At 36.1% G+C, this 144,179-nt stretch overlaps 9 protein-coding genes, 1 long non-coding RNA gene and 1 pseudogene across 14 annotated transcripts in view; 5 read left to right on the plus strand and 6 right to left on the minus strand.

Moving 5' to 3' along the window:
- Positions 1 to 7,231: 7,231 nt before the first annotated feature.
- LOC133864115 (aquaporin NIP6-1) lies at positions 7,232 to 10,911 on the minus strand. The gene is made up of 5 exons (XM_062300339.1): positions 10,569 to 10,911; positions 10,032 to 10,256; positions 9,575 to 9,769; positions 8,745 to 8,806; positions 7,232 to 7,893 (listed from the first exon to the last, which is right to left on the minus strand). The coding sequence occupies exons 1-5, from the start codon at positions 10,791 to 10,793 to the stop codon at positions 7,689 to 7,691; spliced, it is 912 nt and encodes a 303-aa protein (XP_062156323.1). The 5' UTR covers positions 10,794 to 10,911; the 3' UTR covers positions 7,232 to 7,688.
- A 9,759-nt stretch (positions 10,912 to 20,670) lies between these two features.
- Positions 20,671 to 21,830, plus strand: LOC133864708 (large ribosomal subunit protein uL16c). Its single transcript, XM_062301116.1, has 3 exons — positions 20,671 to 20,830; positions 21,017 to 21,442; positions 21,534 to 21,830. Exons 2-3 carry the CDS (start codon positions 21,025 to 21,027, stop codon positions 21,566 to 21,568), a joined length of 453 nt encoding a protein of 150 aa, XP_062157100.1. The 5' UTR covers positions 20,671 to 20,830; positions 21,017 to 21,024; the 3' UTR covers positions 21,569 to 21,830.
- An 8,161-nt stretch (positions 21,831 to 29,991) lies between these two features.
- On the minus strand, positions 29,992 to 32,488 carry LOC133864889 (small ribosomal subunit protein eS12-like). Its single transcript, XM_062301317.1, has 5 exons — positions 32,368 to 32,488; positions 32,152 to 32,189; positions 31,062 to 31,362; positions 30,270 to 30,335; positions 29,992 to 30,187 (listed from the first exon to the last, which is right to left on the minus strand). Exons 2-5 carry the CDS (start codon positions 32,157 to 32,159, stop codon positions 30,128 to 30,130), a joined length of 435 nt encoding a protein of 144 aa, XP_062157301.1. The 5' UTR covers positions 32,160 to 32,189; positions 32,368 to 32,488; the 3' UTR covers positions 29,992 to 30,127.
- A 9,410-nt stretch (positions 32,489 to 41,898) lies between these two features.
- LOC133863316 (uncharacterized) lies at positions 41,899 to 42,783 on the plus strand. The gene is made up of 2 exons (XM_062299264.1): positions 41,899 to 42,523; positions 42,611 to 42,783. Exons 1-2 carry the CDS (start codon positions 41,899 to 41,901, stop codon positions 42,781 to 42,783), a joined length of 798 nt encoding a protein of 265 aa, XP_062155248.1.
- A 3,085-nt stretch (positions 42,784 to 45,868) lies between these two features.
- LOC133863317 (probable CCR4-associated factor 1 homolog 7) lies at positions 45,869 to 48,431 on the plus strand (annotated as a pseudogene).
- Positions 48,432 to 53,664: 5,233 nt separating this feature from the next.
- LOC133862669 (uncharacterized) lies at positions 53,665 to 54,953 on the minus strand. Its single transcript, XR_009899275.1, has 3 exons — positions 54,739 to 54,953; positions 54,501 to 54,626; positions 53,665 to 53,771 (listed from the first exon to the last, which is right to left on the minus strand). It is a non-coding gene; the product is annotated as an uncharacterized LOC133862669 (long non-coding RNA).
- Positions 54,954 to 56,662: 1,709 nt separating this feature from the next.
- LOC133863059 (sister chromatid cohesion protein PDS5 homolog C-like) lies at positions 56,663 to 83,725 on the plus strand. 5 transcript variants are annotated; one of them, XM_062299036.1, is made up of 15 exons: positions 56,667 to 56,937; positions 63,716 to 63,919; positions 64,070 to 64,251; positions 67,054 to 67,180; positions 67,264 to 67,470; positions 72,616 to 72,690; positions 72,806 to 73,070; positions 73,134 to 73,753; positions 73,893 to 73,997; positions 79,256 to 79,329; positions 81,269 to 81,320; positions 81,667 to 81,750; positions 81,861 to 81,904; positions 82,894 to 82,965; positions 83,042 to 83,686. In XM_062299036.1, exons 1-15 carry the CDS (start codon positions 56,836 to 56,838, stop codon positions 83,292 to 83,294), a joined length of 2,466 nt encoding a protein of 821 aa, XP_062155020.1. In that variant the 5' UTR covers positions 56,667 to 56,835; the 3' UTR covers positions 83,295 to 83,686. The 5 variants fall into 5 exon arrangements, with proteins under 5 accessions (XP_062155021.1, XP_062155018.1, XP_062155020.1 ...); XM_062299034.1 differs by having other exon boundaries at positions 56,666 to 56,937; positions 72,806 to 73,753; positions 73,893 to 73,991; positions 83,042 to 83,725; XM_062299033.1 differs by having other exon boundaries at positions 72,806 to 73,753.
- Positions 83,726 to 86,745: 3,020 nt separating this feature from the next.
- LOC133863318 (uncharacterized) lies at positions 86,746 to 90,891 on the minus strand. Its single transcript, XM_062299265.1, has 3 exons — positions 89,455 to 90,891; positions 87,287 to 89,290; positions 86,746 to 86,904 (listed from the first exon to the last, which is right to left on the minus strand). The coding sequence occupies exons 1-3, from the start codon at positions 90,889 to 90,891 to the stop codon at positions 86,746 to 86,748; spliced, it is 3,600 nt and encodes a 1,199-aa protein (XP_062155249.1).
- A 13,255-nt stretch (positions 90,892 to 104,146) lies between these two features.
- LOC133863769 (cinnamoyl-CoA reductase 1-like) lies at positions 104,147 to 108,006 on the plus strand. Its single transcript, XM_062299857.1, has 5 exons — positions 104,147 to 104,429; positions 104,521 to 104,675; positions 105,173 to 105,358; positions 105,644 to 105,996; positions 107,644 to 108,006. The coding sequence occupies exons 1-5, from the start codon at positions 104,297 to 104,299 to the stop codon at positions 107,825 to 107,827; spliced, it is 1,011 nt and encodes a 336-aa protein (XP_062155841.1). The 5' UTR covers positions 104,147 to 104,296; the 3' UTR covers positions 107,828 to 108,006.
- Positions 108,007 to 114,792: 6,786 nt separating this feature from the next.
- Positions 114,793 to 124,271, minus strand: LOC133862345 (metal transporter Nramp1-like). The gene is made up of 14 exons (XM_062298130.1): positions 124,037 to 124,271; positions 123,667 to 123,797; positions 121,766 to 121,844; positions 121,642 to 121,682; positions 121,370 to 121,448; positions 121,165 to 121,269; positions 119,220 to 119,329; positions 118,844 to 119,025; positions 118,690 to 118,759; positions 117,781 to 117,954; positions 117,496 to 117,600; positions 116,852 to 116,983; positions 116,169 to 116,264; positions 114,793 to 115,372 (listed from the first exon to the last, which is right to left on the minus strand). Exons 2-14 carry the CDS (start codon positions 123,772 to 123,774, stop codon positions 115,037 to 115,039), a joined length of 1,617 nt encoding a protein of 538 aa, XP_062154114.1. The 5' UTR covers positions 123,775 to 123,797; positions 124,037 to 124,271; the 3' UTR covers positions 114,793 to 115,036.
- Positions 124,272 to 141,108: 16,837 nt separating this feature from the next.
- LOC133862364 (oxoglutarate-dependent flavonoid 7-O-demethylase 1-like) overlaps positions 141,109 to 144,179 on the minus strand; it is a 4,585-nt gene continuing 1,514 nt past the window's right edge. The window contains exons 2-4 of the mRNA XM_062298149.1: positions 142,623 to 142,873; positions 141,951 to 142,275; positions 141,109 to 141,555 (exon numbers count right to left, since the gene is read on the minus strand). Of these exons, the coding sequence (XP_062154133.1) occupies positions 141,316 to 141,555; positions 141,951 to 142,275; positions 142,623 to 142,873 (816 nt within the window). The 3' untranslated portion in view covers positions 141,109 to 141,315. The remainder of the gene's footprint in view (positions 141,556 to 141,950; positions 142,276 to 142,622; positions 142,874 to 144,179) is intronic.

Here is a 144,179-nt window from a genome sequence, read left to right on the forward strand (position 1 = left end):
ATTTGGTACAATGCAATACGGTGAATTGAATCATGTTGTAACAAAATTTCTTAAAACACCTTTATAATATAATTATAACTTACATTTTTAAGGACATCTTTTATTTATTTTTGAAACGCAAACAATTATATTATAACTATTTTTTTAATTCATCTTTATTAGTTCAATATGTATTAGAGAGACACCCAAGACAAGGTTGCTGAGCTTGATTGAGCTCAATTATGCTTAGCTCATAAATGCATACTCGTATGCTGCTATAAGCTTGTTTGAGCAGAGGGAGTTGAAGCCAGACATGGGTTCATGCTACGGTTACTTGATTTTACACTGACTTGTATAAAAAAACTTATAATAGCAGTGCATGTAGAAAAAAATGAGTTATGTTGGTAAAGTTTTCGGTTGGGTGACGTGTTGCCTTTTGATTTGTTTTCTTCAAGATCTTTTCTCCAAGATTTGGAAAATAATAAACAACTTGTCGGGAGTGCCGACTGATCCCTACTCCGATGCCTCCGATGCTTAAGTCAGATTCTGGTAGACAATTTCAATGATTAACGAGAGCAGAGTAAAATCAGAGATATTAGAGTTAAGAGTAATGTTTCTTAAACAACTCTTATACAACTTTTGCACATCTCTAACTATTTTTTTTATGATCAACCATTAGATTTGTTTTCTTACATGTGGGCCCTAAATATTCAATGGTTGATCTTAAAAGAGGTTGTTAGAGTTGTATAAAAGTTGTGCAAGAGTTGTACAATAAATAGTACTCTTAGAGTTAATTTTGTACCTGGAGTACCAGCCTATTTATAAACACACAATTCTAAGATAATTAGAGTGCTATGATATAATTCAATTAGGAGTCTGATGCCTAGATTCTATGGGATTAGACTTATCTTTCTAAGAGTCCAATTCGGGTAGTGTTACGCCCCCGTTTTGGGAAATAAGGGAAACGTGAGTTTGAGTACTAAAATCATAAAAATGGAAGCGTGCAATTACAACAAATAAATTTAAAACTCATATTTTAATTAAACATTTCTATTAATAATTCTTTCCAAGGTCATGAACTCCAAAAAGAACAAAAACATACTATACAAAACTAGGGTTTTGGCCGGTTCATCACGAACTATCGCTCTCAGCGAGATCTACGCCCTTACAAGGAAAAGACTTCGTCTTACTGTTGTCATCTGGAAAGGGGTGGAGGAAAAAGGGGTGAGTTCGACAACTCAGTAAGGAAAATACAACACCAGGGGAAATAAAACATGCTATAAACTTTTATGCTATAATCTTTATCCATTGTCATAATGACAGATTTATTCTACTCATCGTTAAGAATTAATTTCACATATAGTGAATTGCATAATGTATATTGTTTTACAACCTGAACCAATAGTATGTTGATTTTATTTTATTTTAGATGATTAAAGTGTTTTTGAATATATTAAGATTACAATGATGTTTAGAAGTATAAATATGATATATGATTTTAGATTGAGTATAAGTTAGAGATTCAAGTTATGAAAAATTGTCTAAGAAGTGATATGCTAGGCTGTTTATGTTTTATAAGAAAACACATATTAAAGCATGATTCATAAAATGAAATGTGTTGTTTTAAGACAGGTGGCATAGCATATGAACAATTAAATACAATTTGAAGAATATGAAGAATGGTATAAGAATGACAGTTTATGCAGATTAACAATATGAACAATTAAACAAATTTTCTAATGATTCAGTAAATTCTTTTTATCAGTTTTCTCTTTAAACCTTTCTCTATGGTTTATCCCTTTATAGACTCTACACCACCAGTTCCCGTGAGCGGCGCACGTTGGCTTTGTCCAAAGGACCTATAGACTCAGCCTGTCGTCACAGAGAAGAGTCGCCGGGTTGGGGATCTTCCCTAGGTGAAGGCCAACCTCGGATGGTAGCACACACCGACTTACGGTATGCTTGCCATGCTACCCTATGGGTACCAAATCTAACTGTAGTAGTGCCTCAAGGTTAAACAATTACTGCACATGAACGTATTCTGTAATACTGTAGGCTCTGCTTTATCTGTAAACTTTATTTCAAAACTGTAAGAACCGCTTTCATAACTGTAGTCATGTGCAGAATTAAACTTTAGAATCTCTTTTCTTTCAAAACTGAATTCATAATAGAATCATATACTTTGGAATTCTCTGTAATCATATTCTTGAAATGCTCTTTATCATATCTCTGAGTATGCATAATTCATAATTTTTGAAATGCTCATATTCATGACTGTAAACATGCTTAATCCATACTTTGAAATGCTCTTGATCATAACTTTAATTATGCATAAATCATAACTTTAAAATGCTCTTAATCATATCTATAATTATACATAAATCATATCTTTAAAAATGCTCTTACTCATAACTGTAATTTATGCACAAAATTCTTGAATAATAACATATGTGCAATAAAGCTTCGCATTAAAAATCACATGATCAACGCTTTGTAAAATTCCCCAACACTTTTTTAAAAGATTTATAATAAAATCTTGTTGGGGGTTTTTCGGTGTTGTATCCCCTTACCTGGACTTGCCATTAGCGTCAGGGTCGAGTTTTTACCTAGATAAAACACAAGGACGAATTTAGAGGAGCGTTCTGATATTTCAAGTTTCTAAGACTTAAAATAAATTATCCTATATAAATATACTTACAAAAATAATCATCCTTCTTTTTTTTTTTCTTTTTCTTTTTTTTTTCTTTCCTTATACAATCTTTCTCCATTATTAGTTTAACACTTAAATCCATCTTCTCTAAAAAAAATACTAATATTTCCAATAAAACCAAATTATTATTAAGGAACATAATCCTAACACCAAATCTCTCAAAAATCGAAACTTTAACTCAAACATCTAGTTTTCTTCACTACACAGTCTATTTCAAACCCAAATAAACACCCACTCAGTTGATCAAGGAGCCCGTACACCTAACACCAAATTTATCAAATCTATCATAAAACAGGGAATACATTTCAGTAAATCCCACATCCAGAAACATCACAATACTAAAACACTAACCGGATTACTTAAATACACGAAATACACTATATCATAACATAAACATATTATACCCCCCCTGAAACCACAATCAATCCAAAATTCACCAAGTGATCACAGCAACCTTCAACACTCAACTCACGGCTCAACCAAAACAGGGAGGAGAAACACCACACAGAGGTTCCACCCAAATCCACAACTACACAATCCCACTGACCGAAACACCACATCACAGTACACACAGCCGTCCAAAATCTCCATCAACAGAGAACATGGCCGACACACACACACACACAAAGCCGGAACATGGGATTTTAACCCAAATCATCAACTCCAAATTTTACCCATCAAAGACTAAAAAAAATCAACAAGATTAAACCAAGAAATTAATCTAGTTTTTACAAAACTGATTACTTTGGGGATTTCTCAAAAATCCACTGGAAAACCATGCTGAAACAGCCAGAAAAACCAGTACTGGAAGTCGCCGGATTTCCGGCCAGAACCGCCGAAAATCGCCCCTGGAATCGTCACCGGCGATGACCCATGGAGGGTCGGGTCTGGGTCTCGCCGAAGGGTCAAGTTTCTACCCCGGTTCTTCTAGCTCCATCGGGTCCTCTCCTCTCTCCGTCGGTTTCTCGAGTAACGACCACCGGAAATCGAACCTCCGGTGGTCTGACCCTCCCCTGGTTCTCCATCTCCGTCCATCTCCCGACTGGTCTCTCTCTCTGTTTCACTCTCTCCAGGTCTCTCTCTCTCTCTTCCTCAGTCCGCTTCTCTCTCTCTCTCTCTTGGGTCTCTTGGTCTTAGAAGAGAAGAAAAAAAAAAGTAAAAGATAGAAGATAGAAAGGAGAAAGGGGACTGGGTCTCATTCTCTCAATCTCACTCTCTCCCTCGATCTCTCATCTCAGTCTCACTCTCTCCCTCTCGCTGTCTCTGTTTTCGGCAAGAAATAGAAGAATAGAAGAAGAAGAAGGAAGGGAGCAACTTGCCGTGCAAGTTCTTCTTTCTTTCTTTTTATTTATTTAACTAAGGTTAAATTTTATCCTAGTTAGATTAACCTAAGTTAATCTTTTAAAAAAAATCTAGTTAACCCATAGTTAACTTTTATCTAGTTAAATTAACTAGAGTTACTTTAAAAAAAAATAATAATAATTATTAATAAAAAGTATTTTTTTATTTGTTTTATAAATATGTGGTCTAATAAAATTTGGGGTATTACAGGTAGGATACTCCTTGTGAGCTGATTTCATATAATCCCTAGCAAGGGTGAGAATGACTCTATCCCTGGTTTCCTGAGATAGACCATTATCCGCAGAAGAACTCTGTCCCTGGTTTTTCGAGATAAACCATTATCCCATAAAAGGGGATAAGATACTGATATGATGAGTCACCGGCTAATTGTGACAGTAATGAGTCATGGAGCTGAGTGAACAAATGAAATGATGACTTTACGAAATATCGGCAGATATTTTGATTAACCTATGGTTAAGTTATATCTTAGTTAATTTAACCTGGGTTAATCTGTAGATATTTATTTAAAACTTACTAATTACGTTTTTACCGTAGATATTTTCACCTGGGTCTTTACTATTTTAATCTAATTGCTTAAGATATAATTTTAAGTCCGTTTAGAATCTAGTTCGTTTCATTGTAAATATTATTATCTCAATAATATTATATTACTGACAATATTATTATACTAAATAATATTGTGTCAATAATAAATATTATATAATAATATTATATACCAATAATATTATTAATTAGCTCACTTAAATAATCAGTCTGTCTATTTAATAACTCAGTAATATTTATTAGAGTCTAATAATATTTTTAGCTGCTAAATGTGAGTCATTGCATGAGTTATAGCATGCATCATTGCATGAGTTATAGCATGCAATGATTGATCACACAACCATTCAGGACAAGTGGCACATGGTTATGCTCTCATCAAAGCAATGTCGATCGAGCGACAGAACGTGACTATCATTCAACATGTCGATCGAGCGATTGGTCAAGCAATAAATCAATCGATCGGCAGAAGTGGTCGATCGAGTGACTAAACGTGTGGATTGATCACCACAAGTCTTAAATTCTATTTATGATGTTATGTCTTAAAATCTGGGACGTTACACTTACAACTTAGCCAGTCTCCTCTCCAAGGGTCAAAGAAAAGGAATTTGTGTAGGAGAGAGAAAAATTATTGATTGCATGACACCATGGGAGCAGAGCAATATCCCCCCAAGGGGGAAGAGCTTAGCGAATGGGGTAACGATCATTCCTTTCACTTCCCTTCCCTTCCTAGTATGAAAATCATACGAGCTATGTATTGTATACCCTAGGAGATAGCATACCTTAGCCTTTACATTTAGCTATCATAATTGTTGCTTAACCTAAACATCCCGCCATTCCTGCCTTGAGGAATGGGGTAATGGATGAACCATTTCAATGGAAACTTGACGAGTTGATCCACTTGCATGTCTTGCTTTTACAGTTATTTTAGGAATTACTCCACGTGTTGCTTGACGTAAGGCAGATAGCGGATTCATTTATGTTTTCTGTTGAATCATTTTCATGGCTCGATAGATAATTTGATAAGCCATTTATTTTTTTCCTTGTTTCAAAATACGGTTACCTTTATTCGTGCAAATCTTATAGTTCATAACTTTATAAACCATCTTAAATCCATCATCCAAAATTCTAATGAGAATCAATATCCATCGTTCAAGAGTCTAAAACTTAAAAATTAGAAACTTAAGAAATTAATTTTTTTTACTTCAAAAAAAAAAAAGAAAAAAAAAAAAGAAGAGAAAAGAAAGGGGGTTCGGCAGCCACCCCCAGAGGTGACTGGGGTGGCAGGCCACCTCCCTCCCACAAGGGGAATTGGCAGCCACCCACTTTCATTTTTTTGTTCTTTTTTTTTAAAATAATAATAATAATAATAATATTAAAGTTTCAAGTTTTATATATTTATATTTTTAAGATATAATATTTTTTTATTTTTATTAAGAGTGGCACATGTCATCATTTTGTTGATGTTAACGTGTCATACTAATGGAATCCGTTAAGTGTTTTTACGAAATTTGACCGCATGGACCAAATTGTTATTTTGGCATACCCCGATGACCTCTGAATTATTTTTTTATACTACAGGAAGTGATTTGTAATTTACGCTAATCACAAATACTAATTTTGCATTTATCCCTTTTTTTAAACTTGTAATAGGCCGAAAGGTTAAGTCGACCCAATTCTCAACATTTTCAATAAAAATGAAAGTGCCAATTGGTAGCCATGAGGTCAAACATGTTTAAAAGCTAAACTCCTAAAATATCCTATTAAACAACTTCTCGAATATGTGGTTTAAATATTGCTTGGGGTCATGCCTTTTATTCTTCAAATTTCTATGGAAGGCTTCTCCTATTTGAGAAAGAAGAAAGAAGAGATTAAGTCATTAATTCAACGTGATAATTTTTTGAGATGAAAATTCACATCTAACATTGCTAAGATGCAAAGCTTTGATTACATCAAATTACTTTTTGAATGTGGAAGATAAGGTCTGCTATAGTGCTATGTGTGTTATGGAGGAGGCTCTGCTTCTTAACTTTCTTCCCAAGTTCATGCACCTCCAAACTTCCCTATATGGGATTAAATTCATATCCATGTGGAGTGTAGAATACGAGGGCTTTCTCGTTATTTGCTATATGTTGCACTCTGATCTCCTAATGCCAAACAACTACATGGTAAAAGTTATGATCACATGATCTTCTTGGTATTTTTTGTTGTATGTCCGTGGTAGAATATTAATTAAATGTTTAAATTCATCAATTCTATCAGCTTAAGCTTTTGAGATAAGTGATGATTTAATATGATATCAGACCTAGATGTAATAAATTCAAACATCAACTCCTCAATTCACTCGTATTTCAGTTAAATATTCCACAACCACCTTGTCACGTTGTGAGCTTGAAGTATATCATATGTAGTTATGTAGCGGAACAGAAGTATGAATATATTTCAAGTGTATTATGTTGTTCTAGATTTAGTACATGAAAAAGCAAACTGATTGTGTTGCTGCTTAATTAAAAGCCTGATTCAGTCATTTCATTTTAGCTGTGCTAGTGATTAGTTGCTATGAGGATCGGAAGTTCGTAAACCTGATTCCTAACCATCTTTGTATTGTTGTGGTACTTGCACAATGAGATCAAAGATTCATAAAGAGGAGGAAATTAATATCACATAAAGATACAATCTTAAAAGTCCATGCATTTTTTACATGATCAAAAGGTGATACAAATACAGTGGAAAGACAAGAGAGGCCTGAATGATAATGCATTAAAACCCTGGGATTTTGTTTTCCACCATTTTAGACTACTATATCTGCATTACCTGGTATCAATATGTACTTGAAGATCGATGAAAGTAAACCTCAATCCTCATACCCTATAATTATTTTTCCCTTTTATGGGGGAAAATCTAGCTTGATTGCTATATATGTATTATTGATACTGCTGATTGATGATATATTATCAGTGTGATATACATATGTACCCACAAGACTCATTCTGAAATTGTCTCCCATATTGTTGTCATACTCATTTTGATCCACCTTCATTCTATTCTGTTGGAGTTTCGATGTTATTAATGTAGGTGTGATGATGGTGTTGGTCGGTCACCTTCTGAAGCTCCTTGTTGTTGAAGGCTTTTCATGAATGCCACCATCTTCTTCTGGCAGCTTGACAGCAGAGTAGATTCCTGCCCCACACAGTGCCCCAAGGATGGGAGCAGTGAGGTACACCCATATTGCTTTATAGTTGTTTGCAGCAATGGCTGGCCCTAGTGTTCTCACCGGATTCATTGAAGCTCCGGTTGTTGGCCTATAAGATATCACAAAACAACACAATATATCATCCATAGTATTGCATGTGCTTGAAATTTTTTAGGCATTTGGCATTGATCCCTTGTAAGATTTGATTTCCGAATCCTTTTTTCACATTAAAAACTAAAATGAATCTTGCGTTTCTGATATTGAGGAGGGTACCATCTATGATGGTTTGTATAAAGTATATAAACAAGTTTTGAGGAAATTTAATATTTGAATGATGGTTGTGTTTTGTGTTCTCCATACCTACCGAATTTGAATCCTCAATATTTGAACCGAAGACGAGCCTATTCTTTTAAATAAAAAGGTAAAATTATCTAAAAAAATGTAAAATTATAATTTTGCCTTCATTTTTAGAAGAACCGGCTCTTCTCCGGTTCATTTAAACCCGAGAGATCCGGTTTCATACCCACCTTGGTTTTAATTTCAAATACATGACACCTACTGTTAATTTCTTCTAATTTCTTTTGTCTGTAAGTTTTACATGCATTCAATAGTCTAGAATTCAGGACCTGATCAAGACTATGTCATTGATAATCTTTAAGATGCAGAGCAGGGGGACATGGCATAGGGATTGAACGACGCACGGATGATTAGCAATATAGACAGCAAACATAAAAATAAAAAATAAAAAATTATAGGATTTATCTATCCGAATAAGTCTCGAATAGTCCGCACTCTGAATAAACAGGTAAACTTTATAAACACTCTATCACCTAGCCATGATGACAGCAAATTGCTTGGAATCCCAATGCGGGAGATGACCCATGTTATGTGGTAATTTGTTTACTCGTTATGAATTTGTTTCAAGACCTTCAGTTCAGAGCAAGTGGAGTTCTGACATACCCGGCTATGAGTATATTGAGCATGACTGTTGCTCCTACCGCGATTCCCGCCAACTCGCCCACCTGCATGATGCAGAATATTTTATTATTAGTGTCACGCTATGTTCCCTCTATGCATCTCCCTTAATTTTCTTTGCAAAATGCCAAAAATTTTAAGAATACCCTGGCTTCAATAAATTGCAAATAGTTAATATATATCAGCGAATTATCGAAAATTAATTTTCTTTTTAATTCCTTATTCTGATTTTGAAGATAAGAACTTAGGGAAATGGGCTTGGCTTTTAATTATTATGAGGTGTTCATAATAATATTAGATATATATAAACTGAATATTATAGTTAAATGTTCCTTATTTTATTTCTCTGGATATTTTTCTATATATACCTTGATTCGAGCCTTGAGAAATTGACAACTTGCACTATTTTATTTTATTTATGGGAAATGTAACTTTGCATACTGCCAACTATTTACTGACTCTTGTCTCTTTGACTTTTTTTTGCAAACAAAATTTTAAAAAAGACAAGGTACCTCTCGTGGAAATTAAATCTCTGGTAAGGGAGCTTAATCAAAGATCAAAAAAGAGAAACAATCGTAAGTGTGATCAGTAGATGTCTTCTATTTTCAAAAGAAATGAAAAGAAAACGACTTTTTTTTGTCTTTGATCATATGTCTCTTCAATACACAGTTTGACATGGTAACACCTAATTCAATGAGATGAGCGTGAGAAAAGATATACGGGCAGATAGCAATTAGAAAAAATATTCCAAGATTTCTTTTAGTTTGTTCTTTTCTCAAGATCATGACACTAAAAGGTTGGTAGAAATCACGTACAGCTCTTGTGTCGGTGGCCACGGCTGTGACAACAAACATGAGGTTGAAACTAATAATGAACTCCAAAGCAAAAGCTTGGCCATGTGACCCAGAAGGAACAGTGACTCCCCCTCCAATTATGGGGTGGAAAATCCCCTTTAGTGCAAATGCAGCACAAAGAGATGCCAAAACCTGTGCTCCAATATACAAAGGCACCTGCCAAAGTAACCAAACCTAGTACTGTTAGTCTACGCATTTTTAGAAATGAAAAATATTATTTAGTATATTGTTATATAACTAATATAATGATGTGACAGTGAAATTAAATTATTATTTTTTTTATAATTTCTTGCTCATTCAGAGATTACCTTTTACTTCTAAATCATCTAATTATATATTACTTACCATCGTATAACAATCTACTAAATAACATCCTCATCTATAAATATCGCGTGGAAAGAAAAAATGAAATTTATACATGTTTCCATGGGAAGTGTTTTAGGGCAGCAAAAGCAATGGTGAGAGCTGGGTTGAGATGGGCCCCTGAGATATGTCCTGTGGAGAGAATGATAACCATAACAGCAAGGCCAGATGAGGCAGCGCAGCCAAGGAGGGTTTCTGAGCCTTGTGTCTTTTGGTTCAAAATGGCCGTGGCTGTCCCAGCAAAGATCAGTATGAAAGTGCCTATGAACTCAGCTCCAACCTGCAGGTTTTGGCATCAAGATGTGAACAAAAATGTGCGTCTCTCGCTTACTCATGAAAATAAACACATAATGGAAACGTGGGTCAGTCTGATTTTGAGCCTTTGACTTAGAAGGTTCCTCTTGTGTTTGTGTCGAAATCTTTAGCAATTTAGACAGTATAGCGTGAGAGAGCTCAATGTGAAACCTATCTTTCCAAATAAATTTTGGACTCTATGAAAACTTACTAAGTAGCTATATGAATTTTGATACGTGTTGAGACAGATAAAATTGCTGAAAATCTTTATTCGCTTATGACTTGTGACATAGCCTACCTTTTTTGCAAGTGGAACAGGAGGTGGTGGCAATGAGCAAGAGACTTTGGGTAAGGTGCCTTCTTCCAAGGCCCATTCTTCAACGCTAAAGCACTTGCAGTTCTTGAGAAGGGATCTCCTACCATTCCCACTTCTCTCTGCCTTGAACCCACCAAAGAGTGGAGCTCCTGGAGTCCCTGGTGTTGCAGGAGGTGAAGGTGCTGATGGAACTTCCTCATTTTCCATCACTCCAAAGCAAAACTACTGAAAACGATTAAAATAATACTAACAAGGTACCAAAGCTCGAGAGAGAGAGAAGCTTTGAATTTTCAGTTCTACTTCTTTGTCCCTTTTGCATCGAAGAGAGTACTGAGATGTCTGATATTTATAGTGACAAGGTGGTTGACTTAGGGAATCACAAGTGAAAGACAGAGAAAAGAAGTTTAGTGGTTGGAAGTGGATGGTGGGACATCGCAGGAAGTCTCGATCGAATTTGGTTTTTTGTAAAGAGGCTTTTAACTTGGGACATGAATTATGGATTTCCTGTCAATGGTACAGAAGTATCCTACTTTTGATTTTTGTTTTTCATTTTTTTCATCTTTTCTTCTATTCAATTAATGTCTACACCCAATAATTAAGTCCCCTTTTAAGTGTGTCGATCTGTGTGCCTATATAAGAATAGAGAGATGCAATCATGTAAGGTAAATTAGTAGTAATTAACACATTTTTAACCCTTTCCTCTAGATATTAAAGCAATCTTTGGATGAGCCTGTATATATGGCGTGGTAGGTAAATTGGTTGCAGGTGGAAGAAAGTGATCATATTTGGGTGATGCCAGATTAGATGGCTGCTGCTTTTTTCTCCCTTATTTATGGGTGGAGATCTTTAATCGTAGTGTCCTTTTTCTTTTTTTTCTTTGCTGCAATCCTTTGGATGAGTAGACTACAAAAGATTACATATGCTTAATTTTCTCACATAAAAAGACATATTTTTGCCAAAGATGTTATCTTGCATTTTAATATTTATGTACGATGTTATTATAGTGATAAACGCTGAATTTTACATATTTTAACCCCTTAATTTGCATACGTTAATCCTTTAACCTTGTTACAATTTGATCTTTTATAGTGTTTTACATGCTCGTAGATTTTCCAAGAGAAGTGCAACAAAATCCATCATTTTTGGACTGTTAAAAATAAATTGAGTATTTTGTTAAGTCATGTTATTACTAGCAAATGGTGAAAAATGAGCCTTAATAAATTCTCAGAATTGCCAGTACAGATCAATCATCTTTGCAGATTAAATTGTATTAATTCAGAAATAACCAGAAGATGAGCCATATATGCTTGAAAATATCCAGATGTCTATGTTCTGTAGAATTTTACAGTTCGTAAAAATAATTTTTCTAGAGAAAGTTATGGCAATTTTAGTAAACAAATGTCAAGTTGTGCGTGCTCAACGTGACAGACCCATTTTTGGAAAGATCTAACTCCAAATCAATTTTGAATTTATTTACTGCAGAATCAGTAGACCCGTATTTTTGGAATGATCCTAATCCAACTCCAAATCAATTTTGGATTTATTTGCCTCAAAATGATGAAGCTGGCAAACTTATCCTTGAAAGGACCTAAGTCCAAATTAATTTTGGATTCTTTTGCTGCAAAGTCAATAAACCTGTATTTTTTGAAAGATCCTAATCCAACTCTAACTCGATTTTAGACTTGTAAGCTACACGAAATCATCTAGGATTGTTCCCAAACTCTATAAATGCTCCCCTAAGTCCTCCAAAACAAAAACACAAGCTTTAAGAGAGGAATCGGCGGCTAGATCAAGAAGGGTTTTGGACTTTTGGTTTTGTTTTCTTTCTTCCTTTCTTTTTTTTTTTGTATGTATATACTTTTAGTCCGAATTAGTTGTAGTTAATTACTCTTGTTGGGGTTCGATTATAGACCTAATCATGTTTCTTTAAGGTTTTGATTTGCTTTGCTACAACTATTTGTGATTCTTAATTGATTATTTCAGATTTTTTTGAATTTCTCACATGTTTATGCTTGATCACCATATGCATATGGTATGGATTTGTTATTTATGTTACTTTGGATGGTCGAGTCCTGCGCATAATAGAGTAACAAAAGAACCCCATCACAGGTTCCCGAATTAATCAACATGAAAACAACTGGAATAGATGCCATGTTCCAGCCTGAGTGTGTTTGCCGATTTTCAGAGTTTTATGGTTTCTTGAATAACAACTTAGTAGATGCCATGTTAAATCCTTCTCGAAAAAAAAAAAAAAAAAAAAAAAAAAAAAAAAAAAGGAAGAAGTTATAGTAGATGTCATGCCTAACTCGTTGCTTCGGGAGGTCAATTGCTTTAAGAGTAGGAGTCATGCCCTTGTGGCTGTCAAACATTAAGCATCGCGATATGGTTTATAACATTGTGCATATTGTTTCCTAAAAAAAGTATGATTAGCGGTGAATATTGAAGCCCTACCCTTTTATTTATTATTTTCAATTACGTTGTTTACTTTATTCCATTGCAATCATATTGTACTTCATTCAAAATATCTATCTTAGGAAATTCTCTTTAAACACAATTTACCAATTCTCATGGGAATGATTTCGTACTTATTCTTTATACTATCGTTTTGATCTTGTCCAGTACTTGCGACTAAGATGTACATTTATTCTCCAATTATTTAAGTGAATATTGGCACAACATACAACTTTACAAAAACTAAAAGGCTCTTTTCAGCAAATGGATATATATGAATAAAATGCAGTAAAGGGTGTGGTTCTGGACTCGCGGGAACACAGATGTTACCTCAGAATATGTTCTTCACACAGTAAAGAATTCTATTTTGGACGGTGGGGAAAAATTCTTGGTTTGTTTCAAATACTTTCTTCAAGGAGGAAAGCTAGAATTAATCATGATGGTGGATAGTGGTGTGTGAAATGGTACCTGCAAATAAAGTAATGGTTGCATATGTATTGATGTGATGAGGAAACAAAGTCAGTCATGCTGTCATGGTGCAATGGCATCGTGTGGCTTGGCATTGCTATGGGGGTTATTGGTGCTTTTCGATTCAAAGACCGAATCGCTGCTTTTTGGTTGGAACTATATTTGATAAAGTGAAAAATCAAACACCTAAAACAGTACTTCATTTAGGAAGAATAACTATAGGGGGCATATATACTCTTCTTTCATGCAAGAAAGTCCCCTCTCTCTATCTCTTTCTCTCATTTCTTTTGACTGATCTATGATAAATGATTTGGTTTGTTTACCCCAATTTAAAGGATTTGTGTATGTTGAAAATTATTTAAATCACTTGTAAAGTTTTATAAATAGTCTTGTATACCATCAAATATATCAAGAAAAGAAGTTACTTTTAAGGCTTTCACTTATAGATGTAGGTATATGATCGAACCAAGTAATTAATTTATGTATCTCTCTTTCTCTATCTAATTTCATCTCTTTACTTTATTATGAATTTTTTACATGATATGAGAGCTCAGAAATTCATACGAGTAACATTGATCATGTGCCTTCTTTCTCTTTAGGCTTTTCCATTCATTTCACTTCTTCAACCACAACCAAAATCTACAGCCTAATAAAATCATAACCCAGTCTCAGTCATCCTCCACAGCCAAAATTTCCCATCGCCGGCCTCCAAGATCAACAAACAAAAACTACGTTTAAGGCTGTCACCTTTAGATGTAGGTATATATGATCAAGCCAAGTAATTAATTATATATGTATCTCTCTTTCTCTAATTCCATCTCTTTACTTCATTATGAATTTTTTACATGATATCAGAGATCAAAAATTCAGACGAGTAACATTGATCATGTGCCTTCTTTCTCTTTAGGCTTTTTCATCCATTTCGCTTCTTCAACCAACCAAAATCTACAGCCTAACAAAATCAAAGTCACAACAATCAAAACCCAGCCTCAGTCATCCTCCACAGCCAAAATTTCCCATAGACGGCCTCCAAGATCAACAAACGACAAAAACTACCAACCCTCAACCTTCCTTTGTTTCTTTCCAAAAGAGAAAATCAGAAACCGATTCGTTCCCATCATATCATTTTTGTTTCTTTTTCTCAATCAACATTCTTCCTTTAAGAGTTACTAAAGTTGGAGCCACCGCCAGATCGAACATACGTTTCAGTGCCCAGCCAATGGTGGAGAGGGGGGATGAGGGAGTGCTCGTCCAGGCAAAAATTTTCAGGCCAAAGTTTTGAGTAGCGTCTTGCCATTAACTACAAAAAAAATTGTTTTTCGCTACTTGCAGTTCGCCACGTGTACGGTCACTGTACACGTGGCGAACTGTTGGCCGCGTGCAAGTGGCCACGTAAATACACGCGGTGGATCCGGTTGGCACTAACTGCACAATTGGCCGCGTGTATTTTAATACACGTGGCAATATGTTTTTTTAAAAAAAAAATTAAAAAATAATTTTTTATTTAGTTTAAATCTGTATTTAATTATTTTTTAAATAATTGATTGTATTTTTAATTTAATTCTTTATTTTTAGAGGAAAAAAAATATAATAACTGAAAAAAAAAAAGAAAAAAAAAAAGAGAGGAAAACACACGTACGAGCAAGTTCAGTAAAGAGAGAAAGAGAGAGAGAGAGAGACAGAGAGAGAGAGAGCGAGAAACAGAGAGTGAGAGACAGAGAGAGAGAGAGAGAACGAGAGACAGAGACAGAGAGAGAGAGCGATACAAAGAGAGAGAGAGAGAGAGCGAGAGATATAGAGAGAGAGCGATACAGAGGAGAGAGAGAGAGAGAGAGAGAGAACATGTGTTTAACGATTTTTTTTTTTTTTTTCATTTGAAACTACTGTTCAGTGGCGCGCGGGACAATTCCCGCGCACCACTGCTACCTTCGCAAATTCTGGCCACGTGGCTTTAGGCCACGCGGCCAATTCTCTTAGACGTATATATACATAATAAAAACAATTAATATATATATATATATATATATATATATATATAATAAAAACAATTAGCCACGTGTATTTAATACACGTGGCCACTTGGACGCGTGTAAGAAATACACGTGGCCATATACAAAACTTAATAAAAAAAATTTTTATTAATATATATTTGATAAAAACAATTGACCATGTTTATTAAATACACGCGGCCAACTGGACGCGTGTAAAAGGTGTATAAATTACACGTGTCCAATTGGCCGCGTGTAATTAATTGCACGCGGCCAACTGTGATGCGCCCCCTTCTAGCCACGTGTACTGTATACACGTGACTAATTGGACGCGTGTCTACAGTAACAGGTACTGTAGACACGCGGCCAATTGTAGAGTTTTTTGTAGTGATTTGGGCAGCTTTTAAGGCCGAGAAATGCTACACTTTTCAAAAAAATTCTCAAATTTGCTATTCAAATGATGTCTCACAATCTTATGTAATTTATTATTTTGAAAAATGTGTTATCATTTCATAGGATTGTAACACATCATTTAGGGAGCAAATTTGGAACATAAATTTTGGGAAGTGTAGCATTTTTTTTTTAAGGCCCCGCCCTGGCCACCAAATCAAGAGAGAGAGAGAGAGAGAGAGAGAGTGATAGGAGGCCTCCAACATAGTAGTCGATGCTGGCCAGAGTCACCAATGTTCAAGTTTCGACCATATTAGACGATGTTCCAATTCGTCATACGGTGTTCAAGATCAACGCTCGCTAACAAATTGTTCTTTAAGGGGGCATAATATATAAGGATAGAAATTCTTTGCGATAAATGGCCTGATTTGTTTAGCCTCAATTAAGGAATTTATTTACATTTGAAATTATTCAAATTATTCATAAAGTTTTATAAATAGAGCCTTGTATACAATTAAATAAATCAAGTAAAAGATGTAATCTTTAAAGTTTCCACATGTGAATATAGGCCTATTTGCCGAACCAAGTAATTTTCGTCCCTCTTTCTCTAATTTTCATATTTAACTTTAGATGAGAGATTGTAAAACTAATGAAAGCTCAATTAAGCTTAAAACTAGCTAGATGGTCATAAAGGCAAGTATGACAAATTTTAGTATTTGGTACTGTTCTATAATTATTCAGCTTCAACTGGCTTTTTATGAATATATGAATAGATCAGACATGATTCAACAATGGAGATTACTTTAAATACCCTAATCTTCTCGTCTGGGCATTTAGTCAATTAAAATCAAAATTACTACTAGTCTTTTGTTAATCTCCCTAGTTTTGTCAATCCATCCTTCCTCGTGGGTATTTGGGATATAAGGGCTTGTTTGGCAAAGACATGTACAGAACAGAATAGAGTAGTGGGGTTGTTAGTTTTGAAATTAGTAAAAAGTGATGATGTGATATAAAATAAAAAGAATTTGTGTAAAAAAGTAAAAAAGTTTTGTATTGTAGTGAATTTTTTTGTTTGGATAATAATAAAAAATTATTGATGTGATATAAAAAGTGAAAAAAGTAGGAATGTTTTGATGTTGATTAGTAGTGGAAAATATTAAAAAAAAAAAAGAGTACATGAACAGTGCTGTTCTGTAATATTGCTCGACAAACAAACCCTAAGACGGGGTCTGGATTGTTCTATTGTTTCACCACAAATCGAAAGGGATTCACAAAGAAAAGAGAGTATAGACATTTCGTATAATTAATATTGCTTGTATATGAAGAAAAGGACCAATTAAAAGGTTAGTGATTTAAACCAAAATTTGCCCTCACAACGAAGGACTTAAAGAGATGCAATGCATCTGGATCGATGTTGATAGTTAAGACACTATCAAATAATGAAACTCCTGGGGTCAAACCTTTGGTGGCATTTTGTATCATTTTGTCTAGCACTAAGCGTGAACTGCATCAACTATTCTAGTGGCTAGCTAGATGGATTCATAGAACGTGAAATATTTAAATGAAACCGTATTCATAACCTTTGTTTTCATCTGATTTTACACGTTAAATATTTAGTTGAAATGAAAGGTACGAGTGAATGACGGATATAATGTTTGAATTCAGAAACTTTGTTTTTATATATATATATACTACGGCCCCGTTTGATAACCCATTCCCCTCAAATATAAGGAGAATTATTTTTGAGTGGTTGTAAAAAGTGATTGATGTGATATAAAGTAGAAATAATTTATATGGAAAAGTGAAAAAAAAAAAAAAAAAAAAAAAAAAAAATTGTGTTGTTGTGAGTTTTTTTATTTAAATAGTAATAAAAAAATTGTTGTTATATGTGATATAAAAAGTGAAAAAAGTTAAGAATGTTTTGAAGTTAATGTTTTTGGGAGAAGTGAAAAGAAGAAAAGGGGGGGGAGAGGAGGTTGCCAAACGGAGCCTACGTTAAATCACCACTAATTCTAAAAACTTAAACTAATAATGATCGATGAATTTAATCATTTAATTTATACTATAACAATTTACATAAGTTACTATGTAGGCTTTCTCAAAAAAAAAGAAAAAAAAAAAAAAAAAAAAAAAAAAAGTACCTATACCTACATTTTTTGATAATTAAGTACACAACAGTTGCTATACAACACCTCGACCCTATTGAATACTTAGGGAAACAAATAGGTGCTTTCAAGAAATGCTTGTAAACAACCTCATCACTTGTTATATATTTTCCATTGCAAATTTTTAGCCCCAGGTTTGGGAGAAGATATATTTCGATCCTAATTAAGCTTGAAAGCTGGAGGTGTGAAATGCTATATGCATGCATATATATATATATATATATATATATATATATATATATATGAAGAGTCTAGATAAAGGTAAAACAGTCCCTACTAATTATTATGAGTTCCAGGCTTCCAGCAAGCATCAAGTCAAGTTTCCACTTCTTTAAAAACCAAAAAAGTCAAGTTTCCACTTCTTTAAAAACCAAAAAAGTCAAGTTTCCACTCACAAGAGAAAAGTACTGGAGCTGTGAGTTCTCCATACCCATTGCACAAGCTATGCTCCCACAATGCCCATGCTTGGAAGATGTCTGGATTGTCAACGAGTAAATTAATTTGTCTGATGACCACCTGTTGGCGCGTGAATTTCACTCGTGGGTGTGTGGGTGTCACGACTCACGTGCTAGCCAATATCATCCTTTCGCCGGCCTCTGTCTCGTCCTCCACCGTCGCCGCTGTTATTTTTTTTTTTACAGCCTTTTTACTGCTGTTCTGTATTTTCTTTGTACTTCTATTGTTGTATTGTGTGGCCTTTAAATTTAGTCTTCCTGCTCTTGTGTTGTTTTATTTTACGGTGGAGACTTTCTTTTTAGATCCATTTCAGCCTCCTTCGATGTATGCTCAGTTACTGTGCTTGTTGCTAGGGCTTCTTCTAAAGCCTTTTGCTTCAGTCTTTTTGGCTGCTTCTGTTCACTTAATTGGTAGTGTGGATGACTTATTTGACTCATTCCCGACTGGTACATCTATGTGACAATTTTCAACTGGTGCGTTAAAATAGTAAAGCTAGCTAAACGTTCATTCATTATCTTCCATTCTTTTGTGTTTCTTCTCTTTCTTTTTCATTGTTTTGACCAATTAGTGCTGGCCAAAATCAAAAGTGCCATGATGTGTAATAATGTGGAGCACTATTTTACAGAGTTTATAGCACTCTCCGTGCTTTTTCCGACTAAATTAACTCGGCCGGCCGGCCCCCTCTTGAGCATGAACTTGAAGATGGTGAACTCAACTATTTTCGATCAGAAATATATATAAAGTTGTGTTTTTAAAATTAAAGAATATAAAATTGTGTTTTTATACAATTTTAATTTAATCTTTAAATTTTTAATTTCAACAATTAAGTTCTTTGCAGTGGAGATCAGATTCATATTTTTTAGTAGACATTTATAATTAAAAATATGCACAAACAAAAGAAATGTTATTTATAATATAAAACTATATTATGATAGTTGTTAAGTTTTTTTATTAGTTTTATATATGTATATTTTTTAAGAAAAATATAAAAAAGCCCCATAAACTAACAACCGATTTTAGAATAGCCTCATAAATTTTCAAGTATATTAATATGACCCATCAAATTACCAAAGTATTTCAAAGAAGCCAATTTTGTCAAAATAGTTTATATTAATAGTTTTTTAAATTTCATCGTGTTTTTTAAATAGTTTTTTATTCATTTTTTATTTTAGTTTTTAAGAGAATATTGATATTATAGGAATATTTTGACAAAAGTGGCATTTTTGACACACTTTGGTAGTTTGATGGGTAGCATTAGTGTACTTGAAAATTCAGGAATGCTATTCTAAAATTAATTGTTAGTTTAAGTTTTTTTTTTTTTTTCCCTAAAAAACATAAAATTATATTAAAAATATACATACATAAAACTAATAAAAAACTTTAAAAAAATATTTTTTAAAAGAAAAAGAAAATGAGTGGCGGTCAGCCGACAGCCGCTCCCAAATGTGGCAACGAGCCACCCCTAAATCTTGCCAAGGATGGTCGTGTGCCGCCCCAGCCCAGGTCTAGGGGTGGCTCGCACGCCGCCCCAACTGATCTAAGGGTAGCATGAAAGCCACCCCAACCTAATCTAGGGGTGGCCTTCATGCCATCCCGCTTTTTTTTCTTTTTTAAAAAAATAATAGTAAATAAATCTTTAGTTTTATATATGTATGTTTTTAATATTTTTTATTAAGGATGACATGTGTCCTCATTTTATTGGCATTGACCTAAACAGTTTTTTGCTCAAAATTTTTATATAATATAAAGTTTAAAATTTTGATAAAAATATACTCAATTCTCATTGTTAATATGTTACATTTTTAATAGGTATCATTTTTCATACTGTTTGATACATAAAACGACCTAAATTAACATAATTTGAGAATCTATAATTTTTTTAAAAAAAAATTATAGAGAATCATGATCCCATCTAGTCACCTTATAACTAAGGTGATAAGGATTTCTCAAATTCTCTGTTGGAATTTGAGAAAATTCAAACAGGTAGGTGTGAAAAAATACTTAAGGAATTCACCTGACCAGATAAATAGTTGGACAATCTAAATTTTATTTAATTAAGTGGGCTCCATAAATGCTCTCTTACAACAGCATGTTTGAACACACTTAAATTTGGACAAAGAATTTTTGGATCGTTATCCATAACCAAACCCCAATCGAACCCATGGCCCAAAACCCTAAAACCCGCCCTCAGCTAGTCAGCTCATCATCTTTTTCTCTCTTTGATGTCCCTCACCCTCTTCGGTCCGTCCATTGCAATGGCGTCCTAGATCAAATTCTATTGAGAAGAAGAACGGCCGATCTACCAATCAACTCCAATACTCACAAGGTACGCTTCAGATCTGCACCTCCCTCAACCACGCCTGTACCACCTACTTTATGAATTTCCTCCACCAAAATAATTTAGAATTTGGGTTTAATATTTTGATGAAGCTGAATCAATCTATTTTGAGATTACCATTTGGAGCAGTACTTGTTTGTTATTCTAAAATAGTATTCATTGGCTTGATGTAAGCAAACGAGATGGACAAATCTTCGCTCAAAATGGCTTTTGGATGGCTGAAACAGCGTAGAGGAAGAATGAAGGGAATATCTGATGGAGGCGAGAATATTTGCTTCGGCAAATACGCTCTGCAGGCACTTGAACCCGCGTGGATCACGGCTAAACAGATAGAAGCAGGACGGCGAGCACTCACACGGAACGTGAACCGCGGCGGCGGGAAAGTATGGGTGCGTACATTTGCCCACAAGTCAGTTTCAGGGAAACCCGCCGAGACGCGTATGGGTAGAGGGAAAGGAGGTGTCAAATATAGCGTCGCTGTAATTCAACCGGGTAAAATCCTTTACGAAATGGGCGGAGTAGCAGAAAATATTGCCAGAAAGGCTGTTTCAGTAGCGGCGTCCAAGATGCCTATACGGACTCGATTCATTGTTGATTCCTGTAAGTTACTCGTCTCCATTGTTTTAATTTCTTGGTGTTTCTGTATTTTTTGTATTTTTATGATATTCTTTTTGGTAATATTGAAATCCAGTGACACCCTCAAGAGACCGTGGCTCGAAGCATTGAGAAATGGTGGCAGGTACGCAATTAGAAGCCCAAGAGAGAAAATTTTGAATCTCTAGATTCATGGAACATTGCACATTTGAGAATAAATTGAATTATGAAATTCATGAAATCTTAAACACATGTTTATGGGATTCCTCTGTCTGTGCTACCATGCCATTAACAGCTCCATTGCCAAGACATTTTATGTAATGAATGGTCTTCATGATTTCTTTTTTTTCATCTCATATCTTTATGAAGATGAGTTGAGCAAAGAAGCTTATAAGTGTAACTGTCTCTACTTTTAATATAAATTGCCCTTAGATATGCTAAAGAAAACTTTTATAGTGTTAGTTTGGTTTAGCGGTTTTAAAACCAGTTTAGAGATTTTCAAAGTATACCCAGTTTCCGGCGAAAGCAATTCTAGTTCTGGTGAAGATTTCCCATCCTCTGGTGAAGGTTTTCACTTCGAATTGTGGTCCTGCGGTCTCTGAAAAGCAAGCTGTGAAGGGAGGGGTGGCTTCTGACACACACTTCCATTTTGGTGAAAGTCTCGAGCTCTCCAATATGAGGGAGACGTTGCTGAAGTTAAAAGAGGAAGTAGGCGTTTGTTTGATGAGGTTGGACTCAGCTGTGGATGGGCTTATGGGCAGGCATAAGTATCAAGCCCAACCTAATCGTGGAGTTATATTCACCTCGAAGCCACTCGCTGGTGCCTTTAAACCCAAAATCGAGGCTACGGTTTTTAAGCCCAAGAGTAACTGTGTCTTTTACTGAGAAGCTACCGATGGATTTGGACGTGGGTCAGGAGCCCAACCCAAAAGGGAAGGCCATTGTCACTGGTGGGTCGACCCATTCTTGGGAAACTTTGGACGCGAGTCAGCAAGATAACCCAGGCGCGTCGTCGTCTGGTGGGGGATCTCACGTTGTGCTACGATTGCCGGTGTGTTCTCTCCTGATGAGTGATGTGGTGATGTGGTGAATGGTCCATTGGGGCTTTTGTGCTGTCCTTCTGTGGGTCCTTTTTTCGGTGGATCTTCCAGCGAGATTTTAGTGGCCTTTAAGTCTCTTGAGAGGGTAAGTCAAAGCAGATTTCGCCAGTGAGTGTGTTTCAGGCCGCCAATCGTGCAATGATGCTTAAGATGACGCTGGTGAGTGAGTGTTTGGAATCTCCGGTGGTCGAGGTGAGAGATTTGGGGTCGTCGTCTCTTGGTCTCTGCTCTTAGACTACCAATTTGGGTTTTCTGCGTCTTGGTCCATTGGGTTGGGGTTGCCGGTGGTTCTCTCTCCGTTTGCTCGATCTTTGCAGAGGGCTGATTCCAACATGACAATCTGGTGCTCAAAGTTGGTTGTGTTTTAGGAGGGTGCTCAGTGTATTGAAGAAGTTGGCAGTTGGGAGGACTTGTGCATTGTGGAAGAGGTGGTAGGAGAAGCTGATATTGGTAGGTTGCCTCCTCTAAATACCTGTTCCCCACCCTTGGGGGGTCTTTCGGGGTATTCTGATTGGGTTATTCAATGTGCGAATGAAATTTATCCCATTATGGGAATCTTGTATATGGGTCATAAGTTGCAATTGCTAGCTCTCTTGACTTTTCTTGAAGAAGAACATTGTCTAGAAGCACTGGGTGACTGGTCGAGTTATGCTATGAAGGGTAAAAGGGAGGTCAAGAATTTGGAAAGTTCAGTCAATTGCGATGCTAAAGGCTCTTGTTCGAGCCGTAGTAAAAGGAAGGTGAGGAGTCATCCAGTTGTGTTATGAAGCCAAGAGTTCTTTTTTGGAATGTGAGGGGGTTGAACAAGAGAAGGAAACGTCTAAGGTTTTGTAACTTGCTCAGAGATTGGAAGGTAGATGTTATTTGCTTTCAATAAACTAAGCTTCATAGTTTATCGTGCAACGTTATGCGCAACTTATGGAGATGCAATCATATAGACTGGTGTTCCTTAGAATCCAGTGGGGCCTCAGGTGGCATCTTGATAATGTGGGACACAAGGGTGGTGGAGAAGGTCGATGAGTATGTGGGGGAGTACACCCTCGCAGTCTCGTTCAAGAACGTTGCAGATAATTTCACCTGGGCCTTTGCAGTTTTTTATGGTCCAAATTCTAGATGTGATCAAAGACTTCTTTGGGATAAATTGGCTAGCATTTGTAGTTGGTGGAACTTATTGTGGTGCATAGGGGGGATTTCAACGTAACGCGTTTTCCCAGTGAAAGATTTGGCGAGGCTCGTCTATGTTCTATTATGACAGATTTCTCTGACTTTATTTCTTATCAGGACCTCATGGATCTCCCTCTTGCTGGTCGCTCTTTTACTTAGTTGATTTCTTGTGATCCTCCCGTGTGGTCTAGAATTGATTGTTTCCTTGACTAGGAAGTTTGGTTTTCCTCGGTTTCTCAAAAGAAAGCTTTCTTGCCTTTATTCAGATTACTTCCCAATCCTCATTGATTGTGCAGGTGTTTCAAGAGGGAGCAGGCGCCTTTCAATTTTGAAAACATGTGGCTTAAGGTAGAAGGTTTCGTGGGTATGGTGAAACAATTGTGGGATTCTTATTTGTTCCAAGGTTCGCCTAGTTTTGTTTTAGCTCGTAAGCTTAAGGCTTTAAAACTGGATTTGAAGAAATGGAATGAAAAGGTGTTTAGCAACGTAGAGAGAAACAAGAGGAAGCTTATTGAAGATCTTCAGGCCTTCAATGTTATTGAAGAAAGTAGAGCCTTAGGGGAGGAGCTTTCGAGAAAGGCTGAGGTTGTCTGAGATTTAGAGAAGTGATCTCTTATGGAGGAGGTGAATTGGAGGCATAAATCTAGGGTGTTGTAGTTAAAGGAATGTGATAAGTGCACTAAATTGTTTCATTGAATAGCTAACTCAAATAGAAGGTACAATTCTTTGGACTCATTGATTGGCGACACTCGATCCTCTAATCAAACATAAATCGGCATGCACATTGTCAAGTTCTACCAAAAGCTTTTTACCGAGCAAAGTAGGTGGAGGCCTTTGGTGGATGGTATCTCTTTTGATTCTATTTTGGAGTCTGAGGCCAATTGGTTGGAGAGAGCTTTTGAGGAGGAGGTTAGGAAGGTAGTGTCAGTTATGGTCAAAGATAAGGCGCCAGGTTCTGATGGCTTTTCTATGGCCTTCTTCTAAGCGTGTTGGGATGTTTTGAGGGGGGGCATTATGGAGGTGCTTAGGGATTTTCATGATGGAGGTTTTTTTGAAAAGAGCATCAATGCTTCGTTCATTTCGCTTATTCCGAAAATTTCAGGTGCTATTGCTCTCGAAGATTTTCGGCCTATTAGTCTTGTAGGTGGAATTTGCAAAATCATTGCTACTGTCCTAGCAAATAGATTGAAGACGGTTTTGTAGAAAGTCATTCCTCAATCTCAAAGCGCCTTTGTCAATGGGAGGCAAATTCTCGATTTGATCCTTATTGCAAATGAATGTCTTGATAGTATATTAAGATTTAGGGAGCCTAGCGTCATTTGTAAAATGGATCTAGAAAAAGCTTATGATCATGTAAATTAGGAGTTTCTTTTGTATGTGCTGAGGATGTGTGGTTTTGGGGGAAAATGCTGGTCTTGAATAGCTCATTGTATCTTCTCTATGAGATTCTCCGTGTTAGTAAATGGCTCTCCTAATGGGTTTTTCAGTAGCTCTCGTGGGTTGAAACAAGAGGATCCTCTCTCACCCTTGTTTGTTTTTGTGATGGAGACTTTGAGTCGAATGATTTCTGATGCAGTCAGTAGGGTCTGCTTGAGGGCTTTAAAGTTGGCAATGCTACTTTCTCTCATTTGCTGTTTACCGATGATACTTTGATTTTTTGCAATGCTCGTCCTTCTCAATTGTGCTATCTTCGAAGTCTCTTTCTTCTATTGGAAGTTGCTTCGGGCTTGAAGTTTAATTTCGTTAAGTCAAATTTAATTCCTGTGGGGGATGTAGATCAAGTGTAAAGTTTAGCTTATATTTTAGGGTGTGGGGTTGCCATTCTACCGGTGAAGTATCTAGGACTTTCATTGGGGGCTTCCTATAAATTTATTCATATTTGGGACGGTGTTATTGAGAAGATTGAACATCGATTGGCCAGCTGGAAAATGTTATACCTTTCCAAGGGAGGTAGAGTCACTCTTATCGAAAGTACCCTCGCCAACTTACCCACGTAATTTTTGCCTCTATTTTCTCTCTCGACAAGTGTAGGTGATCGCGAGACTTTATGGGGAGAGATTGATGATGAGTTCAAATATCACTTGGTGAGTTGACCTAAGGTTTGTACACCAATTTTAGAGGGCATGCTGGGTATGAGAAATTTGGTAATGGTCAATCAGGCTCTGTTAGGTAAATGGATGTGGCGTTATAGGATTGAGAGAGAAGCTTGGTGGACTCCAAGTTTGACCGTTTATGGGGAGGTTGGTGCTCCTTTGAGCCTACAGATGTTTTTGGAGTGAGGTTGTGGAAGAACATCAGAAAATGGTGGGAGACATTCTTAAGATTTTTTAGATTTGAGATTGGGGATGGAGCTAGGACTAAATTTTGTCATAATCTATGGTGTGGGGATACAGTTCTTAAGGATGCTTTTCCTGTTTTATTTGGTATTGCTCATGCGAATGATGCCTCTGTTGCGAATAATTTTGAGCTCTTCGGTGGTTCTAATCAGTGGAGTAGAGCTTTTCTAGAGAGGCACATGATTGGGAAAAGGATGTTTTTACTTCTTTTTTTCAAGTTTTGCACTTAGTGTAAGAAGAGGTAGTGAAGGTAGGCTGTGGTGGGTCTCCTCCAAAAAGGCTTGTTCAAGGCTAGGTCTTTCTTTAGCTCTCTGGCTTATTCTGTGGGGAGTCACTTTCTTTGGAAGATTGTGTGCCGAACTCAAGCTCTTACAAGGACAACTTTTTTTTTGGGTGGTCGGCGGTGTTAGGTAAGATCCTTATTTGGATAACCTCAAGAAGATGCATGTTATTTTGGTGGATCGATGTTGCATGTGCAAGCGAAATGGGGAATCAGTGGATCACATTCTTCTTCACTACAATGTGACTTACGCTATGTGGAGTGCTCTCTTTATTCGTTTTGGTTTGTCTTGGGTTATGCCTAAGAGTCTTTAACTTGTTTGCTTGTTGGTGGACGTCTAGAAAGCTAAGGAGTACTGCAATTTGGAAGATGGTGCTGACATGCCTTTTTTTGGAGTGTTTGGAAGGAAATAAATAATGGGTCTTTTGAGGATTTAGAGAGGTCATTGAAGGATATTTTAACTTCGTTTTTTCATACTTTGTATCTTTGGATGATGTCTTTTGTGTCCCCTCTGTCGCTTAATATTGGCGATTTTCTTATTTTTCGTTTTTTCACTTTCTAGTTAGGTGCTTCTTCTTGTATACTTTCGTTGTACTTAGAGGTGCTTTACATTTTTAATAAGACCAGTAAAAAAAAAAAAAAAAAAAAAGTGTGGTTTTAAAGAAAAGTAGCGATTTCAGCATATAGTTAATGGAAATGTGATTTTTAAAATGCAGTTTAGTGTTTGGTAAAATTTGCAGAATGTAAGTAATTGTTATGCAAAAACACGGTTAGCACTTTAAAATCAGTGTTTTTAGAACACATCCCCCTTTACCCACTGTGCAAAAACATAATTTATTTCACATTTAAATTTGTTATATTTTTTCAAATGCACTCTGAAACGGGATAATTTTTATGATCATGTTTACAAATGTGTGTTTGGCCATCAAAATCGTGGGAGGCAATGCACGCATAATGTCAAGTAATTTGAACTTAAACTTTATGGACATAATTTAAAAAGAGTAATACTAGATACTATATTTTTATTCTACAATTGTTTAACAATGCTGATGTGATATTTAAAATCAACCATGAAATTTTTTTTGTTATTTAACAGGATTAATTCAAGATTTAGTTATGAATGTCACGTCAGTCTTGTTGAGTAAAATTACAGGGCCTAACATTTTTCATATAAAAAACCAAAATGGAAAGACCGAGTTGAGTTCCATTTCTTTTAGTCAAAAGTTTTCCTTTCACCTGAAGATCTGATCAAAGACGCTCCTACCAAATAGAAAGAAATTTAAAAAAATAAAAAAAATAAAAAATGATTTTTAAAGTAGAAGCCAAAATCTTGAAGGAAGAGAACCCCAAACACTTTACCAATGGATCTATTTGGCAAAATTCTAGAAAATAGATTTCTCCCCTAATTTTCAGAACTCTTGTCAATGCCTGTTATCCAAACAAATTTTTAGATGTGGGACTTACCACTAACACACATTTCAAAACAAATCATAAAACTCTTCTCCAAAATCAAAACATTTCAAAACAATTCACCTATTAAATCGATAAAACACCACACTTCTCAAAAGTAACTAAACATAAGCACATTTTTTCAAGCTTATTTTTTCATGTATGGTTGTTTCTTATTACATACTAAAATATATATATATATAAATTTTAGCCTACATGGTGGTCGCCCGTAGGGGGCCTTGCTATGTTGGCCACCAAGGTTATCCGGTGGCCACGTGTAATACCTGAACAAACATGTTGCAACTTTTAAAATAAAATCTAATAACTCATAAATAATAACCAAAGGGAGTCCTAAATTCATGGAAATAATAATTGCAAGCAAAAAAATTAATTAATTAATTAATGGGAGCTAGTAATTTAAAATCGAAAAAAAAAACTGGAGACCTTAAAATAAGTAAAAATTTAGAAAATACTTAAAATATCAAGGGTCATACATCTTTGAGTAGCTTGCGAAACATTCAAAAGGTGACAAGTTAAAGCGTAAGAATCCATGTCAACCGTTCTAAAGATTTACGTCAGCAACCTAATATAGATCCACTGTAATAACAGCCTTGTTTGAAAACAGCAGGGACGGAACAGAGTATTGCTCTCCACTGTTCACAAATTTTTTTAAAATTTTTTTTACATTGTTCAATAACAATCAACATCAAAATATTCTCACTTTTTATATCACATCAATAATTTTTTATTACTATTCAAATAAAAAAATTCACTACAATACAAAATTTTTTCACTTTTCTATACAAATTCTTTTTACTTTATATCACATAATCACATTTTACTAATTTCAAAATTAACTACCTACTACTCTGTTCTGTACATGTCTTTGCCAAACAAGCCCAACGATACATGAACCATCTAAACAGTAACAAATTGCATGCGAAACTAATTTGTCCAAAACTTAGAAAACACAAGGGACTCATTATAAAAGCCCCCATAAGCCCTAGTTGATCCATTCCCTCACCCTTAAAGTTACATATTTTACGAGCCTTAGCTTTGTTCGAGCCTTAAAAACCTAAAATTGTTAACTTTCATACCCATTTTTACTCCTAACAATAAATGATCTACAAAATGGCTGAACAAAGCCAAGGCTTATAAAGTATACCAATTTATACAAACTTTACCCTGTGGCTCAGTTGTGAGATGAGTGGGATTTACTTTAGATCTAAGGGCTATTGTGACTAGAAAAAAGTAAAAATAAAAAAAAAATAAATAAACTAACTGGTGACTTACGGCAGGTACTGCGAGTCTTGACAAGAGCCGCAAGACCCATGGCCACTGTGGGCCCTCGCGAGACCCACAACCAATGTGGGTCACCAGAACCACGGCACTGCCGTGGTTCACAAGATTCACTGCAATCATGGGTTTTCACCAAACCCACGGCACTGTTGTGGTTTTTTTTATTTTTAGGGGCATTTCTTTTCTTTTTGCAAGACAAAATGGGTAAATTGCCATTTCTTGGTAGGTTGGATGGGAAATTGCAAATTGTAAAGAAGTTTGATTGTGGTACAAGTATTTTTTCAAAAAAATAAATAAAAAGAAGAGAAAAAGAAAAAGGGAGAAATTGTCCTAAACCTCCTAGGCATTAACCTATTACCAACTAGTAATGCTAGTATCATATTCTTATCCTATATCAATGATTGATCCAAATCTTAGTTGAGAGTGCCGTGTTAATATGAAATCAAGAACTAGGTCTTTCTGTTACTGTTTTTCGCTAAATAAACACATCAAACGAGTTTGATGCTGTTTGCAAACTAGATTTGCTGTCCCTCTCTTTTATTTGTGCTTGATGCAGTTTTGTTTTTAATAACTTTTAGGATATAATTGAGAAGATTTCACATGTCTTAATTAACGTCTAAGCTCTAATCTTGAAATGAATAAAAAAGTCCGTTGTAGCTCATTAAAATTGTGCTCATTCCTTACAACAGCATTGTATCAACCAGGTAAGTTCTTTAGAAATTGCATGATCATTCAATCATCCACCCTCATGTTCAAACAACCTTTCCTTTGGAAGCAAGGGGAAACCTTCTATTCTTTTTTCTTTTTATTTTTGAATAAATCCATTCAGATAATTACTAGCTTGTAATATTCGAATAGATTCTTTTTATAGCTCAGAATAAAAAAGAAAAGGATTCTTTTTCAAATTATGAAGGAAAAAAAAAACGATAAAAAGAGAAAGCAGTAGCATGCATTAAATACTGTGTTCAAAGCAAACAGTGAGAACCATGGAAGTTGTAGTAATAACTAGTAAACATTCAACAAAACTCCTAGGGAGACTCCACCAAATGATATGAAGAGCAACTCAGTGAGACTTGACATGCTCCCGAATAATATGAAGAGCTTCATGATCCTCACCAAAATCCTGTCAACAAGTAGGAGAATTCTTGGACTCCATTTGATAGACAACTAAATAACATAAAATTTACAACTCTTAAGATTCTTACCTTCACAACAACACAAGAGCAACCAACTACTTTTCTAGCCTTCCCCTCTGAGTCAATCTTGCACAACTGCATAGAGCCAACCCATGTTATAGAGAATTACAGTAGAGATTCCTGACTTTTTGAAGAAATCAGATTTAATGACACCTCAAAGACGATAATAATCTAAAATCAAAGCAATAATGCAAATCTACGAGCAATTAACAATAGGAGCCATATTACACATAAAAATAAAAAAAATATAAAGAGAGAACTACTTAGTATAGGTATCTTCAGTATAAATCTACACATCAAGGCGATGGAAATATAATAGGAGTCAACCACAGGAGGAGCGGTAGGTCAAACAGTGGAAAACTAGAAACCATATTCACTAACTTCTATTACATTAAACTAGCTATTAGATGTTACTTCTGTAAGAGGAAATTTTCTTCATTCAACTGTATTCCAAGATGTAAATACTCCTAACATATTTCTTCTGTTCCCCCCAGTATTGGTCTCTTACTAACTTGAACCATCAATGACAGCTGCATGTCTGGAATAAGGTCAGAACATGTTGCAATGAACTCTCTACATCTTTGTTAACCATGGTGACCTTTTGTGCTCAAATTCAAGGTTACCTCTTAAAATTTGGTTTTCAATTTCTAGATAATATTAACTATGATCATAGTTCAAGTTTATAACTTGGGAAATTTTAAAATAAGGGAGACACAACAACCATTTTACTATAAAGGAGAATAAAAGTACTCAAAGAAAAGACACAGTATAAAGAAAATCCCTAATAAATTGTGTACTTACACCAGCCCACTCGCCAAGCGACTTTGCACTAGGAACAGTCATCAAGTTTACGCTGTGGTCAGCACAAAGTGCTTTAACCAGCTTGAGATAATCGGGTTGGTTGCAGTCCTCCGCCAGTACACAAAGCTGGGCAGCGTGCTTCTCAATCACTTTCGCACCTTCATGAAGGCCTCGAGCAAGCCCACCATGAGCAAGCGATTTTCTCAGCACGAGCTGCAAGGCAGTCATGATGTCCATGGCCTCCCCTGGAAGAGGGGCAGTTGTCTCAGCCGCCACAGCCACAGCCACAGGAGCCTCATCACTGCTCAAGATAATGATTGAAATCAGTGTGTAAGCCAAAACTACAAGTCTCCTACTCTACCCCTCCAACTGTCAACACCCCACTTCACACAGACATGCGCAGACATATCATCCTAGTGAACATTTACTAGTTCCTTTATAGATCATACTTAACACAGTCCTTTTCCCCTCTTCCTGTCAAAAAGAAGCACTAGTCTTCATAGATCAATTGCTTTGACCAGTCATTTTCATCACAAAGAGCATTTAGGCGGTACCCTTATCCAACAAATGTATCCGATAACATTCAATCACAGAGTATATGAAACTCGAATATACAAACCTTCATTTAAAAAAAAAAAAAAAAAAAAAAAAAAAAAAAAAAAAAAAAAATCCAGACTACTGCCCAAGACTATCAATTCACTGTGTAAATTACACCAAACAGTAGCCTAATCTAAATCTTTAACTCCTACCACAAACTTTCAGTAGTCTACTAGTCTTATGCAATTTATTGTGCAACAAAATCCCAAGATCCGAAACCCAAAAAACAAAAATTAAAAAAATAACAATAATAATAATAATAAAAATCCATTATTCATTAAATAAATAAATAAAATTATTTGCTTTCAAAAGACTCCAGCGCAACTGTGGATTTTAGGGTTTGCATTCCATAGCATGTTTGAAGCAAACACTTTCAACAAAACTCACATTCAAGGCAAGTTTGCCTTCTTATATCATAACCTTACAAGCCCAACCACTCCAAAATTGAGGTAAGTGAAAAATTATCTCGGTAATTACAGGAATGATTACTTACCCTGACATTCTTGATGCTTAGAAACTATTTCTCGCCCCCTGAACAAAATAAAGGCATAAATTTAAAAACAAAATCAGATCCGAAAACATAACAGCTCACTGTTTGACAGTTTTCATGGTACAAAAGCCAACAAAAATGAATGAGAACAAAAGAGAAAACCCCACAAATCATTTAAACACTAATACATGTATTGTAGAGATAGAGATGGAAGATGACCTTCAGCAAGACGATGACTGCGTTGGCGAAGCTAAACGAAGTAAAGTGTAAAACGACGGCCTTTATATGGCAAACCCTAAAATCCTACCTCCGGTCTCCCAATTTACGAAATTACCCCTGGTTTTGAAAGCTTTGGAATGCAACAGAATTTGTATTACGGTCCGGCACAGCTAATGGGCTGGGCTTGGGGTACTCGGAGTTCGTATTTATCAATTGTTGCATTTAAATTTGTTCTTTTACCGTGTATATAAGAGCACTTTCAATAGCTTATGCATTTTTTAATTTAGAATAGTTAATTAAAATTTATTTTATATAGTTTAGCTAATGAATTTTAAAATGTATTATACATCCAATTATCTATTCTTAACTCTATATTATTTTTATTATTATTTTTCATTAATTTTTTTATTACAGTATTTTGTTTCCACGTGGGTCCCACTTGATAACTCTACTACTTTACACACTTTCCCTTAAGAGTAATGCTACACACCATCCCCTTGTCCTCCTTTTGTCACCCCAAAATTGATATGGCTCTTAAAATCGCCATTGGATCAAAATCCAATGGTAATCTATCATAAATCCGATGGTAATTTTAAGAGCCACATCAATTTTGGGGTGATAAAAGGAGGACAAGGGGATGATGTGTAGCATTACTCTTCCCTTAAATCTCCACAGTAAAGGAAGAACATGGACTATGGAGTGGTGGAGGGAAAGAGAAAAAAAAAAAAAAAAAAAAAAGCTAAAAAGGTGGAGATAAAGAATAAAAAAAAAAATAAATAAGTGAATAATATAACTCTACTTGTAGAGTTGCACTATTTATGGAATTAAGAAAAATTTATTCTAGAGTTGGAATACATAAACTGATAGAGTCTCTTTTTAACACTTTTGTTATCTATTGTAGCTTAAAATTGCAAATAGATAATTCATTGGGAGTACTCTAATATATATCTTTTTAAATAAAAAATGTAGGATGGATGTTTTACTCTTGCTTAGATTAGATTTTATAGATTTATTGACGTATATGTTGTTACATAGTGAATATATTATCATGCTATTCAAAAATTTAAAATATGTAACATTATCTACATAGTGAAATGCAATAAAATAAAATTTTAACCGTAAAATGAATTCCTCCATTTCAGTTAAATCGAGATAATTGTATTCCCTTGTGCTGAAGATCACGATCTTAGTTTTAGACAACACAGTTTCAAGCATTTGTTTGTGTCTTCCCTCATTTCTCACTCTTCGAATATCTTTTGCTCATATTGCGTAATAAAAATAAGGGAAAACTGCAATTTAGCCCCCTAATGTTTATACCAATTTGCAATCTTGGTATCAATGTTTAGATTGCTTCAATTGTACCCAAGAAAGTTACAAAAATTTGCAATCCACCCCCTTCCGTCCAATTGCTCCGTTTGATGAGACGAAAATACACTCAAGTGCGCGTCACGTGACTTATAGCCAAAAAACCGGACAAAAATACCCTCATGTAACATTAAACGTAGCATTCCATGTAAATGAAAAAAACCATTATCGTCCGGTGCATTCCACGTCGTCGTCTTCTTCCGCTGGTCTAGTTTCTACTGTTGCCTTCGGCTATGGAAAGAATCTGTGCTACACCTTTTTGAATTTGGAAAGAATTTATGTAACACAAATGCACGCATGGTCTTGAGCTGCCCTCCTCCACATACGTTTACACAAGTCGAAGGGTAGTATCTGGAAACAAGTAGATGAGAGTGGAGGTCGAAGGCTATGGAGGAGGAATGGGGGACGGAAAGCCTGTGAGCCATATAATGTGCGATTTCTAGTGTGAGTGAAGAAAAGGTTTTGGCCTGGGAGGCTCTGCAGAGTTGGAGAGTATATATATATAGCGATTAGCGACCAAAAAGGCTGGGGGACAGTGGGAGAACGCGCGCGGCGCAAGCTGGTTCTTGGAAGCAAAGTATATGTGGTTGGTGGTGGGCCCCCAGAGTTTGATGCCCCAGTTGTTGCGAAGTGGCCTGACTTTGACTCATGGACTCATTCATCCCGATACTCTAGGAGCTAGTCTGAAACGAACAAGACCGGCGCCTCAAAATAAACTAATACAAAAATTCAATAAAGCCTATTTTCATTTTTAATAATAATAAAAAAAAAATAAAAAAAATATGAGAAATTATATTTAACCCTTCAAGCACACACGCCTCTAAGTGTTATTTTTAAAAGGAAAGGGATATTTGAAATATTGCATAGATCGATGGAGCTCATGTTAGAGAATCTTCCTCTCCGACACATGTAGCAACCTCTGTGGCTTCATCTCATGCAGCCACAGAGGGCTCATCCCATGCAAAGTTGTTGGCTGCCACAGCCATCGTGGCAGCTTCTCATGTGGCCACCAAAGCCTCACCACATACAGCCCATTTGGCTGCCACTTCACCCATAATGCCGCACAGCGATTCTACTACAATCTCCACTCCACCTCATGTTAATTCTACAACATCCATTTGTCAGTTTCCATCAATAGACAAGGCATTACAACCGTTGATTACATTCCTAATATAGCTCCTGGCTCTACAATCAGACAAGATACCACATATCATGCCTCTGATTATGGACTCACAACTAATGCAGCAATCTATGATAGGAAACCAAATCATCCACAAGGCAAATCATCCTTCACCAGATCATGCGCATCAGTAGAAAGGAAAGAAGACCGAAGATCCTCACATGTCAAGCCACGGTTCCCTCAATCAGCCTAAAAAGAATTGCATTTACACTCATTCCTTTTGTACTTTTTACATTCCAGTTTTTACTTCAACACTTGTGTGTATATAATGTCCTAAGGCATTCACTTGTAAATTATCAAGCAATACAAGAAAACTCTCAATCTCTTTCAACTCACCGACTCTGACCATGGCCGAGGCTTTGTTAGAGAAAATGGCAGCTTTCATTCTCTCGGACTTTCCCACACCTTTGCAAAAACACCAAGAGTCTCCTAGAACCCCCATTTTGGGATGGCTTTGAGCAATGGGTCTCACTCAGAATGGCGGATCTAGCAAGCGTGCCATTGCAGTGAGCATAAGACCTCAAATGGGTATGCTTTAGAGTGACAGACAGAGAGAGAGGGGGTACGATATGGTCGTGAAAGGAGTAAAGGGTGTTGGGAAGAGATGAAGTTGTTCACCTCTGTTTTTGAACATGAAAACAGAGGAGCGACAACTAGAACAACAATAAGAACAAAACTCTTCATTCTTGCTGGATGCTTCGTATTGTGAGGAAGAGATATGGGAGGAAGGAGAGGTTGTATAAGAGGTCAATACTATACAAAATCATCTTGTATACCTTGTTTCATTTTTATATGAAACTTGAAAGATTTTTATACAAAATCATAATGTATACCTTGTTTCATTCTGTATACCTCACCGAAGACCATACTTGGAGTATGCCAACAATATTGTTGGTTGCTTCACTGTAAATAATGGTGTGCAAAAAATTCTTGTTTTAGGTGAGTGTGGAATTCTTTGTGCGACATGTGAATTTATGGTACATGGAACTAGCCACATTTCAAGGGAAGGGAAGGTCGACAATGGAGGCAGAAGTGTCAGCAAAAGACTGAGAGATGAACGGATGTGTGAAGCATGCGCAAGAGCGCATGGCAGTCCTCTACGAAGAAGATGACGACGTGGAGTTGAGTTTTTTGGTGTTCTGTTTTTTTTTTTTGGGAATTTTTGGTCTGGCACCGTTTTTCAATATAAAAGAATTTGAATGAGAAACACTGCCGTTTAAATAAGGGTATTTTCGATAAGTTTAGACCAAAATATGCACGTGCCACGCGCATGGTGTGACTTCCGTCTCATCAGACGGAGCAATTGGACGGAAGGGGGTAGATTGCAAATTTTTGGAACTTTCTAAGGTGCAATTGAAGCAATCTAAACATTGGTACCAAAATTGCAAATTGGTGTAAACATCAATGGGGTAAATTGTAGTTTTCCCTAAAAATAAATCCAATAATGAAATAGCTATTACTATGAAATATGTATCGAGCAATAATAATGAAGTGTAACTAAAATATGTGTCATGAGAATTTTCTTTTTTTTAAAAAAAGGTGTCACGATCATCATAGGATTAAGCATGAATAGATTTTAAATGTTAAAACGTTAGACATTAGCAATTATGGTCGAAAAAAACTTAGAAAAATTTAGTATCAGATTGTCCCTTTGAATGCCAAGATTCTCGTTCAATCGGCAACCTACAACACGTGCCAGCAAGAGGGAAAAGCACAAGAAATGATCAACAGTCTAGATTAGATAGGACAAAAACAAGCAACTGCATTCAAATAGAAAACATGTCGTTCGAACTGAACATATCTCTCTTTGGCATCACGAGATCGCGTGGTGGTAGTCAATCAAGGGTCATGATTTAAGCACATGTCAAACAAACTGATCTGACATGTGTTTAATGTTGAAAACTGTAACACCTCAAGAAATTAATTAGCTGTTAATTAACCTCACAGTTCGCATCCCAGTTCTATTGTAATACCCTAAACATTTATTAGGAAAGTGAGCCTTAATCTGTGTTAACATGGGGTTAGGGTTGGAGATGAAGGTAATCCTAATTTGTTTGTCCTAACTGAACGTTCGATACCACATTACACCAAAAGATCATTTACTCAGTCAACGAATGTTCGACGACCTACCAAAAGTTACTATTCGAACATCAACTTTGTGCTAGAAGGTATACCGAACTTTCGACTAGGGTCCATCGAACTTTCTATCTGACCCAGAACCGTTCGGTAATATAGTACATTGAATGTTCAACTAAAGTAATCAAATGTTCGATGATCTGATGAAGTGTATAATAACCAACTCATTCTTATCTTCAGACAACCTAGCTCTATAAATACACACCCCTTCAACCTACCAACACGTTCTTTCGCTCAGAATATCCCTTGTATGTGTGTGAGAGGTGTTTTGGAGTAAGAGTGAGCTCTTTTCACACTAAGAAGGTGACTTTCTTGACCTTGTTCATTTTTTGTAGAGATATCATGTTACTTGCTTGCTATTTAGGCCTTGTCTCTATATAGTTATGCATATTTGCTTACCTTAATACTAGTTTAGCATGGGATTAATGTTTTGATGATATTTTAGCGTACCAAATTCTGCATGAAGATGTTCTTGAGGTCTAAGGCTTTGTTAGGGATCATGTTAAGGCCTTAGGATTTGCTTAGAAGTGGTGGTTTAGGGAAGGATCATATTAAAGCCTTAAGACTTGCTTAGAAGTGGTTTGATGGCTTTTGGGTTTGAAAATGAGATTATGACACATCATCGAAAGTTCGATAAGGCACGGGACGAAAGTTTGATGTCGGTGTCGATTGTTCGAACTCCTCTATTTGAATGTTCAACCAACGGTCAAAAAGCCTAATTCAAGCTTTAAGGTTAAGATTTGGGTTTAGAACTAATATTAGATCTTTTTCAGATTTTGAGGAGCCTTGGGAGGATTTTCTGGAAGCACCCGACTACTCTCAATTGAGTAAAAACTCACATGGATAGTTGTTCTTATTTTTCCAACATAGCATGATTATTTTGTGCACCAAAATATGCATGTTTACAATTCACATGAAATACATTTTTATTAATGTGAACTCTATTTTTGTGAAAACGAGTGATTAATGACAAAATAATGAAAATGAAGATTTTATAAAAAGTATGCATGTAAAAGATGGTAAACATTAAATTGCATCGTATGACACCAGCACGTGCAAGATAATGGCCATGGCTTACTATTATACAGGTTATTATCTATGATCAAATGTTTATTTTGTTTATGGTTAATTGTGGATCCAATGGTTCTCGTGACTGGAGCAACCATGCTTGAGTGGTGGTCACTATAAACGGGCATCATTAGCTACGTGGGCCACCCGAGGTCGGACTCAGTCAACCCGCTAATGATGGATGGTAGCGTACAATATCCGGACATCGGTATTGTTTTACAAGTCTCTTGGGACAGCGCTAACCCTGCTGGAAATAGGTTAAAATCATAGGTAGATCATACGGAATTGAACTATGACACGATTATCTTGTTACTGCATATACTATATCAATATTGCATCCATGACTCTTTTGTGAGATGATGAATTATAACCGAACATTGTTGTAGGTGATTTTTATATTATCATCTGAGTTCACCCCTGATAACATGTGCATCGTGTGTATTTATGCTCACTAAATCATGAACTTACACTTTTTTCATCTATGAAACATGTGTTGTTTTATAGTTAGTTTTTTAGATGCCGCCACCAAAACGCAAGATGGTCCGACTGGAGGACGTGATTCAGGTGATTTTTAGGAATTGGATTTTGTTCGCCTTAAGGCAATGTGGGATGAGGACGGGGAAACCCAGGACAACATGATTGAGATTATTTATGCGCTCAATCTTATCAAGACTAGGTCATGACTCCTTTGATGTTATTTTTATGGCTATTAGTATTAAGTTCTAATGTTTTTAGTAATTTTGGGGACTGGCCTATTGACTTGACATTTAGTGATGTATCTATGTCATGATGCTTTAATATTGCTCTGGTTATTCATGATGTGATTGTGTGTTTTAATTGTTATCTTTTATGTTATAAGTGAAAGTCTTCCACTATCGACTTTTTTTAGAGATGATGAAATCCCTGTAATCTTATTCTTCTTATAATAAGACTGAGAGACGAACCATGAAGTTAACTACCAATTAGTTAATTTCACTGGGGCGCTACACCCATTCCACAACAAATAAGACTCAAGGATTTCTACTTTTCAAAAAGATAATATAACGCAGCGGAAACATAAGATATTTCTATCAACATTAATCATTACAACCAAAGCATTTACAAGGAATCGTCACATTACTTGAAATCATATTATACATATCATCGTTCTAAAAGGTCCAACTAAACCTTAATATACAATCATGCCCCAAGCGTCACCTAAAAGTACTAATTACCATAAGCGACCTTCAAAATCCTACAATCAGTCCTCAAGCATTAATCGGATTGATATCACTACATCAAACGGCCGCATCAACCTCGAGATCCATCTCAAATCTGACATATAAAGGTAGTCAAACTATAAAACACATGTTTTACAGGTGAAAAATATGCAATCATAAGTCCACAACTTAATGAGTAATAATGCACATGGTGTACAAGTTATCATGTAGTGACTTAGTTATTTAGTAAAAGTTTGTAAATCACAAGCAGTAATATAAATGAAGTATTCCGATAAATAAATAAAATGTCATATGTTAAACAATTTGATCTACCTAAGATACCTGTAGGAGTATTGGCATTGTCTCGAGATACTTGTAGTACAATATCGGTGCCGCAAATATTGCCTCATATCGTCATATACTAGCAGCCAGACTGATTTCGACCTTGGATGGCCCACACTACTAAAAAATCAGTAATAGTGACCCATCCGTACATGATGCGTAGTGGCGAAGATAAAGGGGGGTAGGCACCCTATATGTCTAAAAAAAAAAAAACCTGTAACTTTTTAACTTAAACTCTATTTTGCCCCTACAAGTCTACAAGCCCCTACAAATTAAATCAAAACATTCATTCCCCTATATTTGCTCATAAAAAATAAAAATAAAAAAAATCAAGACAACTTAGCCCAACCTTAGCCTAGCGACAGCAGCACCCTTAAAAAATAGAAGTTACCCTCAAATTTGGGCTAATATTAAACTAAGAAAACCCAACCCAAACCAAAACCAAAATTAGACACCATGAATGATCGACACGTCTCAAATCTTTCTCTACACGTTACTACAGTACTAGCAAATCTTCCTCTACATGCAAATCTTCTTCAAATCTTCTTCTTCAGTTCTTCAGTCCCCTGTCGCCGAGCCCGAGTTGCTACGCTTCTCCTACGCTGTAAGCCCATAACTTGTAAGTATTTTGTATTTGAATCTTGTCTCTGATTTTTATTTTAAATTATGAACTTTTGAATATCATCACATAAAGAGTCAAAAAGACGATTAGACGAAAGAGAGAAAGAAAGAAAGAAAGAAAGAAAGAAGCAGACAGAGATGAGAAAGAGAGGAAGAAGAATAGGATGTGAGTGAAAACTGAAAAGTGAATATGAAAAGTGATAAGAAAAGGCTGAAGACAGCCGTGAGTGAGAGAGTGAGTCGTGAGGACATGTGTCCTTTTTTGTGGTTCTTTGTTGATATTTTGAATTTTTTATAGTTTAATAGAAAATATGATAAAAAAAAAAAATTAAAATAAAACATCCATGAGATATTGATATCTGATGGGTCAGCTTAATAAATGATGCGTTGGTGAATGGTTGATGCCTTGATGGTTGAAGGAATCAATAGTGAGTCATAAATTACAATTTACAATTAATTATGGTACTTAGTAAATTAACGTGTGTACAATATACATGAGCATAAATGAATAGATTTTATACATGCCAACTTGCCAAGTGGGGTGGGGACTGTGTGGTATTAGGAGAGGGTCATGGTCAATTGTCAAAGGTGAGGGTAATATTTAATAAATTTGGCAAAGTGCCAAGTGGGGTTTGCACTTTGCAAGAGTCAAAGATCTTTCATCTTTATTACTTAATAAATTGTAACTTTTATTTTTGTTCGGTTTATTTATTTATTCTTTTGACATCAATGTGATTATAAATAATTTTATTGACTCTTCTTTTTTATTATTGTTTTTATTTTTTATTTTTTTGATTCTGATAAGAACAACATTGTCATTTTTTTTTATAAGGTTTTCTTTATACTTTGGATTGGGTCAAGTGACAACAAGTTTCAGTAGAATTTTTGTCACTCTCAAGTACGTTATTTGTTATTGTTTGTTCTTTTTATTAAAACATTGTTTGTTGATTTGTTAGATTAATAGCTATCGGAATATGCTAATAATTTTATTAGAATATCATTAGAGTACGTGCCATTAGGCCATTAGTTGTTTAGTGTGAAAAGTCTTAACACTAACAAATAAATAAATTTTCAGGTTTCCGAAAACTCTTAGATTACAACATGAGCAAGTAAAAAACAATTAATGCATTTTTTAAGAAAAAATATGCTGATTCAAATTCTAAAATGTCTTTATCAACATCTAATCATCAAACTTCAACTCATGAACAAGTTACTTTTAAGATGCCAAAAATTGAATCTCAAGAAGTTAAGTTAGTTGACATTTCTACTCTACAACATGATCCAGGGTTACGTCCTCAAATGTGAGAATATCCTGTTAATCAACAGGATGGAATTAGACATGCTTATCTTAAAGACGGTCCATATAGATTCATTCCTCCTGATAATTTTGGATACCCATTTTCAGGAAAAGAAAAAAATCATCGGAGATTTCAATCATCTTGGTATAAAATGTTTCATTGGTTAGAATACTCTCCTACAAAAGATGCTATTTATTGTTTACCCTATTATCTATTTTGTAAAAAGCCAACGGGATGGTTTGGAGCTAATGTGTATACTATTGAAGGATTTCGTAATTGAAAGAAGGTTAATGATGGGATGAATTGTGCTTTTTTGGTCTATATGGGAAATGGGTCATGTTCACCTCATAATAATGCTGTTAAGTATTGTGACACTTTGAAGAACCAATCTCAACATATTGATAAGGTGATAGATAAGCAAACTTTAGAAGAAAAATTGAACAATCGATTGCAATTAAAGACTTCAATCGATTTGATTCGGTATTTACTATCTCAAGGATGTGCTCTTAGAGGTCAAGATGAAGGTCCCGATTCATTAAATCGTGGCAATTTTCTTGAGTTGATAAAACTTATCTCCATTTACAACGAGGATGTTGCTAAGGTTGTTTTAGAAAATGCTAAATATACTTCACATCATGTCCAAAAAAGAGATTTTACATGTCTTGGCAAAGAGGATACGAGATGCAATTATGAAGAAATTGGTGATTCAAAATTTTGCATTATTGTTGATGAGGCACGAGATGAATCTAAGAGAGAACAAATGGTTATTGTTTTAAGATTTGTTGACAAAGATGGATTTTTACATGAACGCTTCTTTGATATTGTTCATGTTAAAGATACATCGTCGTCGACTTTAAAAAATAAAATATCTGATGTTCTTTCTCAATATTATCTTGATATTCAAAGTATTTGTGGACAAGAGTATGATGGTGCTAGCAATATGCGTGGTGAATGGAAATGATTGCAAGCATTATTTCTTAGTGATTATTCATGTGCATGCTATGTTCATTGTTTTGCTCATCGATTACAATTAGCATTAGTTGTTGCATCTCGAGAGGCAGTTTCTGTTCATGAGTTCTTCTCAAATTTGAATTTCATTATCAATGTAGTTGGTGCTATATGTAAATGTCATGATGAACTACAAACAGCTCAAACAGCAGAAGTCGCACATTTGATAGCTATTGATGAACTTGAAACTAGAAAATGAGCTAACCAAATTGGCATTTTGAAACGAGCTGGTAATTCTCGATGGGTTCTCATTTTCATTCTATTTGTAGCCTAATAAGGATGTTTCGTCCTACTTGTTCAGTGCTTGAAAATATTATCAAAGGAGGATCTATTTACTCTCAACGTGGGGATGCTAATGTTGCTTATAAAATGATTACATCCTTCAAATTCATATTCATTTTACATTTGATGATGGAAATCATAGGTATTACCGATCGTCTTTGTCAACATTTGCAGCAAAAATCTTAGGACATCTTGAATGCTATGCAATCAGTTTCTATTACAAAAACACTCATCCAAAAATTGAAAAATGAAGATTGCGATAATTTGCTTGATAAAGTAGTCTCTTTCTCCAAGAAATTTAAAATTGACATTCCAGATTTGAGTGATCGTTATGTTGAAGGTTGAGGTTGTCATCAATGGGATCACATCACGGTGGAGCATCATTATTATTTTAACATATTCAATGCTACTATAGACTTTCAATTGCAATAGCTCAACAATAGATTTGGTGAACGAGCAATAGAACTCTTGATACTTAGTTCATCTTTGAATTCAAATGATGCTTATAAATCCTTTAACATTGACGATATTTGTAGTCTTGTGGAGAAGTATTACTCTCTTGATTTTTCTGAGCAGGAGAAAATTATTTTGAGATTTGAGTTGAAGCATTTTGAACTTGATGTGCTTAACCATCCAAAATTAAAAAAATTGCGGAATTATGTCGAGGATTGATAGAGATAGGAAAATCAAAGACATACTATCTTGTTGATAGATTGATTCGTCTTGTTTTGACTCTTCCAATGTCTACGGCGACTATCGAACGAGCGTTTTCAGCTATGAAGATTGTTAAAATAAGACTTCGTAACAAAATGGATGATGAGTTTCTTGCAGATAATTTTGTTGTCTACATTGAAAGGAAAATTTCTAAAAGCTTCAATTCAGATTTGATACTTGATAATTTTGGTTCTCTAAGGGCGCGTATAATGCAATTTTAAACACCTTATATTTTGTATTTTTCTCTTCTTCTTCTTCTTCTTCTTCTTCTTTTTTTTTTTTTTTTTTTTTTTGTATTAGTGCCTACATGTTAACTGATACATCAATTTGGCATATATTTATGAAGTTTGATAGATACGTTTTTTGTGATACATATATTATGTTATAATTTATATTTTGAATTGTAATTACCATACTTTTATATATTATAATAAAAATATAGTATATAAAAAGAACTAAAAAAAATATTTATCATTATATTTTATTATTTTAATTCTGTCCCTATTAAGACAGATTCATGGTTCTGCCACTGATGATGCGCATGTCACAAAGAACTATTGGATCCAAGGCCAAATATAAAAATAAATCTCCTTGAGCATATGATTAACCTGTATAATAGTAAGTTAATGGTCATTATCCCGCACGTACCGATATGCCATGTCGTACGATGTAATTTAATTCACAATCTTTTACATGCTTGTATTAATTATCTTATTATTCATCAATCATTTTTATAAAATAGAGTTCACACTATTTTAAAATCTATTTCATGTGAGTTGTAAACATGCAAGTTTGATACATAAAATAATCATGCTACGTGAAAATGTATATAACAAGTATTTGTGTGAATTTTACTCACTTGAGTTGTAGGCTTCCACCGGGTAATCCTCCGGATACTTTCAACCTCCAAATTTGCGAAAAGACCTAACATTTGTCTCAAATCTCGAGCTAAAAAGGCCCCAAGTCCTTAACTATGCAAAGTAAGCTTACTACCTGGCCATTGAATGTTCGGCCCGAAAGGGTCGAACGTTTTGCCTCGATATTGAACGTTCGATTTTGGGAAAAAACTCACTCCGAACCAAATATCCTTTCTAGACCTTATTCCGACACAACCTAATGTCCTTATATGATGATCTCTAACACAGTCTTAAACCACAATATCACTCTCATTCAAAACATGATACGTCCAACATCATTACGCTACTAATCCATGATTAATTTTGTATTAAAATCAAAACCTAGCTAGGGATTCAAAACTACAAGCTATGCTACGAAAATGAACTAAACAGTATATAAGCAATAAGATAGCAACCTAATAATACTAATAAAAATAAGAGTTAAATGATCCACAAGTACCTGCGGTTTAGACCGGAATTAAATAGCCGCTTTGATTTCCAAAAGTGTCACGGCTGATACCTGTCTTTAATGAAAAAACCTAGTTAGTTCTTCCGTCTGGATTTCGTCCAAATTTTTAACGGCAGGCCACATCACCCCCCCCCCCCCCCCCTAAATGTTAACACATGTCTCAAATCCTACGTGGCGGTGTATTATGGGTGATACCCATGCTTTTACTGCCACGTAAACAAAAAAAAATTATTAAAAAATTAGATTTTTTATTTTAAAAAAAAATAAGAGGAAATTATCCGAGGTGACATTGGGCCTTTTAGAAATTTTCATTAGAGAACAATGAAAGAGTTTGTTGCAATGGGCTTTTTATAAATTTTTCCAATATTTAGAAGAAAAAAAATTAAAAACGTTGTTGCTAATTTTCTAATGGGGTAATATATTGCATTACTTCTGCTTTTTTGCTAACTCGAGAAAAACTTTTCTTGTCACTTGTTAAATCACACAGCTATTTGTAACAATTCTAAAACAATGGGATTAAAAATACATTTTTCTTTAACAATTAAAAACAACTTAAAAAAAAAAAAAGGAAAAAAGAGAACAGAGTAGAACCACCCACCATATTTGACCTAAATAGCGCTATCCGTCTCTCATTTTCTTCGTCGCCCTCATCACCCATATATACGGCAAACAAACCCTAGAGAAAAGCCTCAATTCCATGTTCTCTCTAGAATCTACACATCTCAATTACTCGAACGACCCTAATTCCTCTAATTCTTTCAATGCGATTTGTTGCTTAACTTTACGAGTTTGAGAGCACGACATTGATTTTGATCTGCTTGAATACCTGATACAATTCGGTGTGATAAATCGTATGATCTGTTTATGGAATTGGGAAGTCAGCGGGTTCGATCAAAGAACTCTAGGGTTTCATCCGAAGAGGAATGCTGTTGCTACCGAAGAAAGACACGATCCAGATCCATGAGGTGTGGGCTAAGAATTTGGAATCGGAGCTCGCACTGATCTGAGACATCGTCGACGACTTCCCTTAAGTGGCAATAGATACGAAGTTCCCAGGGATCGTTCTACGACTCGTCGGAAACTTCAAATCCAGCCAAGAGTACCACTACCAAACCCTAAAGGACAACATGGACATGCTTAAGCTTATCCAGCTAGGACTCACCTTCTCTGATAAGCACGACAATTTGTTGACATGTAGCACCGGGCAGAGCTTCATCTAGCAGTTCGATTTTCGTGAGTTCGAACCAAACATGACGTCTTCGCCACCAACTCGATCGAGCTCCTTTGGCAAAGTGGCATCAACTTTAAGAAGAACAGCGAGATGGGCGTGGATGCGATGCGTTTCGGGGAGGTCCTAATGGCCTCCGGCGTCGTTTTGAACGACAGCCTCCATTGGGTGACCTTCCACAGCGGGTACGACTTCGGGTACTTGTTGAAGCTGTTGACATGCCAAAATTTGCCGGAGACGCAGACGGGGTTCTTTGATCTGATCAATGTGTATTTTCCAAGAGTTTTTGATATCAAGCACTTGATGAAGTTTTGCAATAGCTTGCACGGTGGGCTGAACAAGTTGGCAGAGTTGTTGGAGGTGGAGCGGATCGGTGTGTATCACCAGGCCGACTCCAATAGTTTGCTCAAGTCGTGTGCCTTTAGGAAGCTGAAGGATAATTTCTTTAGCGGCTCGTTGGACAAGTATGCCGGTGTGTTGTATGGTTTAGGTGTGGAGAGTGCATAGAATACTCATTCCAAAGAGAAAGAGAAAAATTCAAAAGAGATTAATAGAAATAATGTTATTGTTAATTGTATGTTTCATGTTTGTGCCTCATATATCCACATCTGTATTATACTCTTTTTGGCAACAATGTTTCTTAATTCTATGGAAATTTTTTATTTCACTACTTCTTCACAAGTACACAATCGAAGGTGAAGTCGTGAAGATAGGTTTTAGGATGATAAGTTTAATTCTTATAGATTTTTTCAAACTTTGAAAGCAATGCCGTAAAGATGGTTGAGAACACCTTTTGAGTAAAGGAGAGTTTATTTTGCTGGCCAGAGTATGTAATAATTTATTTCAATTCAAGCAGTTGCATTTATTTAAAATCTATAACTTATGGAATATTGAAGCTACGATAGAATAGTATGTCATTCATCACTTGCCTTGCCTTGAATCGGTTTAATGAAGTTGAATCATGCCTCATTTTTATCTGGTTTGAACAATCTCTTACAACTGTTGGTTATATTTGCTTAAAAGACTAGAATTCCAACAGTCTCCTGAAGGCTATGTATTTAGAATCACATAGAAACATTTTTTTGTATCGTTCTTCATTAATGGAAACAAAACACATTCAGAAGAGCAAGAGCCTCATTTTATATGTTTCTGGTTCTACCATAATTCTTTGCATTCTAAGGTACAATACAAACAATCTTAAGAAGAGGTGTGTCATTGTTGTCGATAGGTGTTGTTTGTGCAAACGGAATGTGGAGTTCGTGGATCATCTTCTTCTCCATTATGAGGTGGCTTGTGCTCTATGGAATGCTATATTCAGTCGCTTTGGGATATCCTGGGTTATGCTAATCGAGTAGTTAATTTGTTTGCTTGATGGTGGACGGGTAGTCATTCTTGGAGTGTTGTCGTGTGAAAGATGGTGTCTTCTTGCCTTATGTGGTGCTTGTGGAGGGAATATAATGACATATATTTCGAGAACCAAGAGATGACGTTGGAGGAGCTCATGCCCTTTTTCTTTTACTCTCTTTTTACTTGGACAACTGCGGTTTTTAGCTCCCTTACTAATTAGTTTTAATGATTTTATTGTACTTGTTTCTTTTCTACTTGTGTTTTCTCATGTGCAAGGTTTGCGTCCTTCTGTGCTCTTTGATATGAAAAAGCAGCCTACAAGTTTAGGCAAATGTTTAGCTCTCTCTCTCTCTCTCTCTCTCACACACACACACAATATGAACAATCACTTTCAACCTTTGGGCCTTCTGAGCTCCTCCGTGGAAGTAGTTTTACCTTTTGGTTCATTTGATTTTTGTGAAATCAACCTTGCTATCTGTAACTTACAACTTTCCAAAAAATGGTTTTGAGTTTTGGATACAGTTCATTCAAGTGGTGTTATTGGAAGTTTCCTAGAAATGTTCTAATTTTTCTATATTTTGAGATTTAATTGTTCCATGATCCAACTGATTTCAACAGTTTATTTTTGTTCTTCATTTTCTTATTTACCATTTTAGATTCTCTGTACCCATGTTGCATGGACATGGATGCTCATTTTTCATTAATCACGGGGCACACATAGAGTAGCTCGCTTTCTAGATAGATAGATAGATTGTATTTTTATTTTTAAATAATTTCACATCTAAATCCTTGCAAGATTAAGCACGAATCATCTGATAAGGTTGAGTAGGTATTCTGTACATTAAGCTATAGATAGTTCTCAGCAGTGAGGTGTTGAGCATGGACAGACCACCCACTCAATTTGGAAGTAAAAAGATAACTTTATGAGGTTTTTAAATGAGAGTTGTTTCATTGATTGTGCTTATTACATTTATTTCTATTCACTTTCTGTAAGAAGTTCTTTTGCAAGAGATTTCTTATGTTTTCTTATTGGCTTATTCTTTTGTACAGGATTGTTATACTTTTAACATGTTTTGTTGCCATAAAAGCATTCATGATTGTATCGTACTTGGCTTTAATGAGAGAAGTTAAATGCGTTGAAATAGATTCCATTGGGCCTCACATTATTTTGAGGGAACCTTCCAACTTGTGGATAATGAAATTGATCAGATATTGCCTTACTAATAGCTGTTGATTTTTTCTATTGGATTTCTTGCTATTGTTGTTTAATGACAGTGTTCATTGAGACTTAATGCTTTCTAACCCTTTTTGACATCAAGCATTTTATGAAGTTCTGCGATAGCTTTCTGGATAACTTGAGAGGACCTTTCCCTAGTACAAGAGGACCGTGAAGGACGCACCTCTGGAGTACCAATTATCATGCCCACAAGTGTTTGATAAAAGGACTAGGATCCCCTCAGATTTTTAGAAATCTGAGGAACTCAGATTCTCAAATCTGAGTCGTCCATTAGATCCAAGGGACCAAATGGCAGCCACTTCACTTGCCTTTTTAAACTAAAAGAGAAAATAAAAAAAAAAAATTCAAAATTATTTTAAATCTCAACCATTCCTTAAATCTAATGGCTTAAAAACATGACAGCAATTTTTATTTCCACGAGGCAATCAATTTCATTTTCCCTTCAGCAACTCTTCTTCTTCCTCACTTCATTTTCCTTCCTGCAACTCTTCTTCTTCTTCCTCACTTCCCTTCTCTTCTCTTCTCTTCAAATCGTTGGAGTGGAGGTTCTACTGCAATGTCGTGGCTTCTCCAACACGAGAATAAACTTCACCATCTTGCTTGCGAAGAATCTGGTAAGAATCTCTTCAGTGCCTAATCAAAAAAAGAACTTGCATCAGTTTTTTCTTGCCAGGCCTTCAACGAAAGTGCCGTTCAATTTTTCTGGTTCTTCAAAGAGACTTTTGAAAGACTCTTTAAGATCAAGCAACCATTATTGTGGTTTTGGAATTTGCATTCGTTATTGTAGCTTTGTTGAGCTGAAATTTTGCTGCAGTTGTTTGTTGCATTCGTTTTGTGTTGTTTATAAAGATTTAATCATCCAAAAAAAAAAAAAAAACTGAAAGAGTAGAATAAGAGGTAGAAGAAGAAGCATCAAAGATTTTGCTTCAATTGGAATGAACAACATGTTTGTGTGTGTGTGTGTGTCTATATATATATATATATATATATATATATATATATAGTGAGTGTAAACTGAAACAATATTTACTTAAAAGGAATATGGAGAGAACAATAATCAGCAATAGCCTTAGTGATTCCTGTGACTTGAGATTGTGTGAGGAGTTGCCCTTATACATATTAAATGCTGCATTGTTTATTTTGGAATATTTTAATTTTAATTTTAATTTATTGTTTGTTAATGACAGTGATATACTTTTATGTACAAAAAAAAAAAATGGATATCATTGTGGGAGATTCCTCTCAAAATGTGAATACTCATATAGATTGGACACCTCGAGTTGGTATGGAATTTGATACTGTAGAGGATGCATGGAACCAATAGAAAAATTATGGAAAGCAAATGGGTTTTAGTGTGAGGAAACATTTTCAAAACAAAAGTAAGTTAAATGGAAAAATAACAACAAATGAATTTGTTTGTTGTAAGGAAGGTGTTCGAAGAGTAGACAAGCGAGATCATCATTACATTCGTCATCGAGATGAAATAAGAATTGGTCGTCCTGTACGGTTTTTTATTTCATCAGTACGAGAGATTGAAAAGTACAAGGTTTATGAGTTTGTAGCTGATTATAATCATATTCTACATCTTAAAGAAACTGCTTATATGATGAGGTCGCATCGTAAAATCTTGATTTAGCATGTGCTACTGGCATATTTCCTAAGGCAACCCATGCACTGATGAGTAGGGAGGCTGGTGGTAGGGCAAATCTTGGATATACTAAGCTTGACCAACAAAAAAATCTTTGAACAAGACGGCAAAGGAATTTGATATGTGGTGAAGCGGATAGCTTATTGAAGTACTTTCAAGAACAAATTAATAAAAATCCATCATTCCATTATGCAGTCCAATTAGATGCTGATGAAAAAATTACTAACATTTTTTGAGCTGATGCAATAATGATTGCTGACTATGTTTATTTTGGTGACATAATGACTTTTAATACTACATTCAACACTAATAAAAAATTGAGACCCCTAGCTATTTTTACTGGTTTTAATCACCATAGAGGGGTTGTGATTTTTGGGGCTACACTTCTATATGATGAAATGGTAGAGTCATTCAAATGACTTTTTGAAAGTTTTTTAGATGCACATGCAAGTAAAAAGCCTCAATCGATCTTTACAGGTCAAGATGCTGCAATGGCAAAAGCATTCATTGAAGTGATGCCAGAAACCTGGCATGGATTATGTACTTGGCACATAATGCAAAATGACATCAAGCATTTGGGGAATTTCATGAAAGATGGTTCTCATCTCCTACGAGACTTTAAAGCTTGTATGTTTGAGTATGAAGATGAGGCTGAATTTCAAAATGCTTGGGACGAAATGATTCAACAGTATAATGTCGGATTAGTTAGTTGGTTGGTTGGTATATACAAATTGAAGACAAAATGGGCCAGGTGCCGCATGAAGAATGCATTTACTTTGGGAGTGCGAAGTACTCAACTTAGTGAGAGCTTGAATGGTGACTTGAAAGCTTACTTAAAATCAGACTTGGGAATAGTGAAATTTTTTCAACATTTTGAGCGGGTGGTAGAGCAAAAACGACATAAGAAATTGGAGGCTGAATTTAATGCTCGAGAAAAATTGCCTACATTGGGATTGAAGAATTCCTCTTTGTTGAAGCAAGCAGCACAAACATATACTCCTGTAATATTCAAAAAATTTCATGATGAGTATGACTATGCCTCAGCCACAATAATAAAACATCGCAATGATAGCCAAGCAGTGCATGAATATATTGTTAGAATTTTCAATGAAGGTAGAGAGTATAAAGTAGTTTGTGACCATGTCAATAAGATAATTTTATGTAGTTGCAGGAAGTTTGAAACATTTAGGATTTTATGTTGTCATGCTTTGAAATTTTTTGACTGACTTGATATAAAGATAATTTCTTATACATATATTTTGAAGAAGTGGACAAGAGAAGCAAATAGTGAATATATCTTAAATACTACAATGAGGAATGTGGAAGAGAATATGAATTTAAATGGTACACAACGATATAGAAGATTGTATCCAATGTTAGTGGAATTAGCCACTGAAGCAACTGACAATGAAGATGCATGTGCTTTTGTAAAGAGGATGGTAAAAGAAATGAAATAGGAACTTCAAAATATTAAAAAAGGTTCGAGTGCTGCTCTTGATAATGAAGATCAATTGTTATTGTCAAATGGCAATGAAATTGCAAATCATTGCCAATCCGTTGAGAAATTACTTGAAATAGTCAAAGGGTTTAAGAAGAAGGAAGGTCGGAAGGGTAAAAAACGTGCAAAAGGTTGGGTTGAGAAGCAACCAAATAAGAGAAGAAAAAGTATAGCAAAGGATAGCGTTGGAAAAAAATTCTTACTAGGTAACATTCTAACTCTATAGATTCACATTCATCTCATATTACTTATTAGATTTAATATTATTCGATTATTAAACTTTATTCTTACTCACAGGAAATTAATTGTAGGAATGTTATGCTCTGTTTGTGACTTTTGTTAATGATATTTTATTTTGTTTATTTTATAACAAATTGATCAAGTGCCTTATTGGGTACCAAGGGTAACATTTGAAGAACCATTTCAACATTGATGCGAAACCAGTTTCATTAACTTTCTATCAGTAAATTTACACAATTTCACTCTTCAAAAAAATTAAAATGTTTTTATTTGATTGTTACATGATTGTTGTTATTATATATGGACCGTTTTAACATTCTACCGGTACCCTGACACAATTTTACCATTTTTATGCGATTGTAGTGATTTAATAGGGACCATTTGATAGAAGTTCATTGCCCTTATCTTCTGGAGTATCAAATAATGCGTACAATAATCAGGTAAAAATATATTTCTTTCATACTTGAAAACAATAATACATCTCACTAATGGTTTACAAGTTAAATGATAATATGTTTTTTAGAGAACTAGTGGGTTCAATCTTACACCAACATTCCTTGCTGAAAGCACAAATGAAAATTTGGATCTCAGAAATTTTCTCGGTGAGTAAAAAAATTACTAATTGATTTTTCTTTTTCTTTTGTTTTTGCATTTTCTTATTCATTTGACAAATTAACTTTGATTTTGAAACATGTTCAGGACATTGAACAGTGGTGCAAATTTGAACAGTGGCATTGATTGCGGTTTTTTGTTGGGTTGGTTTTGTGGCAGAAGAACCAGAGTTAGAAGGCTGTTTTCTGGCGAGATTGCCATATTTTGTTTATTATATAGCAAATTGATCAGATGTCTTATTTAGTACCAAGGTTTTTGAGTGTAAATGACAATTTTCATGAGACACTGTGATTAGATGCTTTCTTATTCCGGTTTAATGTTGTTAGCATTGGATATTTGAAGCTTTCTTTCAGCTTAATTTAGAGGGTTATGATGGTTATGTTTTACTCTTATGCCTTTTAGTTTCTTCTATGCTATATTTCGTTTTACTATAAATTTGATGTTCGAGCCGGGATTGTTTTTGTAGGGATGTTATGCTCCAACATTACCAATACGCCAATACTATAGGACATACCGTTGAAGAGGTCTCGGTTGGGTCGGGGATTGTTTGGCAACGAGCTATGCTCCGAAATTTGCGGGGGGTGGTTTGGGAGTGGAGGTGGGTTTTGAAGAGCTGTTGGGGGGCTTGAGGGGTTCGAAAGCTGGGTCGGAATCTGTGGAGGCCGACGGGATTTGAGGCCACGCGAGCCATGGAGATATTCCGTGCAAATGTTGAGTTATAGTGAATGTAGGATCAATTCTGTGCTTTTCAGGCTTATGTTCTCGCTTGCTGCCTTCATATAAAACTGCCCATGACATGCTGATGGATTCAAACAGTTCACAAGAAACAGAACACCACCAGCTGACTTCTTTAAGGTGAAAGAATCATCTACAAGCTCAAATCTGCCCACCACCAGCTGTGGAAGTGTTGCACGCAGAGCATTTAAGGTGAACGGAGCTCCACCACAGGCATTATTAAACCCTCCTAAAATAGGAAAAGAAGTCCTGAGATATCTTCATCTCTATACAAATGAAACCTGAAATAAAATACAAGGAAAACAAGTCATGTAGTAATGATAATAGTTTATCCCCATAATGGCAAGGGAGTGAAATTTTAATCTGATGAAAAAAATAAAGGTGACCATTCTTGCCATAGCTGTATGTGAATGTGAGAAAAAGAGTATTGAACAAATTTCCCTAAAAACAGAGGAAGAACATGATATCACTAAAAGTCTATGTTGTTGACTCCTTAACACCTAGTGAGCAAATCTAGTATCACTATCCAAGTTTTATAATTCCACTCAATTGATATCACTTTACAGACCTTTCAAGCAATCTTTATCAATCTCGTCATTTTTACGGGCTATCACATACGAGCTTTTGCTATTAAAATTGTAATGCACAGAAAAGTGAAAGAAAAAAGCAGAAGTATGCCAACTGATGAGGTTTTCAAAGAAAGACTTAAGAGAGAGATCTAAAGAATCACTAGTATAGAAATGCAATATAGCTTCAACATTCATGGCACCAAAGGCAAAAACTAGTAAGAAAGAACGGAATGAAAATATATAGCCCCTGCAACAGTTGCAACTCTAGCCCAAGTTATCATCAAATAACAAAAAAGGCTCTTCCATTGTCTCATCTATCAGAAACCTAATTAGAATACCCGAAAAGCAGGTAGAAAAAGTAATGAACGTGAAAGAAATCAGCAGATCTGAAATGATAAATACTGAAACCAAAACCCAAAAGTATGAGAAAACCTTATATACCTAGAAGCATCAAGAATGAGAGCGTTCTTGGTTCAGAATGGGAGCCCCAGCCCATAGAGAGAGAGACCTTGTGATTGGGAAAATTCTGCTCAATCCCAGAAAATTCGTTGTAGATCTGGGAAAAATCTAGAAAAACAAAACAACTCACAAACCAAAAATAAATCGAAAACAACAAGGAGAAGCCAGATCTGTGGTCATACTACCAGAGGAAATCAAAAGAAGAAGAAAAAAAAATTACCTCTGTACGGTGGTGGTTCATCCCCAGCGGGCGTGGTGGTTCTTTAGCAAAGTACGGTGGCTGTGGGCTCGCGGCGTACGGTCGTTACTCGGCATCACACGGTGCTTTCCGTCCACGATTTGTCGTCTGTTGGTTGGCTGATCCGTCGACTCGCCTGGATATGATGGATTTTGGGGGGAGGGTGTGGAGGTGAGGGATGAGCTCTGAAGATGAAGATGGGGGGAAATTTTGGGGTTTTGAATTTCGAATTTTTGTACGGTGATTTTGAATTTTTTATTCTATTTTTTTAGTTTAAAAAGGCAAGTGAGGTGGCTGCCATTTGATCCCTTGGATCTAATGGACGACTCCGATTTGAAAATTTGAGTTTCTCATATTTTTAGGATCCGTTTGGGTTTGCGATTTAAAAAAGTGCGATTTAAAATAATGATTTTAAAATGTGCGATTTGAAAAAAGTGATTTTTAAAAACGCAGTTAAGCGTTTGGCAAAATCGCAATTTAGCCTTTAAAATCGCGAATTTACCTTTAAAATTCTGCGTTTTCAAAAAAGCACCATCTTATCTGCGATTTGAAAAAGCAGATTTTCTGCGTTTTCAAATCGCAATTTTTAAAAACACAGTTCCCAAACGATCTATGTTCTGCGATTTAGTTTAAAATCGCACTTATTGTCTACGAAATCGCAATCCCAAACGTACCCTTAGAAATCTAAGAGGATCCCTGCCTGGAGAAAACATATGATTAAGAGGATAGTGTAACAAATTCATAAAATAAGGTATGGTTTTATTGATGAACACAACATAATATTTACTTTCACTTATTGATAAAATGGGAGAATTCCATACATCAGAATCTCTAACAGAATCAACAAAAACTAATTGCTTGATTTCGGCCAATTGACAAGGCTCACATAAGCTAGTTGAAACATGTGAACCATCAACAAAGAGTTGATAACCAGACGAGCAACAGTTTGTGTACATGTGTGGCCAAGACGATTATACCAATTAGTAGACAAAGTAGTTTTGACACCCAAGAATCCAGCATATGAACATATTTTATTGGTGGAAGAGTTGGTGAGATGGATTGGATAAAGACCTCTTTCACTTGGTCCTTGCAAGAGAATTGCATCTGTCCGTTTGCATACCAGAATTGATAACATTTGAGATTATGCAAGCTTATACACGAAAGATCCGGAAGAACGGGGGATCCTTTTGAACAACTCCCACGTTCGACCAAGTAAAAGCCCTTCCTTCCCAACAACAACAATTGATTACCGTCACTGCATGGACGACCATATGGCATGTGAGTTGTGCTCCAAAGCCAGTATTGGACATTACCATATATACCACCAGCATCTTATTAAATTTGTTAAGCATTCAAATGCACAGGGGGCAGGAACGTGATTTTATAAGGATTATGATTCTTTAAAATTATTTGTTCAAATTTGCGAGAATTTATTAAATTCAGACAGATAATTGTGAGAGATCGATCAAATTAAAATTAAGCTACTCAATTACTTATCCGATTAAGTACATTTTATAAGTAATTTTTCATAATCATCTATTTATATTCTTTTAAATTTGATAAATAATTTGAGATGATCCGAATCCGATCGATAGTATTTACTCGATCACTATCAAAACAGCAAGAAAAAGGAAAAAAAATAAGGGGAGTGATAGTTGTACACCAAGTGTACAACAAATGCACAACACCCCTTCACAAGGGGTGGGCTCTACGGTGTGTGGGGGCCACCCCTTGTGAAGGGGTGTTGTACATTTGTTGTACACTTTGTGTACAACTATCATTATTCAAAAAATAAAGCCGTACGTGAAAAGAAAAATGAAAAAACCCAGTACCGGATTTGAGACCCAAAATTCAGCGAAAATGGATAAAATGGGCGGAATCCGAAACAGCCTTATTTGTTAGTCTCTGCTTGCATGCTGAACACTTAGCTTAAAATCCCTAAATAAACTCAGCCGAGCTGAGTTGGTAGTACTAGTTGTAATAGTACTAACTCTCGGCCATTTTCTTTGGTCACTGAGTCTCCTAGGGCTTTGCATGGTCTCAGTTTCAGTGCAATTCTGCAAGCGCTTTTAGCTGAAAATGACTTCCTCTGAGTCAGACCTTGAGGAGCAGCTTAAGGAGGCTGGGAATAAGCTTCTTGACCCGCCTTCCTCCGTTGATGAGCTCCTCAATCTTCTTGATGTAATGACCCTTTTCCCTTATGTGAATATTAGCTTGTTGGGTTCTTTTCGTTTCATGAATGTGTTGGAATGTTGGTCTGAGTGTGAGTTTTTTTTATGGGTTTATGAGCCATTATTGAATCAATTTGTTGGTGTTAGTATTTGGGTATTCCTTTCCCAAGTGCTTATTATGTTCATGTTTTATCTTTAACTGGGAATATGCAAACACGTATTAGTGAATTCAGTGAGGGTTTTGTTCATTGCAATGTTGAGTCAATGATGACTTGATACGGGTTGATGATTACTTATTTAATCACGGTGTTGATTTTGGTGGATTGGTTGGTGTTGTTATAGGGATTTTCTTTTCCCAATTGCCTACTGTGATGTTTGGTATTTCAAATGAGTATATCCACAAATACGCAAATTCTTGGAATGTGGATTCAGTGAAATAAGGGTACTGTATAATTGATAACTGATTGATGAAAGTAATGTTGTGGTCCCAATAAATTTAAGATTGTTAATGTTGTTTGGTTTCTTCCCCTCTCCCATCCAATTGGTTGTTTGTATTGTTTATTTTAAGTGGGTTCATGTTTGTTTATCAAATCAATGTAAGGTTTTCATTAGTTGATGCTACACTGGTGATTTTTTTTTTTTGAATCAATTGTATGGTATGCCTAAATTAACATGTTTTTGCATGATGCAGATTCATGTGTGTATTTCCAGTTGTCATCAATTTTGGTTCCTAAAATGGAAGTGTTTATCTGAAACACCTTGTCTATGTGTGTTTGTTTGTATTTTGAGCCTTTCCAAGTCTAAATCATTCAAATGAGTTTTGATGAACAAAAGTGGGAAACTTTAAGTGAAATTGAGAGCGAATTTATTATGCCTTGTAAGAAAAAATAAACAAGGAATGGATTCTACTGTGCATCGTGTTTTGTTACTAATAGTGGTTACTGTATGCCTCAGGGTTAGGGTGTAGAACACCTACTTTTCTTTTTTGTGGAGCCACAATATTCTTTTCCTATTGGTCAATGCATTGCGATTTTATTTTGTACATGTTAGATATTTATCATGTTCTTTTTCTCTTGTTTGAGTTTTGCTTGCATATTTGGTCTTTTAATTAAATTGGAATTCTTGGAAAAAAAATATATGAGGGAAGAATGAAAAGCAAAACATGGATGAGATATTCAACAAAACAAAAAGATGCTTATAGGACAAGAAGAAACATTGAGTATGGTAGCAAGGAAATCCGCTTTCCCATCATCCTATCTGTAACATCCATTTACTTCATATATGAAATGTCAAGTGCTATAAGAGAAGCTTATTGGATGCCTCAGCTGCTGTTAGTTTGCCAGTCCTTTTTCCACCCTAGATAATGATGTTGGCATGGTTTCCCTTATGAATTGCGAAGAAGCATGGTCTCTGACTAGCACCCCATGTCCCACGGAAATGTTCTAAGGAAACATTCCATCACAATAATACAATATAAGCTCTTATAGGAAAATACAGTCTCTCATTTATTGTGGGCTGAAATTATTCTCCAAGTTGGGCATTTTCTAGGTTATGCCCGATAGTCTGAGAAGCTTGGGACTTTTTATCTTTCTAGAGTTTAAGTTTTGGAGGATCACCTTCTTTGGAGTGTTCTTGGGATTTTCATTAGTCGAAGATTTAGTTTTTTATTTATTATTTTTTTAAGTAATTGAATTATCATTAAAAGTGAAAAGCACTACTCAAGTATAAAGAGAGCATACAGATGAAAACAACTTGTTATGAGGAGAGAACAGAACAAGAAAATTATGAAAACTAAGCTCTCAAGGAGCTACAAATGCAGTTGTCCTAGTAAAAAGAGTAAAAAAGAAAAAAGACTCAAGTTTCGCTGATGATCTCTTACGGTCCTCAAAACTTATGTAATTTCTTTCCACCACAAGAGACTGGAAGGTACTTTCTTCCACAAAATAGCACTCCGAATTTTTCCCACTAGTCCACCAACAAGCAAACAAGTCAAGAACACTACTAGGCATCGCCCAAGACTGCCCAAAACGACTGAAAAAGGCATTTCATAAGGCGCAAGCAACTTCACAATGGAGTAGATGATGATCCATAGACTCCCTATTCCTCTTGCACATACAACACCTATCAATTACTATGATATGCTGCTTTTTGAGATTGTCCATAGTAAGGATCTTTCCTAAAGCCGTCGACCAAGCGAAAAAGGCTGTCCTCAAGGGAACCTTCATCTTCCAAATACTATTCCAAGGGAAAGGAGTGACATCGTTACCAAGAAGGGCACTATAGTAGGATCTATCACCCTTTTTTGGAGGGGGACCGCCAAAGCTTGTCTACACCATCCCGTCTAACTCTAACTGAGTACAACAAATTGAAAAACGAGGCAAAGACATTCATCTCCCAATCATGCATTGCTCTAGCAAAGCTTACGCTCCACTGAAATGAGTCACCAGAATACATCAAGAGAGCCTCTTTTGAAGCATCCTATATATGGGCAATGCCATACAAGTCTGGAAAGGCTTCTTTAAGGGCCTTGTCCCCACACCACAGATCATGCCAAAATCTAGCACTGACGCCATCTCCCACATCAAACCTAGTATGGCTAGAATACATCCCCCAACCCCTTATGATATTCTTCCAAACCCCTACCCCATACAAACCAGCTGGCTCATTAGAACACCACTCACCCCACAAGCTGTCAAATTTGGAGTCCACCACAACTCTCCACCATGCCTCTCTCTCATGCCCATAGCCCCAAAGCCATTTTCCCAGAAGAGCGCGGTTGAACGTGAGCTTTGTTAGAGAGGCGCATGATTGGGAAGTGAGTATCTTTGCTTTCTTCTTCTAGGTGTTGCACTCAGCAATGGGGAGTAGAGATCGTGCAAATAGGCTCTGGTGGGTCTTTTCCAAGAAATTTTTGTTCAAGGTCAAGTCCTTCTTCAGCTCCTTGGCTGGCTCTGAAGGTAGATGCTTCCCTTGGAAGAGTGTGTGGCGGATTTAGGCTCTTTTTTTTTGCATGGTCGGCGGCCCTAGGCAAGATCCTTATTGTGGACAATCTCAGGAAGAGGCATATCATCATTGTGGACAGATGTTGCTTGTGCAAGAGAGATGGGGAATTTGTGGACCACCTTCGGTTATGCTTAGAAGAGTTATCGACTTATTTGCCTGTTGGTGGAAGTTTGGAAGGCCAAGGAGTGCTGTGATTTGGAAGATGGTACCAATCTGCATTTTTTGGTGTGTTTGGAAGGAAAGAAATCTTAGGTGTTTCGAGGATTTAGAGAGTTCCATGGAAGATATTTTAGCTTCGTTTTTTCATACGCTATATCTTTGGACGGTGGCATTTTGGTCACCACTGTCGATTAGCTTTGCTGATTTCCTTGTTCATTTTTCTATTCTTAGTTAGGTGTTTCCTTTTGTATATTTCTAGTGTACTTAGGGGCGCTTTGCGCTTTCAATAAGACTAAATTTACTTATCAAAAAAAAAAAATTCAACAATTTCCGAAAGCCCACCCTCCCTCAGAGATCGGAGAGTAAACATTGGACTAGCCGACTAGGTGAAATTTGAACTCCTCACCAAGACCACCCCATAAGAAATCACAATAAAGCTTCTCTAAGCAATTTGCAATACTTGTAGGGAGAGGGAAGAGGGACAAGAAATAAGTAGGCAAATTGGAAAGTGTGCTCTTTATAAGGGTAACCTTACCACTCTTAGATAAGTACATCCTTTTCCAGCTAGCCAAACGACGTTCTATCTTTTCAGTAACTCTGTCCCAGATAGACTTGGCCTTAAAGGAGGCCCCCAACAGAAGACCAAGATATTTCAAAGGCAAGGAAGAAACCCTGCAACCCAAAATGCCAACCAATCCATCCACATTCTCAACAATACCCATAGGGACCATTTCTAACTTGGCCAAGTTGATCTTCAGTCCGGAGGCAGCTTCAAAGCATAAAAGAAAAGGCACGAAGGTCACGGAGGTGGTCAAGCTTAGCCCCACAAAAAACCAAAGTATCATCTGTGAACAATAGGTGTGAGATGTTAACCACACTCGAAAGCCTAGACCCCATAGAAAAGCCTGAGAGAAAACCCTCTTTCATAGAGGCAGATAGCATTCTACTTAAGGCCTCCATCACAATAACAAAAAGATAAGGCGAAAGAGGATCACCTTGTCTCAGACCACAGGAGCTACTAAAGAAACCAGAAGGGCTGCCATTCATCAATACTGAAAAGTGCACTGAAGAAATACAATGTGCTATCCAAGAGCACAATTTTCCCCCCAAATCACACCTCCTCAGCAAATAAAGTAAGAAATCCCAATTGATGTGATTATAAGCCTTTTCAATATCCAATTTGCAAATCGCCCATGGTTCACCAAATCTGATTCTACTATCCACACATTCATTAGCAATGAGAATAGAGTCAAGGATTTGCCTACCTTGAACAAACACATTTTTTTTTGGGGTGGGGTGGGGTGGGGGGGCTTCAAAATAATCTTCTCTACAACCCTTCTCAATCTATTGGCAAGAACTTTGGCAATAATCTTATAAACTCCACTCACAAGACTAATAGGCCGGAAGTCTTTAAGGTCAATAGCCTTGGATTTCTTTGGGATGAGGGCAATGAAGGTGGCATTGAGACTTTTTTCACGAGTATAGAAGTCATGGAACACCCCCATAATGTCTACCTTGATAACATTCCAGCAAGCTTGAAAGAAAGCCATATAAAAACTGTCAGGCCCAAGCACCTTGTCACTATTCATACCTTTCACCACATCAAGAAACTCCTCCTCAAACGGGCTCTCTAGCCTAGCGGCTTCCACCACTTCTATGGAATCAAAAGCAAGGTCATCTAGCTTAGGTCGCAAGTTGAACTGATATGAAAACAAACAATCATAGTATTGGACAATGTGATCCTTGATGGCAGATTGATTAGAAGAGACTGAACCATTTACAGACAGAGCTTCAATGGAGTTATATCTCCTATTCGAATTGGCCACCTGATGAAAGAACTTAGTGCATTTATCACCCTCTTTAAGCCAAAGGGCCCTAGACTTTTTCCGCCAACTAATCTCCTCCATTAGGGTGACTTTTTCCAATTCATTGATAACCAGGGATTTCCTCAACTTCTCTTCTGTATTTAAAGCTCTCACTTCCTCTCACTTCCTTTATCAAGATTTTTTTTGAAAAGTCAGAGTTGGACATTGAGGCTATTGTTAACTGAATTCTTTCCTGATCTTCCTTTTGGAGCTTTCTAATGGATTTTGGGGGTTTTATAAAGAATTTTTATAGTTGTTAGAAACTTTAGTCCTTTTTGTCTATTTTTGTTTCATATAAAAGGCAGGCTAGCTGGGGTTTAGAGTTCCATCTTATATACCTCAGTTCTACATCTGGCTATTTTGCTCAGTAATTGCTTGCTCCAAATAAGTTGCATATCTCCTTGCATGATGGCAAGATATATTCTTTTTTGCATCCAAAGTAATTTCCACTTTCGATATATCTAGTAATTGCCCAAGGTTCATCTTTTGCAATGAAAACTAGTTGGATTATGAGGCAGGGATAATCATTGGTAAGAAATAGGTTTCTGTATTTAGTTGAATGTCCTTCATACATTCAAGGATTCTCATGCAGAAACTTTTGACTGGTCTCTCTCTCTTCCCACATTGATAATAGGCTTTCAAATTGAGATTGGGGAAGGACTTGAAAAATATCTGGGTTGGGATTTGTTAGAAAGGATGTTTCTTAAGATTTTCTCAATAAAATAGTTGCAAATGTATAGTCTTCTTTTACTCCTCTAAAGGAAGCAACTTGAAGTACCCTAAAATCATCTAATGGCATCAAAACTGTATGCTACTCATGGTCACTGGAGGAAACACCAAAGAAGCCCACTTTATTGCAGTAGGGTCTATTTGATAACAAGCAGGTTTTCCATGACTGTTAATTTGTACCAATAGTCGCCCATTGACATTGTCTAGAACTTCTTAATACTGTCAATGGGTTTCTTCATAAAAATCTGAAAAAACCTCACTTGAAAATGATCTACTTATATAGTACTGTAGACTAGTTATGTCCTACCCACATAATATTATACAAATGCATACTCATTGTGGTGGGACCCGGACTGACCAATATATTTTTTAGTTAGATTACATTTAGAAAATGTCTGGTTGTATCTAGCTCCTTTTTGGAATTTTTTGTATTATGAATTTTCTCTATTAAATGAATAATATTTGATTAGCTTCACGATGATTTTTTTATCACAGTATTGTTGGAACTTTGGCTACTTGCTGTTCTATTTACTCATGAGACTAAAATTTGATAAAAAGGTTTCTTCTTTCTACTTTCCTTTTTCTTTTATCTTCTTCTATTTTTTTTTTTTTTGGGGGGGGGGGGGGGGGGGGGGGGGTGTCTAAAAGCCTTAGTTGTTTCATGACTCCCTTCAGTCTGATAAGATCCAATTCATCTGTTGTAACCTGTCTTAACTTGGAAATGTGCGAGGTTTGTCTTGAATTCTTTTCAAGGTTCTGAAATGAATTGTAGTAGCATCTAGGGCCTCGGGTCTCTTGTATACTCTTTGTGTACAAGGGCTTTGCCTTTTTCTTTTTCTTTTTCTTTTTTTTTTTCTACAAAATTATTATTATTCATAAAAAAAAGGGTTCTGAAAACTTTTCCGGTTTATAATTGTTGATTTTCCTTCAATTGTTTTGATGGTTGGCATGACTCAAAATTCTCATCCTCTTCTTTCATTTTGTGTTTAATTGGGACTAAGACTTAGTTGAGTTGTTTCATTCTGCTTTTAGAAAGTAGAGAATTTGTTAGCAAATGTGGAGCAAGCACCATCTGAATCAATGAAAGATGCTCTTTGGCCCTCAATCAAGGCACTGATCACTAATGAACTTTTGAGGCATGCTGAAATGGATGTGAAGGTTTCAGTTGCATCTTGCATCACCGAGATTACAAGGATAACAGCACCAGATGCCCCTTATAATGATCAGCAAATGAAGGTCATTACAGTTGTAAATATTCTCAGATTAAAACTGGAATCTCATATGAAAATTATTTTGAGGCGATAAACTTTCATCAGTATTAATGGTTAATTTTTTTTTTTCTTTGGGTCCTTACTTAGATTGCTTCTCCAATTCATTGATGCACAGGAAATTTTTCAGCTGACTGTAGCAGCATTTGAAAAATTGTCTCATGTGTCCGGTCGCTGTTATACGAAGGCAGTTTCCATTCTTGATACTGTTGCAAAGGTCAGGTCATGCTTGGTGATGCTGGACCTTGAGTGTGATGTGCTAGTTGTTGAAATGTTCCAAAATTTCTTAAAAATCATTAGGTAAGAGCCTTATCAATGGTGTTTATTATTTTTCTAGCGCTCTACTCTTGCTAAATACTTAGCTGAAAAGAAGTTGTTTTGGTTGTATTGGTGATTGAAAGTTTTGTGAACTTCCATAAACTCTTGTAATATCATATCGTGTCTAGATTGACTGAAATTTGCACAGAATTTGAAGTTTACTAACGTCTATGACTTTATTTTTCTTTTCCATACATAACTAGCATAAATTTATATAAACTTACATAACGACATACGTGCAGCACTAAAATCGAGTTTGATATGTTGATTTAAATCGTAGGAGTTTTCTCGTCGCAAATTTATTTGTTGAACATGTCATGAATAAACATATAGGGCTTGTTTACTAATGCTTATTATGATTTTTTTTTTTGCTTTTTAGCAAAAAAACAAAAGCACTAACGAACAACTCAACACATAAAACACTCAAAACTATTTTCAACTTTATGTCACATCTCAACCAAAAAGCAAAAAGCGCCTTCTAAAAAGCATTACCGAACGAGCCCATATTGTTTCACTTGTGTGTTTGCTAGTGAAGTCCTTGACTATGCTTTTAGATTTTGTTTAAGTAGAACTGTACATTCTGTGAGATGGTTAAAGTTCTCACGTGTATATTTGAAATGTTTGTAGCACTAGAATACTATGCTGGTGTTTTTGATGAGAAAGCAATGACACACATTGATTTGAGGGTTTATTTCTCGTCATTATATATTTTTATAGTAAAAAATGGGTTATAAGGGTGAAAGCTCTATGCTTATCAATGTTTATGTATCCACTGTTCATTAGTGAGTGATGGTGCTCTGCAGAGAATATGACACGCATTGATTTGAGGGTAATTATTTCATCCATGGAATACTTATAACTAAGGCCATAAATGTAGACGATACAGAGAGTAATATCAGCATTCTTAAGGAAGAGAAAGTCGGAAATTAGGAAAAGTACTCGAAGGAAGTATAGCTGGAGTTTTGGAATAATGCAAGGGCTATTTGGTGTATGTTTGGCAAGGTGTTTTTTTGTATTTTGGTTTGAAAAGAGTTTTTGATGTGATGGAAAGTTTAGAAGTGTTTTCGGTGAAGTCCACATTTGAAAAGAGTTGTCTGTAACGTCCACAGAAGAAAATAGTTTGGTAAACCTTTTAGTGTTTAGTGTTTTCAAGCATGCATATTTTGAGAAAACGCATGCTTATTTTTTGAAGTGTGGAGGTGGGCTTCTTACTTAAAAAAATTTAAACAGTTGAAAAAGATATAGATCTTCTCTTGGGCGGCCACCCATTTCCTCCCTTGCGGTTGGCCGTGTGGCAACCTCTTTATTTATTTATTTATTTTTTAATTTTTTAGAAGTAACAACTCAGCTTCCACGCCTGAAAGAATAATCACGTGTTTTCTCAAAGTATTCCTATAAAAAGGTGTGGGAAGTTTTCTAAAAAGTGTGTTGTATTTTATTTTTGAAAAGTGTATTGTGTTTTGTTTTTTGAAACATTTGGTATGTATTTTCTGAAAAGTTTGTTTGTGTCTGAGAAGAGAAGACTTTTTAAAAAGCTTACCAAACATAGTCTTGAGGGCTTGTCGGGTTTTGGGTTTCCTGCTCGTTTGGAGCCGCTTGTGTATACTGTCTGTGTACTAAAGGGCGCCTTACGCTTTTTAATAAATTATTACTTATAAAAAAAAAGATGTTGAACTTTCTTAGCTTGGTATTTGTACTGTGAAGTCTTTGTAGAGGTTGTTATTGGTTCGGACTGCAAAAAGTGCCTAGCTGCATGATTTTTGTTTTTATCAATGGACAAGTTGGGGCAATTCTTGTGGAGTTGAGCTCCTCATTATATTGGAATTTTAGAGATGTTGAACTTTCTTAGCTTGGTATTTGTACTGTGAAGTCTTTGTAGAGATTGTTATTTGGTTCAGGACTGCCCGTTTAAGAAGCTAACTCGTTTACCAGGGTGCAAAAACCACATTATTTTACTGAAGGGATAAATACATTGGCTGTTCGTTGACCTTGGGGTCTTCTGGTGTGATGTGTCTTGTGTGTTACCTTTATAATGGGCACAGTTCTGAAGCCCTCAGTTGTTTGAGTTTTTTAGTATGTCAACCTTTACTATTCATGTGTTAATCACATGATGCAGCGGTTCTGAGTATTCCTACCTATAACTGCAAAATTTACAGTGAGAAAGTAACTAGAAGTATTTGAAAAGGAACAAAAGTTTAGTGAGTGCAACACACTTATCTTTGTTCGTTAACATCCAGGTCTACCAAATCATGGCCTGTTCCGTCTTGCATTATGTAATGTATTTGGAGGAAAAGAAATTATCGGTGTTTTGAAGACCGTGAATGGATGGTGGCGAATCTAAAGGATTTTTTCTTCAAGACTCTTTATCACTGGACAATTGTCTTTGACTTAATTATTTTTAGTCTTCATGTTTTTCTTAATATTTTTTTCTTCTACTAGCTAGGTTTTTCTCTTCTATACTTGGTATTTGGCTTGCACATTTTTGTGCTTTTTAATAAATTGCATTTACTTATAAAAAAAAATAAAGAAAAATGATCGAGCTTGTCCTAGGGTGGCAAATGTGCTAAAATTTTACTTTTGATAATGATGTCAAAGGTAACAATGTAAATTCGTTAGCAGGGTGCTGTAGATGGTGTAATTTAGGATATTGGGTATGTTATTGCACGTACCTCCTGCAAGTGATTAACATCTGATTGTTTGGAATGTTATATTTCAGTTTTCTGTAACTTCATTCACATTCTGCAAATGACTAACAACTGAGTCTTTGTTCTTGCTCAACTCAAGGTCCAACCACCCACATGCTGTATTTTCAGCGATGGAAATGATTATGACCTTGATCATAGATGAAAGTGAAGAAATTTCCTTGGATCTTCTCAGTCCTCTTTTAGCTAGTGTAAGAAAGGAATATCAGGTAATCTCAGTTGCTTAACATTTCTTCATCTTGTTTTCTTTTGTCAAATGGATCTTATCTATTGGGTTTACTTGTTTTTTCAGAATGTTTCACCTATTTCCTGGAAACTGGGGGAGAAAGTTATCACTAATTGTGCTGTTAAGCTTAAAAATTATCTCAAGGAAGCAGTGCAGTCTATGGGTACTGCTTTGGATGACTATTCTCATATAGTCACTTCTATATGCCAAAGTGGATCTGATCCCCTCAAACACGAACATGTCAATGGCTATGTGGAGGCTGTGGAGCATTTGGTGCGTTTCAAATTCTCATTTATGAAACTATCTCAAGCTGACTGGTATCCTTATCTGTACTATCAATTTTTTTGCATGCCCCTGGGAAGCTATACAGAGTATTTTTCTTTTATTGCTGAATCTAGACCCTATTAATTTTTCTTTGTCTTCATTTTATCTCTCAACATGTGTTAGGACCCTGTACTGCTCTCTTTTTTGAGATTCCTCTTCCGTTTGATTTTCAAATGAGAGACAGTCAACATATAGTGCCAGTTCTTTTAAGTTTTGGCTCACCTGCTGTTGCAGGACTCACTTTCCTGCAGTCTTTTTCCTGTGGTCTTTGAGTTTTCTTCCTTTTGACTAGCAACCACAATTCTGAAAAAAAAATGCGTAGATGTCCTAAATAGCCATGGTAGAATGATCAAAAGCAAATGGAAACACAAAATTGAATACAGAACATGAATTTCACAACAGTGGTAAATTCGAAAAGAGTCTCAACGCTACTTTTGTTGCGCTTATTCCGAAGAAAGCTGGAGCGGTGGAGGTCAAGGATTTTCGACCTATCAGTTTAATAGGTGGAATGCACAAAATCATTTCGAAGGTTTTGGCAAACAGGTTGAAGTTAGTGTTTGGGAAGATTGTTTCACATTCTCCAACTGCATTTATCAAGGGGAGACAAATCTTGGATTCTGTTTTGGTGGCTAGTGAATGCTTGGATATTCAGCTTCTCTCTGGGGCACTGGGTATTATTTGTAAATTGGATTTGGAGAAGGCATATGACTATGTTAATTTAAAGTTTTTGCTTTACTTGTTGTAGAGATATGGTTTTGGGGAGAGATGGCGATGTTGGATAGCTCATTGCATCTCAATTGTCCGATTCTCTATCCTCATTAATAAGTTGCCTTCGGGGTTTTTTGGTAGTTTTCGAGGACTACGACAAGGAGATCCTTTGTCTCATTTACTGTTTGTGTTAGTGATGGAGGCCTTAAGTAGGATGTTTGCAACGATGGAAAGCGGGCGTCTTTCTGGGTTCTCCGTGGGCTCGAGATATCAGGAGGCTATGATAGTGTTCCATTTGTTAGTTGTAGATGATACCTTGATCTTTTGTGAGCCTAATGTTGAACAATTCCAAGATTTGAGATACTTGTTGCTCTGTTTTGACGCGGTTTTGGGCTGAAAATCAACTTGTCCAAGTCCGAGATTGTTCCTGTAGGGGATGTGGAGAATTGGGCTAGCATTCTTGGGTGCGGTGTGGCTTCGCTTCCTATAAAGTATTTGGGTCTTCCTTTAGGTGCTAAGTATAAGGATTCTAATATTTGGACTAGCATTATTAAGAAGATGGAAATTAGATTGGCGGGGTGGAAGGGGTTGTATTTATCAAAGGGCAGGAGGTTAACGTTGATTAAAAGTACTCTTTCGAATTTGCCTACCTATTTTTTGTCCATCTTCCCTATTCCAGTGGGAGTGGCTAATCCTTTGGAAAAACTTCAGAGGAATTTCCTTTGTGGAGGTATTGGAGATGAGTTTAAGTTTCATTTGGTGAATTGGTCTAAGATATGTTCACCGAAGGTCTCAAGGGGTTAGGGGTGAGAAACATGATTCAGTTTAATAGAGCTTTGTTGGGTTAGTGGTTATGACGGTTTGCTATGGACATGGATGCTTTTTCGAGGAAGGTGGTGGATATTAAATGTGGTAGTATGAGCGGTGGTTGGTGTTCTAAGGAGGTACGGGGACCTTATGGAGTGGGAGTGTGGAAATGTATTAGGAGGGGATGGGATGCTTTTTTGGCATATCATGTGAGATATGAGGTAGGATATTGTTCTAAAGTGTTGTTTTGGCATGATGTGTGGTGTGGGGATTTACCTTTGAAGACTCTTTTTCCAGAGTCGTTTACTATTGCATGTGATAAGGATACATGGGTGGAGGAGAATATACAGATAGAAAATGGTACCATTCTTTCGAATATTTTGTTCACTCGACCTATGCATGATTGGGGAGGTGGAAGTGGTCTCTAGATTTTTTGAGCTGTTGTACTCTCTTAAAGTAAGGTTTGAAGGAGAGGATAAAATTTGTTGGATTCATTTGAGAAGGAAATCATTGAAGTGAAGTCTTACTATAAGGTTTTATCTATTCCTATACAATCCTCTTTTCCTTGGAACAGTATTTGGAAAGTTAAGGTTCCTCTGAGAGTGGCTTTCTTTGTGTGGACGGCTACTTTAGGAAAAATTTTAACTTTATATAATTTACGTAAGAGGAATATTATTGTGATGGAGTGGTGTTATATGTGTAAGACTTGTGGAGAGTCTATCGATCATTTGTTCTTGCATTGTAAGGTTGTTACAGAGTTGTGGAGCACGTTGTTGCAGCTGTTTGGTGTTGCGTGGGTTATGCCTTGATCGGAGAGTGAGTTGTTGGAGAGTTGGATGAGGCAAATGGGCAAACACCTGTTGATGCAGATTTGGAGAATGGCTCCTTTGTGTTTGTTGTGGTGTCTATGGAAGGAACTAAATGCACGTAGTTTTGAAGATTGTGAGACTGGTTTGCTTAATTTGAAGAAGTTGGTGCTACAAACTTGTTTATGTGGAGAGTGACGCTGACTTTTGTTTGGTTGTACTTTTTTTGATTTTTCAGATTTGTGTTCTTCTTTCTCTTTGGATTAGGGGTATCCTGTATACATCATATGTATTTTGGGTTGTGCCCCTCTGCGCTGTTTGATATATACATTACTTATAAAAAATAAATTATTCAAGAGAAAATCACATAATAGCATTGTTTTACTAGTGAATAACAACTTCTTTTGATAAGTAAAGTATATTTAAAAAAGAAAGCGCAGAGGGGCGCAACCCAAAGTACACAGGATGTATATATGAAACCCCTAATCCAAAGAGAAAGAACACATCTAAAAAATCAGAATATGAACACTCAGATATAGATTGTATCGTCACTCTCCGCATAAACAAGGTTTGTATCACTAACTTCTTTAAGTTAATCAAACCAGTCTCACAATCTTCAAAATTGTGTGCATTTCGTTCATTCCATAAACACAACATCAAACACAACGGAGCATTCTCCAAATCGGCATCAACAACCAGTTGCCCTTTTACCCCTTCCAACTCCCCAACATCTCTTTCACCGATCGTGGCATTACCCACACAACATCAAACAGTTGCAACATCGTATTCCACAATTTTGTAGCAACCATACAATGTAGAAACAAATGATCAATGGACTCTCCACAAGACTTACACATATAGCACAATTCTATCACAATAATATTCATCTTGCGTAAATTTCCAAGTTAGAATTTTTTTCTAAAGTTGCTGTCCACACAAAGAAAGTCACTCTTGGAGGAATTTTAACTTTCCAAATACTCTTCTACGGAAAAGAAGACTGTATAGGACTAGATAATACTTTGTAGTAAGACCTCACTTCAAATGATTTCCTTCGCGCTAGAATCCAACAAATTTTATCCTCTCTCCGCACCTTACTTTAAGAGAATACATCATTTCAAAAAATCTAGAAACCACTCCCCCTCCCAATCATGTACAGGTTGAGTAAACATAATGTTACTATTTTGTTTCTGCATATTCTCCTCCACCCATGTATCCTTACCACACGTAATAGTAAACAATTCTGGAAAAAGAAGCTTTGAAGGTAGATCCTCACACCACACATCATGCCAAAACAAGATTAAAGAACCATCTCCGACCTCATATCTCACATGAGCTGCAAAAGCATCCCAATCCCTCTTAATACATTTCCATACTCTCACTCCAAAAGAACCCCCAACCTCCTTTGAGCACCAACCACCCTTCATACTCCCATATTTAATATCCACCACCTTTCTCCAAAGAGTATCTCTTTCCATAGCAAACCGTCATAGCCACTTAGCCAGCAAAACTCTATTAAACTGAATCATATTTCTCACTCCTAACCCACCCCCGGGCCCGAAACCTTTGATGAACAATTCGTAGACCAATTAACGAAGTGGAATTTAAACTCATCTCCAATGCCTTCCAAAGGAAATCCCTTTGAAGTTTTTCCAAACGATTAGCCACTCCCACTGGAATAGGGAAGAGAGACAAAAAATATGTTGGTAAATTCGAAAGAGTACTATTAATAAAAAAAAATGTTGTTTTGGCATGATGAATGCACAAAATAACCTTTGGTCATATTTTCGGGAAAAAAGGAAAAATCTCTCACTCCCAATACACAATTATTTACCTTAAAAAGATCTTAAATTATTAAACTTGTTTTGACAGTGGTGCCATTTCCTTCTTAGAGAAGGGCTCAAAAATATTTTTTTGGATAAGTAATGAAGAACTTTATTGAAAAAGTGTAAAGCGCCCCTAAGTCTGTATACACAAGGGCTATTACATGCCCAAAAAACAGCAAGAATACCCAAAAACACCCGCCAACCCATCACTCACAAGAGATCAAAGCCCAAAACCCTCAAACGCTAACAAGCATAAGTCTTGCCCTATCTGCGCCTAGATGATGCTCCCATTGCATCATAGATAATGGAGTATTCCAAATTCAAAAGCTCCCTTCTACCCTTATCCTTCCGAGAGGTGTTCTCTATTGAGTCTACCACCAACTCCGAAGGTGGATCAAAACCAAACGGCCACTTTTGATGCTGACCCAAACCTGGCACCTTCTCCATTGCTACAGACGGGGCTCAAAAAATATTGAAACGGGCCTTGACCTGATAACATTGGAATAACGGTTACATATTTGTGGAAATTAGTAGAAAAAACCTACTGACTGAACGTCAATTAGTACTCATCCACATCACATACTGTGTTATTATGCTCTTGATAAAGTTTCTACGTCAGAAGTAATTCTTTTTGATCAGGATTGCTTTACTATGAAGTCAACTATCTCGAAAAATTGGCAGATTATTAGAATAGATGTGATTGAGTAGTTGGCCATGAGTTAAATGTCCAATCTAGTTACTAATAATTTTTAGTATCTATTTCTCATTCTGGTTGTAATGACTGAAATGCTGCCAGTACTGTTGTAATGCATATTTATGCAACATTCCTCTTCCAGTTGATATATGGTCTATCTTTTGGTATCAGTATCATGCTGAATGAGTCTATTGTCTGTGAATGGCATTAAGATCTTAGGCTAGAAGTTCTGTTTGATTCCATACATGTGCTTCAGGCCAATGAGAACAAGTTTGGAAAAATGACAGATTCATATGAGCAAACAAGGACAGATCCAATTGAGCCAGGCCAGGTATGTAATTACCCTTGCCATCTCCATGTCATTGTCTACTGAAGTTTATTTTCAATTTCCTATTATTTGTTATGATTATTTGACACTAAACAGAATTTAACTTCTTGTTGATCAGTTGAACGAAGGTCTGGCTCCAGGTACTGTTTCTCCTACCAAAATTGGCCAAGCTGTGGATGGTACTTTCAAATCAGTGATGAGTAATGGCACTAGGAATGACGAGACTTTCAAAAGTGTGAACTCTTCAAAAAGATTACAGCGTTGTCATCTTACTAAACGTTCCAAAATTATTGGTGCAAGAAGCAATGCTGAACCTGGCAACTTAGACTCTACGAAGGCAGCCAAATCAGAAATTGAGCCAGTCTCTGTTCCAAAGAAAAGGGGTAGGAAACCTAATTCTTTAATGAATCCTGAGGAAGGCTATGATCATTCTTGGATTTGTACAGGAAGGAAAACTACAAACATGCGTCAAAGGAAGTCTCATGACAGGGGATTTGATGATTCAGCTTCTGAAAACCTGGATCCCAAGAAGGCCACTCTATCAAGGCTTGAAAAAGTGACTGAGCCCTCAGGTTGTCAACCTAAAAATAATGAGATCACTGCTGGTTCTCCTTCCCCAGATCATTCACTTCCTGATGCAAGCCATCCTAAAAGGGGCCGGCCAAAGAGAAAAGGGAACATGGTGACTCATCCTAATTCCCTCTCAAGATTGAAGGGAGGGTCCTTGAATGCTCCAGTTGAGGAGAAAGCACCACAATCTGCAGATCTTAGTTTGAAAAAGGAATCTGACGTTACCAGTAACTCTGATGCAAAACCACAGGGGCGCTCAAGAAAAATTCGAATTACTACAAAGTTCAATGAGGAGACAACTCTAGCTCCTGGAATAGTTTCAGAGAAGGAATCTTATGTACCCTGTCTTCCTGAGGAGAAACCACTGCAGCCGTCAGATATGAATGTAGGGACGATGAATATCAATGACAGGTTGTCAATCCAAACAAATATCAAGAAAAGGAAGAGGGATGATACTACTTCTGAAAAGGATGTTACTGGAGCATCTGGTGGTAAGGTATTTATTCCTTTCCAATTCTAATACAGCTCATGTATGTGAAACTCCCAACTATTCATCCTCTCTTTCCTTTGGTTTTCCTTTTCCTTTTTCCCCTTTTTGTTGATGGGCTTCCCTCCCTCTTGTCTCCATTTTGTAGATGATTTCTAAGTCTGGAACTAAATTAAATAATAGAGATAAAAGTTGCTTGGAAGAAAGCCCCAAAACAAAAGTCAGGAGGAAGTACACCACTGTAAAGGTAGAGGTATGAGTATGTAACCAGCTTTGTAGTGTAACTTGTGTGGTTAGTGAAAGGGTGACATATCTCTTAATAGAATTAATCCCAAGTATTGCATTATTTTTGTTTGATCATATAGAAGAAAATCTTTGGGAAAATTTTTAGGTTTGTCTGGGCTATTTATTTTCCATGAGTAATTGAAAATGTTACCATATTGTCCTGGTTTATGGTCAATTTTGCTGCTTGTAATGCATTGAGGAAATATTAGTTCATTTATATACCTTTTATTTAACCAGGTATATTCTTTGAATTGAATATACTTCTACTTGATCATTGTCATGTCCCTGTAAAGGAAACATGAAGCTTAGCTAAACAAACTAGATTCCTAATATTGTAACTTAATGGTCACATGGAAATCTGGATTACCAGACTCAGACATATTATTGTTGTTATTATTATTATTATTTTTATTTGCTAGGACATGCATAAGTAAAATGTCATCCATATCTTGATTCTAACAATTACGTAATATAGTAATCAATACAGTCATCTAGCATAGGAGTTAATTGCATTTTCAACAGCAAATAATGGAGAAAAGCAAAAGCACCTGAGATGGAGGTTAGGTGGCCAAATGTGGGATAGGTTGTATGTTAGATTCTTACCAAGTATAAAAATAAAAGGAGAAAGCAGAATCACGAGGAACCAACAGAACAAGAGCAGTAATACCTTTGCTGAAATTGAATGTTAAAGACCTCAACAAAACTCTGAAAAATGTGGAAATATCTTCTATATCTACTTTTAACTTTTATTTAGCAACAACCAACTTCACTATTAGATCAATTGCACAAAATTATTATGTCAAACAAAATTAGTATAAGGATATAAGTTGATATTGACTTACTCTGGTGTGTAGAAAATTTTATTGATGGTATGGTCAGTGTGTTGATATTTAGTGGAAATTGTTAGTGGTTGATGTCTTCATGTGTGGATAAGCATTGTGAAGATTGTCAATGTCAATACTTATCAAAAAAAAAAAAGATTGTCAATGTCAATAAAAGTTTATACTAGCAACAGCCATACAAGCTCATTATTTGGCTATATTGACATGATGAATTATAAAGATCTCCCTAGACTGCGAAATTGTTCTAGCTCTTTTTATTCATTTTTCTCATCAATTTGGCAATTGAATTTTAACATACAAAAGAAAGGAAATAATTAAGAATATACTTACATATATGCATACATATATTCCTGAGAGTTGATATAATTTATGTATATTAGTCCAGATAATGTCGTTGGGCTTTACTTTCAACTAGACTTAGAAGAATTATTGCAAGGACTATTTAATTGCTTCCACAAATTGCAAAAGCTGTCTAATCAGATTAATAAGTGGTGTAGAAGGAATCAAACTTTTGTTCCACAGTAATATGGTGACAGCTTATTGCTTGACTGTTCAAAATTAATATGAACTGTTATTTGACTTGCCTGATTTTCTCAATTGATTAGAAATAGGAATTAATAAATTAACCCACAAATTTGAAAACAAGAATTAAGATTTTATGATGACAGATTTTTTAACGGAAATTATTAAGGTTTAATATAAGTCAACTGGTCACTTGGTATGATTATTAGTGCTTTAAAATATTATTTTAAAGAAACTTCTTGGCTATAAAATATTATTTTAAAGAAACTTCCTGGCTATAATAACACAATGAGTTACTCTCTCTCTCTCTCTCTCTCTCACCAGTGTATCGTGTCATGTCTGTTCTATGTGTTGGGTTTTCTGGCAAAGGCGTCATCCACGCTTTCCTTTCAGGTATTTGCGATGGGGTTCTTGAGATGGCTTTTCGTTGAGGTAAAGTCGATTGAATTTGCATTTAAGGTTGGAGTATTGGTCCTACAGGTTTTTGAGAGAAGCAGAGGCACCGTCTGTTCAGTCTTCCTTGGTAAAGTAACTGTGAGTTGGTTGTTGGCCACTTTGGAAGCTCTACAACAAGCAGAGGTTTGAAAGAGTTTTTGAAGTCCTCTAGGGTGGGGAACAAAGCTTATATTGTTCAGCATTGTACAAACAAGCTTGGACGATACCTGGCAATCGCAGAATATGGAGGATGGGGACAGAGGGGTCTGGTGGTTATTTCAGAAGGAATGGGTGGTCGGGATTTTAGCTAGAATTGCTGAAGTTTTTAAACCTTTTCCAGCCAACCTTTGGAGGTGATAATGGAGCAGCTTGCGCGGAGGAAGCTATTCATGGGCAGTCATAGTCAAGCTTGGTGGTGCGACCTCCAGTGTCCATGAAGCTTGTGCCAAGGAGGTACTAGTTGGGTTAGGGAAGAGTACAACAATCACCAACTGGACTCTTGCAACCATCCATGCCACTACAGGGTTGATGGTACAATGCGCCAACAGCTGAGGAGGTCCAGGTTTTTTGTAGAAGGTGAGAGCAGCGCAAGGTGTATCAGTGGTGACATGTTTTTGTCATGACTTGCAAGCCTAGCTAGAACGCCTGATAAGAGAGTTGGACCGGGCTCTTGAGTGCCTGGATGTGGGCTTTGAGTCTTTCTGGGTCAGGGAATATTATTAGACCTGTGGGGGAAGGTGTTGTGCCCAGTATCGAAGGCGTTGGCAAGAGTTTTTGAACCCAAATCTTTGGTGTTGGGCCAAACCAAAGGTGCAGGAGATAAGGAAAGGGCTCATTAGTAGCCCATGTTAAATGCATGATTCGGCCCAAGGTAGCCAATGTTAAATGCATGATTTGGCCCAAGGTCAAACCCACCCTTAAGTGGAGGGTGAAATCGCGGGCCAGGGTTTGTTTCAACTTGGGTTTGAGCACAGGTAATGGAGTAGGTTATGCGGGTGCAAGCTCGAGCTCCATCTGGGCAGATGGACTCCCGAGTGCTTTGCCGGTTGGTTTTGTAGCTGCCTTCAATTAGTTGAGAGGAGAGGGGAAGGGCATTTCGGGGGACGATGGTGTCTGCTATGTTGTTTCCAACGCTCACTCAAAGGTTTCGCTGAAGGATGCTTAGCCATCTCTTGTTCAATCTTTAAGATCAGATCTCGCCAGCGTTCAGGTAGTGAAGATTGTGTTGAATTCTAGGCCCCTTGTTGTGGGTTCTGATGATGAATCTTCCAGTTTGGGATTTTTATCGGGCTTGGGCAAGACTCTTGCCACTGGTGTAGACCCCATCACCGACATTAAGTGCTTGGGTTTGGGTGGTTAGGCTAAAAAAAAGAAGTCATTACAGTCGGATCCTATTATCACACATAGTATGGGCTTTTTTGTTGATGAGGTAACCCCTAAGTCTTCTGATTGGGCAGTAGTGGTAAAAGGGGGCAAAAGGATCTCTATTTTGGGTTTGGATCTACCTCTGTTGTCACCATTTTCTGATCAGGTCGTGGGGATGGTTTTAATGTGGGCAAGGGGGTAGGACCCTCAAATCAAGGTTAGAAGAGCCATTGAAGCGAGTCATAACTAGGAGTGGGTTTTCAACTCAAGTCAGCCAACAGAGGTAAAAGGGAATTAAAAAGATTGGCATGCTCCATCAATTATGAAAGACAATTCTAGCAGAAGCAGAGTTAAGGGGAGGGGTAAATCGGTTTGCCATGACCCCTAAATATTTATCCTGGAATAGTTGAGGGTTAAATGAAGGGGACAAGCGTTTTAGAGTTAGAAATTTACTCAAATAATGGAAGACGTGTTATTTGACTCTTCAGAAAAACTGAAGCTTATTTTCTTCCAATAAGTAAATTCAAAATTAAGTTAAGGAATAACAAATATGAAAATAAGGGCCTCTGTTCATAAAATTTGTGAAAGATGTCTGATCCGTAGACAGAGACGAATTATAGAAATTTGTTCCAACCCGAGACATAAACAAAGACAAGGATAATCCTTCTAAAATAAAAGAGACTCTAAGGTACAGGATATACAAAAAAAAAAGAAAAAAAAGAAAAGAAGAAAGGATCCATTTTGATATGAAATGGATATATCCATATATCTCTGACTTATATTTATGAGAAGGGGTGGGGGGGGGGGGGGGGGGGGGGGGGGGGCTGGATTTTGCTAATGTGAGATAGTATGGTGGTGGAAAAAAAATTGAAGGGGAATTTTCTGTCGCCTATTCCTTTAGAAATGTCGAAGATCAATTTGCTTGGGATTTTGCAGGTGCTTGTGGCCCTAATTCTGATTGTGATAGAAGTCTCTTATGGGATGAATTGGCTTGTTTACTTAGTTGGTGGGACTTGCCCCGGTGCATTTGGGGGGGGGGGGGGGGGGGGGGGGGGGATTTAAGAGAGATCGGGTGAAGCCCGTTTATGTCCAGCGATGGTGGAGTTCTCAAATTTCATTTTTGAGTAGGGCTTATGGACATTCCTCTTGTAGAAGGTCCTTTTACATGGTCAAACAGTAAGGATCCTCCATCTTAGTCTAGAATTGATTGATTTCTTGTTTCTTCTGGCTAAGAAGCCCAGTTTCCTGATTTGAACCAAAAGAGGTTGCCTAGACTGTGCTAGGATTATTTCCCTATTCTTCTTGATTGCAGAGCCTTTCGTGAAGGTAGAAGGTATTTGAAGTTCGAGAACATGTGGTTAAAATTAGAGGGGGTTTTGTGGATAGGGTGAAACATTGGTGGACTTCTTATTGCTTTCAGGGTTCTTCGAGTTACATTTTGACTTGCAAACTTAAGGCATTGAAAGTCGATTTAAGAGTATGGAATGAGGAGGTTTTTGGCAATGTAGACAAAAAGAAAAAGCTTTTTTTGGATGATTTACGGATTCTTGAGGGTTTGGAAGAAGAAAGAGATTTAAGTGAGGAGGAGAAAATGAGGAAGGTTGCTTAAAGGCGTTTTTTCTTAATACCCTCTTCCATTTGACAGCTGCCATTGATTGCTTTCTTTTTTCTAGCTTTCGTGATTTTCTAGATATTTGTGCCTTTGCTCTTTTCAATGAATTTGATTTGCTTATAAAAAAAAAAAAAAGAATAGAAAGAAAGAAAGCAAATCAAACCTCCATCATCTGGAAACTACTGTTATGCATTAGTAAGAATTAGTGGTTGAAATGCCAAATTCAATAAATGCGGAGATGACTAAATTCAACATCACAAAAGAGAAGCTTTGATTAAGGTTTTGCGTGTTTTCTGTACTTGCTATTGAAAAGCTTTGGCAAAGGCTTATTTGTATATTGAAGCTCTGAATTTCCTGTACCGTGTCCAAACCCTCCTCTTTCTAGTATATGTTATATTTTACAACTTTTAACCTCATCAATTTTATCTTTGGGTTATATTTTTAATGCAGTCTTCTGTAAAGCCTGATCTTGGCAAGCAATTGGTTGGTAGCAGAATAAAAGTTTTGTGGCCATTGGACAAGACGTGAGTACTTAAGGACCTCTAATATAATGTTTCATTTTGTAATATTCTTGTAATACTTATTTTTCTTGTTCAGTCATGCTTTTCAAATTCATTATGGTACGAGATTCAAATTATCACCTAATCCTTCTAGAAGTTTATAAACGTTAGGGCTCAATAAAGTTTTTTACTACGATATGTTAAAAAGCTTAGCCTTTTGGTGACTAATACTGCAGGTTGCAATTAATATTTTTATTTTGACATATCCCAATCTTAAGGCATGTTAGATCGAGAGTGATAATGCCTCTTTAAGTTTAAAGTTCTCCAAATGTGGGGATCAGGTGTTTGTTGAACTTTGTTATGGCTATCAACCTTGAAATTCAACTAGAAGATGGGATTAGTAGCCGGAGAAATCAAATCCAAAACTGTAGGATAACCATAGGCAAGTAAAAGTACCTAGGAGGCAGATAGCATATGAGGAAGCCAACACTGATTCGTCAGAGGATGACAAACCCAGGGCAGGGATCAAAAGTAGACTGTTGCAGAGGATGTGGAGTGTGGACTTTGGGAAAGATGGGGCAGCTGAACTCTAAAGCAGTGTTTTCATCCAATGGTGAGATAGAGAGAAGCAAGTAACTTACTATTTGGCAGTCAACTTCTGATATATATTTTGGTACATGAGGGAGAGAGTAACATGATGACCTGGGGAGGCTGATGATATTGAGTGGCTATGTCAGGAGATCCTTCTGTGTGCTTCTCCTCATGCGTCTGTTGGGACTGGCTTGATATAAAATTGAATCCTTGATTACAGCCACCATTAAGTCTGTGTCTGTCGGTGGAGGGATGGAAGCAAATACAAAACATTTATGGGCCTATGATGTTGGAATTGGGATAGTTCTACCTGTTTGGATTATGGAAGGATAGTGGAGTCTACTGTGGCCCATCTTGTTAAATTTTTTTAACCGAGGTTGAGGCCAATGTTGTTGCTATTACTAAATGTATTTTTCTGTGTGGGTGGGAGGGGGATTTGACTCATTTGTTGGGGACTATGGTGTTGGAATGGAGATGGATATACTTTTTTAGGTTGGGAAGGATGGTGGAGCTTATTCTTTGGTCGGACCATCTTATTACTGTTACAATGAGGACAAGCACAAGTATGATCCTACTACTAAGTGTTGCAAACCTGGAGGAAATGAGGAATGAAAAGGAGAAAGGGAGGGGTAGGTGCGACTACATCCAGTTAGTCTTTCTATGAAGCACTGATGACATTATTACATTGGCTTCTTGCAGTACATAGAGGGTTGTTCTTTTGTGTCATCTCTGATCATCTTGAGTGGTTTGATGGTCGTGTCAAAAGACATGGATTCAGTTTTCTTTCTTTATATCATGGCTGAAATGCTGTTTAGGTGAAATGGGGAAGATGGATATTGTGTTTCATTGCAGCTTTCTTCTTGCTGCTAAAAGAGTTTTTAGGTAGAGTTAGCAGTATAGGAGTTCCACTTATTACTGACCTTGATTTTGCAAATAGTATTTCAGGACTTAGGGTTTACCATTAAAACTCTATCTCATGGATCCAAGGTTTTTGAGCAAGATGGGGAATGTGGAAGATCTTTATTTTCTGTATTTTTAGCTTGAATAGTTTCGTACAGGAACCAATTCTATGTCTGAAGTCTACCTTGCACGAAATGCCTCCATTTTTGCAAAATGACTTGACCATCCTGGAGCGTTTCATGTTTAGCTACCTTAGTGTATTGTCAATGCTGTTCTTTGGCTGAAAGTAATGGTTCCTAAGGATCCTAAATATGTGATTGCCGGATGTATGACCACCTTTTGGACATGATTCTCAGTATTCATTGAGCCATTTACGAATTGCATTTTTTATATTTTGCCCCAGTGGCATCTCTGGCACTCAATTATAAAGGTCCTGTTTTTGCTTTCTTATATGGTAGTTCTTATTTTTCAGGTTTTATGAAGGTGTTGTCAATTTTTATGACCCTTTGAAAAAGAAGCACCAGGTGAGATAGCTTTCTCTAGTCCCAACATGCTTTTTTTTTTTCAAAATTTTTTATAATCCTCTTCCAAGTACTTGGGCTTGGCTCAGTGCATCCTCCTTGTCACATACCTATTTGTGGCTACTCTCCCGTTAAATCGCAGTCCATTTTGTGCTTTCTCAGGCTTGGTTCTTTGACCATGCTCTTTCTGACTCCTCTTGTCCTTGCTGTAACATCAAGATGAACCAAACTATCATCCCTGGACAAAATCAGCGGTCTTTGTGTCATGACCACACCATCTGTCTTTTTCGCTAACTTTCATTTCCTTGTTTCTGCATGTCGTAGTTCTTAAATTTTTCAGTCATGACAGGTGTTATATGCTGACGGTGATGAAGAAATCTTAAACCTCCAAAAGGAACACTGGGAGCTGGTTGGGGATAATGTTTTACCAGGAGTGCGTGTTTTGCCTTAAATTGTATTTTTTTTTTCACTTCATCTTATTTTACAAAAAGAAAATATATTAATTACTCCTATATACTGTTATTGTGCTGATACTATAAACAGGGCCAGGAGACTGATCTTCCAGAACCAAATGCTTCGTCTGATATGTAAGTATTCATATTTTTATTGGTCATTTCCTTTCAGAATAGTCTTCTTCTTCTCCTTCTCTTTTTTTTTTTTTTTTTTTTTTTTTTTTTTTTTTTTTTTTTTTGTGTGTGTGTGGGGCAAAATTGACAACTTTTGGTCATTACCTAACACTAGTATATGAAGCAAGTGGACAATTTTGACTATAGTGGGAAAAGGATTTTCGTATATTTAGCACTATTTACTTTCTTACAGAATAAAGTCAGCTAATTGGATCCTTTAAATGCCACAACTTTGGAATTATCACATGTGTGTGTGTGTGTATATATATATATATATTGGTTTCCTCTAGTTTGGCCAATGTAATAATGCAAAGGAAATTTCATGTTTAAGAGCAGGTTTTTATACGGATTAATATTGTGCCAGAGGGTTTGCAAATTAATTCTTGCAATGTAAGAAAGCACATATTTTCAAACAATTAACTTCATGCATACAATCTATTTGTCACTGTTGACGAGCCAGTATATTTCATGTTTATTGTTGCCTGTTCACAAGCACTTGATCAGTTTCAAAGGTGTTTGCGTAACTTGTGGGTTAGTTAAGTGCTTCGTGTTATGGTGATAATGGCGCTTGGCTTTGTGCTCACATTGTTGTTAAGCCGTCTCTAGAGGCAGTGATTGCTGATTACCTTGATGGGAAATTTAGGTGCATACCTATGTATTGGAAGTTTATACATTTAAATTCACAACCTTATAGGACAAAAGCTTGTGCATTCCTAAAATCCCATGGACGTTTCCTTAAGATGCTTGTTTGTTTGATCAGTGTCCTTATGCTTGTTTCCGAAAATTTTAAAATTCAATGACAAACATAATTCTCATGGTGTGTATAGATTACCAATTAATTATTTTCCTTGATGCAAAATGGTCGATATGGTGAATTGTCTCATGCATGCAGTTTCCTAATGCTTATTTTGATCTGATATAAATATCTTTGGGATGTGCATTTTGAGCAGACAACAAAAAAGGAAAAGGAAAGCGAAGTCAGGGTCAGCCAAACAAGAACAGGCTAATTCTTCTTCAAAGAGGTTGGCTTACATACCATCATTAATATTTGAATCTTTCTTTTTGTTAAATTTGGCCTCCAAACTGAAAATTCTCAAGGCTTTCCAGGGGTGGAGATGATTCGGCCAGCATATCCAAAGTCGTTCGTACAAAATCTGGCGGTAATTCTGCGGATAATCCAAAGCTTGATAAACCTGTTATTGTTTATGACCCGTCTAGGACAGACGATGGATCGAAGGATTACGGCCGCCAAAAATCTAGTGGCAAGTTGAGTATTGGGAGACTAAAGACTGGTAGCAGCTCAAAGCAGAGCATGCCTAGGACTATAGCCTTGCCCAGGGGATTCCTTTAACTTTTAACGAGTAAATATGAGAAAGGGTGATAGTTTTGTTTGCCTGAGTGAGTCAAAACAAGATTGTGTATAGAGATGTGTAGTGACAGTCACAGACACAGGGTGGTAGGGCTTATAATTTTGGGTTTAGTACAGGGGAAGTATCGTCAGTTATAGTCTCTTTCTTTTTGTTTCTCATGTAGTTGCATAGGATGGTTTTTGCCTTAGAAAAATTACTGGGTTTATGTATTCCAACTTTCCTATGTTTCTGCTCACCTTCTCTTCTCTTCAAGTCTTGAAGAGTCTCCAGTTTGCTCTAGTTTAGAGTCTCAAACTTGTCACGTCAACTTGAGTCAATCTAAAGGCTGACATGAAGCCACGTAAATATCCCAATTGAAGGTTTTCTTTTGACCTGTGCTCAGACTATAACGATGATATGGAGTTAAATTTGAGTGCTTCTCCAAACGATCAAATGTTTGCCGCGGCGTGATTACATACATCATTCGGCAGGGCGCATCGGAGGCTTGTGTCAGTAGCCCATTCATATTACTTCAAAGCATGTGGGAAAATTTTCTAAAAAAGAAGGTTTAGGGAGTGGCCAACCACCCTCTTGGGATTGCTGAACCACTCTTTAGCGGCTGGTTTCACCACCCTCATTTCAGCCTGAGGGGTGGTTCGACTATCCCCAAAGGCATGCCGGGCATGGTCGAACCACCCCTCCTAGGTTGCGGAGTGGTTCAGTCGTGGTTCAGTCATCCCATAAGTCTTCTTTTTGATTGGCCATCCTCTTGTCTGAAGGGAATGGCTTGGCCCCGGTGAAGGGGGCAATTTGGTTACCTCTAAAGTCTTTTTAGCTTTTGTTTTCTATTTTGAGAAAATTACAATTTAGTTCTCTAAACTACCGGTCTATGGATAGTCCATAGAACTATCAACGTTTGAACTTTGGTCTTTCAAACTATCAAAAAGTTTTTAAGAGGTCTAATTTGACGAAAAATGTTTATAATATTCCTGTCACGTGTTAATTTTTAATTAAAAATAAATAATTTTTTTTTAAAAAAAACTAAAACTAAAAACATTTTTTTTAAAAAAAAAAACAAAAATTAGTGTTTGAAGGATGGGGAGGAGGGGGTGGTCGCAAGCCACCCTAGAGGTGGCGCCGACCACCCTTGGGTGTGGCTTGTGGGAAACCTCCAAACATCAATTTTTTTTTTTTTTTTTTTTGGATAGATCTTGGACGTCCACTTTCGTAGTTCTTTGTTGTAGGTCGTTGGATTAATAAGGTTATAAATCAGTATGAATTTATCGGTTAGTGAATCCAAAAAAAGTAATGTCCCATGTTTAAGATATATATATATATATATGTTTTTTTTTTTTTTTTCATAATTTGGTGTATATATCAAATATAGTATGTAGTTTTTTTTTTTCCCTACCATTTTAGATATATAAAAGCATAACTCTGTTAGTCTATTTTATAAAACCTTGATTAAATCGAATGAAAACGTAATTTGGATAAAGATTTTATTAAAATTAGTCGATAGATTTAGTATGCAATATTTATTAAATGAAATTTGTTTTAGAGGGTGATTTGTTGACTCGCTAATATGACAAAAATTCTGTTAATAATATATATATATATTTTTTTAAAAAAAATTCTTACGAAAAGAGTGATTTTTTAAAGTGATTAAATCTTTTTTTTAAAAAAAAAACAAAAAAAAAATGAGTTCATATTTTTATTTTGAGAAATGATAAAAAAAAAAAAAAAAAAACCAAAGTAAAATAAAATTTTATTAAATTGAGATTATTCTCAATTTAAAAAATAAAATTTTAGGTTTTCTTTTTTTAAAAAAATAATTAATTTTTATTAGGGGAAACTTCATCAAAGGGTACCCAACTATAACGCTTTTTCATTTAAGGGTACTAATGTAGCAAAACATTCAATCGAGTGTATGAATTTATCAAAACCGTTTAATGTAGGGTATTCCGTCAGCCTCCGTTCTAAATCGATGATGAAAGTGAAGTCACGTGACTTCCACGTGATTCTTTTAATGTGATCAACTTGTTTTGCCCCTCACCCACATGCATCTAAACACAACTCGTGATTCCACGCACACAGCTGATCCCCGGCGGCGACGATGATCTGCGTGCATGAAGGTGGTGCCATGCAGAGTGTCAAGTCCAGCTCAGATTCTTGTTTCTTCGCAGCAAGTCTGGAGCTTGGCTGATGCAAACATTAAAGGAAAACTTGATCCTAGAAATCCTTCCCATCACCTCTTTCAAAGCGCTCGTAGGTGGTGACGAAGGGTGCATGGGTCCAGTCCGTCTTCACTCTCCCGCCCTGCGTGGCCCAGTCGTCAGCATTCCAAATAGAGCTGTACACGCCCATCAAGCAATTAACAAAAAGAGAAGAAAAAAAACGAAAAGGAAAAAGAACGAAGCAAAAAATTCTCTGTTTTGGAACATAAAAACAGAGTTGAACAAAGACAATCCTCCTCCTTCCTTTGCTGTACCCACTGCTGCAAGTTATTGAACACATCATCAGATGGACACGTCATCAGAGCATTTAGATAGAAAAGACAGATGTTATCAACTGAAGCAGTGAAGAACTCTTTAGTTACATCTGTTATGATGAGCTATTAAATAGTTAGGATATTTAACAAATTCTGTATAGTTTTGTTAGATAGACTAGTGTTAATTTGGTGGTGCTCGTGACAGAGTAAGCTGGTTGAGGATTTCATGGGTTATGTGATGTTGAGGATTTCTGGTTGCTTCCATTGTTAGTGTTTTTAACGTTAGCTTCAGTTTTCTCTCGTGAGCAAGAAATTATTTGCAATAAAGAGAGCCAAACCTTAAACATGATATTTTATACGAGGTATAATGACCAATGACTTACGGCTCAATTAAGCCGGTTCCTTTATATGAGGTATATGTTTACATGTTCTTTTCAAGCTCCTCGACTTCTTGTTCTTCTTATTCAAAACTCCATGGCCCCTAAATTCGTTTTTTTTTTTTTTTTCTTTATAAAATTTTAATGGGAGTTTGTTACATTAGACTATAAACATATTACCATTAGTAAGTATGCATGGGCCATTGCTATTCGCAACAAACAATACACTGAGTTTGGGAAGACAAGGTATTGTAGTGCAGCATAATTTATTGCAGCTCTCCATCGTTGGGGTTGTAATTCTATGTTTCTGGCAAAGCTGCAACCATTCTTTGGAGATAGTAGAGTGGTCTTGGCCCGCTAAATATATTCCATCAGCTGTCAGGAACTTAAGAGGTCATGCTATGCATTAGACAAAGATTCAAAGAACTATGAGGAATATTAGAGAGCTAGCTATCTAGAAATCGAGTCAATATACTGTCACTTGGTTACACTCTGTTTTATAAAGCTAAAACAGAGGAAATGCAGGTAAACAAATGGAGATAATGATGAGAAATGAATCATGTTTTCTTGATTCTTCTGGTGGCATTCCTAATTCTTCCCATTGTTGAAGGACTCGGGCTGTTTGGCATTAAGTAGGTCAGCACCATGGTGGTATTCTTGATTCTTCCCATTTCTCTCCTTTGGCATTAAGCAGGTCAGCACCATGTAATTCAAAGTGCAAAATGCAGCATTATTAGCAAGAGCAAACTGGACAAAGAAACCCAAATAAACAATCCCACACAGAGAAACCCACACAGCCAAGCCGGCATCCACCCATAAACCCACCATCATGCCGCTACCCAACAAACTCACTACCGCGCTGCAGCACCCATTGCATGGCCAGCACCACTGAACACAGAACTACCGCGTCCCCACTTGCCGGCCTTCTCCACCATCAGCTTGCAGGCGCAATACACTGTGGCGAGTCATCGATGGGCATCTAGTGCCCATCGTCCATCCGATATATATATAATAAATTTTTTTTTTTTTTTTTTTTTATATAGATACGATTGAAATACAACAAAGGGAACATTACAACTAATTATTAAGAAACAGGAAAATTATGCCCAGGATCTAAAATAACACTGACAATCTGATTAGTAGCGGAAGAGATGGCTGATGAGGATGTGGGAATGCTGCTTGACTGGAATCGAGCTGCGGCCCAATGTGCCACATAGTGGGCACCGAAGTTTGCACTTCTATTGACTTTCCGAAATGACCAAGTCGAATCAGGAGGGAACAAGTCTAGTGTTTGTTGGATGATGTCAGTGATACGCCAATCTTGAACAATATTTGGCTGTTGTAGAGCATGGATTACAATTTGAGAATCACCTTCAATGATAAACCGGTCAAGGCGAAGGGATGATGCTAGAGAAACAACGAGTTGTGCAGCTAAAGCCTCGCCTTTATTAGATGAACATGCAGCCTGGATTCGAGTAGCCGCCTTGATTAACTTCCCTTTATTATCTCGACAAATAGCTGCTTGACAGGAAAAGGAGGCACGTATAGCAGTATCAAAGTTGATTTTATACCAATGTAACGGAGGCCGAATCCATTTTTCCGGTTTAGGAAATAACTTAGCAGACCAAGCATCACAATGTTGATGGTAGGAAATACAAATAAGATTGGCAATGGAACGAGCATCAAAGATCAGCCCATCATGATAGGCTTTATTTCGATGGAACCAAAGAAGGTCACAAGTAACCGCTGCAAAGACCTGAAACCGATGCTTCTCCAAGAAAGGAATATTGAGCAAAACATCAGGGTATAAAATAACTCGTACCCAGTTAAGTAGATCAGGAGAATCGAAAGTGGTTGAATCAAGCGGCCAAGGTGAAAGACGCCAAACTACTCTAGCAAAGTGACAGTGAAAGAAAAGATGCCTAATGGAGTCCTGACCAGATTTGCAGAGCGGACAAGAAGCATCAGGATGATATGTAGGAATGATTGACTGTAACCGCTGAGTAGTTGGCAAAATATTCCAAGCTATCTTCCATATAAATATTCTAAGACGATCCGTTAGTTGGAGTTTCCAGATATCTCTCCAAAAAGTAGACAAAGGACATAGATGTGACCCAGTAAAATCATTATTCAAGATTGAAAGATAGGCCATTGAAGTGGAGAATCGCCCAGAACAAGAAGAAGTCCAGAGATAGCTCTTATCAGAAGCTGCCATGATCGGTAATTCCCCAACTGCCACAGCCGAGAAAGGTTCAAATAGAACTGAAAGCAGACGCTTAGTCCAAAGACGAGTTCCTGGCATAATCAGGTCAGAGATAGACAAAGGGGGAAGAAATCTTGAATTTGGACTACGGGGAGAAGGCCGGTAGGATGGAAGGGATGGAACCCAGGATGTTGTCCAAATACAGTCTGCACTATTTACTGAAACATTCAGACAAGACCCAGCAATAAGAAATCTTTTACATCTCTGAAGACCTTTCCAAATCCAAGAAGCAGTAGTAGCAGTGGAAGTAGTGAAGAATGAGCCATAGTGAATATATTTTTTCTGCAAGTGTTCGACCCATAAAGAATTAGAGTGCAGAAACTTCCATCCCAGCTTAGTAATAAGTGCCAAATTTATAGTAGACATCTTCCGTAACCCAAGACCACCTTGTTTCCTTGGAAGACAAATAGAGTCCCAAGATTTGAGACAGAGATTACGGGCCTTTTCCGGTGGAAATCCCCACCAAAAATCCTTGAACCGACGATCCAGTATATTACAAAAGGAAGAAGGCAATAGGAATGTGCTCATAGCATAAGCAGGAATAGCCGAAGCCGTAGATTTAATGAGTACCGTTCGCCCAGCCTGAGAAAGGGTCTTTGCCCTCCAACCATTCAATTTAGACAGAACTTTATCTAGGAGAGGCTGAAAAGCCTCCTTACGAGAAGCTCCAAAAAACAATGGTAGACCCAAATGGAAAGGGCTAGAAGATGACAATTTAAAAGGAATAATTCCCAATATACTTGAAATACTGGCAGAAGATGTATTCTTGCTAAAGAGAATTGATGATTTTCCTGAATTGACTTTTTGTCCTGACCAACTGCAATATTTTTGGAGACAGGCAGAAATGGAGTTTGCATCAGAGGAAGTAGCCTTACCAAAGATGATCAAATCATCAGCAAAAAGCAGATGATTTATCAGGGGGCAATCTTTGGCAATACGAATTCCTTTGAGTAGCCCAATGGATTCTTGTTGATGAAATAGTCGAGACAGAACTTCAGTTCCCAAAATAAAGAGGAAAGGTGAAAGGGGGTCACCCTGACGCAAACCCCTAGAACCACCGGTTTAACGAGTGTCCAATACATTTGATAAAAAACTCCTGTAAACCCATCCGGCCCAGGAGATTTAGTAGCCCCAATACTAAACACAGAATCATGGACTTCTACTTCAGATGGAATGGAACAGATGAACAAGTTATCTTCAGCAGAAATAACAGTATCAAAAAGATTAAGTAACTCATCTGGGAAATCTGGATTGGAGGTTGTAAAAAGCTCAGCAAAGTGAGCACAGAAAGTGGTCCCAATAGCCTGACGATCAGAAATCCAGGCTCCACTAGATAATTTCAGAAAATCTATAGCAATTCTACGACGCTTAATAAGCGTAGAGAGATGGAAAAATTTCGTATTTAAGTCTTTACATGTGAGCCACTGCTCGCGGGATTTAGACCTCCACAGAGTTTCCTCATGTTTCCTCAAATCATCTATAGCCTTCCGTAGGCCCCATTCCTGAGACGAAAAAGAAGAAAAGGCAATTGATTTCTGTAACTCATCCAACTGAGAAGTCAAGGAATGAATCTGATGCTGAATATTGCCAAAAGATAATCGATTCCAAAGCTTTAGAGCTAATTTAGTAGAGCGTAATTTCTGATTTAAGATGAATCCAGGGGAGCCAAAAAAATATGAAGACCAGGCCCGAGAAATAGTTGAGTAGCAGTCTGGATGATGGACCCAAAATTCCTCAAATTTAAAAGGTCTTGACAAGGTTTTGTCTGAATGGACTGTTTCCAATAGGAGAGGATTATGATCAGATCCCGAAGCCGGAAGATGTAAAATGGAGAAAGAGGGAAATAGATGGATCCACTGGGAGGAAGCCATACCGCGATCCAGACGTTGACGAATAAGTTGATGGCCATCCCGATGGTTGGACCAAGTAAAAGGATTTCCAATGAATCCTAAATCAATCATCCCAAATAAATTAACAAATTCAGTAAAAGAATCTGTTGAAGAAGATGCATACGGTAAACCACCCATCTTATCTTGCTGGGATAATATCATGTTAAAATCACCAATACAAAGCCATGGTACTGTTAAATTAGTACCTAATTGCATCATATTATCCCAGAATTCAGGTTTGCCCGAAGCATAAGGAGAACCATATATACACGAGAGCATCCATCGATTATTTGGAGGATCAGAATAACACCAAGCACTTATTATATTTACATTGATTTGAAAACACTCAAGATCAACCCCTAATTTCCATGCTAACACAAGTCCTCCTTTAGTACCACAAGGAGGTGCATGGACCATTGAAAAAAACCCCAGACCATTCAATATAAAACAAGCAGCAGATGGCGGAATTTTAGTTTCAGATAAATACAAAATATCAGGGGAGTGTTTTCGAACCTTCGCCCGTAAACTGCGAATCGCAGAGGCCCGGGCCAAGCCTCTGCAATTCCATGCTATTAGTTTCATTGATGGGGAGGTAGACCATCCTGGTCCACCCCCTTGGTATCAGTTCCCTGTGCTGGAGCTGAGTATGAAGAAGAGTCAGCAACCGAGTGGGCAGCTTGGAGCTGGGAAAAAACATCTATCCCTCTAGCAGCACGTGTGAACCTGCGCAGGGGCCTTTGTGAGGCCAAAGCAGGATCCGGCTTTGCCCTAACTGGAGCAGTATTGACTGGATGCACTGGCTGGGGTACAGGGTCCAGACTACTTGGAGAAGGAAGAGAATCCTTAATTGCATCAGACTGAGAGTCAATAGACAAAAAAGATCCCACCGAAGCATCTCCATCCTGCAGAGACGTTAGTGAAATGGCTGCTTGCTCCAGATTAGATAAAAGACCAGGAAACAAGTGGTGTGACTTTGTTTTCTTAAGAACTGCCAGAGGTATATTATCCTCTGTCCATTTTCGTTTTGGCTGCTGCAGAGCTGGTGAAGGGGAACGGATCCGAATAGCATCCGGAGATAATGGAAAGGAAGGTGGCCTGATTTCAGCAGCCGGTCTAGTATAAGGGTGAAACCGTGAGAGTGTAGGGGAGTGGTGAAAAGCTGGGCTTGGTGAAATAGGAAAGGGAATGGATGAAGCCACCTGAGGAGGAGGAGGGGAAGACAGGGTGACGGGTGAAAGTGTAACAGGTGTATAAGGGGGATAAAGTTGAAAAGGGAAATGGCTAGGGCTGAAAACTGGAGCAGCAATATTCCCATGGACAGCAGAGACAGTAGAAATTGGAATAGCTGTTATAGGGGAGGAAGAAAACAATGGCCTAGACGGCAAGGAAGAGGTATTGGCAGAAGAAGGAGGAGGTATGATAGATAGAAAGGAAGGTGTCGATGAAACTTGAGATGGGTTGAAGGTGGGCCTCGGTGGGAATGGATATGGCCAACAGGCCAAAAAGTCAGCAAAATGGGCTGGACAAGTGTGAGAAGGACTAACCGTTATTGGACACGGATGAGATATATTCAAAGGGGGGAAAGGAAGAGATGGGATCAAGGTAAACAGGGGCAGTCGTTGGTTGAAGGATCAATTGGGATTTACCTTTATCAGCAGCCGACAACCGGGATGATCCCAATGAAGACGTGGCAGCTATAGAACTGATAGAAGCATCTGAACTGCCCGAGGAGCTAAAGGGATTCACACCCACTTGAGTACCCACATCCTGAGATAAGATATGCATGTGCTGGGGAGAAGACACGTAGCTTGCGTGAAGAAAAGAACCAGCTACAGAGGGAAACAGTGCAAGAGGAGGGAGTGTCGTTTGGGACGTGAACTGCATGGCAGGGGATCCAAAAGTCGTGTCTACACGGGAAGAAGGAAGAGGAGCATGCGGGAGAGGCACCAGCTGGAGGCCCAACTCAGCTCCCTGAGCAGGACTAGACCGGCCATCCGAGTAAGATGGTGAAGTGCCCACTGAAGATAAACCAGAATCTGAATCATCACGTGAAGTAGAGGGAACAGGCCGCAATCCCACCAAAGAAAAGGTCTGTAAGGGAATCCTATATTTTTCCGGGGTATGCCGAGCAGCCGGTTGATTGCATTGATTCCTCTTGTGGCCAATAAGCCCACACAACGTGCAGTAATCTCCAAGCCGCTCATAACGAAAACTGATCCACAGAGGGTCATGTCCACTACGAGGAAGATGAAACCCCGGAAGAAGAGGTTGTGTTGCATCTAACTCCACCCGAAACCTCAAGAAAGGCTGACAAATAAGACCTTTCGTATCATGGTGATCTACTGCCAGAATTTTACCTAACCTCTGAGCAATAATCACAGCATTTACAGCAGCCATATTTTGACCTGGGAGTCCATGAACCTGAACCCAAAAGGAGCAAAGGTTGAGATTGACCTCGTCGAGAGCAAGATCAGGAGACCAAGGTTTTAATAGAAGAAGTGAACCACGAACATTCCAAGGCCCCTGATCAAGAATAGCTTGAACATGTGCTTGATTCGAAATACCAAACAAATACTTATGATGACCCACAACCGCAAATGAAATAGGAAGAGCAAATTTCCATGCATGTTGAAGTGTATCCTTAACTGATTGAGAGTTGATAGGTTTAGGAGAAAGAAGCTGACCCAACAAAGAGAAAGCACCATGATGGTGATGCGGAGAATCAGTAATAGTAGCTAGCAGAGGACTATCAAGATCCAGAGCTTCAGCGCTCTGGATCAGTGCTTGAAGGGAAGCAGGAAGATGATCCATGAAGAGAAGCCAAAAGAAGAAGGAAGGAACCACTCCACTGAAGGAACGAAAGAGAAGCTCTTGAGGGAGTTGCAGAGCGAGAATCAAAGCGTTATATATATATAATAAATTTAAATGAATATATTTTTTCTTAATAGAGGGGCATAAAGGGAAAATTTGTTTAAAAAATCACGTGGAAGTCACGTGACTTCACTTCCGTCATTGATTTAGAACGGAGGCTGACGGAATACCCTACATTGAACGGTTTTAATAAATTCATACACTCGATTGAACGTTTTGCTACATTAGTACTCTTAAGTGAAAAAACGCTATAGTTGCGTACCCTTTTGTGAAGTTTCTCCTTTTTATTATTTTTTAATTGAAAAATGACACGTGATAGGAGTATTATAGGCATTTTTTGTCAAATTGGGCATTTTTGAAACTTTTTGGTAGTTTGGGGGGCCAGAGTCCAAGAGTTGGTAGGGGCTACCTGTAAAAAGACTGGTAGTTTGAAGAGCTAAATTGTAATTTTTCCTTTGTTATTTTTTTTTTAAATGATTAATTTGACATTTTAACTCTTAAAATCAAGGTAATTTTGGTATTTTAAATAAAAAAAATTTGCTCGTGTGGGCCACATGTAGTATTTTCAATTTATTTTATGGGAAAAATGTAAAATTGGTCAATGTGGTTGGCCCAATTTACAAATCAATTCTCGCAAGCCACTTCCAATGGGGTGGCTATCGGTTTTTTTCTTTTTTAAATAATTTTTTTAGTTTAATATATATATTATTTAAGAGTAACACATGTCGCGTTTTTATTGGGTCTGACATAGCAACAAAACATATTATGTTAAGTTGTGGGCGAAAATTGATTCTAATGAGTAAATTGTTATTTTTACCTCCTACAGGGACCTCTGAATTTTCTTTTAAACATTGAGAGCGATTTGTAAATTAAACTAATTATAGAAACCAATTTTACATTTATTTCCCCTATTTTAATGTCAAATACCAACAAATGGTGCCATTAAGGTACTTGGAAAGCTCACAAATGTTTTATTTTTATTTTTATTTTTATAAGTACTTTGAACCAAACCAAACACCAAAGAAATTGGTGTGAAATACAGGAAAACAAGAAAAACAGGAAATAAAGGTGGATCTTTGCCGCTGTCAATTTGGATTGAGGAACCGGGAGATAAACTAGGAGGGTAGTTAGGAATGCTGCCAGAAGAGACTCCAGCTGCGGCCCTTCATGCCAAATAATGGACACAGAAGTTTGCACTTCGATCAACTTTCCTAGCGGACCAGGAAAGATGGGGTGGAATAGTGTCAATGGAATTTTGGATTATAGGGGAAATTCGCCAATCCTGAGCCACCGAAGGATTTTGCAATGACAGAATAACTATTTGCGAGTCACCTTCAAAAATCACCCGAGTAAGCTTGAGAGAGATGGCCAAGGAGATAGCAAGTTGAGCAGCCAAAGCTTCACCTTCATTCGGAGTACATGGAAGACTGATGATAGATTCTGTTTGAAGAATTTTCCCTTGAGAGTTCCGACACACAATTGCCTGAGCTGAGAAGTTGGCCCGAATAGCAGTGTCAAAATTGATTTTGAAATAAGAAGGATCAGGGGGAATCCATTTTTCAATAGATGGTGCAGAGTTAAGAACTTTCCAAGCCCTGTAGTGATCAAGAGCAACCTTGTTAACGGTGCAGGACAGAGTTAAAGCGTCAAAGGAAGAACCTTCGTGAAATGCTTTATTTCGATGGGTCCAAAGAAGATCACAAGCCACATACGCAAAAATTTGGAAATAGTGAAGATCTGTCTAAGGGATCTGCAGATATTTGTCTGGAAAAAGAATGACCTTAATCCAATCCAACATAGTATGAAAATGAAACACTGCCGAATCCAACGGCCATGGGGAAAGCCGCCAGAGAATTCTCGCAAAACAGCATCTAAAAAACAGATGAGATAGGGAGTCCTCTCCGTTACTACACAAGGGGCAGTTGGAGAGAGAATCCACTGTAGAAAAAACCGAATTTACCCGTTCCCTAGTGGGGAGGATGTTCCATGCAATTTTCCAAAGAAATAATCTCAAGTGGGCATTTAGATTCAGATTCCAAATTTTCTTCCAGAAATCTGGGGATATACCCGGCAAGACAGGTAGATCATCTTGAGAGGATTTGATTTGGAGATAGGCCGATTTGGAGGAAAACTTCCCCGAGTTAGAGAAGGTCCAAAGAAATCGAGGCTGTGAAATCAAGGAGATACGAATTTTTGAAATCTCAGAAACCGAAACCTCATCAAACACAGATCGTAGGGCTTCCAAATTCCATTGAGTTGTACCAGCATGAATAAAATCCGACATAAAACCAACTGGGAATTCTCTATTATTCAGGAATTTTGGTTGGGGAAGAAATGAAGGCATAGTAGGAATCCATGTCGTTGTCCAAATCGGAAAGTCAGAACAGGTCGAAACCTGAAGACAAGCACCAGAGGCCAGCAGTGGTTTACACTTTTGAAGTCCTTGCCAAAACCAAGAAGCTGAGGAACTACTGGGGGCCGACAAAAAATTCCCATAAGAGATATATTTTGATGAAGTTGTTGAACCCAAACCTTAGGAGCCTCGTTGAGGAAAGTCTAACCAAGTTTAGTTAGAAGGGCTAAATTTGTAGATTTCATGTCCTGAATCCCCAAACCTCCTTGAGCTCGAGGCATATAGATGGAGCGCCAAGATTTGAGAGTCAGATTTCTGGATTTTCCCTTAGGAAAACCCCACCATAAATTTTTAAAGTGGCGATCCCAAGAATTACAAATGGAATTAGGGAAGAGGAAAATACTCATGACATAAGAAGGAATGGCTGCAACAGTAGCCTTGATGAGCATTGTTCGACCAGCTTGAGAAAGAGTCTTGGCGTGCCAACCTTCAATTTTATTCAGCACTTTATCCAAAATGGATTGGAAGGCCTGATTTTTGGATTTCCCAATAAATAAAGGAAGACCTAGATAAGAAGCAGACATTGAGGTATTTTTGAAAGGGATGATACCTTTGATGCTATTGATCGTAGAGGCCAAAGTATTCTTGCTAAAATGGATGGAAGATTTTGCCATATTTACTTTTTGACCGGACCAAGCACAATAGGAATCTAGACAAGATTTGATTGTACCAGCCTCTGTAGAGGTAGCTTTTCCAAAAATGAGAATGTCATCAGCAAACAGGAAATGGGAAATGGGAGCACAGAATTTCCCGATTTTGATGCCGTGGAGAAGGCCTATCGTTTCTTGTAGTTGAATTAATCGAGATAGGACTTCTGTTCCCAGGATAAATAAGAAAGGGGAAAGGGGGTCCTCTTGCCGAAGTCCCCGAGAGGGGGAGAACATTCCAAAGGGGGAACAATTGAGTAGGATAGGGTGAAATCCCAGTCTGACCATAATGGATAATAAAAAACTCCATTCCATCCTGTCAAAAGCCTGTTCCATATCAATTTTAATAGCCATAAGCCCACCTCGGCCCCATTTGGATTTAAGAGCATGCATTAGTTCATGTGCCATAATAGAATTGTCATGTATAGATCGTGAAGGAACAAAGGCCGATTGATGGGGAGAAATAAACAAATGAAGAAGCCCCTTAAGACGATTTGCCAAAATTTTGGAGATAATTTTGTAGATGATGTTACACAAATTGATCGGCCTAAAATGAGAAACCAAAAACGGCCCCAGTCGTTTAGGGATAAGAGCAATAAAAGTATGATTCTGCTCTTTTAGCAGATGATGATGGCTAAAAAAATCCCAGACACAGTTTAAGACTACCTCCTTAACAATGCTCCAATAAGTCTGATAAAATAGGCTGGTAAAACCATCAGGGACAGGAGCTTTAGTAGCACCTATGCTAAGAAGAGCTTCAAAAATTTCTTGTTCTAACGGAATACAACAGATATCTTGATTTATCGCATCCGTAATCATAGGATCGAATAAAGGAAGATGTTCCGAGGAATCAGAAGGCCCAGAAGAGGAGAATAAATTGGCAAAATGATTGTAGAAACTGTTGCCAATAACTCTGCGATCAGAAATCCACGTCCCTGTATTTAGTTTAAGAAAGTCAGTGGCATTCCGTGTACGTTTGATCAAAGTAAAAAGATGAAAATATTTGGTATTGAGATCTTTGCACGTGAGGCAAGTGTCTCCCAAAGATCACAAATGTTAATTTGAAGGGATAAGTGCAAATAAAGTGTCACCTTGAAGAAACTAACGTGGCGTTTTGCATAGAGAATCTAACTAAACTCAAAGACCATTTCTAAAATATCCTAACGTTTCTCTTTTAAAGTACATAAATAAGCCTGTTTGATACAAAAACATTTTTAAAAAATTTAACAAAAAAATGATAGGAAAGAAAAACTATAGCATAAATCATGATTTTTCTTTCATTTCTCAAAATAATATAAACTTTATATACTATTTAATTTATTTCCTCTATTTTTAATTTATAACCAAATAAAATCTATTCATATATATACATTATTTTTGACTTGCAAAACTTTTGAAAGGCTTGAGTTGAGATGAAGAAGAGCTATTGGCCGGCATTTTCAAATATTATTGGTGGTAGTGGACCCGCAAAGCCTCCATCTATATATATATAATATATATATGCCAACAACTTCATCTCCCTTTTTTCCTTCTAGCTGTTTTTTTTTTTTTTAATTTATTTATTCGTTGCATCAGTACCTACCCAAACTCTGAAACTTCTCAACACTAGAGTATTTCCACAACTTCGATCATTTGTCTTCTTTCATTTCTTTCTCTTTTTTTTTTTTTTTTACGTTTTCGTTGCATGGCTGACGATACCTACCCAAAATTTAAAGCTCTCAACACGTTTTCTCTCTTTTTATTTATTTTTTATTTTTCAACTTCATTTGTCTTTGTTATTGTTGTTGTTGTTTCTTTTTTTCGTTGCATGTCTGACGAAAGGCTGCTGTCGCCTGTCACTCACCTAGATGGTTTTTTTTTTTTTTTTTTCAATTAACTTCATGTCCTTTTATTTTTCTTTTTTCTGTTTTTTGCATGGCTGACGATGGTCTGCTGTCACTCACTTACCCAAAATTCGAAAGTTCTCAACAGTTTTTTTTTTTTTTTTGTCAACTGCCAGCAGTTAAACTGCATGGTTAATTTGCTTATTTTCAAAGTTTGGTTCCTTTGATTATCATTGTCACTATCATTAATTATTACAATTATCACTCTCCTGACTCTCCCATATTACATTATTAATTAGAAGAATCTCAAACTTAATTACTCTTTTTTCTTCTTATTTCTTTCTTTTCTCCACACGAAAGTGGTATCTTAAGTCATTGCACTCGATCCATAATGGACAACATACTAACCCATTAGAAAGATCGACCTCCTTTGTAACACTGTCCTTTTCAATTAGCAAAAAAATAATATATACATAGAAAGGAACTTACAACTAACTCATACATATTCGCAAATTAAACAGGTTGCCACCAAATAATTTAAGATGTTAAATCGACGTACCATTTTTTGCTCCATTATTGACTGGATAATAGAGATTGATTTAGAATGTTATGATTCTAAGTGTCACACATGGATTAAGTACAATCTTAATTATGTGTATATAAGCTCTTGAGAACTCCCTCTTTGCAAGACGATTTTTAATAGCAAGTTTTACTTGAGACTTGTATTATTTGGTATTAGAGCCGCCACCATGTTGAGTATAAGATTGGACGCAACTCATCGAGTATGAGCTTGAACATATTGTAACTTCGTAGTTGAACCACGGAGGGAACGACCTATAGGCTGGATTAAAATGTCTTGATACTATGTGTGAAACATAGTGCATGTTTATAGTGTTACGTCATTAAAATTGATAGGTAAGTAGAGTTACCAAAAGATAAGTAGAGTTACTAAAAGATAGAGTGGGCTGCCATGGACGTTGGATGTGGAGTATGGTGGTATGTTAACCTCGTATATATAAACTCTTGGGCAACCACTTTGTAAAGAGATTTACGACCGAAACTTGTTCTCAATTAATTTTTGGGGAACCTACGTTTGTTTCCCTCAATCTACCGCCCTTGTTGCAATGTTCCCTTAATCTTTTAATGTAGTTAATGTACCCTATTGATACACACATAAACATGTATCTATATTAAAACTCACAATTATAAAGATTCAAGCTATATCTATTATAATAGGAATATAATTCCCTTTTATTGTTTCAAAATGCTCAAGATATTATCATTATGAAGTTAAGAACAATACTATAAATAAAAAATAAATGTGAAATTATACAAGTTTTTACGAACTATAATAGTCAATTAAGTTAGGTTTATACAAGTTCGGCATGTTTAATTAATAAATGAGCTTTAATTTCTATTCAAACTGGATTTATTTAATAAACAAATCTATAATAGGAAAACCAAGAAAATCTTAGGTCAATGGAGGAGGCCCTTGACCAACACCAAAGAGTAACTACAAATACAATTTTGCAATCTGCCAAAGCTTAATGGGTCCTATTTTCTCCGAAAGTAAAGGCAACGATGAGGCTGAAGCAAGAATATGGCTCATTGAGGTGAGGAGAGGGCTAAGATGTCATGAGAGAGAGAAAGTTTGTCTTTTTTTGATAAAAAAATATTGTCTATTTAATTGCAAAGAAAAAAGAGTATGTTTTTTTTTTTTTTTTTTAATATTATATTTTACTATATTCAAAATTATAAATATAGAAAAAGAAAAAAATTGAGTTTTAAAATTATGTTCGGACAGTTTTAGTGAATCTCTGAAACAAAATTTGAAAAATATGTTTTGGAGTGTGAATTAAATTGAATATAATTGAGAAAAAAAATATATAAAAATGATTTTTTTTTTATTATTATAAACATATAAAAATTAATTTTTTTTTTTTTAAAAAAAATGAGGTGGTTTTCAAACCACCCCTAAGGGTGGCCAACCACCCCCAACAATTGTTTGGGGGTGGTGCGGCCACCCCCGAATTAGATGGGGGTTACCGACCACCCCCGAAACCGCTTGGGGGTGGCAATCACTCTTTTAAGGTGGCTCAGCCACCTCCAAATCAGACAAGTCCACCCCCGAAAGTCAATCGGGGGTGGATCAGACACCTAGGGGTAGTCCAGCCACCACCTCCAAATGCTGAAGGATGGCTCAACCACCCTTGGGTTTTTATTTATTTTTGAGTTGAGTTAAATTTTGTTGAGTTAGGTTAAAAACGGGTCAAAAAGTATGTCGGGTAAAACCCGAATACAATTTTAATTTTAAAAACCCACCCAAACAACATTTTCAAACATAATACAATATAATTAAACACCCAAACACACCCTAAGTTTTCTATCCTTCCTAATTTTTATTCAAAGTTTATGTTATAGTTTTTAGTTTTCAATGAAACTATATAAGCGTGATTATCAAATTTCCGTTGGATTATGTCAAACACACGTTTTGCATAAGAATATTGTTTACACAACTTCTAATACGCATGAAACGTGTATATATATATATATATATATATATATATATATATATATATATATATGGGCACATAAACATAATTAATATGCATGTTGTCACGTGTTAATTATGCTTAAACTATAAATTAGTTTTATAAAATCATGCTTAATTAATTTGCATGTGTTTGTTTTTAATTAGGATTCATGAGCATGAGTAAGAATCACATGTGTGTTTCGCCCATAGTGATGGTCGAATTAAACCATTTATATAATGCATGCAATTAATTTTTTTTAAGCCCGGCCAAAACTGAATATATGTGTTAATGTAACAAATATTTTTATAAGAAGAATTTTCAAAAATTGATTTTAATTGGAATTGAAATTCCAAAGGCCGAAATTTTAATCCAAAAGCCCTCAAAGTATTTTTAAAAACCCAAATAAACATTTAATACATGTTTTTCCTAGAAATGAGAAGAAGAGATTAGAGGTTTCCCAACTGGAGGGGAGCCCTGCCCATAAGAAGGTGATGGAGTTTTGTTGAGTCAATACTAACTCCCATATCTAAAAATAAGAAGATAAATCCATGTCATTTATAGTTTAAAAATCTTCATAAATGTAATTGTCTTTTGTGTAGGAATTAGTCCAATCCAACAGACGAAGGTACAACAAGACCGTCAACTATTTGTCACATTTTCTAACCAAGCTTTTTGTTTATATCATTTTTTTTTATTTCTTTTTAAAATATTTTAAAAAAACTACAAACAAAAGTCAAAGCTAAATTTTAAGCTTAAAGAATATAAAATTACAATAAATTAGACCCAAACAATAAACACTAAAAATAAAAAAAATAAAAAAAAGCCAAGAAGAGACAATCAATAAACACTAAATTTTCAGGCCGTGCTTGACGGCGCCTGGGGTCTACGGCGACGGATCTATTGCTGGGTGCTTCTGGTTGTGGCGCATGTCTTACACGCGCCGTTACTCTAATATTTTTATTTTTTTCTCTCTCTTTGTCATATTGGTATTCTTATCGTTTTGAGTTCGGAATAAAAACATTATAACTCTAATAATAATTAGAAAGCCTTGCAAAAATTAAAATATTAAAAATAAAATAGTCATTAGAAGATAATAAATATAATTTCCAAGTAATCCATCGACATTAAAAACTCGTTTGTCTCTTGGTTTTAATTTTGAGAAATTGAATGTACTCTCATTGGAAGTAGAGGTGTACATATAGATATCCGCACAGTTATTTGTGGTATTCTCATCTGCAAAATGCAGATGTCACTTCTAGATATCCGTATCCGCATCTATGCTGTTATTGCATTTATTATATGTTATCCGCAAATAGGTAATGTGCATATTTTAAACGATTTTTAAAATAATTTTAACTAATTTTTAGTCTTTTGGGATTGTTTTGAAAATATAATATAATACCAAAAATATGTAGAACCGAGAAAAAAGATGATGAATACGACCTCATAATATTTATAGTAATTAATGCTCACAAGAAATACTCTTAAGTCTTTTTTTATTCATAATTCAATAAACATAACAATCAAGCCAACAAATATAAAAAATATAAATAATCTAAATATTAGAAATTTCAAACATTAAAAACATAAATAGTTTAAATATTACAAATTTATAAGTGATATATATAAAAGATATGCAAATACGATTATTATACCTCAAAACAACTACCGACGTCAGCATCCACGCATGCTAATCTCGCCCGGATGTCACTCCTAATTGGAAGGTGGCATCTTCGGAATAAAAAAGTCCTTGGAATAATTAGAAAGCATACGTGTCTCTCATTTAGATAAAAGGTTAGCTAGAGACTTGGATACGTAATGCAGTCGTAGGGAGTTCAGCAGGTGACAGTACTTCACGACGTGACATGTGGATTGTGGTGGTGGTTGATGATGTTTCAGTCTCAGTAGGTACGTAGTTTAGCGGGGCCGGGGGGGTTGTTCACTAAAACCGTGCTTAGGACATGGCTTACCGCCTATGTACGAGGGATTTGCCTTGAAAAAAATATATATTCTGAATTTTATGATAAAATTCTTTTATTATTTATCAACCATACAGTTCCCCCAAAAAAATTCCGCCACTAGCTAGCTTTTAGGAACCTTTAAGGTATATATATTGTTCTTAATAAATTTACTAGTTACCTGAAAATAGTTATTTATTAGTCTCAAGATTAATACTAAAATATTTATTATTATCTCTGTTTTTTTAATATCATGATTATTTTTTTCCTATACAAATATAAAAGCTAAATAATATTTGCTTGCCATGAACTGGAACTAAAATAATATATTTTCTTATTTTGGTGTAAAACATTTTTAAGAAAATGTTTTTTTTTTTTTTGCAAGCGAAAATACTAATTAATAAAAAATTATTTTCTAGTTAATGGTAACTTTTTCACCATATGGAAGAAAACTGGCTTACGCCTTTAAAGAATCTATGTCATTTCTGAAGCTTGTCTCCTCTCTTTCCATATCCCACTCTCTTCAGCTACAACATCCCCTACGTACCTTGAAAAGGACCCTAGATGTCCCTTCCCATGAAACCATCCCCCTCTGCCTTTCGCTTGCTATCCCCCAATTTCATCTCAACTCTCTCTCACCTTGTGATGACCCCAACTATAGTAACTCAGTTCAAAAAAAAAAAAAAAAAAAAAAAAAAATGTTCAGTGGCATTTATGCTATTATTTCAAAATGATTAGTCAAATTATATATAATTGAAGCTTTTATAAAGCATAGTCTCGCTTAGTAAATAATCATTACAAGGCTTAGTACTTATAAGTACTTTTATAATCCATTAAGGCAATTCACGTCCCAAACTAACTAATTTTCGGAGGTGTGGGTTGTCAATATTGAATGGGTGGATTACAAAGGTGTTTTATGATTGCGAAGTCCCACTTTAGTTCATTACTATGTCAAATTAAGCTTTATAAGTGATTTTAAAAAGTTTCAATTATATTATAATTTAACTAGTCATTTTTGAATAACAATACAGGTGTGGCTAAAACTTTTTTTTTGATTGTAACAAGTGGTATTAACACCATGCGGTGCTTACACAATTCATGCCATGAGCCCCGACAAGAACATGCATCGAGAATTTGAGTAGGGGAGATTGAGATTCTTGATAAAGTTAATCAATTCCACATTAAGTGAGTAGATTGCCCACATTGAGTGAATAGATTATAAAGACGTTCTGTTAAGTCATACATTGGTTCTTTATAAGATGAAACTAAACTTTTTTATTTTAGGATGTTTTAATTATAATTTCACTAATTATTTTGAAGTAATAATATAAATTCAATTATATAACTTTCCTTTATATTTACACCCACCCTATAGAGGGCTTGGTTCTGACAATGGTGCGTCTTCCTTAAAAGCCCACTTGTCAACAAAGGAAGATAAATTTTGTTCCATCCTTTGTGTGTTGAAAGTTCAGTCCAGTGTGGTTCCCATAAGTACAAATACGACATGATGTAGGGCCATGTAGGCTATGTTTCTCGATTTATCTCAGCCTTTAACCCGGAGTAGGTGAGTCTGGTAATTCTTTCCCCATAAAAGCCAGACGCTAATCCACATTCACCGTACCCCGTGCCTCTCGTTTCTTCCATTACAAACACACTTCTCTTTTCCTCTCGGTGATCTCCTTTTCCAACCAACCCAATTAAATAGTTTGGTAGACATATCTCCCGGAGAGAAAGAGCCAAGATGCCAGTTGATTGCTCATCAGCTTCCGGCCTAACTGTGTGCGTCACCGGCGCCGGCGGCTTCATTGCCTCATGGATCGTAAAACTTCTCCTAGAAAAAGGCTACACTGTGAAAGGGACTCTAAGGAACCCAGGTAATTAAGTTGGACAAATAATCAGCACTACTTATATTATTAATTAAATCAGTGTCTCTTTGGTTTAAAATTTTTGTATTTATGGTCACAGATGATCCGAAGAATGCCCATTTGAAAGAGCTGGAAGGAGCTCAGGAGAGATTAACCTTATGGAAAACTGATCTTCTAGATTATGAGAGCCTTAAGGTTGCCATTGATGGCTGTGACGGTGTCATTCACACCGCGTCACCGGTGACTGATGATCCCGTGAGTTCTTCAATCTTCACCCTCTCGATCTCATTTTCTTTTTGATTGCTTCAAACAAAAGCAAATTAAGGAAAGATGCATGGCTTAGAACCAAAAAACAAAAGAAAAACAAAAAAAAAAGAAAAGAAAAAGAAAAGAAAAGAAAAGAAAAAAAAACCTAGTAATTGACATCATAAATGTGTCACTACCTTGAAAAATGTTTGTGGTGGCGGTTCCTGCAGAAACACTTGCCTTAGTATGATTATGGTCGTTGGTGGGCCCCTCTTGTGAAGACTTTAAATTGCAGGAATATCCACGTCATCATTACTAATGACCAAACTTTATGATTTTTTGGACAGCCGTTTAATTTTGTATTTTTGTGTCGTCCTTATTTATCTCTTTTTTTTTTTTTTTTTTTTTTGTAATGTTATTGGTCAGTCAACATATTATAATTTTTTTGGATTTTTATATTTTTGTGAAAGAGAATTGATGGCTCATGGTGTGGCTGTGATTTGAAGGAACTAATGGTGGAGCCGGCTGTGGATGGGACAAAGAATGTGATCATAGCAGCGGCCGAGGCCAAACTGCGGCGCGTGGTGTTTACGTCGTCGATCGGTGCGGTGTACATGGATCCTAACAGGGGTCCGGATGTGGTGGTGGACGAGTCATGTTGGAGTGACCTCGAGTTCTGCAAGAACACCAAGGTTTTCACCTTGTTTTTCTCCTTTTCCATGTCCTTAATAGCGATTTTAAAGCATACAAAAAGGAGAGGCTTTTTAAAAAATGCATGTTTTAAAGGGAAAATCATAGTTTTAACTGGCTGACGAATTATGATTTTATCGAATGCAATTGGATCCGTATAAAATTAAATTCTTAGTTCCATCCCGCCTTGAACATAAGATTAAGGGGGCCGGGTTTAATTTGGTAAAAAAAAAAATAGACGTTAAATATATATATTTGATTGGGAATTGAAAGTAAAAATATTGCAGAATTGGTATTGCTATGGGAAGGCAGTGGCTGAGCAGGCAGCATGGGAGGTTGCGAAAGAGAAAGGGGTGGATCTAGTGGTGGTGAACCCAGTTTTGGTGCTTGGACCGTTGTTGCAGCCAAATGTCAATGCTAGCGTCGTCCACGTCCTCAAATACCTAACCGGCTCTGCTAAGACATATGCCAACTCCGTCCAGGCCTATGTGCATGTTAGGGATGTGGCACTTGCCCACATCCTCGTTCTTGAGACTCCCTCTGCCTCTGGCCGTTACCTTTGTGCCGAGAGTGTGCTTCACCGTGGAGACGTCGTCCAGATTCTTGCCAAGCTCTTCCCAGAGTATCCTATCCCCACCAAGTAAGTTTTTTTTCTTTCTAACTATTATTGTTATTTTTGTTGATACAGTCGACCGCACACCATTGCAGATACAACAAGAAAGGACATGGGCAGGTGGCTTGCCGAATGGCTGGTAGTGGCCGTGAACACTTCGATGCCTAAGTCGACCAGTGTAATATTTTGGTGAAGCGTACTAGGCATTGGAGTGTCCACCGCCGACTTCCTCCGGCGAGTCTGGAAACCTGACTTTTCTTTCTTCTTTTTCTTTATTAGGTACGTGTTCAACATTTTTGAATTGGGTTAAAGGGAATTAGTCAACAAATAGTAGATAATTAAAATAATGAAAGCTTGAAGGGACAAAAAAAAGAGCATGCTATATTTTCTCACCTAAACACTCTACAAACTGTATAGTCTTTTAAAAAAATATAACAAAAAGGAAAATCAGCAAGCTAGATTTGACATATGATCGAGGAATTATGAGGTTAAGGACTATAAACAAATTAAACGGACAGAAATTTCCTCCAACCCATTTCCTTCTACCTGGGTTGGAGGAATTTCTTCTAATCAAGTTTTAATAAATTGCCGTGTGTCCCTATACCAAGTGCTTCTCACATCGCTTAACTTGCTATAAAGGGTTGCATTCATGTCATGTAATTATTTAAGGCTTCTTAATTACTTTCTTGGTATCGTGTTTAGCTCGAAGATTTGATGTCTTCTCACTGAATAGAATGATTAACTGCGTTATCCAGTTTTAAGGAAAGACTTGTAAATTTGTGGACGTGGAGTAGCAAAGCAGATAAGAAATACGAACCTCTTGTTTAGGTGGGGGGAAGTAGGTGTACCAACTTTTGACTTTATTTATGTGATGTACCTAAAACCTAGCTTGAATATTGGATTAAATATATGTAGAGCCCCCAAATATTTCGATCAGATTTAGAGCTTGTTTAGGTCGTTATTGGATTTTGATTGAACCCCACTACTCGAAAGTATTTTCCAATAAATAAATGCTTGTGGAGGTAGCTAGCTAGCGATGTCTCTGTCAAGCTTGGACCCTTGAGTGTGAGTCCCTCCCTCCACCGACCCTTGTTTCATGTCATTGCCCACTTCTGCCACAAAGTGAGTTGCAAGATATCATTTTGTTTTGTGGGTTTATGCTTTTATTGTATTTGGAGAGTTTGTTTTAATGAGTGCCCCGGACCCACTACAGATAGAGTAATCAGTAATGGATCCTGTGTTAGAACAATTTTTTAGTACCAAATAATTGACCAAATTGCACTGGGAATGCAAGTAATGGAGCATGTCCAAAGTGCCGGCGGAAATAACTTCGACGCTGTAACGGTGTTTGAAAGAAGAAATATAGATTTCTTAAGAAAGTTTTGAGTTAGGGGCCAAAAGTTCCGTTTACTTTTTTTGAACTTACCTATTGTAGTGGTAGTAAGCACGGTTATTATTCTTGGGGCGCCCTTTGCTTATCCAAATTTGTTAACAAACATAGCTGATCGTGTCGTCGATACTCAATAGGGCCGGTAATTTGGTATCTTTCTTGATGTTTTTGTTTTTGGAAAATAAATTGAGTAATAAAGTTTGTTTAACATTTTGGAAATGCTTATAATTATGTTATTGTCAAAAGTAAAATAAGTAAGGTTGGAATTAATGTGGTGTACGTAGGTGTTCGGATGAAAAGAACCCGAGAGCAAAACCCTACACGTTCTCGAACCAAAAGCTGAAGGAGTTGGGCTTAGAGTTCACGCCGGTGAAGCAATGCCTGTACGAGACCGTCAAGAGCTTGCAGGAAAAGGGTGTCCTTCCGGTCCCGACACAGCAACAAGAATCAATTCGAATTCAGTCCTAGATCTGCTCCATCGATCTCAAATCTCAATCCAAATCTGCTCCGACATAATTAATATTGTGAGCATTAAGATAATTATGAAGGTTGTAAAGAGTAAGAAATTACTGTGAGAGACTGTCAGGTGTTGCTGTTAGCATATATATTCTGATATATATCATGCTTGTTGTCTTGTTGATCGACTATTTGGGTTGAACGTACTAATTACCTATGAAAATGCAAAATTATATTCCGAAAAGTTGAAAAAAAATAAATAAATCAAATTTATTGTTATCTTTATTGTAACAGGAGAAGCTCTCTACAACCTGTTATGCAAGTATCAATGTCCTATTGTAATGCCCCGGATTTAACTTTAGAAAATAGAAGTCTTGACCCTTAATTTGGAAAATAAGACTAAATATAATGCTTTGGTTATTTAGTAAGAAGTTGGAAAAATTACAATTTAACCTCCCAAACTACCAGTCATTCTACGGATGGTCCTTCCGAACTACCAAGGCTTGAACTTTGACCCCCTCAAACTACCAACTCTTTCGAAAATGGTCATTCTGTTATTTTGGATGGAAAACACACTACATGCCTTGCACGTGACTTAACAAGGCACAAACTCCCGAAAATGCCCTTAGGAAAAATTACAATTTAGCCCCCAAATTGCCAGTCATTTTATGAATAGCCACTCGAACTACCAGCGCTTGGATTCTGGTCTCCCAAATTACCAAAAAGTTTCAAAAATGCCAAATTTATCGAAATATGCCTATAATACCCCTGCCACTAGTCATTTTCAATTAAATAATAATAATAATTAAATAAAAATAACTAAAAATAACGAAAATTTTATTTTTTAAATTAAGAATAATCTCACTTGATTAAAATTTTATTTTACTTTTTTTTTTTAATCTTTTCTCAAAATAAAAATATGAACTCATTTTTTTTTTTAAAAAAAAAAAAAAAAAAAAATTAGATGTAATCATTTTAAAAAAAAAAAATCACTCCTTTTGTATTTTGTTTTTTTTTAAAAAAAAAAAAAAAAAATTTAACAGAGTTTTTGTCATATTAGCGAGTTAACAAATCACTCTCTAAAACAAATTTTATTTAATAAAATCTTTATCCAAAATTTGTGATCCAAATTACGTTTTGATTTGATTTAATCAAGGTTTTTATAAAATAGACTAAAAGAGTTATGCCTTTAAATATTTAAAATGGTAGAAAAAAAACTACATATTATATTTGATATATACACTAGATTATGACAAAATTATATCATAAACATGGGCATTACTTTTTTTGGATTTACTAACCGATAAATTACTACTGGTTTATAACCTTATCAATCTAACGACTTACAATAAAGAACTGTGAAGGTAGACAGCCAAGATCTGTCCACAATAGCGGCTCTAAAAAATTAAAAAATTAAAAAATAAAAATTGGTGTTTAGGGGTAGCTTGCGCGAGCCACCCCCAGAGGTGGTGCGGCCACCCCCTAGGGCTGGGAAATAGTATTAGCTTAGCAACAACCACTCAAGTAAACAAGCATGGGGGCGAGGCAGTTCCCTGCCGACATGCTGTTCGACATCTTTTCCCGATTACCCATCAAGTCGCTCATGTGCTTTCGGTGCGTCTCTCCTGCGTGGCGTAGCATAATCGACGACCCATGCCTTGCGTACATGCACCAACTCCGATGCCCCGATGAATCCAAAGTTTTACTTCTCGATCCTCCCAAGCACGAACCGGCCGACGTGATGTTGCAAGAAGACAGGGTGTTCTTCAAGTATGCTCCACCAACAGACAATACCACGATTCCAAACCAAGTCACAACAGGTACATTTCTTCACTATCATCTCCATATTCAATATTCAAAAGCAAAGAAAAAAAGCTGAGCAAATAATAGTAAGTTTTTGGTGTCACTTTGTCTAATAATCGTCTAAACCAATGGAGCATTGGCATGACAAAGAACTTCATTTGTCCAAGGGTGCAATGAATCCCATCGTGTTGACCGCAAGCAAAGTAGTAAGGCTTCCACTCTTTTAGCATGAATGTGAAGCCATGCCAGCCTCCTTGTGTCACGTCGGCCAACATCTACGCTCCTGTTAAGTTTCACGTTAAGAAGCTTCGAAAGTTTGGTAGCAAGTATACGCTGTGAGGAATTGTGGTATTGTCGATCTGTTGGTGGCCGGAGCATACTTGAAAAAGAACCCGTCTTCTCTCAACATCGCGTCGGCAGGTTTGTGTGTGGGAGGATCGAGAAATAAAACTTTGGGTTCTTCGGCGCATCGGAGTCGGTGCATGTACGCAAGGCATGGGTCGTCGATTATGTTGTGCCATGTTGGAGAGACGCACTAGAAGCACATGAGCGACTTGATGGGTAGTCGGAAAAAGATGTCGAACAGCATGTCGGCCTGAAATTGCCCCGCCCTCATGCTTGTTTACTTGAGAGGTTGTTGCCAGGCTAATACTATTTCCCGGCCATAGGGGGTGTCCACGAGCCACCCTAGATTAAATCTAATATTTTTATTTCGAGAAAAGATTAAAAAAGAAGAAGAAGAAGAAGAAGAAGAAAAAGTAAAATAAAATTTTAATCAACTGCGACTATTCTCAATTTAAAAAATAAAATTTTAGTTTTTATTTTTTTTATTTTTAATTGAAAAATGACACGTGGCATGAGTATTATAGGAATATTTCGACAAATTGAGCTTTTCTGAAACTTTTTGTTAGTTTAGGGGGCCAAAATCTAAGCTTCGTTAATTCAGGAGGCTATTCATAAAATGGCTGGCAGTAATAATATTGAATCTCATAAAGGAATATGGAAGTGTGATAAGAATCATAATAAAGAATATTATTATTTTTATTGTCCATGAAGGGTAGTAAGAGTGTGATTCATTCAGAAATTGAAAGTCATTTCGTGTGAGTTTTTTGACGAAAAAATTATCACATAATCTTTCATGTGTCAGGAACACGTGGTAAAAATTTGGAGTTGATCGGAGATCGTTTCAGGTAACAATTAAAAAAAAATTACTTGGGGCAAAATTTTAGGACACTAAAAGAGGGGGTCAAACAAACTCAATGCTTCCGGTCACTCGTCAAAATGATCGTCTCGGAGTCCTCTACCTGTACATGCTCGTAAAATTTCGTGACAATCAAAGGTTAAGAAGGAATTGAGAGAATTAGAGTATTATAACAATAAAATATGAAGAAGTAATAAATTATTATTTTTAAATAAAAAATAAATAAGGACATGTTGTGGTGCAACATTTGCACCACAGCAACCAATAGGAGCCCACTTGCTAGGCACCAAATGATAGGGGTGTACATGCGAATGTGGTTATTTGGAATATCCGTATTTACATCATGTTTTTACTAATTGCATCTGTGCAATTATTATATGCGATTATTATCCAATATTTGCATATTAAGTAATGGGTCTCTTAGGCCTATTTTAATCTTTTGAAACTTCTTTGGGTCACTAATAAGGCATATTTTAAATAATTTTAAAAATAATAGTAACAAATTATATGAAACAGATCGAACATTGAACATCAACATATATTTGCACAACACTAACACTAAGAGATATAAACATATAATTGGACTATAAACACATATCAAACACCAAATAATAGTGTTGGACTCAACGATACACATTACACAATTTGAGAGTATGAGATATGAGAAAAGTAGAGATGAGAGGCGAGAGAAAGAAGATGGTGACTTTAGGCTCTAGCGGCGTCATGGTGAACTGGTGCGGTGAATGAGTGAACTATGAAGAAAAAAAGCTTAAAACAATGTAAACATAATCTATACCAAAACGACGTCGTTAAGGAGAATTTATTAAATATAATATGTATTAAAAATATAAGTGATATATAAAGTGTATGCGGATGCGGTTAATAACCGCATCCGCGTACCCTAAAATTACTATTTGCACCTGTATTTACATGTGCGAATAACCGATAGCAGATAGTTGCGGATAATAAATACATTCGGTTAATACCCGTTTGCATTTACATTTCTAATAAAAGGAGAGGCTGGCCCTTCTTTTCTCACACAATTGTGAGTAGAAGAGGAGAGACCCGTGAGGGCATGCTGAGAGAGAAAAAGAAGAGAAGGAGAAAAGAAAAGAAAAGAAGAGACGAGAAGAGTGAAGGAAAAGAAAAGGAGATAGAAAGAAGAGAGGAAAATGAGAGAAAAAAGAAGGAGCCATGGGAGAGAGAGAGAGAGAGAGAGGAGAAAATGAGGGAGTTGCTTATGTGGCGCTGGTGAATAGTGCTCTGGGGTTCGGAAAGACAATTTTTACAAATTAGTTCAACGAGTTTCTCTCATGGTTCTCTTCGATTTTGTGTATATCCGTTTTTTCAAATTAAATCATTATGATGCCTAAATTAATCTGCGAGAATTAACTTAATATTTTAGAATATGTATTTATATAATGTTAATTGAACAATTATATAAAAAATTATAATAGCGTCAGTGTAATGCCCAAATAAAACTGGTAATTTTACAATAGCATCGTTATAATGTCCGAATAACATTAGAATATTTTAATGACATATATATATATATATATATATATATATATATATATATATATATATATATATATATATATATATATAGCTGTAGTAATGCTTGTATAAAAAAATAAATATAAATACTACAATAATCACCATAATGCCCGAATAGCATTATCGCGGTGCCATGCTTGCGAGATATTTACAATTGTAAATATGTTGTTATGTTACGCATTTTAGGACAGAGTATAGGGTTAAAATTAAGAGGCCGTTATTTTAGCATTTTAAAACTAATTTAAAACAGATATACTGTCGCACGTAAGTGTACTGAAATGCAGTGAATACTAGAATCAATGAATAAGAGCGGGAGTCTCATTTAGTGGTCTACGGACAAAAGCTAAGTATAATTACGTCCTGAGACTTGATAATTATTTTTATATTTGATATTTGTTTTAGAAATCGAGCATGATTATTTTATGAATTAATATGGTTATTTACTTTTGATGAGTTTTATATGTTTTAAGATGTTTATTAAATGATTTTGTATGAGGTGAAATGTTGTTAATTACTTCATGATTTATGAAAAGAAGAAATAGATTTAGCCTCATCATTTTATGAGATATACACCATTTACTTTTTATAAGTTTTATGATTTATGAAATGAAAGATAACATGCATCATGATCATATGATACTTAATGCATACATGTTGCATTAAATGAGAAAAGACTTATGCACACTGTTGTGCAGGTTTGTAGACACATGGGGACCCACCACATGGGTTCCACCCCATGTGTCTACAAAAGTGCACAACAGCTGCACAACTATTGTGCACCAATCAGTCTTCGCATTCAATGGATAATAAGACAAGTAATGAAGTGGGAGTCATGCCACAACACGAGAGCCAGTCCTAATGCTGAGAACATAAACAATAATAAGAAGCGCATTAAAAGAATAATAAGACACGTAATAAAGTGGACGTTAGGCCTAAGCATGGGAGCCAGTCCTAGTACTGAGAATAGAAATAAGAATAGAATTAGGCGCCAGGCCCAGGCTTGAGAGCCGGTCCTTAATAAGCCACTAATAAGAGGAGCCAATCCTCAAAGAAAGCCGTCGAGAGCTAGTCCCAAGAGTAATGCTGTAAATGAACAAAATTACTCGTGAGCTCGCTCGGGATTGGCTCAGTTAAGCTCGACTCAAACTCGATTTGGTTATTAAACGAGCTGTTCCTGAACACGAAATTATGCTCGATTATTAAATGATTAATACTCGTATAAAACTCGGTTCGCTCGAGAGTGAAACCTAGCTATCTTTGGTCGTGTGATATTGTCTTTTGTGGGGGGGAGGGGGGGCGTGCTAGCCAAAACGTTGTCTTGGGTGGTGAGGTTGTCAAGGTAGAAGAAGAGATTGTAGACAATTTCAGAAGTACCTTAACGAGCCGAGTACTCGATAAGGCACTTGACTCGACTATTGGGCGAGATCGGGTTCGAGCTCGTAGAAGAATTTTCCCTTGTTGAGCCGAGCTTAGCTTTTGATACTCGTCACAAGCTCGACTCGAGCTCGAGTTTGTAACGAATGTAAACAAGCCGAGCTTGAACAAGCACTACTCACCTGAGCTCGGCTCGTTTACAGCCTTGGCCTGGGCCAAGAGAGTAAGTGAGAAAACAAGAATAAAAAGTGCATCTAATAAGATTTATTGATGTTTTATGATCTCTTGCTTTAGATGTACTTAGGGCTGTAAATGAGTAGAGTTATTCGTGAACATGTTCGGACTCAAGTCGAATTAACTTGACTTGGGATTGGTTTGTTTATTAAACGAATAGAGCTTAAACAAAAAGTTTAGGCTCGACTCGTTTAAGCTCGTATAACTTCATTTTTATTCTTTTTATAATATTGTTTTTAACTTTATTATGAGAACATATTAAGTATTTAAGGTTATATGTAGTAAAAGAAAATGTCAAGAAAAAAGCTAATGGGGTTTTTATTATGTATCATTAAACAAATTTACGGTACTTATTTTATTAGCTATGCTTTTATATGAAAAAAAACACCTACAAAAGCATGCTCATACATATATATGAGCATGCTTTTATAGGTGTTTTTTTTCATATATATATATATATATATTAAAAAAAAAAAAAAAAAAAAAAACAAGTATAGATGTTATTATAATCACGAGTAGAGATACACTCTAAAAGCATGCTCATAATAAGGACAATGATTCTTATACTTATACTTAGATTCTGTTACAGGTTCAGGGATAGATATAGACCCGCTAGCGAGCTGAGATGTCTCCTATTGAGGATCTCAAGAGGAGTCTCTAGCCTATGGACTGCTTACTAGTTACAAGTCTGTCTTGTTAGTTTGTTTTAATATGCCACTTATGGCATATTTTATCAACTATGGTCTAACAGATAAGTTTTATTTTTTAATAGAAGCTCTGGTATAATTCATTGAAGATTTTTTAATGCAATTATAAAAAGAAAAATTTATTCCGCTGCACCATTTGAGGTGCGTCACGACTCATGTGAAAATTTAATTAAATTCTATTTCGCCCTTGTTACGAAGGGCGGGGCATTACATTTATTATGTAACATAGTTTTCATTTGTAGATATTAGCAACATTGAGGTGCATCCCTTGAAGTAAAAACTACAAGTCCAGAAGTTTCAGTCTTCTTAATCTAGCTTACCCAACTAACCATCAGTCTTCTTAATCTAGTTTTCATCTGTACTTCTCTGAGGCAACTGCATGCTTGCTATATCTTCTCTTTGTGGAGAATACACTGATGCATTAGCTGGCTCATCGGCCATTTGTCTACTTTCAGGAGTTGTTAATGCCAGAAGGTGCGTAGATTTCTTGTTACTGCGGAAAACCAAATATGCAATTCCAGCCAAATAAATTCCCAAACCTGCAAATCCAAATATTCCAAGAAACACAGTAACCACAAGTTTCAAGTGGCTGTGAAGAAGCAAGTTGATGAACCCGGTTGTGAGATAGTATATATTTATGGCCATGATCAGGAAACCAATGAACCAAGTGACAGCTGAAATCTGCAATAGAAGATGACACAAATTAATGAACAAATACTTATAAAATGAGGAAATGGCAGCCCTTCTGGTCTGATCACTTTTTAGGAGAGTTGGATCACATGTCACAATGTCTAATTGGTCAGAAATCTATCCCTCTGTCACTCTCTGCCTCTCTCAATCCTTACATAAATAGGCCAGATGTCTAATTTTGGTCAGCAATAGAACTACTTGAAAGATCCTCAAAAGATTTCTATTGCAATGTTCACATGTGAGTGATGCAATTGGTTAAGTGGTCGAATCATACATCTATTGATTCTTTTCCGATCGAGATGTACAGATCCATGGGTCTATATAGATCCTATCCTGTTCATGGATTAACTAAAATGTGCAAAAGTAGATAATAGTGTAGATATTATTGGGTTCAAACCTAATAACTTAGTCTTTTGGCTAAGTGGTGTACTAAGCTCTCAATAAAAGACTCTTCATGATGTTCACACTCAACTCTCACAAATCGAAATGAGTTACTAATTTCCAGTTTTTGATAACCATTGCATTTTATTAGTTGCAGACTGAAAATTTGACCAAAGAAAGTATAAAGAAATTTTCAATATCAAAATAAGAAAATATGTGCACATTTATGTACAATATGCCAATTTAGTCACTTGTGTCAATAATCTTCCCAATCAGAACAACTAGTAGTGTGTATTTAGTTCGTGGTCATGCAATTTTTCAAACGACTCAAATATATCAGACATAATGGATGGATCAAGTATGTAAGGGAATAGCAACATAAGTTGCCACTCAAATAAAATCTTACCATTTTAGAGTTTCCATACATCCCCATCTTGGTCTTACTGCTGGTGAACTTGAGAAGTGGAATGAGAGCAAAAGGGAGCTCAAATGATAAAATCATCTAACAAACACACAAAAAAAGGTCAAGCTGCAGCATGAACTAGATATACGAACAAGAACATAATTCAATTTTGTGAATAATTGCATGTTCAAAAGTGAAATTATGATGTCACTTTTAACCAGAAATTTAAGCCTGCCAGTGATGTATGTGAAGGATAACTTCTAGTCATTTAGTTTTAAAGCGAGGAAAGTCTATAACGGCGTGGGGCTTAAGTTCTATTTGGTATAGCAAGGGACCATAATGGAGAACTAAACAAGTTTAACATCAATTTATTTGCCTGAGAAAATTTTTAGCAGAAAGGTTTCTAGCTTTGACTTACAAAATACACTTTTCTAATTCTAAAAGGTCACTGAAACATTTGAATAAATGGGGGACAAGCCTAGGCTACATTCGAATATTGGATGGTCCAGTGTCTTATAAATTGCATCCGAAGGTAAAAAAGGGCCGTTATGAATCAGCTATTGAAGTAATGAGAGACATTAAGAATCGGTATATGTTCATGTTAAAAGTCCCCTGAAATAATGCTGCTTCATTACTTTACTTATCATTTGCAAGTAAAAGAGAAATAACAGTCGAGAATATCTTACCGATGCAATGATTATTAGCTTTCCAGCCCCACTAGAGCCACCAATTAGAGCAACAATTAAACTAGGGACTATAGCCAAGCAACGAGTTAAAAGGTTTCGAAGCCATGGTTCCAGTCGTAAATCGAGAAATCCCTACAAAAATAAGATGAGCCATGCCAAAAAAACTAGAGTCATGATCAGGAAACTCAACCAATTATATATCCATGCAATGGGACTGCCATAAATAAATAGCAGTTATAAAGTGATACTTATTGAAGCATTAATTCTTGCCAAGACTTATAAGCTGAACTTGACACAAAGAAATTTTACTAATAAGAATCCAAATTCTAAATAACAGACCAGGAATGTCATACATGAAGAAAATATCCATAATTTAAGTTACCAAAACATAAGAAAGGATGATTAAAAATATAGTTTTCTTCTTCACCGGTAGTTCATTCTATGAGAGGAAACTGACAGAACTTATCTGTATCATCTGATATTAAGAGATAAGGCTAGATGAAATTAAACCAACTTCATATTTTAACTTCAAATTCCAACACGGAGAACTGTTTGAGGTTGAAATTTAATATTGTCCATTGGAAAAATAGAAGAACGGAAGTATTCTCAGACTACAAACTATATATAATCAATTAGCAGAATACCTGCATAACATATTGCCCTGCATATGTTCCTGTTATAGTAGAACTCTGACCTGATGCCAGCAAAGCAATTGCAAAAAGTTTTGAGCTCCAACTACCTAAGACATTCTGTAAAAGATAAATAAAGACCAAGATTACAAATCATCTGCATTAATAGTGATTCAGTGAAAAAAATGCAAAACTACAATATGAAAACTGAGATTACATAAGCATCAACATTTTCTGTGAAAAACCAAATGCCAGGACTGAGAACAACAATTGGCTAGCAAATTTGGCTAAGTCACATACCTCTAGTAAAAATGAAGCTTTGTTCAAGTCCAAGTCCTCGCAGCTCTTCTGATCTTCCGCATTCAAATTTGAGGAATTACAAACTGCGCCACTGACGGAAATGATGGATACATTAATGAGGAAAGCCACCATTAGCGCAAAGGCACTCTCTATCAGATAGAATCTGCAAGCCTCCTGTGAAATATTATGTCATCAGATGCTGCTCTACCATATTTCCAGAATTCTATTTGCAGGAACCAAAATGATAAGAACTCCCTTAAGCGAAATAATTGTCTTTAAATAAGCCTTAAAGAGCTGGTTTGATTCAAGTATGCTTCACTAATTAAAGTTGTATGGCTTCTAACCAAAAAGGGAAAGAGAGAAGGGGAAGGAAAAGTTATAAAGTTTTATGGCATTGAAACACATTTCTATCCAGATAAAGTAACAATGACGGAAGCATTAAAAGAATGAAGAGCAGTTTCAGCGTACAAATGACTCATTAGACTATCATTTGTAGAAACATGAGTATATTACCCAGGTGACCACCGTATCATGCCAGCCCCTCGAACAAGAACACACACAACAGAACTAAAAGATTAATCTGATAAAATTTTCCAACCAACAAATCTCTTTATACAGAGGCTATATAGTAAAAAAAATAAATGCCTCTAATATCATATGGCTAATTTCTAAACAAAGAGACTTAGGAGTGTCCAAAGAGCCATATCATTTGATTATGAAAATTTTGAATTAGTTTGCATTTGTAAGGAGACTAGCCTCAATATTAAATGCTTGATTAAGTTTTAAACATTAATGTACAGTATGGTGATATCCTGAGCACGCCTTTATATAAAAATAAAAACAGAGAGAGAGAGAGAGAGAGAGAGAGAGAGGAAAGTTAAAAACTTGTCCACTAAGGTAAACATTTACTTTGATGCCTCGAACAGATCGTGGTATCTTCCTAGAGAGCACCAATGCTGAATGAAGAAAGAGATTGTGCCTGCAGCAAGTATATAAAATTCAATGAAAATGAGAATTACTTAGGGGAAGGATATAGAATTTCTGGAAGATATGAGAAACCTACGGCATAACCATCGCACCGAGGAGTGAAATTGCAAGGCCAGTAGCACCATTTCCTTTGAGTTGGGGAACAAAAAGACCTTTTAAGACTTCGGTAGCAGCAGGCTTTGCATAGCCAAGCTCTGCTAAAAAACATCCAGCAATTGTAATTACAAGAAATGTAATCAAGAATTCAAGTTTCCTGACCTGTAAACAAAGGAAAAATAAAATAAAGGAGAAATCTTAAAGCATGATTTGCTTTTACCTAAAATTTTATCTGCATCAATTACTGTTATTACCAATATCTCTTTGGGTCAAATACGTAAGGTATATAGTATTCCATAGTTTTAAACCATTATATATAGCAGGAAATATAGATTATTGAAAGGATATCAAGATACCCCATATTGCTGTAACGCTAGAAGAACCAATGTACTAAGCCCTGTCAGAAGAACACCACACCATACGGGAATGCTGAAGAGCATGTTCAATGCGAAGGCTGTACCAATAACTGAAAATAGGAAGAAGCAGAGTCAGAATGATTTGGACAGCTATAACATGAACAAAATTAATAAAGCAAAGCTGCATAGATTTAACACAACTCGTATTTCTGCCCATCTTAAACACTTCAAAACGTGAGTCAGATGACTAAAGAATATACGTACAGAAACACATTCACACATACATCAAGATTCAGAATAATCAACAAAAAATATACATTGGAAGTCTGCTTCCACAAAGTCTGTCTAACTCTAAGAAAATATTAGCCAAGTCCGTTTGCACGCAACACAAATTCCAGGAAAGGTAGATGCAACAATGTTGTTGTTGTGCTATGATTAATCATGATAATGAAATGTCACACCAATGAAAAAATGTATAGCATGAGATTAACATGGCTACTATGTCTAGCATGGAAACCAGCAAAAAGAAAGCATTTCCTTTTTATGTTAATATTTCTCAATCCTACAGTTCTATAACACCAAAGGAAACATCAGAAAGAAATGTACCACGACAGAACTCTTACCACCAGATTTTTCATTTATTAATTACTATCATTATCTTCTTTTGGAAGGTTCACAAAAACAAAAGCTGTCTGATACAATATGAAAATAACCTATATTTAGCAAACAAATAAATTAAGAGATTATATATGGATGGCGAAGGTGTAAAAATAATCAATCAAAGTTGGAATTCCTCAAAACTCTGTTTGAGTAGTCAATAAGGCTAAACGAAAGTCCTCATATCCATATACAAAAGGAATAGATTCGAGGAAAAATAAGATAAAATAAAATAAAAAAGATGCAATAACCTCAAAGCCTTACCAACCCCCTTGAGGGCCAAACATCATAAATCTTATTTATTTCTCTCACTTTTGGGTTCTCTTGTATACTTCTTGTGTAGTAGGGTTATGCCTCTTTGCACTTTTTAAAAAAATTTATCTCACTTTTGGGTCTTCTATGTAAACTGTATGCAATAACATCGTCTCAATCTCACTAGTTCAACCAAGTTCCTTTAATCCTTTTATTTGTCCCTTGCCGTTTAAGACTCATCAACTTTGACAACTGCCCAATTTGAATAAATATGCACCCAACTTGTCCAGCAAATGGTCTTTCTTGCAACAACATAACCCATCTTAGTCCACTAAACGTCTCAACATATATATTTTCCAGATGCATTGAGTCCAAAATGGACCTCCTATATCCCAGTCAACTCATCCATAGTTACTTTAAAGCCAAACGGTTGTATGTATTGACCTAAAAAAATAGCTTAAATGGCATCTCCTCCCCCTATTAAACAAGGTAAAGGGGGAACCCATAGATTCAAGACCCACCAGCTGCTTGTATAACTTACCAATAAAAAATAATTACTGGCATAAAAAAATTAACCAAAAAGAGTTCACATGTTAATCTGTGAAAAGTTAAGATAGAGATGACAGATGTGACGTCTTTAAAAATTTAGTATGCAGGCCCAAAAGCTCTTCCAATTAAGTAAAACACCAGTTTTTGGTGGCACTAGAATATCAGAGCCATGCATTATGAACCATTTATTAGGCTCATGATGTAGATAATATGCAAAAAAAAAAACCAACAAACTTGTAAGAGCTCCAGTATGAGGTCACCAACAGTATTCATGATACTAAAGAAACATAGGTTATCCCTTAGTTGTTTGGGACAGCGTAGCTAGTGGCTTCTATTAATTTCTTTAAATTAGTGGAAGCTCTAATTTACATAGTTAAGCACCAAATCAGTGTAACTACATTTATTAGCTGCTTTTAATTTTTATGAGTTTAGTGGCACATTAATTTCGATATCCTGTATTCGATTTCAAAGTAAGAAGCACCCTTACCTTCAGGAATGTCACATGCAACAATAGCAATTTCAGCAAGAACCCAGAGGATGAAGTTTGGCACCTTATCATATTCAGCTCTACAGTGCTCCGCTAAATGCTTTCCTAAAATCACAAACCAACACATAAAAAGAGAAGAAAAAAGACAGATAAGCAGATAATTGGGGGATACGTATAGTAAAAAGTAGACTAACATATCACTTGCCTGTGACAACCCCAAGATTGGCTGCTAGGGATTGAATAATAAGAGCAGCACAAGAAGCCAGTAATATGATCCAAAGTAGCTGAGAAAAAGTAGTAATAAAAATAATAAATGATTAATAACAGAACATTGAAAAATAAAACAATTAGATAGACACACACATACACAAACAGAGAGAGACAGAGACAGAGAGGGAAAGAGAATTCCCCAAAATTTTACAAAATTCAACTAAAATACAAAGGGAAATCAACTGCATCAGAATATGACATTCGCACCTCATACTTGAATTGAGCTCCTGCCTGAAGATCCGTTTCAACTGCGAGTAAAGCAAATTACAAGTATGTTTGTTAGCACATAATTTATGGTGGGATGTAAGGAGATGAGAAATTACAATCTTACAATTCCCAGGATCAATATATGCAATAGAAACAAGAAACCCAGGACCCATGTATGCAAACAAGTTTTTCCAACTTCTCCTCTGCCAAAAAAGAGATACAAAGAGCCACAAAATAATCAATTTCCATTAAAATTTATAAATATCCACAGGAGTTCAAATTTACACATAAAGAACCTTCAGGAAAAAAAAAAAAAAAAACGTCAAAGGGAACAATTTCTGCAAAGCTGAGCACCAACAGCATTTGAGGCACATTTTGCTCAAAGCTGCGAGACAATGGCACATTAAGATTGTCTCACAAGCAATGTTCACAACGAACAGCTATATTTTGGGAGAGGCACATTTGCTTTAGAGGTCTACAAAGTTCATTAACTCATTCACATCATAAAGTGTAAACAGTCAATCTGTGTTTAAACAAGGTCAGCTCCAAGTTAAGATGCACCGTAGACCAAAGGAACTCTAATCATACAGTCATCATCCGTATGTTCACTTCAATACAGTATTTGATCAGCTCCTACACTTTGCAATTTTTTTTGCTGGCATTGAGAAAACTATAGGGCGCCCTCATTACAAGCCTTGAACAATCCACCTAAGTGATGCAACATATTTAACATTAACAAGTTAGATCTGTACCATGCCTGATATAGATCATGTGCATATTGCAGGAGTCTATTCTTTTTCCAGAGAGCAAGAGTCCTTTCCAGGATTTCTTAAGTGTTCCATCAGTTTATCTTCTTTGTTTGCCACTATATAGATATTAAATTTTATGGATCGTTTGTCCAGAAAGGTTTTGTGTTTCCAGGTACCTATCTTATCAGTATCAGGAATTTGAATATGTTTCCCACTGATGTAACCAATCTAATGAGTGCATAGAAAAAGAAAACTTCATGCTTTTACCAAATAAGTTTTTTTATCGTTTTTCCATCACCATGATCTCAAATTCTCTACGCAATGAGATTAATATCAGATTGAACTCTGTAGTTCATCTCTCCCATTTGAACCACACACACACACACACACACAAAAAAAAAAAAAAAAAAGGAATAACTGAGTGAAAGTTGGAATCAATTGCTGGCTATGTTGGAATTTACATCAATATTTGGCATAATTTTAAGTTTTATCCTAACTCTTCTCCAAAACCACTCTCATGTTAGAAGTTACTACTTGTCATTTACAGTTAACACACAGATCTTGGCCCCCAAACTTATTAGATACCATTGACTCTGCTATCTAATAAGTTTTGCTACTCACCTTCTTTTTCTTTTATTGATTTTGTATCTTCTCCATCCTTTTTTTTACTTTATTTTTTATTTCATTTCTTTATTTTTTTTCGTTGCATTAGAATTCGATTGCACTTGATTGCATTTGATTCTATTCAATTGGCAGAATCAACAAAGCAAACTAGTTAGGAAATCATATCATATTAACAGCCTACCCTTTCTCGCTCCATCTTTTTTTTTTTCCTGCCTCCACTTGTATGACTATCACTAGTACCGAAAATTCCCCTTTCATACAAAATGGAAAAGAAACCGAGAATAGGCTGTAATCTCAATTCAGAACAGCCAAATACAGTCAACTATTATCAACTTTCTCAAATATCAATCAATGTTCTTTGTGTTAGACTATAAATGTGTGACTGTGAGCTTGTAACAATTACGAAAGTGAGTGACATATAACATAACTGGGCCCCAACCCATAAAGTTAAGCTTTTGAGTTATGGTAGTACCCCAACATGTTATATTGATACCTCACTTTACAGACTTCCCCAGGTGTTTGTGTTTATCTCCCCTTAATCTTTCAGGCCCAATCTATCAATAAGCGATACTTTTTCCATTAATTTGTGCAAAAACAATAATATAATGTCAGAGTCCTGATAATTATTTGACAAGTAACTAATAAAACTCACATCAGGAACAACAATCTGATTGGAATCCGAGTTCTCAATCAGCGGCGCATTTGAAAAACTCCGGTTTCCAGTGCTGGCAATGAACTGTGGCTGCCCAGAAGTCGCCATCTCTCTTCCTCCGCACAACACGTCTAGAAGAAGAAGAAAGGGCAAGCTTCAGTTTAGTGACTGTTTGTTCGCCAAAAAGTGACAACACTATAAACCAAAATCCTAACAACATACAGAAAAAAAAAAAAACAAGAGGAAAAAGATAATAGAAATGTTGGGTTGGAGAAGATGAGATGCAATATGCAATTTGGGTTGCTTTTCTATGTTGTCTTGGTAACCAAACAGCGGGCTCCGAGAATGATTCGACACAAGATTCACAAACCTTGAATTTCCAGAAGATGTGCTTAAACAACAATGTTGAATATCTCTCTCTCTCTTTCTCTCTCTCTCTCTATCTCTCTCTGGCTGTCCTTTTAAGACTGAAACCCACTGATACTCCAGTTCCAGGTCAGTTCATATCTGTCTTTCTTCCTCCCTTTCTTATTCGTTTCTTGACCAAAGGAACAAGATTGCCTCTTTTGTTTTCTTCTCCGAAACGTAAGTACAGAGTATCTTTCCTCTCAAGTCAGCTAAAGATAACAATGTTGACCTTTTCTTTCTTTTTTTTTTTTTTATTAAAAAAGGAAAAATACAATATTTGACTTTGTAAGTACACATAATTTGAAGGAGTAAGGCTAATACGACGTGTTTTAAATGATTTATACTTTTATATTTTAAACGGTTAATATTATAAGTCATTTAAAAACTTGTTATATTAATCGGCAGAGAAATGATTATAGTATATTATTTTTCTAAATTAATCATAGAATTTTTAAGTATATAAGTCGTACAAATTTAATGATTGGTTTAAAAAAATATACAAGTGATGTTAACATATCTCTAATCGATGTGACATGTACGTGATTATTATTATTATTATGATAAAATGCATTTAATAAAATGACAGTAGATATAAGAATAAAGCAATTCGATTAATATGCAATTGCAAAAAAAAAGAAAAGAAAAATTACAGGCCAATTTTTATTATCACATTAATAATAACAAAAAAACATGAAAAGATTGTTGTAGGGACAGTAATGTGTCCGAGGTTTCACGGTAGAAGATACGTTACGTATGAACCCCATGACTGGGTCCCTTTACAAAAAGAGAGGAGTGGGGTCCAGGCATTTGTACTTCTGTAAACTGTAGGGACGGTTGAGATTCGGTGATGTGGCTGCTCAGGGAGCTAGATGCACGGCTGAGAATTCGTGGCACTTAAAAAGGAGGAAGAGTAATCCGATTGGTTGCAACATGTCACCAAATCCAAGGTGGAAACGTACAGTAGTTCAGGTTGTTTTGTACAGCCTTCTGTCAATCACACTCAGCATATTCTTTTGTCTTCATATGTAGGGCCCAAGACAAATAGACAATTGGAGCAGGTTAAATCAGCGTTGAATTCGGCCCATGTGTATTGTAGATTGATCCGGCTTTGTGCTGTACTTTTAAAAGCTAATGTAATTTGATATTTGGATGGATGGCTTGGATTATTTGAGGGTCTTATTAACCTACACCTCACCGTTTTAAGTTTAAAACATTCACAACAGTTTCTTTATAATTCATTTTATTTCCTACATATAGAAAAAATGTCAAAAAAATCACAAAAAATCACCCACAGCAGATATTCTTTCGGTTTCCTAAGCATTAAAAATGCTACAGTTCTACCCAATACGTAAGGAACCAAAAGAGCTTCTCTATTCATTATTTTTAATACAAAATATATTTTTTCCTCTCTCATATTTTTACCTTTTTGGAGATTGTGAAAAATGTGAGAATAGATACAAAATATTAAAGGTTAGAGAGAAGTGCAAGCAGAAGATATTTGAGGCGTTAAGTTATTATGAACATTATTGTAAATACAAGCAGATATGGGATCGAGTTTGCATGAATGAGAATCAGAACCTCTGTTTCCCATTGTAGACGCCGTCCAAGACTCCCTTGACAGGTTAGTTCTGGTCTTGGTTTTTTTTTTTTTTTTTTTAAATTACCATTTTAGAAGTTTTTCTTGTTTCTGAAATAAAAAAAGATTACTTTTTGAAATAGTGTATTATGTGGAAGAATTAGTTTGTAGAAGGGATGTATTTGTTTTTGAAAGGGTAAAAATATTTGGCGAACCTATGAGCATGTGTGGTTGTGGCGAGAGAGAATCCATGTATTCATTTGGGGAGGGGGGAAGAATGAATCCAAGGGAATGTAACAATGTGTGACCATTGCAAAGAATTAATTAGGTGAAAAAATAATAATAAAACAATGAACAAAAAAACAAAATAATAAAATAAAAGTCTTTCTTGTTGATATAGATATGTATTGACTTCATCAATCATCATGAACATCTTTTCTGTACTTGACAATAGTACTTGATATAGATATGTATTGACTTCATCAATTATGGGATCTTTGTATATTCTCACTTCAAGATTCTTACACATTTTAATTTATCTTTTGAATAATTACATGGAAGAGGCGAACAAGAACAATGGTCAAAATTTGGTTACTGATTATTCGCTAAAGCTTGGCATGAAGTTTGGTTCTGAACAAGAGGCATACAAATTCTATAATGAGTACGGACGGAATTATGGATTTAGTATTCGTAAAGATTAGGGTAATAAAATAAAGGTAGACGGTGTGGGGACTTAACGAAAATTTACATGTTGTAAAGAGGGATTTCGAGCCGAGCGGAAAAACGATGGTCAAAAAACGTACGAGCGAGCTGAAACAAGGATAGGTTGCTAGGCATAGATGGAAATTTGACTTGATAAAAATTTTTTATATATATATATATATATATATATATATATATATATATATATATATTACATATCTTAAGCTCAATCATAACCACGTTCTTCATTTTCTACAATGTGCTCACATGATGTCTTCACAACGAAAGATCTCAAAAGCATAAGCATTAGAAATCGATTTGGCTAAGGATAGTGGTATAAAATTGAAGGATTCATATGAGTTCATGGGTAGACAAGCCGGTGGGAAAGATGTTCTTGGTTACACCAAGCAAGATTAGAAGAATTACTTTGACAACAAACGATAGTGAGAGTTGAAATATGGTGAGGCAAGGAGTATACTTAGATACTTTCAAAAGCAAAAGTGGGAGAATTCCTCCTTTTATTATGCAATACAGTTGGATATAGCATAACATATAACAAATAATTTTTGGGCAGATGCACAAATCATTATTGATTATAAGTTATTTGGTGATGTAGTTTCTTTTGATACAACATACAGGACAAACAAGGAGTATCGACCGCTTGCAATGTTTGTTGGGTATAATCATTATAGAGAGGTTGTGATATTTGGGCTGCACTTCTATATGATGAAACTATAGAGTCATTTCAATGGTTGTTTAACTTGTTTGAAACTTTCTTTGAGGCAATTGTCGGGGAAGAAGCCAACTACAATTTTTATTGATCAAGATCCAGCAATGACTAAAGCTATCTCATTGGTGATGCCTAATACTTACCATCGATTGTATACGTGGCATTTAATGCAAAATGGTTTAAAACATGTAGGTCATTTATTAAGATGAGAGAATGGGTTTATAAGTGATCTCAATGCATGTTTTAAAGTTTTGGAAGAGAAAGGGGAGTTCCTTGTTGCTTGGGATGAGATACTTCATAAGCACAATGTATGTGATAATTCATGGCTACAACGTTTATTTGAAGTGAAAGAAAAATGGGCTAAAGCATATGTCAAGATGTCTTTTTCTACAGGAATGACTTCGACACAATTGAGTGAAAGTTTGAATGCTGGCATGAAGGATTATTTACAGTCAGATTATGATATTGTAAAGTTCTTCACACATTTTGAAAGATTACTTAATGATAAACGTTATAAGGAATTGTGAGCAGAGTATAATTTAAGGCAAAAATACCAAAAATTAAGATGTCATCACCTTTGTTGATACAAGCATCAAATATTTATATTTTTCAGCCATTTTTGAAGTTTCAAAAGCAATATGAAGAATTCCAATGAGCTTATATCAATGAGCATATCGAAAGAATCCCGTCTCATGAATGTGTAGTGTCAATGTATGATAAGTCTAAAGATTGTAGAGTCATTTGGAATTCTTTAGAAAACAATGTTTCATGTAGTTGCAAAAAGTTTGAGAGATGTGGAATTTTGTGTGGTCATGCTTTAAAAATTCTTGATGTTATGAATATCAAGGTACTTCCAAAGAAGTACATCCTTAAGAGATGGACAAAAGATGCAAGAAATGAGGTTGTACAAGACTTCAATAAACATGAAATAATAATAGACACAAATTTAGAAGTCACAAATCGATATAAGTCTTTGTACCCCTTGTATGTCAAGCTTATCAGTCGGGCGGTTGAATGTAAAGAAGCATACAAGATAGCATTGGAAAACTATAACGAGTTGATCAAAAAGATTAAAGATGTCGTGAAAAGGAAATTCGATATTTACCAAGTTGATAATTTCCAAGAAAATTCATTGGATGAGATGACAACCATATGTGCTAAAGGCCTAAAAAAGAAACAAGGTTGTAAAGGAAGGCGTCGGATCAAAAGTTGTACTGAAGTGGCTAAAAAGAAGAAGAAAATTATCAACAATCATCATTCGCAAGAAAATCAATATTTACAACTAATAGTCCTACATCTTTATGCTTTTTTAAAATTTATACATCTTATTTATTTAATATGAGCTTCATTTACTGAGATATGGTCAATGTGCAACTTCATCTATGTATGGAGCTGATAGTACTAATACTATGTCATTATATCATTCAGATCAGGTACCAATCTTTAACCTTTTTTCTTCTTCTTTTTTTCCTCGTTTCAATTGATTTTGTTTGAAGAAATTGTATACAATTATTGATTGGTAATATATGACATAGGATTTATACATACCTCATTCTGTAAATATTAATGACCCTTGTAGTGTTTACCGTTCATCCCTACATCATGTACCATTTTACTAAAATATTATTTAAAGCATATATAATGCAAGTGTTAATGACTATTGTAATTCGTCTTTTATTTGGAAAATTGCAGGATACCGAGAGTAAATATAGTCTTCTTACAAGATTGAACATCCATGACACGACAATTTGAAATTTCTTCCATAATCATTAGTTGGTGTTGTTCAATTTCTTTTTATTAGGAAAAATTGTTGGATTGGCTAAAATGGATTGCTTGTAACGCCAAGACCCAAAAGAGCCTAACTCGTTAGCCTTAAAGCTTCAGAGGCGCAAGGTTTCATATTAGGACACCAGAGCACTTGTAAATACTACCATGCATACCATGAGAAAATAATATTTTTGCAGAAGCACAAGTTCTTAAAAAAAAACATAATAACACGACTTAGCAAGTTAAGTGATCCATTTTTTTTTGTCTATGCGTGATGCACTTACTAACATAACACATAGTTTAACAAAACAGAAATGCAATAAAGTAACATAGTGGGTGATATGATGACCCCCCAAAAGCCTTAGCATTCCAACCACCTACCCATCTGCCTCAAAACCTAAAAATGGGAGAAAGTAAGGGGTGAGCGAAAGGCTCAGTACATAATATTCCCAACCAAGTTTAAAAGGTTGAGGTTGAGACTTTTTGAAATAAAGTAACATTAAAATTTGAAGGTGAGACTTAAGCATATAACATAAAATAATTACTTGAGTTAAACTCTATTTATCTATGCTCAAAACATTTTTCTTTTCTCTTGTCATTTATGGCCTTGCATACTATTACGCCCCGTATGCGTGGGGTTGTGCGATCCAACCTTCGAGGATCGGGCATCACCTGTGGCTTTGGGGTGCTTTGGTCAGCTGATTAACTTCTGGGTGCACTCAGCATGACATTAGTGATGGCCACACTTTCCCAAAACCGTACTTCAGTGTGGTGCACTACATCTAGCCCGGTACCGTGCTTCATTTCTTAAAGCCAAGTATCTTAAAACTTTCATTTACGTAATTTGGTTTCACTTTACACATGCTCATTCTTTACTTCCTTAAACTTTCAATAATCATTTAACTTAGCACGTGAAAAGGGGTACCACTTCGTCTTGTAAAACTTTCTTTATTGGGAAAGTTTCCTAAAAAGAAAATTTTTCTTAATTAGAATCTTTTTATAAATGGAAACTTTTCTTCATTTGGAAAAATCACTAAAATAAAGGCTCCTCTCTTTTGAAATCATCATTTTTGATACGGAGCATATATATCCATTTTTGAGTGATAACTTAGTTATAAATCATTCTAATACAATGAGCTTTTTAAATCATATGATGAGGGAAAAAAAAATAACATATATAAAACACTAACAAATTAAGATAAATTCCATAACAAATACATGTCATTAAAATATTTAAGCTAATAAAGCATTACTTTGCAGGGTAGTTAAACTTTCAAAATAATCCATCATAACATGTATAGTAAAAAGAATTGAAATACATTTTGGAAGGGGTAAGGAGTACCACTTACCTCGCTACTGCGGCAAGGTATGCAAGGATCTGCTAAGACCCGAACAATAAAGTTCTTCTGGATTAGCCTAGAGCTAACTATTCAAATATCTTAATTAGGAGTATGTCGTCTCTTACACAACCTTCCTAACCCTTTCCCCCTATTAAATTTTTTTTTTTTTTTTTTATAATAAATAAATAAATAATTAAAATTAATTAATTAATTAAGTTTTTTTTTTTTCTTATATATATATATATATATATGGGGGCTTGGGTCAAGAATGACCCATTTGGACATCCTCCTAACTAGGTTAAGCACTAAGGCCCAAAACTCACTAAATGGGTCTAAACTAGTACTTCCTCACTTAACCTACATGGGCCATTGGCCCAAAACACTTAAGGCTATTCACTTAATAAATTTTGGATCAACACCCACACAAACATGCCATGGAAATAAATTTTCCAGATTTAATTCAAACCTTCTTCTTCTTCTTCTTCTTCTTTTTTTTTTTTTGTCATATATGAGAAATATCATATTTTCCTAAAGTAGTTTTAACATCACTTTAAGAGTTAATGTTTAGAAATAATTTATCACTCAAAAGAACCATACTATAAGACTTTCTTCTCTTTTTTTTTTTTTTCTTTTTTTTTTGGTTATAAAAGATTATGACCCGATCTAAAATCCAAATTCATTACTCATTTTTAAAACCATTTTTCACATCATTTTACAACTATGGACATTTGGTATGAATCCTATGTCATTTCCATAAAGAATATTACCAAAGGGTCATTATGAAGTCTCCTTTATAGCAATGTGGTGTTCATGAGCTCATACATTTAGTCATTTACAAAACTCTTGGTCATCTAAGATAAGGTAGATGTAATTTAAGAAAAATAAAACATAAGGTACATAGGTTTGGATACAACACATGCTTTTATGAGGTCTTTTTAAAATGTATTTTTATGATATAAAAGAAATTTGACAATATAAGAGTTAAGTTACCTAATAAAATAATTTAGTCAGATTTTCATGGTTTAAACAAATATTTATACAACATAGACAAAATATCTCATCTAGGTTGAAGCATGCTAACACATGGTTTTAAATACCCAAATAAAATATAACATACAAGTTAAAGCATAACATAAATGGTAGTTTGAAAGAAGAGATAATGAGTTATTTACAAGGTTAAGGCAAAAATCACACTAGAGCTTAAAGGCTTCTCTAACGGAGGAGTGGGATGAGCTCTTGGAGAAGTTGAGAGGTGAGGAAAAATGAAAGAGTGGATGGAGTGGATGGGAGGGCTTGGACATGTAGGTGAGAATTGGGGGGTAAGAAATAATTTCCCTTATTTTGGGGAAGTCAAAAAGGAGCCTTGTTCTTCCAAATGAAGAAAGATTGCTCCTATTAACTAGTTCTTTCCATGTAAATGCCCCTTTTCTTTTTACCTAGGTGGTCTTATGCATGGAGTGGTTTGTGATTTCAAGACCACTTAATTAATAAGGATCATCTATAATTAAACATAATTTGAAAATAGTTAATGCACATAATTAAAATAAGTCATGTTACATTAAAATCACAAAGTTTTATTTCATATTGTTTTATACGACATATGTTATAAATTAATCTTTAATTTATGAAATCAATTATTTTTCCATTATCTCTTTTAGAGGGTTTGATCCAATTTTTATTAAGCTTATTAGACCTAATGACATGATTCATAAGTTTAGGCTCAAGACCTTGGTCAAATTCCTAAGTATAAACATGAGGGTGTTACAGAGGCTTTGTTAGAAAGACTTTCACATTATAAGAATATGACATTGAGAAAATTGATTACATGATTTCTAATTTCTAACCACATAATTATCAAACAATATTTTTCAGCAAATAACAGCTTTTTTATGCCTTCTGTTTCCAACAGAGGACCAATAAAATATTATCAGAATGTGTACAACTAGGAAGTTGCTTATTCAAGCACAAGAGGCTAAGAAGCTACATTTTTGCAATCCATAAAATATGATCAGCCTTTAGAGTTTAGACTTTACAAACTCAAACAATTTCAAAAGCATCATAACTTCAAAAGCCAATATAATACGAAGTTTGACACATCACAAAACATTACTAAAGGAGGCATCAACAATTATTGCAGTCACAAGAAGCAGTACTTGAAACAACTGCAAAAAAAAAAAAAAAAACCAATATCAAAGCAAGAGAAAGTATGAAAAACTTACATAATCAATCATGCCCACAAAACATAGTAAATTAAGCAACCCATCAGATACCTTATATAGTTGCAAATTTGCAATGCATCGACACATAATCAATATTCCACACAAATCGAAAAACAAATAAGCATCATTGAAGATGTGGGTGCTAGAGCTAGCTCAACTAAAGATTTGACAAATATTAGAAATTGTAAAAATAAGGGGAAAAAAAACCCAGTTCCAAAAGCACTGCATCTTGTAAATAAAACACCTAAGCAATTCATATAGAATATAGTGTTTTGCCTTGTCCCTTTTTTTTTCCTTCTTGAATTGGGCACAGGGAGAGCAACCGTGCGAGAAAAAGGGCTGCTTTATAACTCCCAATGATCACACCTCACCAAATTAGGAATTTGGCACCTCATTAGTACCTGCATCTTGTAAATAAAGCACATAATCAATTCAAAATACTTGACGGATTCTATTAGTGTTAACGTCAACACCAATAAAATGATGACATATGTCACTCTTACAAAAAAAAAAATTAATATATTAAAAATATACATTTATACAACCTAATAACTCCCTGTAGTCAAATTTTGTCAGAATAGTTAATGGATTCCGTTAGTGTACTATGTTAGCATGAATAAAATGACGACACATATCACATTTCGCTTAACAAATTTTCTTTCTATTTTAGCTAAATAATCTTTTATATATATATATTATCTATCAACTTTTTCAAGGCAACTACAACACACTCTTTAACATCTCAATTAGTCAAAATAACATTTAACTAGCAGAATGAGAATACTCTAAATACAAATTGAATTTGAATACATTGAAGATATAATACGCTACACAAGTTGCACATAAACCTGCACATGGCTAGGGATAAGGTCGCCACAAAGTATAAACTCTTTAAATTGATCACGTCATTGAGATTCACAATCGTAACTGTTGTTTTGTTCGAGCACTATTAAATAACACGTGTAAAATGAATTTGATGTGTTAATCATGCGTAGAATGAGTTGTTTTTCTGTTATGCCAGTTATTTGTATTTAGTTAACATAGCTAGTTAGATGTTAACTTACTTAGTTAGCTAAATTATAGTTACTTTTTTGCTATCTTTCTTTTACTGCAAAACGTGTATGTATATATACATCTTTGTAAAGTTTTATACTTTTAATACAATTCAACAAAGATTGAAACCAATTCTCTCTATTTTGCAAACACTTTATATGCAATCAGAATTTTGATATAGTATCAAAGCACAACTAGAACCCTAGAAATTATTCTTCCACTCTTCAAGCCTGACTTTCCTTTTCAATTTCAACCTCTGATTTCAATCTCTCTTCATGAATTCCAATTCTGCTATCTCAGATCTCCCTCCAATGGATTCAAATCCATTGTATCTTCACCACAGTGATAGCTCTGGTTCCGTATTGGTTTCTCAATTGCTCACTGGTGACAATTATTACACATGGAGCAGGTCCATGTTCATGGCTTTGACTGCTAAGAACAAGCTTCAGTTCATCAATGGTACCTTACGAAAGCTGAATCCTTCAGATGCAGACCATTAATCATGGATGCGTTGCAACAACATGGTTTTATCTTGGATCATCAATTCCGTCTCTAAAGAAATTGATGCCAGTGTCATCTCTGTTGATTCAGCCGAAGTCATGTAGAATGATTTACGTGATCATTTCTCACAACAGAATGGACTTAGAATTTACCAAATTCAGAAGGCTATTTCAGCTATGTCACAAGAAGATCAATCGGTAAGCAACTACTTCACTTCTCTCAAGGGATTATGGGATGAATTGTTAATCTATCGTCCCTTACCTGTATGTCTTTGCGGCAAATGCTCTTGTGGTGCTCTGAAGACTCTCACTGAGTATAATCAACAAAAGTATCTTCTTCAGTTCTTGATGGGACTGAATGAATCTTTTTTATATGTGAAATGTCAAATTTTGTTAATGGATCCTCTTCCCCCCATTAATAAAGTTTTTTCCTTGGTTGTTCAACATGAATGCCGGAAATTTCTGGCTCTCTTAGTTCCATGAGCCATAATACAGTTACTTTGATAGCTAAGGCTTCTTCTCCATCTCAACCTGAATCCTCTTGACATGCTGCTGGGAATTTTACCCGCTACGGCAAATCCTCTTCATCCTTTTGAAAGGATCGTCTCACATATAGTCACTGTGGAGTTTATGGCCACAATATGGATAAGTGTTACCGATTACACGTGTGACGTCCCACATCGCCTGGGAATGAGGATGTGCTTATATGTATAAATGCACCCTATATGACACAACGCGTTTTAAAGCCGTGATGGCAATGAACCTATCAGAACTCCATAGTTAAGCGAGCCGCTGCGAGAGCAATCCCAGGATGGGTGACCTTCTGGGAAGTGAGAAGTCTGATATGGGGAGCCAAAAGCGGACAGTATTGTGTCATTGGGGGTGGATCGTTACAACACGGATTTCTTCCCGATTTCAAATTCACCAAAGGAAAGAATGAAGTAGATACTCATTCTGCAAATCAAGTTTCAGAGAGTGAGTCTCCCTTTGTTACTTTGCCTATCATTCAGGAGCAGATTCAGCAACTCTTTGCTATGCTTAAACCTCATTCTGAAGGGGTTTCATCAGTGAACCAAGTTGGACCATCTCAAAACCATATTGTTCCTCATATGTCAGGTAAAATCTTCACCTCTGTTAATCATTCTCAATTTTCCCAACATTCTGTTTTTTCTTCTATTTCTTCTTTTCAAGTTGCTTCTCAACTTGTTAATCATCCGTGGATTGTAGACACGGGTGCCACAGACCATATATATGGTCTGTTCCATCTCTTTTCTTACCACAATTACATCTGTCATTTCCAAATTTGTCAAACTTCCTAATGGCCAATTTGTTTCAGTTACTCACATTGGGACTATTAAAATTTCTGCTTCTTTGACTTTAACCAATGTTCTTTGTGTTCCTTCATTTTCTTTTAATCTTATATCAGCAAGCAAACTAACAAATTTTTTTTCTTGTTGCCTTATTTTTCTTGCTGATTTCTGTCTCATTCAGCACCTGTTGACATGGAAGATGATTGGAGTGGGTAGAGAATGTGGCAGTTTGTTCCATCTGATCACTAAACCTGTATTACCATCTTCACTCACTTCAGCTCCTGCTCAAAGCTTATCTGTTAAATCTATTTCTTCTGATGTATGGCATTATAGATTAGGCCATTTATCTGATTCTTGCATTCAAATTCTCAGTCAATATAACCCCAACATATCTGTAAATTCAAATAAATACTGTACTATCTGTCATTTGGCTAAGCAACATCGCTTGCCTTTTCCTGTAAGCACTTCAAGTTCCAATAAAATCTTTGATTTGATCCATTGTGATATTTGGAGCCCTTTTTCTGTTAATTCTCTTAATGGTGTTAAATATTTTCTCACCATTGTTGATGATTTTTCTCGTTTCACTTGGATTCATTTGATGGTCACTAAGTCTCAAACCTGAAACTTGCTTATAGCCTTTATTCAATTAATTGAAACTCAATTTAGTTCTAAAGTCAAATGCTTGCACACTGATAATGAAATTGAATTTCACATGCCTGCATTCTATCAATCTAAAGGCATCATTCATCAATTGAGTTGTGTTGAGACACCTCAACATAATTCAATTGTTGAAAGAAAACATCAACATTTATTAAATGTTGCTCGTGCTTTGAGATTTTAAGCTAATGTTCCTTTGCATTTTGGGGGTGAGTGTATTCTTTCAGCAACTCATATTATTAACCGAATCCCTATCCCCACTTTGTCCAACAAAACTCCTTATGAGTGTCTTTTTTCTACTCCTACTTTTTCTCATCTTCGTGTCATAGGTTGTCTTTGTTTTGTTTCAACTCTTGCTAGAAATTGTTCTAAGTTTGATCTGCGTGCCAAACCTTGTGTTTTTGTTGGTTATCCTTATAACATGAAAGGATACAAATTGTTTGATCTTTCTACTTATACTTGTTTCTCGTGATGTTGTTTTTCATGAAGATGTGTTTCCTTGTCATGCTACTTTTCAATCCTCTCATCCTCAATATTGTGATCTTGTTTTATCTCTTTCTATTTCTAATTATGATGATATTGATCTACTGCAGTCCACATCTTCTAATCCTGATTCTATTCATCATACTCCTGCATTTGCATCTCTTAATTCTGATTCTGTTCAACCCTTTCCTGTTTCTACTTCTAATAATAATAATAATCTTGTTCCCATTGTTCCCCTTAGAAAATCTTCACGAGGCTCACATAAACCTAGTTACTTACAGAAGTTTCATTGTCAAATGGCTACTACTTCTCTATCATCTCCAAGTCTTTCTTTTAATGTTTCATGTATTCCTTATACTCTTTCCAATGTTTTTTCTTATGATAAACTATCACTCTCTTATAAACATTTTGTTTCTCTTATTTCCACTTCAATTGAGCCTCAATACTATCACCCAGCTATTCAACACTCTTGCTGGTGTGAGGCTATGCAAGCTAAAATAAAGGTACTTGAGGACAATAATACATGGACTCTCGTGTCTTTGCCTTCTCATAAGACTCCTATAGGCTGCAAATGGGTCTATAAGATCAAGCATAACTTGGATGGTTCTATTGAACGCTACAAAGCTCGCCTTGTTGCCAAAGGCTTCACTCATTGTGAAGGCCTTGATTATTTTGAGACTTTCTCCCTTGTAGCTAAGCTTACTATAGTTCGGTGTCTCCTTGCCTTGGCTGCCATTAAGAATTGACATCTTCATCAACTTGATGTCAACAATGCGTTTCTCTATGATGATCTTGATGAAGAGGTATATATGAAGCCTCCTCTCCGTTTTATCACCAAAGGGGACAATCAGGTTTGTTGGTTGAACAAATCCTTGTATGGATTGAAGCAAACTTCAAGACTATGGTTTTCTAAGTTCTCTTCAACCTTGCTTCTTCATGGTTTTACTCAATCCAAATCGGATTATTCTTTGTTTACCAAGTCCAGAGGATCTTCTTTTATGGCACTTTTAGTCTATGTGGATGACATAGTACTAGCAAATAATTATTCTCATGCTATTATTGATTTGATTGCTTTTCTCAATTCTCAATTCAAGCTTAAGGATTTAGGTCATTTGAAGTTCTTTCTTGGATTAGAAATTGCTAAAACTATTGATGGGATTTCTTTATGTCAGCGAAAATTTGCCTTGAACATTTTTAGTGATGCTGGTCAGTTGGCTGCCAAGCCTTCTAAGTTTCCTATGGATTCCAATGCCAAATTTTCTACACTAGAAGGAGATTTGCTTGATGATACCAAATCATACCAGAGACTCATTGGTCGGTTGTTGTACCTTACTATCACCTGGCTTGATTCAACATACTCAGTTCATACTCTCAGTCAGTTCATGCAAGCTCCTCGAAACACTACAAAATAAAAGGAAATTCTGGACGGTTTTAAACCGTCCAGAAATGCAAAAAAACCGCCTGGAATCAATTCCAGACGGTTTTTTTTGGACGGTTTAAAACCATCTAGAATATAACGTCGTTAAATAAATTTTTGGACGGTTTGGGCCAAACCGTCCGTAATTCTAGACGGTTTTGCCGAAACCATCCAGAACCAGTTCTAGACGGTTTGGGCAAAACCGTCCAGAAAAATTATGGACGGTTTTGCCCAAAACCGTCCACAATTTATTATTATTTTTTTTTAAAAAAAAATTATTTGTTATTTGTTATATTTTTAGTTTGTCCAGTGGTCAAAGCTTAAGCTTCTACGGGCGTTCTACCGGGAAATCCATCGGAAAATTCATCAGAGAATCAAGCTTCTTCGGTTCAGCTGCACCATATCTCCTAGCTCCCTCATTGCACAACCCAACAACTACAGCCACGGCTAAACACCCCCCCTTTCACAAATCAACCAAAAAATATACCAACCCAAAACAACCCAGAGCAGGTTTCGGTCGGATCTGGCCAGAAACCCCAACGGCCTCGCCAGATCGGCCAGAAACCTATGCACCGATCTCTCTTTCAGAAATGAGGATGATTATTCTTGTGATATGGGCAACCCATTCGACTCTGTAATAGACGCAGTAATTAGGGGAGAAAATATACCGATCCCTAATCGCTTTGATGGCAGAGGCGTGACTCCGGGTATTTATGGTGTGCTAGGCGGACGCAACGATCTTTCCTTCATAAACGAGGATGTTTCTTCGCGTGATTTGGGCAACAATTTCAACTTTGTAAATGGCCGCAGTACGTAGGGGAGATGATATGCAGATTTATGGCAAAGGCGTGATTGAGGGGATTTCTGAGGGAGGTAGCGTGAAGACAGGGATAGACGCAGATGGAGGGTTTAATGGGCCGGAGGAAGAAGAAGAATGAGAGAGAGAGAGAGAGAGAGAGAGAGAGAGAGAGAGAGAGAGAGAGAGAGAGAGAGAGAGAAGAGATCGATGGTTTTAAGAATACAGTGTGCGTGAAGGATTTCAATACAGCTAGTGTGCGTGAAGGTTTTAATCGGACGGTTGTATTTTGGTTAAGAAAGAAATCGGATGGATTTGGTGAAATGAGGGGTATCACGCGGATCGATGACATGGCATGTGAAAAAAAAATTCCAGACGGTTTGGTAAAAACCGTCTATAAAATTTCAGACGGTTTTAACTAAACCGTCTGGAAATAATATTTACAGACGGTTTAGAAAAAAACCGTTTAAAAATTTATAGACGGTTTTTATAAATCCGTCTGGAAATGAAAATTTCCAGACGGTTTAGTTAAAACCGTCTGTAATTTTATGGACGATTTAATCAAACCGTCCATAATAAATTTTTTACAGACGGTTTTGAAAAAACCGTCTGCAAATTTTGTTTTCTAGACGGTTTTAGAAACCGTCTAAAAAAAACCGTCCATAAATGCCCTTTTTTTGTAGTGAAAGTCACATATGGATGCTGCTATTCGTATTCTTCGTTACCTTAAAGTAGCTCCTGGTCAAGGTCTATTCTTTCCAGCTTCTTCTACTTGCCATTTGAAGGCTTTTTGTGATTCAGATTGGGCTGGTTGCCCTTACACCCGCCATTCTATTTTTGGTTTTTGCATCTTTATGGGTGATTCATTGATTTCTTGGAAGTCCAAGAAACAACCTATGGTTTCCCGATCTTCTGCTGAGGCCGAATATCGTTCCAAGTCTCATTGTGAGTTGACATGGTTGTTCCATCTTCTTCATGATTTTCAGATCCCTCATCCTCAAGCTGCTCTATTGTTTTGTGACGGTAAAGCAGCCTTGCACATAGCTGCTAATCCAGTTTATCACGAGAGAACTAAGCACATTGAGATTGACTGCCATGTTGTGCGAGAAAAAATCCAACTTGACTTAGTCCGATTCATGTTTTTTCTTCTAATCAGCTAGCAGATTTATTTACTAACGCTCTTGATTCTGATGCTTTTCACTTGCTCTTATCCAAGATGAACATCCTTAACATACATTGTTCATCTTGAGGGGGGTATTAAATAACACGTGTAAAATGAATTTGATGTGTCAATCATGTGTAGAACGAGCTGTTTTTCTGTTATGCCAGTTATTTGTATCTAGTTAGATGTTAACTTACTTAGTTAACTGAACTATAGTTACTTTCTGCTATATTTCTTTTACTGCAGAACGTGTATGTATATAGACATCTTTGTAAAGCTTTATACTTTTAATACAATTCAACAAAGATTGAAACCAATTCGATCTCTCCGTTATGCAAATACTCTGTATGCAATCATAATTCTGATAACCACAATCTTGTTTTTAATCACATGGCACATAGCTTAATTCAATTGGATCCTGGATTGGGTGCAATTTTTTTTTATTAAATTATAATCAATCCTGGTAGTTAATGAGAAAGGAGCGATAGGATCTACGCGCTTGAGCAAGCGAGCCCAATAGTTGAAATGTTCATGAACCCATCAGAACCAAGCCCTATTGGAGGCAGAATTTACAAATAATTAGGCAGCAAACAGGTTTAACTGTTCTTTTCTTTCTCTAAAGTTCCTCAAGATATAAAATTCAAATTGAAATTGCATGTACCGAATGCCAAACATATAGGAAACAGTTTTATACAAGAACAGGACCTCTACCATCAGGCACTAGATTTTCAGGCTATCAAGGAATGAAACTTCAAGCTTCCAATTGTATATACTCTTCACATTTAACGGTCTTGAACAAAACTTAATTTAACTTTGAGGATCGTGATCGTCGTATTTTAGAGTTAATGGATTTAAGGCTTCTTAATTAACAACAGTCAAAGCATTGTGCAGTTGACCCCGTGCATCATGTCTTACCTCTTTCTATTGAAATCGCGCCTCTTTATTGACAGAATCATCGTCCTCATCCATAGAACGCGGATTTGGTTGACGGCGATGACTAGCAAAACCCATGGTGGCAAATTTGCTTGGATAGTGCTCTGAGTTGTGCACCAACTTGTTCTTCAAATTGCTCAAATCGATCCTCAATCGGTTCAAACTACTCATCCATGCGTTGCAACCATATCGTCAGTTGTTTCTCACGTGTTGCTTCATCACATGCACTTGTGCACAACCCCAAGGCTTACACATATGTTTCCTCCTTTCCATCCTTTTCACGCCATGGCAGGAAGGTAATTGGTTCTGATACCAACTGATGCAGCATGCATGGTATAATGGATCGTAAAGACAAAAATAATCACAAGAACCACAACTCTTCCATAATCTTTAAAAAAAAAAACTCTCTGTGGAGTATTTTTATTGATAGAAAACTGTAAGTGATAACACTACATAGTTGGCAGTTAAGGAAGGCCATCATTATTAGGTTTATATAGAGCCTTAAGTCAAAACAACTTTGACGCCATTTGATGTTGGAAGATATGATTTTTTTTTTTTCCTCCGACTAGTCTGCTTGTAAACCAATCTGCGTCACACTAGATTTTCAAGCTATCAATGAATGAAACTTCAAGCTTCCGATTGTAAAAGTGCTGAAGATACTCTTCAATTTTAAGGGTTCTGAACAGAGGTGGGCTTCCTGACTTGATGAGCTTCTCAGCTGGTCCAATATCGACGGACGAGTTGGGATTGCAGAAGGTAGCTATTGACAGCCTTTGCTTTGATTTGTTCGCCACTGCTCTGTGATCTGGAGCTTTGTAAATCCCATTGCTCATTATCTGCATTATCATGTATTCCCTTGCATATGTCAATGCATTTGTGCCTTATCTAATGCAACCTTTAGTGCGTTTGGCCGTGTGAATCTGTGATTCCGCAAGCTAAACACATGTCTCTAAATAAAATCACGGAAAATATTTTGTTTGGAAGTGCGTTTGTAAGGAATGACGGTTTGAAAAACATGCAAAAAATTTCGATTCGTGCCACGACTGCATTTTTAAAAATCTACAACTTTAAAAAGATCGAACTGCGACTTTAAATATCAACCACTAAAATAGAAAACAATGATTTTTTTTTTTTTTTTTAAACTAAAATAGAGCATAAATTTACTAAGCCAAATGTACGTAAACGCTCTTTCTTCTTTAAATATGGAGATGTGGAGAAATACGTACAGTACCTCCATGACATGGCCAAGATTTACAACTAAAGCACCATTGATGGGTTCAACAAAAACCCAATGGCCATCTTTGAGAACCTGCAGTCCTGCCATGTCTCCACACTCAAGTAAGAGAGTTATCCCATTGATGTCAGTGTGTGGATTAAGCCCAGAAACCCTCTCAGGCTCGGGACAAGGAGGATAGCAATTTATCCTCATATTGTACACTCCTTCTCTGTAAGTTTCAGAGTACTGTTGAGCTTCTACACCAAGTCCCATTGCTATGAACCTCGTAATAGAAACCGCAAGCCTACTCATATCTTCAGAATAAGTCTCCAATGATTTCCTAACACACACACAATTAATTGAAAAATTATATATCAGACAGCAAAGATAAATATTGTTTTGAGTACTTTCTCCAAATGAAAAACATAAGAAAAAATATTAGCATTCTAAAATGATGATTCTATTTATGAACTTTTCTGACAAAAAAGAGAAGAATAAATTGAAGTCAATGCGTAACATTTATGTGTCGAAATCCTACTTCCAATCACACTACCATTAAGCTCTAAAACGAATATATATATATATATATATATATATATATATATATATATATATATATATATATATATATATATATAGATATGATCATCAACTGGTCAAACTTCTTGCTTAGTGGTCAGAATTTACCTGAATTCCGGGGGGTTTTCTGGCCAGAAATTCAAATTTCTGTCTTGGAGGGAACGAATATTTTTGAGGAAGATCATGTCATTCCACTCTAGCTTTTGTTCCTCTGAAGTTACAAATGCCTGGCCATAACCTTCAAGACTTCCTGGTTTTTGTGCCCAGCGTTTCTTCTCTTGCAAAGGAAGGTCAAAAAAACCTTGAACTTGCTCTTTCATGTTGCTTAGCGATTCATCAGAAACTCCATGGTTTATTATCTGCAAGATTAAGGGATAAACAAACTATATATAGGAACATGTTTGATGTAGCAATGATTAGTATGTGTGATTTTTTTAAGCGCATTACATATGATCGATCTATTAATACACGTATAGTACATAAACATTTGATGTTTTTGGATTGAATAATTAGGATATTCATTTCCAACTAAAATGTGTAATATATATGTGTCGAAATCCTGTGTTGTTTATTGCACAAAGAATGCATGTCCCAGTGATCCGGGACGGAACCACGATTTCTCTTCGAAAGATCGATATATGAGGGGCCAAGCCTAATTTTTGGTTGAGCTCAAGGTAAATCAGGCTGAATCTAATAAACAAAGTGAGCTTATCTTAACTATTTTCTATACTAATGAGGCAGGTCCATAATATTGTTTTTGAATCCGTTGATGTTTGAGTTGAATACTTGAATTAAAGTAGCTTTTTGAAAACCGTTTTTAAACATGAACTCCAAAATGATGGAAACACATGTTTTTCCATGTCGTTTGCAATTATTACACGGAAACAAGATCTTGACTTTTCTTCAAAATTAGTCAAGTACTAATCCAATCGCAAGTCTTTCTCCCTGTTCACGTTCATTAATAATTAAGCCTTAAAAGATAGAAAAGCAATGGCCATAGATCAATTCTAAATGAAAATAAACAAATAAATGTCGGTACTTATCTTTATGTGGTGTCGTGTTGTATTAAGATCGGGATCCTTCAAATTTGGTGGCTTGAATTCTTCGTAATTTGGGTAGTTTTCACATGTAGAGAGAGGACAAGGATATAAGTAAAACTATATAGGTCAATCCTAACTCGATCCATTTAATTAAACGTGTATAACTCTTAAATCATAATTTGCTAATTTTGTGTTGAATTCGAGTCATGTTCAGGTATAAGTATAAGACTATATAGGTCAATCATAATCTGACCTATTTAATTATACGTGTTAGACCTTCAATTCTAATATGATAATTTTGTGTAGAATTTATGTTGAATTTATAAATCATGTAAAAAATTATTAGTTCTAAAGTTTACTAGCCCCAAGCAAGTACGCCTCCCACCGTGGTATCCCGGATTGCCTTAAGCAGGTGGGCGCCGCACTTGTTGACAAGGAAATTTCAAAGCTAGCAATAACCAATAACATATTAATTAAAATAGCAGAACACAAACTTGACTTCTCTGTGCATCATGTTTTCGCCAAGATTTTCTTCCATCTATCCATACACATTGACATCATGCATTACGGTGGTTGAATTAATGTTGTCAATTCAGACATTATAACACTTTGTTCATGGTTTTTT

Source organism: Alnus glutinosa, chromosome 3 (assembly GCF_958979055.1).
Source record: "Alnus glutinosa chromosome 3, dhAlnGlut1.1, whole genome shotgun sequence".
NCBI classification, from domain to species: Eukaryota; Viridiplantae; Streptophyta; class Magnoliopsida; order Fagales; family Betulaceae; genus Alnus; species Alnus glutinosa.

Excerpts from the sequence above, each read along its gene's own strand:
- LOC133864115 (XM_062300339.1), bottom strand. The coding sequence starts at position 10,793 with ATGGAAAATGAGGAAGTTCCATCAGCACCTTCACCTCCTGCAACACCA. Across the intron at positions 10,257-10,568 it reads CTGTTCCACTTGCAAAAAAG|GTTGGAGCTGAGTTCATAGG; the intron begins GTAGGCTATGTC and ends CAAAACCTGCAG. Across the intron at positions 8,807-9,574 it reads TGGCCACCGACACAAGAGCT|GTGGGCGAGTTGGCGGGAAT; the intron begins GTACGTGATTTC and ends TGCATCATGCAG.
- LOC133864708 (XM_062301116.1), top strand. The coding sequence starts at position 21,025 with ATGGACAAATCTTCGCTCAAAATGGCTTTTGGATGGCTGAAACAGCGT. Across the intron at positions 21,443-21,533 it reads TCGATTCATTGTTGATTCCT|TGACACCCTCAAGAGACCGT; the intron begins GTAAGTTACTCG and ends ATTGAAATCCAG.
- LOC133864889 (XM_062301317.1), bottom strand. Across the intron at positions 30,336-31,061 it reads CGCTTGGCGAGTGGGCTGGT|TTGTGCAAGATTGACTCAGA; the intron begins GTAAGTACACAA and ends GGCTCTATGCAG. Across the intron at positions 30,188-30,269 it reads GCTCTTGTGTTGTTGTGAAG|GATTTTGGTGAGGATCATGA; the intron begins GTAAGAATCTTA and ends ACTTGTTGACAG.
- LOC133863316 (XM_062299264.1), top strand. The coding sequence starts at position 41,899 with ATGGGAAATGGGTCATGTTCACCTCATAATAATGCTGTTAAGTATTGT. Across the intron at positions 42,524-42,610 it reads TGGTGCTAGCAATATGCGTG|CATTAGTTGTTGCATCTCGA; the intron begins GTGAATGGAAAT and ends GATTACAATTAG.
- LOC133863059 (XM_062299033.1), top strand. The coding sequence starts at position 56,836 with ATGACTTCCTCTGAGTCAGACCTTGAGGAGCAGCTTAAGGAGGCTGGG. Across the intron at positions 73,998-79,255 it reads ACACCACTGTAAAGGTAGAG|TCTTCTGTAAAGCCTGATCT; the intron begins GTATGAGTATGT and ends TTTTTAATGCAG. Across the intron at positions 81,321-81,666 it reads CTTTGAAAAAGAAGCACCAG|GTGTTATATGCTGACGGTGA; the intron begins GTGAGATAGCTT and ends CAGTCATGACAG.
- LOC133863318 (XM_062299265.1), bottom strand. The coding sequence starts at position 90,891 with ATGAAACTAATAGCATGGAATTGCAGAGGCTTGGCCCGGGCCTCTGCG. Across the intron at positions 89,291-89,454 it reads TTCTAGGGGTTTGCGTCAGG|GCTACTTCCTCTGATGCAAA; the intron begins GTGACCCCCTTT and ends ATCTTTGGTAAG. Across the intron at positions 86,905-87,286 it reads CTTCCGCTACTAATCAGATT|TTTGCTCTTGCTAATAATGC; the intron begins GTCAGTGTTATT and ends TTCTTTGTCCAG.
- LOC133863769 (XM_062299857.1), top strand. The coding sequence starts at position 104,297 with ATGCCAGTTGATTGCTCATCAGCTTCCGGCCTAACTGTGTGCGTCACC. Across the intron at positions 104,430-104,520 it reads AGGGACTCTAAGGAACCCAG|ATGATCCGAAGAATGCCCAT; the intron begins GTAATTAAGTTG and ends TTATGGTCACAG. Across the intron at positions 104,676-105,172 it reads CACCGGTGACTGATGATCCC|GAACTAATGGTGGAGCCGGC; the intron begins GTGAGTTCTTCA and ends TGTGATTTGAAG.
- LOC133862345 (XM_062298130.1), bottom strand. The coding sequence starts at position 123,774 with ATGGCGACTTCTGGGCAGCCACAGTTCATTGCCAGCACTGGAAACCGG. Across the intron at positions 121,270-121,369 it reads CAATCTTGGGGTTGTCACAG|GAAAGCATTTAGCGGAGCAC; the intron begins GCAAGTGATATG and ends TTGTGATTTTAG. Across the intron at positions 116,984-117,495 it reads CAGGGCAATATGTTATGCAG|GGATTTCTCGATTTACGACT; the intron begins GTATTCTGCTAA and ends TTATTTTTGTAG.